The sequence below is a fragment of the Salmo salar genome, chromosome 02, assembly GCF_965601325.2.
Source record: "Salmo salar chromosome 02, fSalSal1, whole genome shotgun sequence".
Classification (NCBI taxonomy): Eukaryota; Metazoa; Chordata; class Actinopteri; order Salmoniformes; family Salmonidae; genus Salmo; species Salmo salar.
Genome location: NC_138292.1, coordinates 53,434,894 through 53,554,245, shown reverse-complemented (window position 1 = coordinate 53,554,245; position 119,352 = coordinate 53,434,894). Strand labels below are relative to the sequence as shown.

General features: G+C 41.6%; 3 protein-coding genes, 2 long non-coding RNA genes and 2 other non-coding genes across 10 annotated transcripts; 3 read left to right on the top strand and 4 right to left on the bottom strand.

The window, feature by feature from the left end:
• The first annotated feature begins 14,595 nt into the window (after positions 1–14,595).
• LOC106585998 (uncharacterized) lies at positions 14,596–18,892 on the top strand. Of its 2 annotated transcripts, none has more exons than XR_014381350.1 (6): positions 14,596–14,941; positions 15,318–15,452; positions 15,570–15,649; positions 15,887–15,996; positions 16,108–17,840; positions 18,097–18,892. It is a non-coding gene; the product is annotated as an uncharacterized LOC106585998 (transcript). The 2 variants fall into 2 exon arrangements; XR_014381351.1 differs by having other exon boundaries at positions 14,596–15,017.
• A 7,837-nt stretch (positions 18,893–26,729) lies between these two features.
• Positions 26,730–39,603, bottom strand: LOC106586010 (calcineurin subunit B type 1). Its single transcript, XM_014172791.3, has 6 exons — positions 39,371–39,603; positions 33,087–33,126; positions 28,361–28,537; positions 27,913–27,972; positions 27,442–27,626; positions 26,730–27,159 (listed from the first exon to the last, which is right to left on the bottom strand). Exons 1-6 carry the CDS (start codon positions 39,371–39,373, stop codon positions 27,112–27,114), a joined length of 513 nt encoding a protein of 170 aa, XP_014028266.1. The 5' UTR covers positions 39,374–39,603; the 3' UTR covers positions 26,730–27,111.
• Positions 39,604–40,184: 581 nt separating this feature from the next.
• Positions 40,185–44,208, bottom strand: LOC106586019 (CB1 cannabinoid receptor-interacting protein 1). Its single transcript, XM_014172803.3, has 3 exons — positions 43,762–44,208; positions 43,065–43,209; positions 40,185–41,144 (listed from the first exon to the last, which is right to left on the bottom strand). Exons 1-3 carry the CDS (start codon positions 43,941–43,943, stop codon positions 40,980–40,982), a joined length of 492 nt encoding a protein of 163 aa, XP_014028278.1. The 5' UTR covers positions 43,944–44,208; the 3' UTR covers positions 40,185–40,979.
• A 2,716-nt stretch (positions 44,209–46,924) lies between these two features.
• LOC106586031 (uncharacterized) lies at positions 46,925–48,661 on the bottom strand. The gene is made up of 2 exons (XR_006761422.2): positions 47,534–48,661; positions 46,925–47,322 (listed from the first exon to the last, which is right to left on the bottom strand). It is a non-coding gene; the product is annotated as an uncharacterized LOC106586031 (transcript).
• Positions 48,662–48,708: 47 nt separating this feature from the next.
• Positions 48,709–67,933, top strand: LOC106586040 (aprataxin and PNK-like factor). 3 transcript variants are annotated; one of them, XR_014381345.1, is made up of 5 exons: positions 48,709–49,120; positions 57,494–57,563; positions 63,892–64,061; positions 67,135–67,326; positions 67,798–67,933. It is a non-coding gene; the product is annotated as an aprataxin and PNK-like factor (long non-coding RNA). The 3 variants fall into 3 exon arrangements; XR_014381342.1 differs by having other exon boundaries at positions 48,721–48,865; positions 49,011–49,120; positions 57,494–64,061; XR_014381341.1 differs by having other exon boundaries at positions 48,717–49,120; positions 57,494–64,061.
• Positions 67,934–70,033: 2,100 nt separating this feature from the next.
• LOC145861721 (uncharacterized) lies at positions 70,034–81,013 on the top strand. Its single transcript, XR_014381339.1, has 4 exons — positions 70,034–70,242; positions 76,219–76,491; positions 77,241–77,373; positions 77,810–81,013. It is a non-coding gene; the product is annotated as an uncharacterized LOC145861721 (long non-coding RNA).
• A 127-nt stretch (positions 81,014–81,140) lies between these two features.
• LOC106586024 (prokineticin receptor 1) lies at positions 81,141–89,400 on the bottom strand. Its single transcript, XM_014172817.3, has 3 exons — positions 89,046–89,400; positions 87,734–88,217; positions 81,141–84,293 (listed from the first exon to the last, which is right to left on the bottom strand). The coding sequence occupies exons 2-3, from the start codon at positions 88,186–88,188 to the stop codon at positions 83,603–83,605; spliced, it is 1,146 nt and encodes a 381-aa protein (XP_014028292.1). The 5' UTR covers positions 88,189–88,217; positions 89,046–89,400; the 3' UTR covers positions 81,141–83,602.
• Positions 89,401–119,352: the final 29,952 nt, after the last annotated feature.

The following is a 119,352-nucleotide window of genomic DNA, read 5'->3' as shown; positions in this document are numbered from 1 at the left end:
ATGTGTGATTATAGATAAGTAGCAGATTTCCTCCAGCTGAGGATTCATCATGCCACTTCGTAACCACTTCATTAAATATGCTTAAAGTGCTGTGTAAACAACAAATATAAAATACATAAAGTTTGTGTGGGGCCACTTTAGGGATTATGGTGTGTGGCAATTTCAACTGTTGACTTATTACTCTGTAATAAATGAAGAACTAAGCTAAAATCAATCAACAAAGTAGTGATATACAGTGCCTTCAGAAAGCATTCATACCCCTTGACATTTTCTACATTTTGTTGAGTTACAGCCTGCATTTGAAATTGATTAAATTTAGATGCTGTGTCACTGGCCTACACACAATACCCCATCATAATGTCAAAGTGGAATTATGTTTTTAGAAGTTTTTACAAATTAATTAAAAATGAGTCAGTAAGTAGCACGGCTGACCCATTCTGTTTCACTGACACAACTGACACCCAGTCACTACAAAAATACAGGCGTCCTTCCTAACTCAGTTGCCGGAGATGAAGGAAACCACTCAGGGATTTCACCACTTTAAAACACTTTAAAACAGTTACAGAGTTTAATGGCTGTGATAGGAGAAAATTGAGTATGGATCAACATTGTAGTTACTCCACAATACTAACCTAATTGACAGAGTGAAAAGAAGGAAGCCTGTAGAGTATACAAATATTCTGTTTGTAATAAGGCACTAAAGTAAAGAAATTAACTTAATGTCCTAAATACAAAGCTTTATGTTTGGGGCACATCCAACACAACACATCACTGAGTACCACTCTTCATATTTTCAGGCATGGTGGTGGCTGCATCATGTTATGGGTATGCTTGTCATCGGCAAGGACTAGGGAGTTTCTTTTTAATAAAACGAAACGGAATAGAGCTGAGCACAAGCAAAATCCTAGAGGAAAACCTGGTTCAGTCTGCAATCCAACAGACACTGGGAGACAAATTCTCCTTTCAGGAGGACAATTACCTAAAACACAAGGCCAAATATACAGTGGAGTTGCTTACCAAGACGACATTGAATGTTCCCGAGTGACCTAGTTACAGTTTTGACTTAAACCGGCTTGAAAATCTATGGCATGACTTGAAAATGACCTTCCAGCAATGATCAACAACCAACATCACATTTTAAAAAGAATAATGTGCAAATATTGAACAATCCAGGTGTGCAAAGCTCTTAGAGACTACGCAAAGCTGTAATCACTGTCAAAGGTAAATCTAACATGTATTGAATACTTATGTAAATGAGATATTTCTGTATTTCATTTTCACTACATTTGCAAAAATTTCTAAAAACATGTTTTCACTTTGTTATTATTAAAATCTATTTAATCAATTCTGAATTCAGGCTGTAACACAACAAAATGTGGAATAAGTCGAGGGGTATAAATACTTTTTGAAAGCACTGTATCTAGTCCATCTAATCTATCACAATTAAGGTTCATTTTAATTTAGAGCTATTAACAAAGTAATTTGTCACAAAACGTAAAACAATGAAACCCAGATTTAAACAGAATAAATCAAACGCACACAAATAATGCTAACGGGAATCAAGATGAGGACTGGCGATATCTCAAAGCCAATATGTAAATAGCCTTTGTATTTGATGCAACTAGGATAAGCAGTCACCCTGAAACAATGGATGGAATCAACAGGCCACGACCCCTGGGGCCCTAGGGGCCCGACATGCAGTGACGGATGACTTGGTCTCCTGAGGAGGGTCACTGCTCTGGGTCTCTATGTGTCAGGGTGCTGCAGGGGCCAAGGCATGGCCACCACCTCACCTCAGCCTGGACCTACCAGAGGAAAGAGGAAGAGGAGGAAGAGGAAGATTTCCACTGACCATGTAAATACTTTATCTGGGGAATATTTCATTTAGTTCACTTCAGATAAATTAAATTGTATGAAATTAATTTATGTTAATTTCAATTTCAATTCACTAAAATTCAATTAGATTCCATTGAAATGCATATCACAAGTTCAGAGCAACTGCAAACCAATGAAAGCTACATGACTAGTTTTGACTTCTGAATTCTCCGTATAGTCACATGCAGCGATTTCACAAGTCTTGACTAGTAAGGTCAATATCTCATTACTAATGTTGTAAAGTTCAGAAGTGAACATTCCGTTAAAGGTACAGAAGATTTTGACATAAAAATTCCTTGCAGACTGACATGCAACTATGGCATGCTGGTACAAGCAGCAGAAACTTCCAAAACATTGAGAGATTGTTAGGTTAAAGTTGTTATCGGGTTCCGAGTGATAGAGTGAGTTAGACTGACAATGTTATCTCTGTGAGGACAGATAGAGTGGCTTATATCTGTGCTGGTTGGCTACCCAAGGCAACTAATACCTTTATGCCCTCAAGAAAATAATTTGGTCACTGTTTCAAACATGCACAAAAACAATCAATCACTCTTGTCTGTGTTACATGTACTGGGCCCGTTTTTGGAATTAAATGTAAGGAAGGCTAAACGAAAAATGCAAAAATTATGTTGAATGTGGTGCTACTGCGAAAAAGGTCCCGTACAGTCAGATCACTGTTATATATTTATTAAAAAAAGAAAATGTATCAAATAAAGCAATTTTCCTTAATGATGCACTCTCAAATGTTTGTATAATTTCGGACAGTAGGTTTGAAAGTGGTGCTCACGAGCCAAAACGAACCCTGTTTGTTTGTGTACTACAATATTCATTTCGTGCGACGCGTTAAAGCTACATTATGTAACTTTTTGGGCCACCTGACCAAATTCACATAAAAAATCTGAGTTCTAGATCTGTCATTTTTATTAAAAGCAATTCTAAGAAGCGGTAGATCTAACCCTAACCCTAACCCTAACCCCCCAACCTGAATAAACAAGGATGCAGTGATGGATAAAGTACTGTATTGTCATACTTGAGTAAAAGTAAAGATACCTTAATAGAAAATGACTCAAGTAAAAGTGAAAGTCCCCCAGTAAAATAATACTTGAGTAAAAGTCTAAAAGTATTTGTTTTTAAATATACTTAAGTATCAAAAGTAAATATAATTGCTAAGATATACTTAAGTATCAAAAGAAAAGTACAAATTATATTAAGCAAACCAGATTGTGCCATATTATTGTTTTTTATTTATTTACGGAAAGCTAGGGGCACACTCCAACATTCAGACATCATTTACAAACGAAGCATGTGTGTTTAGTGAGTTCACCAGATCAGAGGCAGTAGGGATGACCAGGGATGTTGCCATGATAAGCATGTGAATTGGAACCTTTTCCTGTCCTGCTAAGCATTAAAAATGTAACGAGTACTTTTGGGTGTCAGGGAAAATGTATGGAGTAAAAAGTAAATATAAAAAAAAAACTAATAGTAAAGTAAAGTACAGATACCCCAAAAAACTACTTAAGTAGTACTTTCAAATATTTTTACTTAAGTACTTTACACCACTGCAAGGATGACAAGTTGAGATTAATGAAAGGCTGTTGGTGACAGGGCCAATTCTTACGAATTACTGAGGTATAATAGCGGACGATATTGCCACTCCTATTCACCATATTTTCAATTTGAGCCTACTGGAAAGTGAGTGCCACCAGGCTTGGAAGGAAGCAAAAGTAATTCCGCTACCTAAGATTAGTAAAGCCCCCTTTACTGGCTCAAATAGCTGACCAATCAGCCTATTACCAACCCTTAGTAAACTTTTGGAAAGAATTCTGTTTGACCAGATACAATGCGATTTTACAGTAAACAAATTGACAACAAACTTTAAGCATGCTTACAGGGAAGGACATTCAACAAGCACAACACTTACACAAATGACTGATGATTGGCTGAGAGAAATTGTTGATAAAAAGATTGCTTTACACCCCCTGCTATATTGTGGATAAAGAGTTACCTGTCTAACAGAACACAGAGGGTGTTCTTTAATGGAAGCCTCTCCAAAATGATCCAAGTAGAATCAGGAATTCCCCAAGGCAGTTGTATAGGCCCATTATTTTTTTTAAATCTTTACTAATGACATGCCACTGGCTTTGAGTAAAGCCAGTGTGTCTATGTATGCAGATGACGCAACACTATACGTCAGCTACTACAGAGACTGAAATGACAGCAACACTTAACAAAGAGTTGCAGTTAGTTTCAGAGTGGGTGGCAAGGAATAAGTTAATCCTCAATATTTATTAAACTAAAAGCATTGTATTTGGGACAAATCATTCACTAAACCCTAAACCTCAACTAAATCTTGTAATAAATCATGTGGAGATTGAGCAAGTTGAGGTGACTAAACTGCTTGGAGTAACCCTGGATTGTAAACTGTCATGGTGAAAACATATTGATACAACAGTAGCTAAGATGGGGAGAAGTTTGTCCATAATAAAGCGCTGCTCTACCTTCTTAACAGCACTATCAACAAGGCCCTAGTTTTGTCGCACCTAAACTACTGTTCAGTCGTGTGGTCAGGTGCCACGAAAATTGCAATTGGCTCAGAACAGGGCAGCACGGCTGGCCCTTGAATGTACACAGAGAGCTGATATTAATAATATGCATGTCAATCTCTCCTGGCTCATCACTACTTGTATTTCTGCGAGGTATTGATATGTTGAATGCACCGAGCTGTCTGTTTGAACTACTGGCGCACAGCTCGGACACCCATGCATACCCCACAAGACATGCCACAAGAGGTCTCTTCACAGTCCCGAAGTCCAGAACAGACTATGGGAGGCGTACAGTACTACATAGAGCCATGACTACATGGAACTCCATTCCACATCAAGTAACTGATACAAGCAGTAAAATTAAATAAATAAAAAACGGATAAAAATACACCTTATGGAACAGGGGGGACTGTGAAGCAACAAACATAGGCACAGACATATGCATACACACACGATAACATACGCACTATACACACACGTACACATGGATTTTGTACACATGGATTTTGTACCGTTGATATGTGGCAGTAGTGGAGTAGGAGCCTGAGGGGACACGGTGTGTTGTGAAATCTGTGAATGTATTGTAATATTTGTATATAAAATTGTATAAACTGCCTTAATTTTGCTGGACCCCAGGAAGAGTAGCTGAGGCAGCAGCTAATGGGGATCCATAATAAATACAAATACAAATACAACTATGGTGCTATTCTGACCCTTTTTTGTACTTATTTTGATCAGAGCCCTATGTAGTGCACTACATTTGACTAGGGCCCATAGGGCAAGGGTGAAAATAGTGCATTAGATAATCATGTGCCTTTTCGGACACACCTCAGTGACTCTAGAATAGTGTCCATGGAATAGCTTCAATGTAACGTCATGTCTTCCAATGACTTGGATTAACCATACTCACGCTACACTTACTTTAGCAAACTTTTTTCAGTTGGTTTTCTAATCCTCTGGTAATGCTGTGGTATGGAGGCGTGTCGATACAGGCAGTCAAAACATCATGCAGTGTGCCTCCCAAATGGCACCCTTTTCAAAATATATAGTGCACTACTTGTGACCAGAGCCTATAGGGCTCTGGCCAAATGTAGTGCACTATATAGGGAATAGGGTGCCATTTGGCACACAGGCCACAGTGTGTACATTGTAAACCTATAGTCCTCTCTAACAGATAATAAGTCTCTGAGAGTTGATGGGGTGTATGATGGGATTTTGTCACCCTTTCGCAAGAGCGCAATCGGTAATGCACACGTAACCACTGGCCCAGGAGGTATGGAGATATTTTACTAGTCTCAACGTTGGAAAAAAGTGTCACGGGACGGATAATGAATAGGTTTGCACTGTTTTCCTTTTTGGCGGCTTTTCCGGTTACGCTAAAGGCTAGTGCATTCCAGAATTCTCTCCATAAGGCACTTTCCCTCCACAAGTCCCCCAACGGCCTCTTGTCTGACAGGTCCGTCGTACTCAACAGGCTTTGGGGTGGAGGGAGGGAGAGAGGTGTGTGTATGTGCACGTGTGTATGCGTGTTCATATGTGCACATGTCAGTGTGTGTGTGCGTACTGTTCATGCATGTGTGTGTGTGTGTGTGGTGAACTTTTGATTTGAAGCAACGCTCTTAGGCCCTTCTCCCCGCATTGTGCGTTCGCTCAATAGGAAAGAATGCGAGAGACACAGACAGAGATATATATGCCTTCAAAATGATGGGAGTAGTGAGTGCCCACCCCTCTCTGGCTATAGGCGAAGAGCCCAGAGAGAGGTAAGGGGTTTATATAAACAAAGCAGCTCCTAATTTGGACTCACATAACCAACATTAGTCTGAACATACCCAAATTCCAGCAAGGCATCAATCTAAAGAGCAAGGTTTTCCCCTTCCACTCCTCCAGGTCTTGGTCTGGGTGCGTGACCCAGCCCATCAATAGTCTGCTTTAGAGTAACACATGAGCTCATTCCCACTCTTGAAAAGTGTCCAATATCTTTGTCTCTCTGAAAGTCTAGGACGTTTCCCGGCCGCCCGCAGAATCCAAGTGCGTTCAAATAAAAATGGGATAATTTATTACTCTTAATTACATTCTTGATTTAAGATGGGATTAAATGTTGTACCGCCTTGCGCTAGTGGAGAGGGAAGGTATTGGATAACGGACAGAGGATCAAGGAATCCAGGGAGGCATGGATCATGGTTACCCCCGGGAGAGGAAGGCGGGAGGTCGGGTTACCCCAACGGGAGACATTGACCCAGTAGGCAGGAAGTCGCTGCATTTAAAGGAACAATTACAATGATTTACCCACCAAAGGCAAACATATCAAAGATGGCTGCCATTCCTGTAGGGCATACAGAGGGCAGCGGTACAGAGTGTGGTTTGAAATGAAGAAGTTCTAAAGCTTATAGACAAGTTGGTTGTTTAGCAACAAAACCGACACCTGTGCAACTACGGGGCAAAACGGACAGGGTTGGATTAGATTGTCAGCCAACCCGTCTTTATGAAGAATTTGTATATTACACATGTAATATATAATAGTTTCAGAAACCATTCACAAGCTACCATTATACTTTTTAAGAGTGTTATGGCACACGATGTTGATGTTATGCTTGTCTAGTGTGTGTTACTGTAACCTAAGTTTTAGTGTTTATGCCTATGGAAAAAGGCATTACAGGTTTAAAGAGCTCACATGAAATGTGCAGTTCAAAATGGCCGCCATTCATTGGCACTTCTAAATCACCATCCCTTCCAGTTAATGATTCCTCCTTTGTTTGCACTCCCAGTCTGTCTAGACTCCATTCATTTTTCCTGTTTACCAATACACCTAATGACACCAAATTACAAATAATCAATAGCTAAGAGGAAAACTGGCATGCGGGGAAACTCAAATTAATCTTACTAATGACACTGAGTGCCTTGGCCCAACGCTTGTCCATTTACCTTTAGAGATGGCTCAATTAGGGAAGGTAGTTAGCTCAAAAGCAAGTTGCTTTGTCAATAGAAACCAAATATCCCAGAAGAGTATTCATCTTTTGTCGCCTGCAGTGTAATGTGAGTTAAGAGATGTTTGATATCATATATGCGGAGAATATACTACTCTTGTTTGACGGTACTAATTTAAAGTAGGTGGGACTGGGAGTAGTAGGCCGACATACCGCCAGTGAGTTCAAATAGCCACTCAACATGGGTGAATGAGTGGAGGCAAATAGAAGGGGGCAGTGGTGGGGGGTGACTGTAACACAAGCGCAATATAGAGTGTATATAATAAAGCACTGCATACATAAATAATCACCAGAATCAAGGTAATTAAGCTAAAAGCTCATAGTGCACACACACACATATGGTCTCGCAAGTACCACTGATCAAAGGCACATCACCCCCTCCCCCCATACTCCTCTGGACACCACAACAAAGAGCCATATCGGGGCTCAACGAACAAATGACCTTGGGGCTGATCACGTGCCGCCGAGCGGAGTAGAGAGAGAAATTAAGCCATTAGCCCGGTGGCAGCCAGCCTTGCTGTAAATCAAGCCTTTTTCCAATAAGACTGCCTCGCTTTGTCATCCATCACGGGAGTGGGCGCAGGCGAAGCATGGCGACACAGGAGCTGGGCTGGCCCCGGGATGGAAGAGACATAAACAGTCATAATGACCCCTGTCGAAGTGGGTCACTGCCTGCCGCCGCCGCACCCTCTGCAGGAAATAGAAGCACCGTGGTGGGTTCTGCAATCTCTGATTGCGATATAGAGGTGATATATTGGAAGGAGGAAAGCTTGTGGAGCCTTTGACTGTATCAAACAGGGGGAAAGGCATGTAGTACGTATGGTTTTAGCAAAAGTTTTATGCATATCAAGGTAGATCTTTGCAGCTTTGATGCACTATCCATGTTAAGTTGATCGTATTGCTTGTAATTTATTGGATATGTCATCACATGTAACCTCGTGCCCAGGCTAATTGCTATTCCAGATAGAGATCCGGCTGGTGGATGAGTCGGCACAACATGTACAGTACTATTAGAAACCTAAACCTGTTGCAATAGCATTATGCTGCAAAATGTTTGTAGGCTATAGCAGGACAACACCCCTGTTCTAAAAGTCATTCTTTCTGTAAAGAAAGTTCATTTCCATTAACTTTTTACATCTCTCTGATGGTAGCGCACTTTACATTCATCTCTCAGGGGCGCAAGCAAGTGGAGAAATAGTGTCCATAAAAGTTTCACAGATGGATGAAACAGTCTTATGAAGACCAATATGACATGTGTGGGAAATGTAATATCTCAAAGCTGTGCAGTCAAAATAAAAGCAACTATTGCCAAAGACGGGATAATCTCAGCTTTTCATTGCGGCGCAGTGATTGCAGGCTGGTTCCCGATAGTCCAGTAAAGCTTCTCCATAAATTGAAACAGCCCTTGTCCTGGAACAGCCAAGCAGGCTTCACCTTGCCTCCGAAGGAAGTGTCCCGGGAACCAGATATGAAATTAGTTTGGGAAACAAGTCATGCTGTTGCACAGACACAGTGCTCAGTGGAACCTCTCAGAGTAGATCTGGGTCTGTGTTCATAAAGCAACTCAGAGTAGGAGTGCTGTTCAACACTCAGGTCTCCCCTGTAATTTCATACATGATGATCTAAAAGGCAAAACTGGTGCTAGATTAGCACTCCTTTTCTGAAATGCTTTATGGATACAGGTACTGTAGGTGTTAGAACATCACATCACAGGTGGTCTGGACGTTGAATAATAATGGTGCTTCATGAACATGTTTTAGTGCAGACCCTTGCTATTACAGTGTTTGTTATTTGTAATGAAGCCCTAACAAGCTAATTTGATTGAAATGGGTTCTGTTGCTATACTGTAATGTATCCTAGGGTTTACATGTTAGGAAATGAAACAAAGCCTAAAATAACCAGGTTCTCAATTATCCATCACATGTAGGACCTATGTGCTCTGTTAAGAGTCAAGTTTGGACATTTCCTGCTTGCAGTGGAGGAGTACTGTTTTAGCCAAACTCAAACACAATAAGGAAATTCCTGTGCATGCAATATCCTTTGCTTTAAGCATAGTTTAAGGATGGTTGAAGATCTCACTGGCACCTCTTGACATGACTGACAAATGCTGCCCTTTTCCCTCAGGACACACAACTTTATTGAGTTGTGCTCTGTGTCTCCCATTCATATTTCTCACAATACTAGGAACTGAAATCCATATGACATGCATTACATTGCATTACATTGCATGACATTACAATAGAACACACCAGTCAGTGGCAATAAATGCTGTATTAAACTCAACCTAAACACACGCATATTTTTACAATGAAGCGAATAAGTGGGCACATTTAGGGGTAACTTTTTGGAGCACTTTCAGTTGGATCTGACTGAGCCACTTATTACATAATTTATGGTCCGGTAATGAAACTGTAGTCAAGAGTCAATTGCACACATTAAAGTGTGTGTTGAAGTGGAAATCTAAAGGGGGCTCTGGAAACATTATATTTCAAGTGCAGCGTGCGTAAACGGTACTCCAACGCTCGGGGAGACTTAACAAATGTGTTTATTGATGAAGCTCCGTTTCAAGCGTGGCCAAGGGTTTAGCTGCACATCTCCCACTATTAAAAGTGATTCCTATAGTCAAAGGAAGATATTCAATGCGGTTGTGACATCGTGTCTGCTCGGTTGATTTTTTTTTAGCTTCATCTGGCTTCTTTTCTGAGTCAAGTGCCAACACCCATGTTTCATTAAGTTAACTGTTTTTCGATGAAAAAGTGCTTCATGCTTTCTCAGGTGACATTCTTTCCAGAAATATCCTTGTCTATCAGTAGTTAAGCAATTACTCCACTGTTTTGAATGAGGAAATCTTTATTTCTGATCACTTTGAAAATATTTTTTATTTCTTTCTGGATGACATAATTTCGGGACAAATGTTTCCATGGAAGTAGACATTTTCCAGTTTGGGGGAATTCTGCGATTCTCAAAGGCAGCAAACCGCAAAAGCTGCCTTTGCTAAACTGTATTTTTCTTTCTACAATGCACCCCATTTCTCATAGCTGTTACATTGCCTAATTTCTCTCATTTTATTCTTCAAATAAATGTGGCCGAAACCCATTGACAGTTTCTTTGTGCCTCGGTTAAAAATACCAGGAAAAACTAAAGTAAACCTGTTGCAGCTCCCCGGAATAAATCTTGTCCACAGAGACTGTTACGTTGATAGACTTTATGAGACAATCGTTACATCCCCACGAGCTTTGGGGGCCCCCAACCAAAAATAAAAATATATTTTTGGGGGGGTTGGAGTTCCCATAGAGGTCAGGCCCCCCAGATAGCATGTGAACACGTCATAAGCAATGAAAGACATTTTTAATTACAGGAAATTAGCTTTAAAACGGCACATTTTTCTCTTAGCCTGATGGCAAAATGTGTAGAATTGCAGGAAATTAGCTCAGATTCTTGAAAGTCGGAACAATCCTTGTCCGGTAGGGAAACTTTACAAATGAGATTTTATTGCATTATTTGAGCTTAAATTTCACGTTTAGGAGAATTTTGTAAGGGAAAAGATTTGTTTGGGAATTTTATAAATGCTATTATTATTCACTTCCATGTCGTCTCTATGCCTGGAAACTCTCCCAAAAGGTGTATGTTAACTGACAAATTATCTTAAATAGTTTCTTGCAATAGCCCTCTGTGACTTTAAAGAATATTTCTCTAAAAACTGTGATTCCTAAAAGACGTGTCCGGATATTTGTGAACTCCGTCAGATTTGTCTAAAATCCTAAATTACACTGAACAAAAATATAAACGCAACATGTAAAGTGTGTTTCATGTTTCATGAGCTGAAATAAAAGATCCCAGAAGTGTTCCATTTGCACAAAAAGCTTATTTCTCTCAAATTATGTGCACAAATTTGTTTACATCCCTGTTAGTGAGCATTTCTCCTTTGCCAAGATAATACAGGTGTGGCATATCAAGAAGCTGAATAAACAGCATGTTTATTACACAGGTGCACCTTGTGCTGGGGACAATAAGGCCACTGTAAAAGTTGCCGTTTTGTCACACAACACAATGCCAAAGATGTCTGAAGTTTTGAGGGAGCATGCAATTGGCATGCTGACTGCAGGAATGTCCACCTGAGCTGTTGCCAGAGAATGTAATGTTCATTTCTCTACCGAAGCCTCCTCCAACGCCGTTTTAGAGAATTTGGCAGTACGTTCAACCAGCCTCACAACCGCAGTCCATGTGTAACCACGCTAGCTCATGACCTCCACATCCGGCTTATTCACTTGCGGGATCGTCTGAGACCAGCATGTAACTGAGGAATATTTCTGTCTGTAATAAAGCCCTTTTGTGGGGAAAAACTCATTCTGATTGACTGGGCCTGGCTCCTCAGTGGGTCGGCCTGGCTCCCAAGTGGGTGAGCCTATGACCTCCAAGGCCCACTCATGGCTGCGCCCCTGCCCAGTCATGTGAAATCCATAGATTAGGGCCTACTGAATGTATTTCAGTTGACTGATTTCCTTTATAAACTGTAACTCAGTAAAATCATTGAAATTGTTGCATGTTGCATTCATATTTGTGTTCAGTATATAATAAGGAATGAGCAGGGTCAGCTATACCATAAGGACCCCTTATTCATGTCCTCATTACATGTTGTATAAGAAGACCACTCATGGTCTGTAAAGTTCTCTACTTTAGATTTTTTTTAAACAAACAATATGGTGGTTTGGGCTTTGCTCAGAGTGGGGCCTTGTCCTCTATGTAGGGTCCTTCAAAGAACCCATATGGTACTACCTAGAACCCTCTATGAAGGGTTCTACCAAGAACCCTTTTAACTTTGGAGGGTACTTCCTAGAACCCTTTATGAACAGTTCCACCAGCCTTATTATCCTTTAAAATGTGATTATTTATGACAATACATTACATATATTATAAGGCCTTTCCTTGAGGGGCCTAGTGATACCCTAACACAGTGGTGTTAGGAATCTCCTGGTTTACAGGCCACACCAGGCCTGCAAGTCACATTATGCTGGCTTGCAAAGTGATGTGTAATTCCATTTGGAATCCAGCCAGAGTTAAGATATCCAACAAGTGGAATTGTTAATCACTCGCAACCTGCATTCAGAATGACTGCCAGGGTAGGAAATATTAAATACAGAGACTACCTCAATTATCTGAACTGGAACAACCATCTCAGTAATGTGTGCAATAAATCCAACAGATTGGATTAGTTTAGAAAACTCTATGTTATTTATCTTTATGTAGCAAAAAATGTATCAACCTATCAATGCACATGCAAAAACACAGATACTACAGTAAAACAAAAAATTTGGAAAATCTCCCTGCAATAGAGCATGCTGGGAAATATTATATATTGTTCTATGTTGAACCCTTCTTGCCTTCCAAAGAATCATCAAAGAACCCTTCCTTGCAAAAACAGTTCTTAGGCTGTTAAAGATTCTAGATAGAACCCTTTGCCTTACAAAGAACCCTTGTCTTCCAAAAAGGGTTATTCTGATCAAAATGGTTCTTGGTAGAACCCTATCCCTCTGCAAAGAACCCTTTTGGAACCTTTTTTCCCTAAGAGTGTAGGACTAAGTAAACAATGATTGAGGAGAGATTACAGAACATCATCTGAGACAGCTCTAAAGAGAACTGCTAACCTGAAAACTATTTTATTAGAGCCTGGGCCATTGACACGGCTCACATTTTAAATGTTTTTTGGGGAAACATGTATTTAGCCTAGCCACTCTAATGGAAAAAACAGGTAGGTACCTTTTTCTCTCTGACAGCACAGCGATGGATTATTTTTCAGTGCATAGAAACACAAAGTTTTCTTTAGCACAGCAGGGTATTCTATTCCAAGGCACCCTCCATGAAATATCGTGCATATCTGTCTTTGGACAGGAGCCAGTTGCTGTGGTATGGCATTTCAAAGTGAAGGGATGTTGATGAATGCTAGGGTTTTCGTCACAGTCCGGAATCACCAAGGGATACATAACTAACTCCACCCTCATTGGAAGCTCAACAGTGTGTAAGCACACAAAATTAGCCTGGAGGAGCCAGCAAATATTTGGCATATTCTATGTGTCCAGAATATCACCCATTGTTGCCTGCAAGGAATGACATTTATCTGTATGCTTACATCTTGCCCTTCGAATTTAAGGCCCAGTGGTTTTTGATGAACCCCCACACCGCCAGTGGCAAAGCACTCAGGCACCAGAGGAGCAGGCGGTGCTGGGGTTCTCTCTGAAATTCCACCAAACTACCACAGCTGTTACTGTGATCTGCAATATGCTCCATTCACACCAATGACATTCCCCTAATGAACTCACCAATTAGGTGCTTCGACATTAGGTGCCATATAACCACCTATGGCTAGATAAACAAATGAAGTAAGGACAATGTGTTGAGGTGTGGGGCTCTGTACAGTCATGGTATTCCCTCCAAGGCAAATGACATTTTGGTTTTGAATTTTCCAACAAAAGAGGCCACCAAGGCATCTCCTGGCTGCGGGTTTGACGCTTCATACCTAAATTGGAAGTGACGGGCCTATGGCCCCTGCTCTTTCATCTCACTATCATTTGGGTGGAGTGTTCACATTTGGTGTGACAGAGGGTGTTACTGTGACTTTTCACCGTGCTGCAGCAGCAGCAGCAGACATTGCCTCCAGTCTTTTCAGAGAAAGAGCCTGATGAGGTGCCAGGACAAAAATGGGAATACAATTCATACAATACAATTTCTCATAAGTTATTATTTTTTCAAGAACAAAAAGGAATGTCCATTCTGAAAGTCATTGCTTGTAAAAAAAAAAATAGACATAATCCATTTACATTACATTCAAGTTACATTATAAAATCTATCATAATAACAGTAGGCCTAGTTAGTTAAGGCAGCAGGTGGGATGATAGGCTTGATGATAACCTGGCACTGGTTTCAGAGAAAGCTGTGCCATATTAAGATCTAGACCACATAATAAACATGGACTGTGCTATTGAATATATAGATACATAATAATAATAATAAATAAATAACAATTTCATGTATCCTTTATTTAACCAAATTGTACAAAATAATTCCTAACAAAGCTAACATTCCAATTCGGAACAGGAGCTGTTTTAGTTGTATGTTGTCCTTGTATCTCTATGCATGCTTGCATGTGATGCGCAGCAACAACGCAAATTGGATGCCCTCGAAAAAAAAAACTTTCTGAAACGGAAGTGGAACTGAATCATGGGAACAACATGGCGGAATGTTTGAATCTCTGATGTTGTTCCAAAACAAGTTGTCTATATCTCGCTATTACACGATGTATCTAAAGACATTCTGGTACCTACATATCTTTATATAAAGTTTCATTATAAATGTCAGTTACTATCCCTGCGAACAATATGACAGAATGGCGAAAATATTGTGATACGTCCGCGTCGGGAATGACAGCTGGTTCAGACGAGAGCCAGCAAGGTGGAGGGAAACCGAAAACAAACCGACTGAGGAGAAGCCTCAAACAAACGCAGGCAACTCCATCTCTCATTGATTCTCCAAAAACCTGTCGAGGTCGGTAGCTTGCAAGCCATGAATGATGTGTTGAATTGATCAGTCACCGATTCAGCTAACTAGCTCTTCCTGTAACGTAAGCAATGAAAACCGCTTATTAGCTGTGCACCGTACCTAGCTAACTAATGTGCAGTGTTGATCTACAAACGTTGCTAGCTAGTTATAACGTTAGTTATTTTCTAGTTAGATGGTCCCTAAAGCCAACTAGCTAGTAGTGGACTAAACTCCGCTCCATGTTGAAGGAAGTTTAGTCCGCTGACTAGCTAGGAGTTAATGGCATGTAGTTAGCTACTTTTTTGTTTTGTTTAGTTAGTTAGCTAACTGTTACCACGTGAGCCAATTACAATTACATAATCATTCACATATCTACCATCAGATTTCAAGAAGCCAACTCGTGTGACAAGATCAAGATACAACAATGTATTCAACAAAGGAGAGTCGCCAATTAATGAATCAGAACTTCAACAGGATATCGTTTGGGATGCAACTTCCCCTTCACCCCTTAGGACAGGCAATTATATTTACATGTCAATATAACTATACGTGTTGCCAGGCTAAGCAGTGATAATCAATTTTTAAAGTTTGCCTCACCTTATCTGTCTTAACTTCTTTTCATGTTCTTTCTTAGTTAGCAAAAGAGGCAAGAAGAACTCTGCAAATGTTGGAATTGTGGACATTTCCGAAATCGTCAACAGAATAGCTCCCAAGGTTGGTAACACTCTGGCTAGCTAGCCACAAGTGTGCCGTCAAATAAATGTATTAAAATGTTCAAACTAGAACAATGTTCATTACTAGACCCAGTGATGTGGTTTTCTCATACTTCATCATATATCCACTCTTTTTCTTTGGGCTCTTTCTTAGTATAGTGCTGTTCAATACTCACAGATACTATGTTATTCTGAAATATTTACTGTAGTAATATTATTATAATTGATCTTATTTAAGCATGGGAGACCTGTAGTTCCAGAGTCATCCTTGCTCCAGTGGATTGGAGACAGTGCTATACCCTGCACCCCAGAGATGCAGCAGCCCAGGGCCAATAAGAAATCCCCAAGGTAATCCCCAAGACAATATAACATACTCCCCCTCTCTCCTGCATTGTACGGTTATTAGAACAGAGCTTGTCACTTGCAAATAGCTAAAAAAATATATTTATTTCCGTACAGGACAAATGGAGTGGAGGACCTTTTAAAGTTGGCGAAACAGTTTGATTTCAACATGTTTCGGCAAGACGAAGAACGAGTCAATGATATGCACAAGCAGAGTTTGGAGCTTCGGAGGACAGACTCGGAGGACATATTGGATTTAGATGGCAACGAGAACCAGCCTCCGCCCTTACTGAGTAGTGTCACACCTGAAAGCACACAGTCTGCCCTTAAAACAAACAGCATGAGAAACTCCAAAGACCAGATACTACCTGACCATGAGATGGAAGATGATTTGGATTTTTTATTTGATGGACCAACTCAACACATAAGTCTGAACTTAAGTCAGAATTCATTGCCACAGTCCTTGGAGGTGAAGACTGCTCCCACTGTGTCCTCCAAAGTAATTCCTGGAAAATATCCTGATTCCATACATGGCCACACTTCGACTGTCTCTTCATCGCATCCTATCAAAAGAAGCTCAGCAAATAATAACTTTGACGACGACTGGGAAAAGGACATTTTGCTAGATGACTCGCTGGTATTTGAGATGACCCAAAACCCAGACCTCTTTGCCGCTCCTAATCATTGTTCGACCCAAAGAGGGTCGAATGAAACAAAACATGAAAACAACAACCCCTCAGCCATTTCCAAAAATGCTCTTCAAGGAAGTAGAGACATAAAACCAGCTGTGTCTAAAGGACAGAATGAAACTGTGAAAAACAGAAAAACATTCACGCTTGAAGCAAATCCTAATGTACAAGCAAAAAGTATCCTCTCAGAGGCATTACCAAAAGTAGGGAATGTCCCCGACACTGTCAAACCAGCACCACATAGGAACGTACAGCAAAACCAACCAAGTCTCTTTCCAATCAAAGCTCAGTCAATGGAGTCCAGTTACCAACTTAGCCAGCGAACGCAGCACCGGTCTAATGGAATAAAGACTTGGCCGCAGGTGCCTCTTTTTCAAAGTACATCGATCTCAACCAGCTCAAGCACATCAACCTTCACCAACTCTTATTCAATGTGGCCCCTTCAGGTTGAGAATAGCTCTTACCACAAGCCCACAGAGAACAACAATATGAAGGGAACGGGTATCATCAAGGATCTAGCTAGCCACAGCATCTTCCCAGAAGACGACTTGGACTCTCTCTTTGCTTCTGACTCCATCTGGGATGACAAAGACGACGACCTATTGTGCCAAGCATGTGATAGCCTGGAAAGCCAGGTACAGAGCATGGAGGACCCTGTTATCACACGCTCCCAATCCCTGCCCAGTAATCAGACAGAAAGACAGAAGTTTGTCCCTGTCTCTGCACCTTTGAATAGCACCAGATACGATGTAAATCAAACGACTGAGACCACACAATCCAAATATCCCAACATTTCAGTTTATTCACAATCGGCCCCCTGGAACGGTAGCACTTTCACCCACTCTCTCAATAACAACAAAGTACCTGTTACTGTGGTCTCTGGTTCTAAAAGACCGAGTTACAGTGCCTCAGCTGGAAATGCTAGCGCTAACTCCACGTATAGGCCACAGAACCCTGCAGCGGGAGAAGGGCCATATGAAAGTACTCGGGTCAAAAGCACTTGTGTAGCTGGGAGCACAGCTAATCAACAAGGCACTGGGAGTGGAGCGCGGCCGTCATCATTCCCGTCACCTGTAAATGTGACTGAAACCCGCGCTCAGTTCACCTTTAAGAGACCGTCTGGCTGCGCGTCCAACCCCGTGATCCCTGTGACCAACAAAGGTAAGCTACCTTGAGTTGTCTTGAGACGGCAAAGAAATATGTTATGCAGCTGTGAAAAAGGATGGAATCTCAACTTGAAACGTATTGTCGTCAATGCATGTTTTATGAGGTCCATGCATTATTTTATGTGGACGTTCGATTAAAGCATCTTCTATTGCTGTGATAAAATAGTAAGTCATTCATTAGACTTGTACTTCACTGAGAGTCAATGATGGTGTAACCCTTCTCTGACTCATCTGCCTATCATTTTTTTCAGCTTTCGCTTCAACCCAAGCAGCTGGGAAATGTTCTGTGGTGGAGATTGAACTGAAGAAACAGCAGGCCATGGAGAGGAGACGGCAACGGATGCAGACGGCCCACAACCTAAGGGCTCCAACCTGAGGCTGGTACAGTGCACATATACAAGAAGATTCAGAATCATAGTTGGACAGTGTTGGCTTACTCGAAACGTTGACTTGTGCTAGACTGACCATACAGAGCTCTTGAAAGTAGACTTACTATAGAGTTGTTGTAGCCTCGTACTACCATCCTGATCTCGTAGCCAAACAGAACGTAAGCTCGCTAGTCCAGGATGGTTGTACGAGGCTAGAGCTGCTGTGCCTGTCTGTGTTCAACTCATAATTTACGTCACTCAATCCATTCCTGAATAAGATTTTAATAGTTTTAATATAAATGTTCTTATTTACATTAATCTATTAACTGTTAACAAAGGAACTTTTTTTTTGTTGAAACAATAACCTATTTTCAGGGAGTATGCTACCAGTTGTGTTTGCAGAATTGGCTAAGCCTGTCCTGTCACTTTTTCATTATATTGTTCATTATATCAGTTTTGTAAATTAGCATAGCATTACAACATGAGCGGTTTTCTGATATAGAGCACAAGGCGACTCGTGTTTTGTCAGAAAAACGATCATATGTTTGTATATTATGTTTATCTTGTATTTTAAAAAATGTTTTACATTGTTTATATGTTTGTCATTTGCACAATAATGAAACTGCCTGAAAAGATGGCACATAGATATTAAAGTTGCGAAAGGATTCCCACCCACCCCTTTCCAGACAATACTATCTTCTGTACAGCAGTGACATCTAGTGCCCTTTTGTTTCTGTGTCATGTAGGGTCACTCTTTCTTTAGCATACCATCATTTATTTTTGTGGAATACAACAGAGCTACTGTCACAAAGCACAAAATAACCAGTCTGATGCAACAGTCAACACAGTACGATGAGCTCCTTTAGGACCGGCACACATAGTAATAAGTAGTGCTTTCAAGAGATGGTCTACGTCCCAAACGGCACCCTATTCCCTGTGTAGTGCACTACTTTTGACCAGGGCCCATAGGGAACTAAATAGGGAGTAGGGTGCCCTTTAGGATGCACTGATTGTTTAAGCCTTGTTTATACCTGGTGCTAGCATCTATCCTTTCTCTTGATCCTATCCACATTCTGATTGTGCCCACATAGCCGTTGCGTCTACACATGGCAGTAAAATGTGTGTCTTGTCTGTCCACATTGTGACCAGATATCCTGGTTCCTTCCTGTATGCACATTTTTTGACAGATATTCTTTCAAAATAATGTTAATTTATTAATAAATAAACATTATTTTGAAAGAAGACAAATGATGCCATAAGCCAATGGCGCTACCTGCTAATTAATTTAGAGACCTGTATAATGATGATTTCAATAGTTTGATTATCCAGATCTGTATACACTTGATTGATATCCAGATACAATGGGTCCCCGACTACCTCCGGAGTTGGTCAGGAAGATCTGATCAAAATTAGATCACAATGCATCTTTTAATTGCCTACACCTGTCTAAAAATGTGGGGACAATCAGTATGTGGACAAGATAAGAACAAATGATGCATGTTAGAACCAGGTATAAACAGGGCTTTAGAAAGGTTTTAAAGTGGCTTTGCCTTCGACTACACCACACATGCAGTCTGGTAGAGCGTGTGAGTAGAGACCTGAACCCTTTCAGGGTCCTGTAACTTGGGATCTTATGAATCCTTCAGCCATAGTCGAATATCAGTTTGCACCGTGGGAGCCTCAGGATCTGGCCCTGACTGAACAGTCCGCTCGTTTGGATTTGGCCCCACTTCAATCACACCATGTATCACTTTATTACATAGATCCTTTACACTTGGTTATTCGAGGAGCTGTGTTGGTCTGTCTGCAAGCTCTGCTCACCGTCTTGATGGGACAAACCATTGACATTAGAGACAATAAAGGAATCTTACTGTAATGTCTATGGTTAACCCTTCAATCCAGCGCAGACACACACACACACACACCACTCAATACATTAACGGAATCTTACTGTTAAAATAATGCTCCATGGATTTTGTATAATTTCACACAGTAATTTTGAAAAGGGTCCCCAAAATGTATTATTTTTTGTTGCAATTCGTATATGTTATAAATTTGTAAGTACTTAAGATCTGGGACTGCATCTTTAAGTTTATGAAGATTGGCAAACCATTCAACCCAGCACACACACCACTCAGTGCGTTTCAGTTTCATCCGAGGAGTGCTCCGAAGCACCGTGTTCAGCAGCCCAGCCTATGCAGTCAACCCATCCGGACGGACTCGTCAGGTCCCTTCATTAGTAGGCTGGCAGCTGTCTGATGGAGAGATAGGCTTGCTACCCACTCTGGCTGGGGCACATGTAAGGAGAGTCGCGTTATCATCAGACAGGTGTGTAACTGTACCGGTAGTCTGGGTGCACAGCATTGTTGCTGCAAATCAGTGGCACCAAGATGCCAATCTCCTACCTACCGGACTTAATCACAACGCTATTGTCTCACAACGCTGTTTAATTTGAAACAATTATCTGTTTGTAAAGGAATTTGACTAGACCCTCCCTTGCCAAATGTAAATAACTAATTCACAGTTCTCTATTACAATGTTTGTTGTTGTGTTGATATCACCCCCTACACGACACACCTAACTGGAACAGTTTGTGGTTTTATGGCCCACCTGACACCTAGAGCAAGATGGCCCGAAAGTGTTTACTGACGATAATGTTTCAGGTGAAATTACGTTATCTGAGAATTGCAATGAACTCCCAATGACCCCTTCTTTGCCCCAATTCACAGTGTTCCATTAATTAGTCTCATCCCAATCAGTGAGGACACTGATACTTCTAGGCTTCCTTCATCCCAAATAGCACCCTATTCCCTATAAAGTGCACTGTTTTTGACCAAGGCCCATAGGGCTCTGGTCAAAAGTAGTGCAATATATGGGGAATAGGGTACCATTTGGGGCAGACGTACACACGTTGTACCGGGTGGTTGGGCACGAGGAAGGAGAGGGAATATTCACTTTAGGGTCCTCTGTCTTGATATCCTGTAATCTCTGTCAAATCACATCCTCTTAACATAACTCTTTGTTGCTTTGCCTGAAACAACTGATCAGTCAGTTCACCCATCTCAGGGAAACCTGAAAGCTTGCATGTCATTTGAGCAATATCAAATCTCATTGACATGGGATGCTGATAGTGTTATTATCTCACTGGATTAATATTAGGATGGATGCCGAGACCAAGTTTATTCTTGATAGATGGTAGTTCATTTATTTGGTCTCTTTAAAGCTGCATAGTGAAAGAACTACAGACTTTTGGTACAACATTTGCTGACTAAACTCAACTCCATGGTGCTGGGTTTCTGATTAACTCCACCAATGGAGTTGAGCAGAGACCAGGCTTTGTGGAATTCATCTCAGAATATATTGATTCGGCCAAGGTCAATAGTTTAAAAAAAATGTAAATTACGAAATGCTTACCTTGTACCTATGTTTGAAATCCATACTTTTTTATTAAACGGTAATCAAATACAAGCGCAGACTTTGCTCGTTTCTGTTTCTCGAGGATGGCAACTTTACACCATCTGTAGAACGTGTGATTTTATGAGTATTTGGAGACAGACCTGCGTTATCGGAGGTTCAACTGTCACATGCATATTCACACTGTTGCCATCCTCGAGAAATAGAAACTAGAAAACGGTCGGTGGTTGTATTTGATTAACGTTTATTTAAAAATAAAGGATTTCAGCAAACAAAAAGGCACGCAACTACAAAGGACAAACATAAGTACAAGGGAGGCGTTTCATAATTTAAGTATTGACCTTTGTGCAAATCGATATAGTCTGAGCTGTATTCCACAAAGCCTGGTCTCTGCTCAACTCCGGTGGTGGAGTCCATCAGAAACTTAGTCGGATAATCAAAAATAAGTATTTTGGATATTAACGACCATGGTTCCCATGCGAGGTGAAGAATCTTGAACGCTCAATCAGTAATTCTTATTACCCAACTTGTTGATTTTATTGTACAGCAAACAAATATACAGGTCATTTGATGAAAATGGCTTTTGAACACCCATAGGGCACAGGCAACTTACGAGCGAACCTCATTAAAAAAGCTGGAAAACCGACATAATCACTAAATAAACTATTGGGTCGCATGACATTTAGTGGAACTAAGTAGCCCAGAGTAAATCAGACCCACATGAAGCTCAGCTGGGAGATCAGTCAGAGAGTGGTTTTCATTAACAGGGAACCTATCACCAAGGGAGTTGGGTTTTTGGAAAGCTATACATTCTCTTTTTAGGGGGGAATTCCATCACACGATTCAAGAATGACAGACATTGATGAAAAAACTACTTTTCTCAAAGGCTAATATTTTTTCCCCAAATTCAATGTCAAAGCTTGAGAGATGTGTCCATTACGATCAACAATTTGTACTTCACCACATTTCAATTGTAATTGACGCCGATCCTGTCAAGCAACTCTCACCAATCTCTTTCTATATTCACACTCCAAAGCCAACCTACAGTAACTCTCTCTACTGCTCGGCAGTTTGCTTCAGGTTGAGCTATGGGTTCTGGTCTAGAAGTTCTGGTTTAGTCGTTCACACCTCAGAGAAATTGATTATGACATCTGTACAAATGAGGCTGGTTTCCCCCCCCCATGCTCGTGTAACTGTAGGATCTGGAGTTCATTCCAACTTGTGCTGTCCCTTTTCACATTGTGGCATTTTCAGTAACCTGAGCTACTAAGCCTCCCAGAGGTTTTCCTTACAGTATAAAGGTCCTCAAGATCAACCAGAGGTTCAAATCGAGTACGGTTTCCTTTCGTAAGAATAAAGGTGCAACCGTTGGCGCTTCTTCCACAGGATATTTATCCAAGGCCATCCGGACTGCTGGGAATTACTAAGAACAACTGTGGTCTTTGTCTAATGTTCAATGAAAGCTTTTAGATGCAACATGTTTAAATGTTCAACAAACTGTGTTAGGTACAATAAATGTAGTTTATGCATTATTCATACTAAGGTCAATTTTCATTGTATCCTCCATCTGAAGAACCACGCAATGGAATCGACTTCACACTTGTCCCAAAAAACAAAACAACTCTAGACCTGTTGAAATCAAAGGAAATTCGCCCCCTCAAATAACGTCTGAAATTACCCATTGGTCGTAATTGTATTTGTGTAGGGTTCAGCCATTTGGCGAGATTATTTGGAGGGGCCAAAATGGCATTTTTGAAGTTGGCTCTTGGTGTCTTTCATGTTGGGTTGTGTAAAAATAAATCTGGAGACTCGCTGAAAGTCCAAATCACAAACAGATGAGCAGGTTCCATGAGAATGGCAGTCTTTCGGAGGTCCATGTGTGGCTCGGCTGAGGAATACAAATGGGAATTTTAATTGGCAGTGACGGGCACAACTGGCCACATTCTGCATGAGCTCAATTAGGACCGTTCAGGAAACCGACACGTTATCTGAGGGAAGGGGAATCTAGTTCACTGGTGAAGTATGATGCATGTGTGAGCGCACACATACATGGGTACTTTTGGGGGTGTAAAATAAAGGGTATCTGATTACAATTGATGGTTTTCCAGTGGCCTTGAGCTTGAAATCAAACCCAGCTTCCGATACATTTTCTGCCTCTTCTTTCCCCGTTTTTTTTAATACTAAAAAAGTAGGGTGCAGTGCTTGCATGCAACAGAAGGCAATGTGAATTGAAGATGCAGCACTCAAGATGACACTGCTTTAATCTTTCATTAGTAAGTCTAATTAATTCTGATCTTATTCAGAAAGTGTGTCAAGATATTAAGTCCGAGGCAAGCTCGTGATTAGCCGTTCAGTAACTAATAATCAAATCAAATTTTATTTGTCACATGCACCAAATACAACAGGTGTAGACTTACAGTGAAATGCTTACTTACTAGCCATTAACCACATTGTTGGTTTAGAAAAATACCTAAAAAGTAAGAAATAAAAGAAATAATTAAAGAGCAGCAGTAAAATAACAATAGCGAGGTTATATACAGGGGGTACCGGTTAGTCGAGGTAATATGTACATCTAGGTAGTTATTAAAGTGACTGCATGATAACAGAGTAACAGCTGTGTAAGGGGGGGGGCAATGCAAATAGTCTCGGTAGCCATTTGATTAGATGTTCAGGAGTCTTATGGCTTGGTGTTAGAAGCTGCGCGGTAGCAGAGACAACAGTCTGACTAGGGTGGCTGGAGTCTCAATCTTTAGGGCCTTCCTCTGACACCGCCTGGTATAGAGGTTCTGGATGGCAGGAAGCTTGGCCCTGGTGATGTACTGGGCCGTACACACTACCCTCTGCACTACTCTGAAGACACGTCTTTTCGCCTCCTAAAAACAAGGCCTGAGAGAAGGAACCATTTTGAGGAGACAAGGAGAGGACACAAGGAAAATATTTGAGAATCGCCCACACTCAATAGCAACATTTTTAGTTCTCTTATGCTGCCATCTAGCGGTCAGTTTAGAGTATAACAATAACATACCCATGACCATCTGTGCATTCTGCTCCTGCTTGGTTGAGTGCATTTTTCAGTACAATAGAATTACGGTTGTCCTATTAATGAAAACAGTGTCATTCATGTGGGGATACTAATCATCAATATAAAACACATTTCCCCCACTTTCATAGGACAAATATCCCTTTGCTGCTGGTCTTTAACAAATCGGCTGGCATTCTATCAAAGCGCATTCACAACTGCCTTAATTCTAATTTAAGCACCACCTTGCAACAGTCATAATGCATAGATACATAATGCACACAGCACATGTATTGTCACACAATTAACAGCCTCTTAACAACTTTCAAATAGTTTATTTCTCTTTTTCATGTATGAAGTTTAAATATTTCCCACAGCAGATGCAGCATGCAGAGATGGATAAGAAGAAAAGTAAAACCTAAGACTGAAACTGTTTTTTTTTGCCTCCATCCTATACCACCCCATAATAAAACACACACACACACCCTATACAGATCCCTTTCCTCCAATAGTGGACACATTTAGCACAAACCTAAAAAAAACACTAATACTACCATGTTTATAACAAATATCTGTAAAAAAAAAAATATATACAAAAACAATAAAACATCTCGAATGGTTTCCCCCTGAAACAGAGCTGGTAGTCTACTCTGGGGCATAAGTGAAGCTTTGCTGGAATAGAAGTGACAGAGATATCCAAAAGATTATAGTTGTTTAGAATAACAGTTACATGTAGTGGAGTTACTTTTAGTCATTTCCATATTTATTCAACATTTACCAATCATTTTTTTGGCAACATCCATATATGTATACATGTCATTTTCACTTGTTATAATATATTAACATTAAGATTCATATGTAAACATAGAGATTTTCAAAAAATGGATCTACATGCACAAAGAAAAAGAGAACCCTCCATGTCATGCAGCACGCCATTGAAGAAAACAGCGGTGCGAGGCGGGCGCATGCGGCACAGGATCACGCACTCGAACACCCGCCCTTGGTGCATTCAGTTGAGCAAAAAAGCAGAGCCACAAACTTAAAATACGTTTAAATTCCATGAAAATGTATAGATACAAATAAAACCTGTTCTGTCTTGTCCCCTCTCTCTGTGTAAAGAACGTTGGTAGCTTTGTAATAAAATGCCCTTGTTGATTGCATCTTCTCAACAAAACTCAAGAGGAGAAAAAAAGGATGTTCAGGAGGTAGGGAGGAAGAGGGACAGCCCACCTGTGACCTTGCACTATTACGTCAAATCACGGCAAGAGTCCATACAATGTTTGAGAAACCGAATTAAAAAGATGTTCATGAAATAGATGCAAATGACATTGTCAAGAAGGCAAAATGTGTACGTTGAAATTAACGCCTCTCATAAGCCTAACCAACTTAATAACATCCCTCAATGCCCCAACTATAGCCTACTTACTGTAAGTTACCTCAGCTCTGCCTGCAGTTAAGTTGTTAAATGCAACCCCCAAAAAAGCAAGATTTACCATATCACAAGCATTTAAACCAAAAGCACTCATCTCTACTTCTATTTGATAGTCTGTAACCAATCCATATCTGTAACTTAACATGGCTGACAAAGCAATAAATACAAAACACATTAACGAGAATATTCTAATGGGCTGCGATGTCATACCGTCCAGAATGAAGACGTGCTTTTTGTTGGAATAAGAGATTAAGGTGAAAAGTATTCGCATAACCAACCAGTGACTCAAAAAAGACTTGTCCTTGAAGTAAACCGTAAGCTTGTACGTGCAGAAATGTAAATATTATTTTCTCTACTCCACTGCATCTTCAAAGCAAGATGATAGATGTCCCTGACAATATAAACATGTATAGTGCACAATCCCCCTTATTAAAAAAGCTGTCTTACATGATCTTAAAAACTTAGCTGTTCAAAATATTGAGTGAAAGTAGCAGGGAAAGCATTTGCCCTGAAAATGTAATTGGATTGTTTGAATCGTGCAGTATGCACACTGAAATAAGCAATTCTACCGAATGTTGATAGAAGATGTATACCATTATATGTTCTGATTGGCACTTCATGCTCTATTTTTGTGTTGTGTTGAAATCAAGTACATCAAGTTACATCACAGCTAACTACACCCCCCCCCCCCCAAAAAGCCAAGACCAAAATAAATATGAAAAAATCCCAACTGCCTCAAAATGAAAAAGTAACACACTAACCTTCCTCCACCAAACTGAAATACTCGCTCATTGATAAAAAGCTGTCCTTCAGGCTTTTAAAGTGCTACACCGGGTTATTGAGAGAATTCATGTTCAATAACACTTAAAAATGGTTGGCTTCAGAAGGCTCGGGTTGGAAAAAAGGTGGCTTCACAGAGAAAAATACTTCCATTGAAAAATACACAGAGAGCGTTGCTGGATGACTCCTTGAGCAGATCCTCAGAAATGGAGAAGAAAGCGAAAAGGGATTTTGATGGGGCCCGTGAGGTCAGTCACACGTCCACAACCATCTTTTTGTGTATGTCTAATCCTCCCACCACCTAATGGAAGACAGAGGGGCAAGAAACTGTCACGGACGCAACAGACACCTTTGAATTTGAACAGAAGTGATGCACCGCGATCATGGGAATATGATTGCAGCATTTCAGATAAGTTTAGTTTTTTTTGCAGAAATCCTTGTTGGAGGATTTCCTTCCTGATTATTTCCCTACTGGTTTCGGAAATCCTTCAAATGGGATTTCTCAAACTTGTGAACATTTTATGGATAGTTTCAGGAACTGTGCAACCCTATCACAGAGTAAAACGTTGTTTTTTCGACTCACCGCACAAAACTCCTCAAAGGATATTCTCCCATCGCCGTCTTTGTCTGCGTTGATGATGGTTTTGTCAACAATCTGCTGAAGCTGGGTGTCCTTTAAGTTGTTTCCCACCATCATCTTGAGGACCTGGAAGAGTTCTCCATTGGATATGTAGCCATCCTTGTCCATGTCATAGATCCTGAAGGCGACTATAGGACAAGGGGAAGACGGAAGATTGGGTCAGACCGCTATTTGAAGAGGTTTTCATTGCAGCGTCATTGGAATGATCTGCCAATATGCATATTTTGAGAGATTTAAAAAAAGAAGAAATTCTGAACATCCAAGAAGGTGGATCGTTTTTCATACAGAAAATCTAAATCACAAACATTTGCTCTATGAGCTCAGCATTGGTGTACCAACAAAGGTGGGTAATCGTTTTAAAATGGAGGAAACTTTACAGTGAAAGCAGTTGAGATTTGTTGGCATTATACTTACAGCGCAATTTCATCTCTTTATCACCTTTGACACTGAACTGGGAGACACCCTCAATGAATTCTGTAAAAGAATGTGAAGCCATTTTGAGTCAACCAACAATTAAAAAGGACAGTAACAAGGACATGAATACACATCGGATCGCTATTTCATTCACTCAGTTGTATAAAAGCCAGAGGGTGCTTGAGGAAAATGCCCAACGGCCCAAAACTGTTAAGGCATTTTCTGATTTAAGTTGGTCAGCATAACATCATATTGCAGGCTAACACTTCCTAGAAAAAATAACATTATACATTTAAGCATTTGGTTGATGATTTCACTTCAAGGTGAAACAGCACCGGTCAATATCCACAAGGATAGCCTACACAAAGACACCAGACTAAAAACAGACAACAAAGGCTCTTTTGAAGTTATAATTTAAAAAAGGTGAACAACCCCATATCAGTCTTACCTTTGAAGTCGACTTCCCCATTGCCATCTGTGTCAAATATATCGATAACTCGCTGTACAAGGGGATTCTGTTGGAGTTCCGGTAAGGACATAAACTCTTCCACGCTCAAGGAGCCAGAGTTATCTAGGTCGAGTTTCTTAAATCTCTTTCCTAGCCTCTTAATCTCATCAGCATCAACTGAAATAGAAAAGGAGAGAGCGAGAAGGGTGGCGTTAAAACTGACCTATTCACATACAGGGGGACAAAACTTCCACAGCAGGCTCCATTTTCTAGGGTAGCTACCACCACCACCGTGTTTCGGAAGCACACTTTCAGCACATGGGGAAAAGAAAAACGGGCCGACCTGGGTCACTTACATCTGGTGTTATGGTCCTTTGCTGCCTTTAGAATCGATTCACGCGTCCCCGATTGATTCTTACCCGATTTCTTGCGAGCGCTGGCCATAGCATAGCCGTCCCAAGTTACCGCCCACCTAGTGCAGTTTGATACTGGGGGCCAACATTGAGCTACAGTAGCAGCATACCTCTCGGTTCCCCACTCTAAGCTCTTTCACCGTGTCATGTGACGCCTCCTTTACACACTAATCACTGGACTGATATCCATTAATCGTAACGTGGACACAACAGCATGAGGTGGACTTAAGTGAGACTAAGTGTGAGCCGTAATGGGGGCGGGATTTCACAAAATGAACCTTTCCCCTGCTGCTGATCTGTGCACAATGCTTGATCCAGTTCTCTATGTTTAGCAACCAAAGACGATCAAATATGTATAATTCTACATATATGATAAAGAATATTCCAGTAGTTTATTAATATGATCAACCTCGCACTAGTATTAAGTCACCTACAGAGTCTCACTGTAAATAACAAGCTCTTTTTATCAGTCGTAGTGGCACAATTCATATCTACAAAGTACTTTGCATCAGCTTTATTTGACAGTTACAGGCAATCCGGAGTTTCTCTCTGACCCGATATGGCTTGGGTTTGCTGAGGCGTTCCTCTGGGCACCTCGACGTGGCAGTTGTGTTTTAGTCAGCAGTGTTGTACCATGATGACAGGCTTAAACAAGTAGGAACCAACTGCTGCCATAACCGAGACCCACCACTAGATGTACCACAAAACAAGTGAGTGGGCTGTCACAAGAACTCCAATATTACTATGGCGGCTATACATTATGGGGTGCTGACAATACAGCACTACTGTGAAAATTGATGCCCTTTTACATCTATTTGTGAGCAACTCTCTGCAAAATGTGTCCCACCAAATTGGACAACATAAAACACGCAGCGCCTTTCTACAGGCATGTGGGGGAGGGTTCTTGAAATCTAACATCCAATCAAAATGTAGCCGCTTAATTAAGAGGCCCATTCTAGGCATTTTGACCGATAGAACATTTTGGATGGCTACGCGAGACTACCTGGCAACAGGTGCTTATGCATTGGTAATTTCATATCTCTACATTAAGAACCTTATTCATTATATGGAAAATTAATTGAAGACAAATCAATATAAGCCGGAAAGTGATGCCGTATGCACTTTGTTCCAGCCCCCAAAATCCCTTCAGTAGTAGTCCAACATGGAGACAAGGAAGGATGCCATTGAAAATAATTTGGATATAGCCAGCCCAATGATGATAAATCAGTTTAACTCAAATTTACTTAAAACTTAATAATTTCAGCGTTAATGATGGACTAACTCTTATATAAGTTGCTAGACGAACTGAGAAAATATATTTTTTAAATACCTCAATAGCTCCTCCCCTGACACAACCTCTATTGGGGGACACAAAAATGTAGCTGCAGATGCACAGGCCCCAACAACACTGCATTAATTCAATTACACAACAGTATATGCCAGACAGTGCTGGGTACCATTCTGTCCGTGTATACAGTCCAGCGTAGATCAAATAGATGGAGGAAAAAAGTATTTATAGCCACAAGGCAGAGAGAAAACACCCCTTACTCCACACACAGCTAAATGGCTGGTGCTGCCCTCCCCTCGGGAAACCCCTAGCAACAAGGAAACCCAGCTAGCTAACATACAAAAGGGGGGGGAGGGTATTTTGAGAGCTGCAGTCAGACAGCCAGCTGGAGAGGCTTTCAACACAAACTGAGCTGCAGAAAGGAGACAAACGCGTTACATTCACATAGGTTTCATCTCTCTCACAACCAATGACCACGCATAACGCAACAGGAAGTAGGCTAATGCTGAAGCTTGAGAGTTTTGAGACCGTCTTCGTGTCTTCATGAATCAAGCCCCGGGTATGATATTATAGGAACAGTGTTACCACCACAATTGGGTTATCAACAATTTGTTATGTTAGTGTTACTAGCATTCAGGCAGGTGTCAAGATTTAGCCCCATAAGAGTCTAAATAGTTATTTTATAGTAATTCTAGACACTGGTTTGCTCTAGAGACCTGTAAACAAATCATGCCCTACCCCCCAGAGAGATATAACGGCTATGCAAGCTGGCCAATGAGCTAACCAATATCACACCTATAAACAAAACACGCATCTGACAAGAGGCAGATTATGAGGAAGCGGCGGTGACTACATTGCCATCTCACTTAATTCACTGCTGCAGAAACACAACCCCCCCACCCCTACATGTGGGCGAGTCACACCGCTGATCTTACTGAAAAAGCGGCACCCACTGGGGCGCATCAAAGCACTGCAGCTCTCCCAAACAGCCAAATAAACTCTCTCAGCTCTGTCTCTATACAATATATGGGAAGTTAATTTGTCTTGATGTGCTGGTTTGTAGCTCAATTTAGATTGTTTATTATCTTGTTGTTTTTTTTATAGATAATGTGTTTGTGAAGTTTTTTGATTGGAATGTGCCTGTGAGAATGTGTGTGTACAAAACAAGTAAATATAACCTGTCTATAGATGCAGATATTCATAGTTTGATGAACAGATCATGAATTGCTCCAAAGAACACGGTAACCGATACATGGCCGTCTGTGTACAAGCATGCATATTTGTGTGTGTGTTCGCATGCATGCCACGTTCTGCTGCATCACCATGCTTGACTGGTGCTTCTTATGACACGCCCAAAGCTCTCAGCAGATGGTAAAGATTGTCACTTAGAGATATGCACATTATGCTAAGACGGGGGGGGTACAGCTACAGAAAAACGCAAGGTGTTAAGCAGGGAGTCACCATGTTCTCTTGAAGCGAAAAACAGTCTTTGCAGGGCCAGTAGAGTTTTGTCTGTTTAGCCACAGCTTCAGCCTTGCACAGGGAGTCACCTAACCCTCCGAGTAGAAGTTGCCCCTCTGCTAGGATCAGCTTCCCCTTCCCCATATCCAACCTTTACCATTCGGGGTAAAAGACAGAACTGACCAGCATTCTAGGGGTCTACTAACAAACGCCCTGACTAGTGGACCAAGACAGGGATCTGGGTGAGCTACCAGTGTTCAGACCCTGCCAGCTCGGAGCGCACAGCTGATTTAAGGTTGTGCGCCTTCTTGACACGGTGAACAGCTGCCCCGCGCCCTGCTCCCAGGAGTGAGGGGGTGGGTAGAGACTCCCCAAAATATCCCACTGTGGGGAAGTCCATCGGCTGGCTGAGGTTTGAGACCTGTTGTCTCTTGTTTTTAATTGTCCTGTAGGTGCGCAACCCAGGCGTGACTCAGTAAACACAGGTGTGTTTTGATGGTGGTGGTTGTGTCAGCTGGTCCATAAGCATCAAAGTGGCAAGTCTTTATGAAGTGGGACCCCTAAATGAACACCAGAAAGTAGAACCGTCTACTTGCACCCTTGACAAAGTCCTACGTTAGTCTGGTCTCTCTCAAAATGATTGAAAACCTAGCATGTGGCATTTGCTTTTCTAGTCAAACACATTCGGTACAAGACTGGGCGGGGAGAAACAGAGAGAGGGAGATTGTTCTGGGTTTCAAGGCAAGTAAAGTAACAAGTGCCGTCGTAAATCACGGTCCGACGGCCACCCCTGTGACACCTAGCGTAACAGCTCGTTAGGGAGGTGCAGAGGTGGGCCCCCCTGCGCTGTTTTCCCATCCCCCCCCCAGAACACACTCGACACCGGCCAACATTGACGTCTGAGCTCCGGCTCTGCCCGCCACGATCCTCCACAGGAGGGAGTTCCCGAAAAAGTAGAGCCTGAAAGTTGAGTCCTGAAACTCTAATTAGCCCCATTTTCTCTTGAGGGGTGGGTGGATTGATGAGGGTGGAGGGATGGCGCAGCAGGGTGACAAACCAATTAAAAATGGAATATTACTCAGACTAAAAATAAATAAGGCTCTCCCACCAGCCCTGAAACTGACCTTTATGAGGGGGGAGGCATTTTTAGCTGTGGCAGCAAAGTGCTCACGCCTCACAGCAGCGTCTGAGACTGGGTCACACTGTGAAGGGCTGAAGAATGCAGTATAGCTTGTGGTGATGTATATATTGGTCTGCTCAATTCCCCCGACCGGACCAGTTGTTTACCTCTTAAGTGTCCCAGACTTTTGTGAACTGCAACACCTATGGTAGATTCTGGCCTTTGAGTTGACTGGGCGGTCACTCTTTAAACCAGAAACAATGCAATCCCATAGCCTAAACTTTTTACATCAAAATTGTTCTCGGTCAATGTATTTACATGCATAAATTAAGATTAAATTCCAGTCATATCTGAATATTACATACAGGACAGCCCACAGCTGATATTGTTTGAATCACAGCAGCAGTATTGGAAAAGTTGCCGGTGACAATCTCAAATACTTACAGTGTGTACACATCTCCAAGGGATAACTTGCTTCGTTTCCCTAGAAAGAAAGAGGAAAAGAATTGTGAGGATGACGATCCAACCTAATGTCTACTCAGAAATGAAACCATAGCATATAACATTCACCGTTCAAATCTGTATTTTCTTCTTCAAAATAGAGGAATTGTGTTGCTATGATAAGATGGCATTTGCACCAAGGGTCTGAAATATTGCCATTTACCATTGATTACATTGTAACAAGTTGAGTGGTGACAATCTTATGTAAAAGACCCGATTGTGTGCACCACATAAAACAAAACGCCATACCGATTCTTACGTCCGGGGTATACTACCATCAACACTGACGCATGAAAGTGATGACGTGCTAACATGTTGATGTGAGCTTGGTACGTTAATAGGGAAACAAAATTAACACTACAAAGTGGTACAATATCCTGCTACCTGCCCCTAAAACGGCAGGTAGATTTGAAACCCGTTCTCGGTCCATCCCACTCTAGGCATTTTGTTTATCCCTAAGAAGTGGCATTCTCCATTATGCATGAGAACAACAGAATGAACTGGATTCTGCCAGAGCTGGAAATTAGGGCAATCCACTGCCTTACCGCATCTCGGTGGGACATAAAGGAATTGAAAAAGGCTGATAGAGGAAGGCTGTGGCTTCCTTATTAGATAAAAGACATGGGCCATGACTGAACTTCTAGCCAAAAGGGGCATGGACTATCCTAAATGCCTCTAAATAACTATCCATTTAAATCCAAGTTAAAACATTTTAGCGTTTCATCTGAATATCATAGAGCACTTCTGTGGCTCAGTTGGTAAGAGGCATTAGCAACGCCAGGGTCATGGGTTCAGTTCCTGCTTGGGTCACATATACAGTGCATTCGTAAAGTTTTCAGATCCTTTGACTTCATCCACATTTTGTTACGTTACAGCCTTATTCTAAAATGGATTAAATACATTTTTATCCTCATGCACACACACACACACACACACACACACACACACACACACACACACACACACACACACAACCCCATAATGACAAAGCGAAACCAGGTTTAGACAGATTTGCAAATGTATTAAAAATAAAAAACAGAAATATCTTATTTATACTCAGTTGCATCCGCTTTCCATTGATCATCCTTTAGATGTTTCTAGAACTTGATTGGACTCCACCTGTGGTAAATTCAAATGATTGGACATTTGGAAAGGCACGCACACCTGTCTATATAAGGTCCCACAGCTGACAGTGAATGTCTGAGCAGAAACCAAGCCATGAGGTCGAAGGAATTGTCCGTAGAACTACGAGACAGGATTATGTTGAGGCACAGATCTGGGGAAGGGTACCAAAAACATTATGCAGCATTGAAGCTCCCCAAGAACATGGTGGCCTCCATCATTCTTAAATTGAAGATGGTTGAAACTACCAAGACTCTTCCTAGAGCTGGCCGCCCAGCCAATCTGAGCAATCGGGGGAGAAGGGACTTGGTCATGGAGGTGACCAAGAACCCGATGGTCACTCAGAGAGCTCCACAGTTCCTCTGTGGAGATGGGAGAACCTTCCTGCAGCACTCCACCAATCAGGCCTTTATTGTAGTGGCCAGACAGAAGCCACTCCTCAGTAAAAAAGGCACATGACAGCCTACTTGGAGTTTGCCAAAAGCACCTAAAGGACTCTCAGACCATGAGAAACAAGATTCTCTGGTCTGATGAAACCAAGATTGAACTCTTTGGCCTGAATGCCAAGTGTCACGTCTGGAGGAAACCTGGCACCATCCCTACGGTGAAGCATGGTGGTGGCAGCATCATGCTGTAGGGATGTTTTTCAGCGGCAGGGACTAGAAGACTAGTCAGGATCGAGGGGAAGATGAAAGGAGCAATGTACAGAGAGATCCTTGATGAAAACTTACTCCAGAGTGCTCAGGACCTCAGACTGGGGCGAAGGTTCACTTTCCAACAGGACAACAACCCTAAGCACACAGCAAAGACAACACAGGAGTGGCTTCGGGACAAGTCTTTGAATGTCCTTGAGTGGCCCAGCCAGATCCCGGACTTGAACCAGATCGAACATCTCTGGAGAGACCTGAAAATAGCTGTGCAGCGACGCTCCCCATCCAACATGACAGAGCTTGAGAGGATCTACAGAGAAGAATAGGAAACTCCCCAAATACAGGTGTGCCAAGCTTGTAGCGTCATACCCAAGAAGACGAGGCTGTAATCGTTGCCAAAGGTGCTTCAACAAAGTACTGAGTAAAGGTTTTGAATACTTATGTAAATGTCATATCAGTTTTTTTTATTTTTAATACATTTGCAGAAATATCTACAAACCTGTTTTTGCTTTGTCATTATGGGGTATTGTGTGTAGATTGATGAGGAAAAAACGAACAATATAATCAATTTTAGAATAAGGCTATAATGCAGCAAAATGTGGAAAAAGCCTAGGAGTCTGAATACATTCAGAATGCACTGTATACTAAAAATCTATGCACTGTATGAACAGTAAGTTGCTTTGGATAGAAATGTCTGCCAAACGTTATAATGGCTAGCAAGGCTACCTTGTGTAAATCCACACATCATCCAGAATGTGCTGATGAGGACTCTGTATCGGGATTGCAAGCTGAAATTCCTTTTCTCTGTGATGAATACAAAACAGCGAAAGTAGGAGACCTGTTTCGACTCGCTGCTGACCACAAAGCCGGTCATAACCCAAGACTGATCATTGACAACCAGAAAGACATGGCCATGTCTTTCCATCTAGCTAAGCTTTGGATACAATACCCCCCAAAATGTGTTGTGCATATAGGCTCCATATCCCCATCATTTGAAGTCATAAAATAGTCAAGGAAATGTCAATAAAAGTATCATTCAATTTGTTTCATGAACAGTATTTTAGGATTAAGCTCCAACGTCCAGGCAATGTGACTTTTGTCACTATGACTGGTGTATGTTACTTTTGGTTTGGCGAATATCAACATTTTATTTCACACTTTCTTAATATGATATAGGCTAACCTCAACTCCAAGAATCCCATAGATGTCCATGCTCAAAGTGTTTTAAAAATCACTGGCACAGTAGTGTTGATGCTGCAACAGTCCTGTGCCTCTGACTTCAGGTCACACAGAGCATTAAATTCAAGTGGATTGAGGGGTTTAGGATTACACCATTTACTTGGTGTAAGGTCATGTCTGTGTGGTAACCAAACTGTGGGAGTTCTAGAAGTAAACCTAGTTTTGCAATTATAACAGTGCAAAATGGTGGGAGGGCAGATGGGTTGGATTTAGGCCTAACTCCGCTGCGTAATTTGTACCACAATTGCCAGTCCAAACATATAAAATGAACAATGATCTTGTTACTTTCTTTTCAACATCCTTTCCTTCAGGCAACTAATTTGTCACTAACGATTCATTCTAAAAAATAAATAAATGTCTAGGCCTATTCAACATTGTTACCAGTTAGTACTCAAATTACTACAACTGGGTTTGGAAAGTGAGGAGTATTTTCTTCCAAATCCATCCCCTTTGTTTATCTAAAACATCTGTACTAAGGGTTAAGAAGAGGCAAGCCAGTCTCCCGACACGCATTGTATTGAAAAACTGTCACAGTATATGCCAAGGCTGATAGTAAGCTACACATTTTGCTTTTGAGCACCATGACAGCATTATCTGTCAAGCTCTGAGAACTTAATACATTTTATGAAAATGTGATATATTGCAGCGATGGCCTAATACACTTGACTTCAACAGTTCTCACCGAGGGCCTGCTTACAATTGGAATGTGGTTTCAAAGAGACAGCTTGAGTGTACAATCCATCTCCCGATAGAATCCATTAAAACCAAATCAGCGTCATCCCAAGTCCTGGCTGCCTACAGCGACAGCCTATAGGAGTATATAGTACACTGAACAAAAATATAAACGCAACATGCAACAATTCAAAGATTTTACTGAGTTACAGTTCATATAACGAAATCAGTCAATTGAAATAAATGCATTAGTTCCTAATTTATGGATTTCACATAACTGGGAATACAGATATGCATCTGTTGGTCACAGATACCTTTAAAAAAAAAAAAAAAGTAGGGGCGTGGATTAGATAACCAGTTGGTATCTGGTGTGACCACCATTTGCCTCATGGAACACGACACATCTACTTCGCATAGAGTTGATCAAGCTGTTGATTGTGGCCTGTGGAATGTTGTCCCACTCTTCAATGGCTGTGCAAAGTTTCTGGATATTGGCAAGAACTGGAACATGCTGTCATATGTCAATCCAGAGCATCCCAAACATGCTGAATGGGTGACATGTCTGGTGAGTATGCAGGCCATGGAAAAACGGGGACATTTTCAGCTTCCAGGAATTGTGCACAGATCCTTGCGACATGGGGCCGTGCCTTATCATGCCGAAACATGAGGTGATGGCGGCAGATGAACGGCACGACAATGGGCCTCAGGATCACGTCACGGTATCTCTGTGCATTCAAATTGCCATCGATAAAATGTAATTGTGTTTGTAGTCCATAGCTTATGCCTGCCCATACAGGCATGACAGTTTGTGCAGAAATTCTTTGGTCGTGCAAACCCACAGTTTCATCAGCTGTCTGGGTAGCTGGTCTCAGATGATCCCTCAGGTGAAGAATCCGGATGTGGAGGTCCTGGGCTGGCGAGGTTGTGAGGTCGGTTGGAAGTACTGTCAAATTCTCTAAAATTACGTTGGAGGTGGCTTATGGTAGAGAAATTAACATAAAATTATCTGGAAACAGTTCTGGTGGAAATCCCTGCAGTCAGCATGCCAAATGCACACTCCCTCAAAATTTGAGACATCTGTGGCATTGTGTTCTGTGACAAAACTGAACAATTTAGAGTGGCCTTTTATAGTCCCCAGCACAAGGTGCACCTGTGTAAAGATCATGCTGTTTAATCAGCTTCATGACATGCTACACCTGTCAGGTGGATGGATTATCTTGGCAAAGAAGAAATGCTCACTAACAGGGATATAAACACATTTGTGCACAAAATATGAGAGAAATAAGATTTTAGTGGGTATGGTAAATTTCAGGGATCTTTTATTTCAGCTCATGAAACATGTGACCAACACTTTACATGTTGCGTTCATTTTTGTATGAAGCAATTATTCAGATCCTATAGCGTATTTAAGGTTGATACATTTGTGTTCTTTTTCCTGAAACCACTATGCACACTTGGTTTGAGCTAAATGTGGGCGCTTCAGAAATGCATACCGGTCCGGTATGCATGCTTAATAATCAAGTGGCCTACTAACCCCCCAAACATGGGCTATGCATGTACAATTAATGTAGGCCTATGACCGTTGGAAATTGGGAGGAACAGGAAATGGGTCAGTGAACTACAAGATATCAATCTTTTTTAAATGGAACTCTGATGCAAATTGATATGACTGAGGTAGTATGAAACTGTATCTGGCCTTCTGCAATGTATGTCATTTTAAAGCCATTTATTCAGATCCCTGTACTAGGACTGGTAAAAAGAAAATACAAATAATGTTACGAGAGGTAATATAGAAAATGTAAGAAAAGGTGGATCTTTGGGAAGCAATTGTTTCTTCCTGAAAATGTAGTTTAACATGCATAATGTGACTGACTGACTAACTAGAACAGTCCTGTTCTTTTTAATACATTTCCACGAGTAGTTAGCTAGCTGTATTGATTGAGGACCACGTCAACGTACCGTGCAGCTCTCTTAAGTGACAAAACAGGAAAAGTGCCCATTTGCTGTGACTATGTAGTATGTTTCAACTAGTACTGGTCCAGCCTTGTTGGACCTGCGTTATAAAGCCGAATATTGCCGATACAAGTTGACAAGCGCATCTAATGTATGCACAAACTAAGGCGTGACAGCCTATCGATATTGTTAGTGTTGCCTGCTCGCGGTTTCGGAAACGATACGTTTCACTTTTCCCCCACAAGCTCGCGCCATTATTCATGTGCCTATAGCTTAGCTAACTGGCTAGGTTGTAGGTTTAGCTACTTGTCACACATTTGAGAAATCTAAATATGACTTTTCGGGAACACACCAGAATGCGATAAATCAGTTAAACATAACGTTGGCCATATTGTCATATCTGTAAACATGAAATTGTGCGTGCAAAAAAGGTACCGCGATAAACGCTTTCAAGCTCATTTGGTCGGAAGAATAGGAACGTAGTGCAACGAGATGTTGGATAGCCTTGAGTGCTATGCATGCATGCATATGGTGTAAGAATTTGTACACGTTTGGTTCAACACTAGAATAGCTAGCTATCGTTTTCCTTACCATTCTGTCGGTTGGGTTTCTTCACCTGGTGCGCAAGGGAAACACTTTGAAAGGACGACGTTGCACAATCAATTACGACTGTTTCAGGGAAATATTTCTGGCTGTAATAAATATAGACCAGCTTGACTTGCTCTCGCCTTTTCTCTTTACGGATGACGGATTCACTGCAGCAGCTACAGTGGATCCGCAGAGGAGGTTGTGTTGGTGTAGAGAGCGAGCGAGGTTGAAAGGCGAATAGGGGGAGGTGCGGCTATACAGTACATCCGGGTACCCTGTCTATTTCTTTTAATGTATGTATGCCAACCATGTATTGTGACATTTACATAAAATTGTAGCCTATCCATCAATACAGTGTTTAAGTGATGCGTTTAATGCTTTTCGGCGTAGGCCTATTTCCTCATCCAGTTTCTAAACGTAGACCTATGCAGTAATGTTTAAATATGTGGGGAAATCGACCAGTGAATATGAACGCCACACCTACAGGCGTGCCCATAAACATGCATGATTGTAAGATTGATTATGGCAGCTTTCTCTTTCACAGGCATGAATAGCCATACTGTACTAGATTTAAAAGATGAAGCCTAATTTGTCTAACTGATTGGAATAGGATGTGCAAGTGGGCATGTGAATAAGAGGGCTTGCACTGCTAATGAGGACAAGGAAGCAATGTAGTCTGTACACAGGCTTCTGTAATGAGAAATTAATCATAAACGCTTTCAGTGAAATTAGTGTCTTCAATAGGACAATTTAAACAACAGCAACAACAAACTCCTTATTCCAATTATTGGACAATTATGTTAATCAAGTACGCTAGTAACTGGTATGGGTTTATTTACTTCCACTTTTCAATTACATATATAACAGAATTGAACATTTTAGGCAATCTGATATCATTTTGCATCTGAAGAACAAAACCTTTAGGCATAGGATTATTCAGCCATGCATTTACAGACAAAACTGAGACAAAACAATGATGGTGATCCACAACATTACAAGAATAGAAGCCGTTAATAGATTATAGAATATGAATATCTCCATAAATAATATAGAAGTTTTAACAACAAACAAACTGTCTCACCCCTTTATAGGCGAATCACAATTATGCTGTTCAGAAGTAGACAGCTGTTCAAAGGCTTAAACAACACTAGAACTAACACATAGGATAACACAAATATGTACATTTATTCATATAACTCACATCACACACACCTCACACGTAATAAATCGGGTTATATACATTTCACCCGCAACTGTCTTCAATCCTGGTCCAGGAGTGCCACAGCTTCAGCTCGTGTGACCAGAGCTGAGAGTCAACCCAGCGAATGTTGTATAGCTGTGGTTCCCAATGATATTGCTGATAACAACCTGACTACGTGTCTTGATAAAAACCAATCAAGAACAACCCCCGAGATCAGACTGGTAGATAACTGCCCCCCCCCCCCTCTCTCTAAAACAGACAATTATGGTGCTCAGTGACTTGAAACACATGCCTTCGGTAAGGCTTTTCCCTCTTAAGTTGATGGTAAAAGAGTCATTGTGTGCAACGCATCTCCTCTGCTTGTTTTTCTTCCGTTACTGGGTATTGGAAGAATGAGTTGATTGGTGTTCCTCAATTGAACGCCTCTTTGTTGATCCACATCAGGCTGCGCGTCTCATTGGGCTTGCATTCGTACTCGATATTGGTGAATTTGTTCCCAAACTGGCATTGGTCTCGCTTGTAGTAGTTATAGTACTTTACTTGCCATATTGTCTCGAATTGGCCCGCCTTTCCAAACTGACACAAAAACACAGAGAAAAGAAAGACATTCCTTGAAGGGACTCAATCATATGATGCTGTAGATTACTTTAAATCAATCAAACTGTATTTACTGTCTATAGCACATTTCTTACAACAAATGCATTTTAAAATGTCTGAAAATAGTTTTGATAAGAGAATTGATGAGTTATTAGTGCTGATAATATCAATATTTTGAGTTAGGTCTAAATATGAGACAATGTACATTTACAGTGAGGGGAAAAAAGTATTTGATCCCCTGCTGATTTTGTACGTTTGCCCACTGACAAAGACATGATCAGTCTACAATTTTAATGGTTGTTTTTTTTTAACAGTGAGAGACAGAATAACAACAAAAGAATCCAGAAAAACGCATATCAAAAATGTTATAAAATGATTTGCATTTTAATGAGGGAAATAAGTATTTGACCCCCTCTCAATCAGAAAGATTTCTGGCTCCCAGGTGTCTTTTATACAGGTAACGAGCTGAGATTAGGAGCACACTCTTAAAGGGAGTGCTCCTAACCGCAGCTTGTTACCTGTAAAAAAGACACCTGTCCACAGAAGCAATCAATCAATCAGATTCCAAACTCTCCACCATGGACAAGACCAAAGAGCTCTCCAAGGATGTCAGGGACAAGATTGTAGACCTACACAAGGCTGGAATGGGCTACAAGACCATCGCCAAGCAGCTTGGTGAGAAGGTGACAACAGTTGGTGCGATTATTCGCAAATGGAAGAAACACAAAAGAACTGTCAATCTCCCTCGGCCTGGGGCTCCATGCAAGATCTCACCTCGTGGAGTTGCAATGATCATGAGAACGGTGAGGAATCAGCCCAGAACTCCACGGGAGGATCTTGTCAATGATCTCAAGGCAGCTGGGACCATAGTCACTAAGTAAACAATTGGTAACACACTATGCAGTGAAGGACTGAAATCCTGCAGCGCCCGCAAGGTCCCCCTGCTCAAGAAAGCACATATACATGCCCGTCTGAAGTTTGCCAATGAACATCTGAATGATTCAGAGGACAACTGGGTGAAAGTGTTGTGGTCAGATGAGACCAAAATGGAGCTCTTTGGCATCAACTCAACTCGCCATGTTTGGAGGAGGAGGAATGCTGCCTATGACCCCAAGAACACCATCCCCACCGTCAAACATGGAGGTGGAAACATTATGCTTTGGGGTGTTTTTCTGCTAAGGGGACAGGACAACTTCACCGCATCAAAGGGACGATGGATGGGGCCATGTACCGTCAAATCTTGGGTGAGAACCTCCTTCCCTCAGCCAGGGCATTGAAAATGGGTCGTGGATGGGTATTCCAGCATGACAATGACCCAAAACACACGGCCAAGGCAACAAAGGAGTGGCTCAAGAAGAAGCACATTAAGGTCCTGGAGTGGCCTAGCCAGTCTCCAGACCTTAATCCCAGATCTGTGGAGGGAGCTGAAGGTTCGAGTTGCCAAACGTCAGCATCGGAACCTTAATGACTTGGAGAAGATCTGCAAAGAGGAGTGGGACAAAATCCCTCCTGAGATGTGTGCAAACCTGGTGGCCAACTACAAGAAACGTCTGACCTCTGTGATTGCCAACAAGGGTTTTGCCACCAAGTACTAAGTCATTTTTTGCAGAGGGGTCAAATATTTATTTCCCTCATTAAAATGCAAATCATTTTATAACATTTTTGATATGCGTTTTTTTTTTTTTTTGTTGTTATTCTGTCTCTCACTGTTCCAATAAACCTACCATTAAAATTATAGACTGATCATTTCTTTGTCAGTGGGCAAATGTACAAAATCAGCAGGGGATCAAATACTTTTTTCCCTCACTGTATATTGCCAGAAGACACCACTTCATTATCAATAACTCAGTTAGTTACTGCTTAGTTATACAATTAGGATGAAGTATTCTACTGGATTACCTCTATGCTGACTTGGACAGGTTGCCTGTCCCCACTCTTAGTGTGAGGCACTCCCTCTGTGTCATAATGTCCATGGTACACCACTGACTCCTCATCTTTGGACTGCTGCTCTAGGGGGATGGTGATACCTCCGATGTTCATGGTGCTGGGAATCATGAAACAAACCCTTTAGTTAGTGGACATCATTCCAAACCCCACCCAATGGGCATGTAGCCTACCATCGGCAGTGAATTGTTGAAACGTGAATCAACACGCAAAAAGGACGCTTTCTGTCATCACCCTCCTTGGTTTGATTAAAAATGCATTCGCACGCTGCGTCAAGGCATCATTTATTAACGCAGGATATCGGGTAGGGGAAAGGGGAAAGGTAGGCTACTGTAGCCTATCCATTGTAGGCTGTAGCCTATGCATTGTAAAATAGCCTGTAAGATATAGGGGGTATACAGACATACATTTGCAGTCAACCCATTTGGAGATACAGTAACATGCAGATACATAGGCCTATACGTCAGAAAAACAACATTTGATCAAACACTCAGGCAGAATATAGCGCCTGCATCAGGCTGCATCCACAGACGCACTGTAATGGGCTATAGTAAGACTGACTGGTGAATTTAATTTGAGTGTATTGTAAACGAATTCAATATTACTAATGCAAATGTCCAGTGCTTTTCTTGATATAGTCTTTTGTACTTACGCGGCATCAGCATTGGCCGGCTTCATAACCACCTCAACCTTATACTTCGACCCTGTAAGCAATTTTATTGTCCTGCTCTGGCCGAATCTGGTCCCATCCACCTTGAAAAACACCGGTCCATCATTCGGTTGAATTTTTAGAGCAATAGAAATATTTATAATCGGTGGAACATCGTCGACCATGATTGAAATATAGCCTATTATGGTCTCGTGGGCAACCTATAATTATTAAAGAGAAAGCGGAATGATGCAGCAATGGTGCATTTCCAACTGCACCAGAGAGAGGATGTTGTGACGTGTACAGCTGGCAAAAAGGGTAAAATCACTAACAATGATGGCTGCATTCCTCCGACACAGTTCCTCACTGAGGATAATCACCATACAGATTAAAATGATCCACATCCTTCTGCCATAGATAGTTCTACAAATAAAGATCTGATCTGAATGCACGTAATTATACACTGAGTGTACAAACCATTAGAAACACCTTACTAATATTGAGTTGCATCCTCTTTTGCCCTCAGAACAGCCTCAATTCGTCGGGGTATGGACTACAAAGCGTCGAAAGCGTTCCACAGGGATGCTGGCCCATGGTGACACCAATGCGTCCCACAGTTGTCAAATTGGCTGGATGTCATTTGGGTGGTGGGCCATTCTTGATACACACGGAAAACTGTTGAGCGTGAAAAACCCAGCAGCGTTGCGGTTCTTGACACACTCAAACCGGTGCACATTGCACCTACCTCCATACCCCGTTCAAAGAAAGAAAGTATTCACACCGCTTGAATTATTCTAAAATGTGTTGTTACCGCCTGAATTTAAAATAGATTACATTGAGATGTTGTGTCACTGGCCTACACACAATACCCCATAATGTCAAAGTGGAATTATGTTTTTACAAATTTTTACAAATTCATTACAAATGAAAAGCGGAAATGTCTTGAGCCAATAAGTATTCAACCCCTTTGTTATGGCAAGCCTAAATAAGTTCAGGAGTAAAAATGTCACATAAGTCACATAATAAGTTGCAATAATACAGTGGCCACCCATCATTCAGGGCAGGTGGACTCCAATCAAGTTGTAGAGACATCTCAAGTATGATCAATGGAGGAAACAGGATGCACCCGAGCTCAATTTCGAGTTTCATAGCAAAAGTTCTGAATATTAATGTAAATAAGTTATATTTCTTATTTTTTATACATTTTCAAACATTTCCCGAAAATTGTTTTCACTTTGTCATTATTGGGGTATTGTGTGTAGATTGATGAGGAAAACAATGAATTGAATATATTTGAGAATAAGGCTGTAATGTAACAATGTGGAAAAAGTCAAGGGGTCTGAATACTTTCAGAATGCACTGTAAATGAAAGAGTGAAAAGAAGGAAGCCTGTACAGAATATACATATTACAAAACATGCAATGTGTTTGCAATAAGGCACTAAAGTAAAACAGCGAAACATGTGGCAAAGAAATTAACTTTATGTCCTGAATACAAAGGGTTATGTTTGGGGCAAATCCAATACAACACATCACTGAGTACTACCGTTCATATTTCCAAGCATGGTGGTGGCTGCATCATGTTATGGGTATACTTGTCATCGACAAGGACTAAGGAGTTTTTTAGGATGAAAATAAATTGAATAGAGCTAGCACAGGCAAAATCATAGAAGAAACCCTGGTTTAGTCTGCTTTCCAACAGACACTCGTAGACAAATATACCCTGGAGTTACAAAGATGACATTGAATGTTCCTGAGTGGCCTAGTTACAATTTTGACTTAAATCTCCTTGAAAATCTATGGCAAGACTTGAACTTGCCTGTCTAGCAATGATGAACAACCAACTTAACAGACCTTGAACAATACCATTTTTTTGTTGCAAATATTGTACAATCCAGGTGTGCATAGCTCTTATGACTTACCCAGAAAGACTCACAGCTGTAATCGCTGCCAAAGGTGATTATAACATGTATTGGGGTGTGAATACTTATGTAAATGGATTATTTTTGTATTTTGAAAAAATACAAAAATAAAATAAACACTAATACATTTCTAAAAACATGTTTTCACTTTGTCATTATGAGGTATTGTGTATAGATGGGTAAGAAAAAAATGAATCCATTTTGAATTCAGGCTGTAACACAACATAATGTGGAACAAGTCAAGGGGTATGAATACTTTCTGACAGCACTGTAAATCTTTGTCATGCCCATTCAACCTCTAAATGGCACACAAACACAATCCATGTCTCAATTGTCTCAAGGCGTAATAATAATGATTCAACTCGTCTCCTAACCTTCATCCACACTGATTGAAGTGTATTTAACAGGTGACATCAATAAGAGATCATAGCTATCACCTGGATTCACATGGTCAGTCTATCTCATGGAAAGAGCTCTGTACACTCAGTGTATTTTGTTTTCAGGGTTTTCTATGGTGTTCCTAGTTGCTATATGCTTGCATGGAGATACTGGCAGGATGTAGGCCCACACACTGTATTAAACTATAAAACAACAATTAACAATGCAGGATGAACTTCCCTAATGTGCGATGTCCGAATATTGTTAGCTATCCCTGTCTGAAGTGCTGACATTGGATCTTGTTAGAGACCTTAGAAAGTCTGTCAATTGGTTCGAGTTGACCCTGTCCAGGCTGCTGAAATAGTGGAACTTTGTTAAAGAACCTTAGAAAGTGTAGCCTGAAGTTCCTTTGCTGTTTAATTTGTGGATGTGGCTTTTGATACAGTGGCAGAGTTTAAATATGGCAATTGACTTTGTCTTTATAATTACGGTACTAACTACAATAATTTAATTAGATTATTAAAGATGTTATGCACCACACCAGATTTGTTTGTGCATCAAAATCATGATGTCTCTCAATGAATGCATGGTGATCCGTGGTGATATAGTCTACAGTGAGTGAGTAATACATGAATTTGCATGGATGTACATAAAGTGAACACATGAACAGTCATGTCAAAATGAATTGAAATAGCAAATATTGGGTTCCAGCCCCATATATCTGATACAGTGCATTATGAGTATTTTGTATACAATATAACTCAAATTAGAAGTCAACCAAAGGCGTTTAAATAGCTCATAAATACTGACAAATAGCAAAAGTACTGCACTTTAATGCTATACTGTAAACAAAAACGTAAACGCAAATGATCTTAATGACCCCACTTTATTCAGTGTAGTGAAGGCACAATTGTATCACTGATTTAGGAATCCATTAAAGGGTATACATATTTTACTGGAGTATAGCCTAACATATATTAATGTATAACAAAAAAGATATACAAGTTTGTGATTTAACCATAATCATATATACAAATGGTATAAAAAGTAAGTATAAAAATAAAATCTAAAGAGTTCACTCATATCTCTTTATAGCATTGCATCTATCTCTCCAGCTCTGCTTCCAGAATCTCGCCCCAAGTCTCCACATCCAATGAGCACATGTTCCTGTCCAGTAGTTCATCGGCAGAACGAATGTTGCTGTATCGTCCCCTTAACCATTCTCTCTTCAGAAAACCTCTCCTGTAGTTCCGCACCAGCGTGACCTAATAAGAAATAATTAAAGAATGACAAAGGCATTTGTTATTGAGATAAATGATACTCATCCAAAAGAGCATTATTGTAATAATGTTTCGTAAGGGGGGATGTGATGTCTATGATACGTCTATATTTGCAATCTGGCAATGATGTTATAGACAGGCATTCCAGTAGTCTAGCATAATTGAGGTGAAGCTGTTTAAAAACCAACAGACCCACCTTCCACGACAGTCCATACTGTCTGTCCCCATCAACCTTCTGTTGACAGAAAGCTTGCACAGTCAGGCAGTGATTCCTCCAGAGGTGGTCGCTGTCTTCAATGATCTGGTGCCACAGTTTGCAGGTCAACAATGCACTACATAAGCTGTCAATGTCCAGTTCGCTGAAAATCTTCAAGCTCATTTCCGTGGGCATTATTTCAGCAAAGTTGTGTGGGCATGTCTCTTTGGCGGAGGTCAAGATGGGACTTCTTTCACAGACAAAATAGGCAATGGAGTTCCTTTTGGAGACATACTGCATAGTTCAGTGTCCCACACCTTGATTTAACAGTGGCCCTGTTCTGTGAAAAAGTATGATAATGAACAAGTGGTGTAGCAGAGAGGGCAAGCTGCAGCAAAAACAATGCTTATAAAGGCTTAATACCTATACCTAGCTACCTGTCCAATTAATGCAGGTCTAGTGTCAATGGCTCGGGGGTTGTTTCTGTACAGGGCCATAAATAGGTCCGTGCCAATGCAATGGACTTTGGCTGGGGCTTGCTAGCTTTGGGACAGTCTATGGACTCCCGATGTTGTGTCCCAAAGCTATAGTTTGATAGCCATGGTTTTGTGGGCCATTTAGCTAGAAAACGTTGACCAGAGTCTCTATATACTGTATAACGTTATGACTCTGGGTGTACGGTAGCCAGCTGGCCATGTCCGATTCGATAGTAATTTACTCGACGTGTGAAGCGTGGTATTTCGTTGTGTCGAATTCGACAACAAAAAATATTACGACAAGCTTGATCAGAGTCAGACTAGATATGAACGTTATATTAATCATTGTATTATTAGATAGCTACCTATTCAGATGAAAAGGTGTGAAATAATTCATCGTTTACGACTTCCTAGACAGCTCACGGTTTAAATGTCTCTCTTTCAGTTCAAAATGTCGTTTACCGAACGTTAACTACGACGATGACTGATATCGGACAGCGCATGCGTATATGCTAAACATGGACAGTAATGTTAGCTTGCATAGTTACATTTAAAGAACTACTCGCTACTGGAATCAAAATATTAATGGCTAATTTGTTGGTGTTTTTGATCAATTAAATAGCGCAATCCTCTGTTTTTATCGAACGTCGCTTCCGCACAAAACGACGTGCGCATGCACTACAACAGCCCGGAAGTTAGCTACTGAAGAAATCATTGATCAAGGTTTACCCGTTTCTCAGCCTGAGCACCGTAAATTAGTTCGAGTGCAAGTAAAAAGCATTTGTGGAAATAATTTAGCACTAAGAAGTGTAGATTTCTATGGTTGGTCATAATAACTATCTAAGGGCCAAATGCAGTAAGTTAGAAAGCTTCCTTTACCTCCGAGGGAGAGTCCAAGAATAAGGCAGGCAGCTGTCAGTTTAATGAAGTTTTGCTAACAACAATTTGGAAGAAAACATTTATTCTCAACTAATGACAAGCAATTGGTAATTCATTCAAAGGTATCCACCACCCACAGATGGAGGGGTTCGACCTCGTGCCTGTAGGCGGTGGCAGTCCCATACACCTGCCCGTGGGGGAGACACTGCCGTGAAGGGGTCCATTCCTCGGCGTGAGTAACTTTAGTTGGAAAGTTTTGACTGGTAGAGTTAGCTACGTCTGTAGTCCTCAACCCTGGCCCTGGAGAGCTACAGGATAGGATTTTGTTCCAGACAACCATCGACACTCCTGATTAACCTTATTTGCTAGTATGCATCTTGGTTAGTTGAATCAAGTGTTCTAGTGTTCGACTGGAATAAAAGCCTGCATCCCCTGGCCTGTACCTCTCCAGGACTACGGTTGGTGACAATTGCTCTAGCTCATTGTTATATTGGTTGAATCTGCAATTTATATCCCTGAAATGAATTATGACCTTTCCATTTTATGTAGTACCTCGTACTCAAGTACACTAACTCGGTACCTGTACTCCTTGTAGATAGCCTCGTTATTTTGTGTTACTATATATTTTTAATCTAGTTGTTAATTGAATTACTTTTTAACTGCGTTGTTGGGAAAGGGCTCGTGAGTAAGCATTTCACGGTAAAGTCTACATTTACATTACATTTACATTTAAGTAATTTAGCAGACGCTCTTATCCAGAGCGACTTACAAATTGGTGCATTCACCTTATGATATCCAGTGGAACAACCACAATAGTGCATCTAAATCTTTTAAGGGGGGGGGTTAGAAGGATTACTTTATCCTATCCTAGGTATTCCTTAAAGAGGTGGGGTTTCAGGTGTCTCCGGAAGGTGGTGATTGACTCCGCTGTCCTGGCGTCGTGAGGGAGCTTGTTCCACCATTGGGGTGCCTGAGCAGCGAACAGTTTTGACTGGGCTGAGCGGGAACTGTGCTTCCTCAGAGGTAGGGGGGCCAGCAGGCCAGAGGTGGATGAACGCAGTGCCCTTGTTTGGGTGTAGGGCCTGATCAGAGCCTGAAGGTATGGAGGTGCCGTTCCCTTCACAGCTCCGTAGGCAATCACCATGGTCTTGTAGCGGATGCGAGCTTCAACTGGAAGCCAGTGGAGAGAGCGGAGGAGCGGGGTGACGTGAGAGAACTTGGGAAGGTTGAACACCAGACGGGCTGCGGCGTTCTGGATGAGTTGTAGGGGTTTAATGGCACAGGCAGGGAGCCCAGCCAACAGCGAGTTGCAGTAATCCAGACGGGAGATGACAAGTGCCTGGATTAGGACCTGCGCCGCTTCCTGTGTGAGGCAGGGTCGTACTCTGCGAATGTTGTAGAGCATGAACCTACAGGATCGGGTCACCGCCTTGATGTTAGTGGAGAACGACAGGGTGTTGTCCAGGATCACGCCAAGGTTCTTAGCACTCTGGGAGGAGGACACAAGGGAGTTGTCAACCGTGATGGCGAGATCATGGAACAGGCAGTCCTTCCCCGGGAGGAAGAGCAGCTCCGTCTTGCCGAGGTTCAGCTTGAGCTGGTGATCCGTCATCCACACTGATATGTCTGACAGACATGCAGAGATGCGATTCGCCGGCTGGTTATCAGAAGGGGGAAAGGAGAAGATTAATTGTGTGTCGTCTGCATAGCAATGATAGGAGAGACCATGTGAGGATATGACAGAGCCAAGTGACTTGGTGTATAGCAAGAATAGGAGAGGGCCTAGAACAGAGCCCTGGGGGACACCAGTGGTGAGAGCGCATGGTGCGGAGACAGATTCTCGCCACGCCACCTGGTAGGAGCGACCTGTCAGGTAGGACGCAATCCAAGCGTGGGCCGCGCCGGAGATGCCCAACTCGGAGAGGGTGGAGAGGAGGATCTGATGGTTCACAGTATCAAAGGCAGCAGATAGGTCTAGAAGAATGAGAGCAGAGGAGAGAGAGTTAGCTTTAGCAGTGCGGAGAGCCTCCGTGACACAGAGAAGAGCAGTCTCAGTTGAATGCCCAGTCTTGAAACCTAACTGATTAGGATCAAGAAGGTCATTCTGAGAGAGATAGCAGGAGAGCTGGCCAAGGACGGCACGTTCAAGAGTTTTGGAGAGAAAAGAAAGAAGGGATACTGGTCTGTAGTTGTTGACATCGGAGGGATCGAGTGTAGGTTTTTTCAGAAGGGGTGCAACTCTCGCTCTCTTGAAGACGGAAGGGACGTAGCCAGCGGTCAAGGATGAGTTGATGAGCGAGGTGAGGAAGGGGAGAAGGTCTCCGGAAATGGTCTGGAGAAGAGAGGAGGGGATAGGGTCAAGTGGGCAGGTTGTTGGGCGGCCGGCCGTCACAAGACGCGAGATTTCATCTGGAGAGAGAGGGGAGAAAGAGGTCAAAGCACAGGGTAGGGCAGTGTGAGCAGGACCAGCGGTGTCGTTTGACTTAGCAAACGAGGATCGGATATCGTCAACCTTTTCAAAATGGTTGACGAAGTCATCCGCAGAGAGGGGGGGGGGGGGGGATTCAGGAGGGAGGAGAAGGTAGCAAAGAGCTTCCTAGGGTTAGAGGCAGATGCTTGGAATTTAGAGTGGTAGAAAGTGGCTTTAGCAGCAGAGACAGAAGAGGAGAATGTAGAGAGGAGGGAGTGAAAGGATGCCAGGTCCGCAGGGAGGCGAGTTTTCCTCCATTTCCGCTCGGCTGCCCGGAGCCCTGTTCTGTGAGCTCGTAGTGAGTCGTCGAGCCACGGAGCAGGAGGGGAGGACCGAGCCGGCCTGGAGGATAGGGGACAGAGAGAATCAAAGGATGCAGAAAGGGAGGAGAGGAGGGTTGAGGAGGCAGAATCAGGAGATAGGTTGGAGAAGGTTTGAGCAGAGGGAAGAGATGATAGGATGGAAGAGGAGAGAGTAGCGGGAGAGAGAGAGCGAAGGTTGGGACGGCGCAATACCATCCGAGTAGGGGCAGAGTGAGAAGTGTTGGATGAGAGCAAGAGGGAAAAGCATACAAGGTAGTGGTCGGAGATTTGGAGGGGAGTTGCAATGAGATTAGTGGAAGAACAGCATCTAGTAAAGATGAGGTCAAGCGTATTGCCTGCCTTGTGAGTAGGGGGGGAAGGTGAGAGGGTGAGGTCAAAAGAGGAGAGGAGTGGAAAGAAGGAGGCAGAGAGGAATGAGTCAAAGGTAGACGTGGGGAGGTTAAAGTCACCCAGAACTGTGAGAGGTGAGCCATCCTCAGGAAAGGAACTTATCAAGGCGTCAAGCTCATTGATGAACTCTCCAAGGGAACCTGGAGGGCGATAAATGATAAGGATGTTAAGCTTGAAAGGGCTGGTAACTGTGACAGCATGGAATTCAAATGAGGAGATAGACAGATGGGTCAGGGGAGAAAGAGAGAATGTCCACTTGGGAGAGATGAGGATTCCAGTGCCACCACCCCGCTGGCTCGATGCTCTAGGGGTATGCGAGAACACGTGGGCAGACGAAGAGAGAGCAGTAGGAGTAGCAGTGTTATCTGTGGTAATCCATGTTTCCGTCAGCGCCATGAAGTCTAGGGACTGGAGGGTAGCATAGGCTGAGATGAACTCAGCCTTGTTGGCTGCAGACCGGCAGTTCGAGATGCTGCCGGAGACCTGGAACTCCACGTGGGTCGTGCGCGCTGGGACCACCAGGTTAGAGTGGCAGCGGCCACGCGGTGTGAAGCGTTTGTATGGCCTGTGCAGAGAGGAGAGAACAGGGATAGACAGACACATAGTTGACAAGCTACAGAAGTGTTGTTTCTTGTATTATTGTCTCTTGTGTCTTTAGAGAACTGTTTCACTTTGATATCCTTTTTCTTCTGTCCTGATTTTCTCTTTCTTTTCTTCTGTTAACTAGATATTCTTTGTTGTTCTTCGTTAGCTAGCTAGCTTCTTCCAAAAGAGTCCCTAGCAACTGCTTAGCAACTGGTAAACAATTCAGCTAGCTAAGATAACTACAATTTTATGAAAAATAGTTATTTTTCAAAAGCCTATCTTTGTTTGTTGCTTGTTTTTTCTCCTATTCAGTCTTGCAGTTTTCTTTTGCTTTTTTCCGATGTACTTCACTCTAAAAACCATGTAAATTTCAGTATTTGTAGGAGCTCATTTTTCAGCTGCTGCTGCTCAAATTGGAGTTCCGGAACACTTGTATATACACTTCTACATTTGTATTCGGTGCATGTGACAAATGAAATTAGATTTATTTGATTTAGGTAGAATTGCATACAATGAAGTGCTCACCAAATTGTGGTATCACCCAATATGACACTAAATGGGATATTACACGCATTGGCACACCACATCACTCAATGGCACAAAACGAAGGTTACTTACAGTTGAAGTCGGAAGTTTTACATACACTTAGGTTGGAGTCATTAAAACTGGTTTTTCAACCACTCCACACATTTCTTGTTAACTAACTATAGTTTTGGCAAGTCGGTTAGGACATCGACTTTGTGCATGACACAAGTAACTTTTCCAACAATTCTTTACAGACAGATTATTTCACTTATAAATCACTGTATCACAATTCCAGTCAGTCAGAAGTTTACATACACTAAGTTGACTGTGCCTTTAAACAGCTTGGACAATTCCAGAAAATGATGTCATGGCTTTAGAAGCTTCTGATTGACTCAAATGATGTCAATTAGCCTATTGGAGGTGTACCTGTGGATGTATTTCAAGGCCTACCTTCAAACTCAGTGCCTCTATGCTTGACATCATGGGAAAATGAAAAGAAATCAGCCAAGACCTCAGAAATTTTCCACAAGTCTGGTTCATCATTGGGAGCAATTTCCAAACACCTAAAGGTACCATGTTCATCTGTACAAACAATAGTACGCAAGTATAACCACCATGGGACCACACAGCTGTCATACCGCTCAGAAAGGAGACACGTTCTGTCTCCTAGAGATGAACGTACTTTGGTGCAAAAAGTGCAAATCAATCCCAGAACAACAGCAAAGGACCTTGTGAAGATGCTGGAGGAAACGGGTACAAAAGTATCTATATCCACAGTAAAACGAGTCCAATGTCAACATAACCTGAAAGGCCGCTCAGCAAGGAAGAAGCCACTGCTCCAAAACTGGCATAAAAAAAGCCAGACTACGGTTTGCAACTGCACATGGGGACTTTTTGGAGAAATGTCCTCTGGTCTGATGAAACAAAAATAGAGCTGTTTGGCCATAATGTCCATTGTTATGTTTGGAGGAAAAAGGGGGATGCTTGCAAGCCGAAGAACACCATCTCAACCGTGAAGCATGGGGGTGGCAACATCATGTTGTGGGGGTTCTTTGCTGCAGGAGGGACTGGTGCACTTCACAAAATAACTGACATCATGAGGAAGGAAAATTATGTGGATATATTGAAGCAACATCTCAAGACATCAGTCAGGAAGTTACAGCTTGGTTGCAAATAGGTCTTCCAAATGGACAATGACCCCAAGCATACTTCCAAAGTTGTGGCAAAATGGCTTAAGGACAACAGTCAAGGTATTGGAGTGGCCATCACAAAGCCCTGACCTCAATCGTATACAAAATTTGTGGGCAGAACTGAAAAAGCATGTCCGAGCAAGGAGGCCTACAAACCTGACTCAGTTACATCAGCTCTGTCAGGAGGAATGGGCCAAAATTCACCCAACTTATTATGGGAAGCTTGTGGAAGTCTACTTGAAACATTTCACCCAAGTTAAACAATTTAAAGGCAATGCTACCAAATACTAATTGAATGAATGTACATTTCTGACCCACTGGGAATGTGATGAAAGAAATAAAAGCTGAAATAAATAATTCTCTCTACTATTATTCTGACATTTCACATTATTAAAATAAAGTGGTGATCCTAACTGACCTAAAACAGGGATTTTTTACTAGGATTAAATGTCAGGAATTGTTAAACGGAGTTTAAATGTATTTAGCTAAGGTGTATGTAAACTTCTGACTTCAACTGTATGTAACCACGGTTATGTGAGCTATATGGATCACAACTTTTTTTTAATTATTTTTTTTTTTTTTAACATTTGAGTCATTTAGCAGACGCTCTTATCCAGAGCGACTTACAGTAGTGAATACATACATTTCATAATTTATTTTTTTGTACTGGCCATAACTAAGGTGTACTGGCCATAACTAAGGTGAGGATCTACCGATTTACTCCCGTGTACACCGGTGTCACGGCTGGGGTCCGCCCCTAAATATAGACCCCCATGGCCTCAACACACATTCTCTACATCATTTTTTAGGTACCTCTAGCACCGTAGGGGATTGGAGTGATCCATATAGCTCCCATAACCGTGGTTACATATGTAACCGTGGTTATGTTTCACTATATTGGATCACTCCAATATATATTGGTATACCCGTACCAGATTTAGTTGGTACTAGAGGGACCTGGCCTACCAGCGGCGAAGTCCCAGCACGAGACCGAAACGCAGGGGCCGTCAATGTGGAAGGGGGGGTCCTGGCACAGTCTGCGGAAGGGGAGGCGTTGCCCAGGACTGCTGAACCAACCGCAGAGGGAGGTGCCACATTTACCCGATAGTACTTTGCAAAGGTGCAAGAGGAAGCCCAGCTGGCCGTAGCACAGATATCAGTGAGGGGGCGGGCACTCCTCTCAGTAGAGCTCAGGACGCTGCCACACCTCTTGTTGAATGTGCCACCGCAGATCCCAGCGCTGGCCTGCCAGCCAGGCGGTATGCTGTCGTGTCCACGATCCAGTGAGAGAGCCTCTGCTTTGATAACCCAGCCCCCAGGACTCTCTCACCATAGCAGACAAAGAGCTGGTCTGTTATTCTCACTGACCGTGTCCACTCCACATAGGCAGCCAGTGCCCGCACAGGGCACAGCATGCCAGAGGGAGGCCCAGACTCCCCCGCCACTGCTGGGAGGTCGTAAGCAGACAGGATAATAGGGATGTTCACATGCCTGTCTGACAGAACCTTCAGGAGGAATGAAGGGTTGGGGCGGAGAGATGTACTCCTCCCACCAGGGTCCATCTGATAGCACTCCGAACTTACTGAATGAGCATGGAGCTCACCCACCCTCTTCATGGAAGTAATCCCTACCAAGAAAGCCACCTTCATAGAGAGGTGTTTCAGGGAGGCAGACTCCAACGGTTCGAAAGGCGGCTTTGCCAAAGCTGCCAAGACCAGATCCCAGCTCACCATTGAGCGGGTCCTAGCTGGACGCAGGCGACGAACCCCCTTCATAAACCTGGAGACCAAGGGATGGCGCCCCACTGGCCTGTCCATCCACCCACCCCACTGGCCTGTCCATCCACCCCACATGGCAGGCAGACATAGCGGCCAAGTACTCTCTGTGTAGAGGCTGCCAAGCCCTCATCCAAGCGAGACTGCAGGTATTGGAGGACATACTGCACCCCACATGACTCGGGCACAATCTCCATACCGGTGCACCAAAAGCAGAACAACCGCCAGCGCAACTGGTTGTAGCCGGTGCTCTTGCGCTCTGCATGGTGTACATTACGCTCTCCTGTAGTCCTAACATGGACCAGTGGTGCCGTTTAGCAGCCAATTCCACAGACTGAGGCGTTGCGGTCTCGGATGCCATAGAGTTCCCCCGGGCCTGAGACAGCATAGACAAATATCCTAACTAGAAACTTGTTTTAAAAAAAAAAGAATATACTGAACTGTACCTTGTTATCTTCTCTTATGGAAAGAACTGGATATCGGTGGATGTTTAAAATCCCTAGCCCTACAACATTACGTTCATGCATAATATACCTTACAGTACAAACAATTGTCTTTGTCCAGGCTGTACACAGTTGACGTGTATTTCTGAATTTCCTAGTGCTCTGTTTGTTACATGGTTTTTCTTCCTGTTCTGATTTCCCATTTGATAAAAAAAAAAAAAATGTATTCAAGTCAGTTAAGAACAAATTCTTATTTACAATAACGGCCTACACAGGCCAAACCTGGACGACGCTGAGCCAATTGTGCACCGCACTATGGCACTCCCAATCACGGCCGATTGTGATACAGCCTGGATTAGAACCAGGGTGTCTGTAGTGACGCCTCTAGCACTGAGATGCAGTGCCTTAGACCGACTGGCTCTTAGTGTTTTACTGAAGTGCATTTCAATTTGCAGTGGCAGATGTTCAGACTGCAATCAGGTCAGTCATACATCATAATATGTATGGAATTTGTTCATGAAAATGCTTTTGAAGCATAGTCTTTTGAATCCGAGTCACATATTATCAACATGTACTTGTAACACTATTTCAGCAGCCCAAAACATATTATGCTCTGGATTCAGGACCCTTTAGTATGGAATTGCCCGTCTTCAAATTTGTTATTGATTTGTACTGTCCGGACCACCTACCTGCTGAATGCCCATTCTCTCTCAGTTCTGGGGCTGTATGTATCAAGCGTCTGAGTACGAGTGCTGATCTAGGACCAGGACCTCCCTGTCCATATAATCTTATTCATTATTATCTAAAAGGCAAAACGGGTCCTTCTCAGCACTCCTACTCTGATACACTTTAGACATTTTGCATACGGGCCCTGATCTGAGAGTTTATTCTCTGTGTGTTTCAGGTCAGCGACAAGAGTCTCCAGACACCACGGCCTTCTTGAGAACCTGAATGGGCAGCTGCACATCAAACCTGTAGGCTTAAGTATAATTTTTTTCTTTTTTTTCTTTTCGGAGTAGACTATTCTCTCTCATCTAGGGCTCAAGTGCGTGCTGACCTGACAGCTAAGTGCCAAGGTGTGTTATTGTGCCAAAACGACAATCCTTTGAAATCAGACATCAATAGTATGTTCAAGAAGGTCCCTCTGTAATCACCGTGTTTTCTTTTTATGTGTTGGAAGGGTTCTTGAACCATTTAAGAACCTGTAGATTTGTACCCCAGGGAGACTGTCTTGTGTGATCTTACCACACATTACCTTTATTATAAATACTTTTATTTAATAGTTTACCGAGTAAGGGAGAAGGGCACAACACTTATAAATTCAATCGTTATTTTTTTTAGTTGTGAAGCGGATTCATTTTCAGTAACGGTTTGGTCCAAAACCCCTCAGGCTGCCTGTAAGAGGACAGATATTCTCTCCATTTTTTCAAAGGTCACAGCCTAAGGATGTAGTAATGCCTTTGGACCGCAACATTGCTGCAGATGAATTAGGTTAAGAAAAAACATGAACAATTGAATTCAAGTAGTTGAAACCTTCTCTTTCATTTGATCATCTTACTGAGAGTTAGGGAATTACCACTCAAGGGCAGCACTTATACAATATTAAAGGGATAGTGACATTTTGGCAATCAAGCTTTCTTTTCTACTTCAGATGAACTTACCCTGAGTCAGGTTCTGGAGCAATTGCTAACTAGAGTTAGCATGCTAGCCCTTTAAAATGAAGAGTGGTGCGAGAAAGACACTTTCTTTAAAATACCACTAATTGTTTACAGCCAGCTGTTGTGCGGAAATAACAAGTATATCCAACTGCACCTCTTGGCCACCAACACCAGAGTCATAACTGAAGAATGCCATTCTTATTCTGTAGTTTACCAATAAAATGGTCTGACGGTGAAGTGGGCATACTCGGGATTCATATCCTGAAAGAAAAAAAAATCATTAATTATTTTTTTAGCAAAAATAGATCAGATCTTGCTACCGTGGAAAGGAAAATACCTGTCTATTTGTGTAAAAATCACCCTGATTTAACAGTTCGTCCTTTATTTGAAGGGGGAGATCAAGCTGATCCTAACTGTTTATAGGCATATTTCTATTTTGCCCTGTTTATTTTGCTGCTTTTTTTAATTGACTTGGCCAAAGCTTATGATACGGTAGAGACAATTCCATTCTTCTGTGCCGGCTAAGGAGTGTTGGTGTCTGTCTCTGAGGGGTCTTTGGTCTGGTTTGCTAACTACCTCTCTCAAAGAGTGCAGTGTATAAAGTCAGAACATCTGCTGTCTCAGCCATTGCCTATCACTAAGGGTGTACACCAAGTACTATTTAATGAAGCTGCCAGTTGAGGACTTGAGACATCTGTTTCTCAAACTAGACACTCCAATGTACTTGTCCTCGTGCTCAGTTGTGCACCGGGGCCTCCCACTCCTCTTTCTATTCTAGTTAGAGACAGTTTGCGCTTTTTCTGTGAAGTGAGTAGTACACAGCGTTGTACGATATCTTCAGTTTCTTGGCAATTTCTCGCATGGAATAACCTTCATTTCTCAGAACAAGAATAGACTGATGAGTTTCAGAAGAAAGTTTGTGGTTTCTGGCCATTTTGAGCCTGTAATCGAACCCACAAATACTGATGCTCCAGATACCCAACTAGTCTAAAGAAGGCCAGTTTTATTGCTTCTTTAATCAGAACAACAGTTTTCAGCTGTGCTAACATAATTGCAAAAAGATTTTCTAATGATCAATTAGTCTTAAAATGATCAACTTGGATTAGCTAACACAACGTGCCATTGGAACACAGGAGTGATGGTTGCTGGTAATGGGCCTCTGTACGCCTATGTAGATATTCCATTACATTTGTTTTTGCTGTTTCCAGCTACAATAGTCATTTTACAACATTAACAATGTCTACACTGTTTCTGATCAATTTGATGTTATTTTAATGGCCAAAAAATGTGCTTTTCTTTCAAAAAATAGGACATTTCTAAGTGACCCCAAACTTTTGAACGGTAGTGCATATATTGATAGCTTGCCCCTCTCCGGATTTTGTGTTAAACACTCTACAACAAAGCTTTCTTAGTGTCCAAAAAGCTTTCTCTGCCCTTAGCATTGTTCTGAACACCTCCAAAACAAAGGTAATGTGGTTTGGTAAGAAGAATGCCCGTCTCCCCACAGGTGTGATTACTACCTCTGAGGGTTTAGAGCTTGAGGTAGTCACCTCATACAAGTACTTGGGAGTATGGCTAGACACTGTACACTGTTCTTCTCTCAGCACATATCAAAGCTGCAGGCTAAAGTTAAATCTAGACTTGGTTTCCTCTAACGTAATCGCTCCTCTTTCACCCCAGCTGCCAAACTAACCCTTATTCAGATGACCATCCTACCCATGCTATATTACGGAGATTTAATTTATAGATCGGCAGGTAAGGGTGCTCTCGAGCGGCTAGATGTTCTTTACCATTCAGCCATCAGATTTGCCACCAATACTCATTATAGGACACATCGCTACACTCTATACTCTTCTGTAAACTGGTCATCTCTGTATACCCGTCACAAGACCCACTGGTTGATGCTTATTTATAAAACCCTCTTAGACCTCACTCCCCCTTACCTGAGATATCTACCGCAACCCTCATCCTCCACATACAACACCCGTTCTGCCAGTCACAAGTATTTCGCTGCACTACAAGCATTTCACTACAAACAAGCATTTCGCTACACTCGCAACAACATATGCTAACCATGTGTATGTGACCAATAAAATTTGATTTGATTTGTTTAAGGTCCCCAAAACGCACACATCCCTGGGTCGCTTGTCTTTTCTGTTCGCTGCAGCTAGCGACTGGAACGAACTGCAATAAATAAATCTCTTCATTCAAAGACTCAATCACGGACACTCTTACTGACAGTTGTGGCTGCTTTGCGTGATGTATTGTTGTCTCTACCTTCTTGCCCTTTGTGCTGTTGTCTGTGCCCAATAATGTGTGTACCCTGCTTTGTGCTGCTGCCATGTTGTGTTGCTGCCATGTTGTTGTTGTGTTGCTACCATGCTGTATTGTCATGTGTTGCTGCCATGCTGTGTTGTCTTAGGTCTCTCTCTGTGTTGTGTTGTCTCTCTTGTCGTGATATGGGTTTTGTCCTATATTTTTATTTTAAATCCCAGCCCCCGTCCCCGCAGAAGGCCTTTAGCCTTTTGGTAGGTCGTCATTGGAAATAAGATTTTGTTCTTAACTGACTTGCCGAGTTAAATAAAGGTTAAATTAATTATTTAGTCATATCTCATATCTATTTGCTTATGGCCATTCCTACACCTAACGACTTGTTTTTTTAAATGTTTATTATATGAGCAAAAAATATAGCATTTTATTTGGAACGGCAAGCTAGACAAAATTAAACGGGCCAATCTCAAAAATATTGCTATTTTTAAAACACGCCATAGAAAGTTGGTTGCAATTTCAGTTTAATCCAACAGAAAAGACAGAACAAATATTACAGCAGATATTATGGTTAAACTCAAATGTACTAATTGATAAAAAAATATATATTTTTGATAAACAATATTTACAAATATATCTCACAGTTAGGACTGGTGGAGTTGTGTCACACATGCAGCTAACAAAAATATATGGAAATGTCTGCTTTACTCAAAATTGCAACCAACTAATTGCAGCATTACCGCAAAAAGGGCAGAGGCCAGTGGAAAGGGGAGAAAGTAAGGAACTTGTCTGTTGGCCCTGCATTAAAGACCAAAATTGTCTAAAGAAAATTTAAGATAAATAAAAAACTATACAAGTTTCATTTAATGACCAAAAGATTGACAGCTGTGCCATACAAGTTTGGACACCTACTCATTCCAGTGTTTTTATTTTTTACTATTTTCTACATTGTAGAATAATAGTGAAGACATCAACACTATGAAATAAATACATATGGAATCATGTAGTAACCAAAAAAGTGTTAAACAAATTGAAATGTATCTTAGATTCTTCAAAGTAACCACCCGTTGCCTTGACAGCTTTGCACACGCTTGGCATTCTCTCAACCAGCTCCATGAGGTTGTCACCTGGAATGCATTTCATTTAACAGTTGTGCCGTGTTAATTAAAAGTTAATTTGTGGAATTTCTTTCCTCAAAGCTTTTGAGCCAGTCAGTTGTGTTGTGGCAAGGTAGGGGGTATACAGGAGAGAGCTGTATTTGGTAAAAGACCAAGTCCATATTATGGCAAGAAACTGATGATGAAACTGGCTCTCATGAGGACTGCCACAGGAAAGGAAGATCCAGAGTTACCTCTTCTGCAGAGGATAAGTTCATTACAGTTACCAGCCTCAGAAATTGCAGCCCAAATAAATGCTTCACAGAGTTCAAGTAACACACATCTCAATATCAACTGTTCAGAGGAGTCTGCTTGAATGGTCAAAATTTTGCAAGGAAACCTCTGTTAAAGGACACCAATAATAAGAAGAGACTTGCTTGAACCAAGAAACCCCAGCAATGGACATTAGACCGGTGGAAATATGTCCTTTGGTCTGATGAGTCCAAATGTGAGATTCTTGGTTCCAACTGCCGTGTCTTTCTGATGCAGAGTAGATGAACGGAGGATCTCCGCATGTGTGGTTCCCACCGTGGAGCATGGAGGAGGAGGTGTGATGGTGTGGGGGTGCTTTGCTGGTGACACTGTCTGTGATTTATTTAGAATTCAAGGCACACTTAACCAGCACGGCTATCACAGCCTTCTGCAGCGATACGCCGTCCCATCTGGTTTGCACTTAGTCCCACTGTCATTTGTTTTTCAACAGGACATTGACCCAACACACCTCCAGGCTGTGTAACGGCTGTTTGACCAAGAAGGAGAGTGATGGAGTGCTGCATCAGATGACCTGGCCTCCACAATCACCCGATCTCAACCCAATTGAGATGGTTTGGGATGAGTTGGACCGCAGAGTGAAGGAAAACAGCCAACAAGTGCTCAGAATATGTGGGAACTTCTTCAATGCCGTGGGAAAGCATTCAAGGTGAAGCTGGTTGAGAGAATGCCAAGAGTGTGCAAAGCTGTCGTCAAGGCAAAGGGTGACAACTTAGAAGAATCATCTAATTTGTTTAACACTTTTTTGGTTACTACATGATTCCAAATGTGTTATTTCATAGTTTTGATGTCTTCACTATTATTCTACAACGTAGAAAATAGTACAAATAAAGAAGAATCCTTTAATGAGTTGGTGTGTTCCCACATATGCTGGGCACGGTTGGAACCAAACATCTCAAATTTGGACTCGTCAGACCAAAGGACAGATTTCCACCGGTCTAATGTCCATTGCTGGTGTTTCTTGACACAAGCAAGTCTCTTCTTCTTATTGGTGTCCTTTTAGTTGTGGTTTCTTTGCAGCAATTTGACCAGGAACGCCTGATTTCACACAGTCACCTCTGAACAGTTGATATTGAGATTTCTGTTACTAGAACTCTGTGAAGCATTTATTTGGGCTGCAATGTCTGAGGCTTTGTAACTCTAATGAACTTATCCTCTGCAGCAGAGGTAACTCTGGGTCTTCCTTTCCTGTGGCGGTCCTCATGAGAGCCAGTTTCATCATAGCGCTTGATGGTTTGTGCGACTGCACTTGAAGAAACTTTTAAAGTTCTTGAAATGTTCCGGATTGACTGACCTTCATGTCTTAAAGTAATGATGGACTGTCGTTTCTTTTTGCTTATTTGAGCTGTTCTTGCCGTAATATGGACTTGGTCCACCCCTACCTTGTTATAACTCAGCTGATTGATTGGCTCAAACACATTAAGAAGGAAATAAACTGATTGATTGGCTCAAACGCATTAAGGAAAGACATTCCACAAATTAACTTTTAACAAGGCACACCTGTTAATTGAAATGCATTCCAGGTGACTACCTCATGAAGCTGGTTGAGAGAATGCCAAGAGTGTGCAAAGCTGTCAAGGCAAAGGGTGGCTACTTTGAAGAATCTCAAATATAAAATATATTTTCATTTGTTGAACACTTTTTTGGTTACTACATGATTTCATAGTTTTGATGTCTTCACAATTATTCTACAATGTAGAAAACAGTAAAAATAAAAACCCTTGAATGAGTAGGTGTGTCCAAACGTTTGACTGGTACTGTATATTTTATATATATTTACAATTTTTTTGTGGGGGATTGGTAATGATGCAGACAATTACATTGATGGAAGCCACAATCTATCTGCAATATTAAAGCCGATCTACCCGCCCAAAAAGTATCCAACTGCACCTCATGGCCACCAACTTCAAAGTCATAACTGAGAGAATGCCATTCTTATTATTTTCCAGTCCCAGATGCATGTGAACCCCTGCTTTTGTCAATCCTCACTGGATGACCACCCACAACCCCTGGACAGGAACCAGTGGTATAAACTTGGACAGGGAGACGTCATCTCCCTTCTTCTTGGGAAATGCATCTACAAGGTGGTGACCATGGGTGGAGAAGATGGAACACCCAGGTAACTCAACTCCTCATGTCAGCCCTGTAGTTTCCCCTCAAGGTCTAACTATCAAATTGGCTTAAACATGGAAGATGTATAGTTTATATTTTCTTGACACCCAGCAAGTGCTGTGAAAGCAGTGTCATGACAGCATTTCATTACTCTGCCAAGATGTTGGCTCCTTTTCTTATCATGAGAGAAAAGCAGGTAACATTGTACTCTGCCTTAAACTGTACTAGTTTTGTTTGGTGCATGAAACCAATAAATAATGAAATCCAAAAATGACGTTTGGTTTGCACACGCACACAGAAGTGGCTTTTTAAATGTTTTCATATTTCTATACATACTTGCTCTTTTTGTACTACAAGAAGCACACTTTCTACAGGGCTAACAACCTCTAATGAATGCCTCTGTCTAATTATTGTTTGCAGTTTTGCACTTTACCTTTGTATGCTATAGTTAGCCAGTTGTCCGGGTAACCATGAGCGTTAAAGCGCATTAAATGATCCTCAGTCTCCTTTTCAAGTTTCTGGTTATCCTGAGAAATGGCTGACTACAGCATACAACAAAGTTATACAGATGTAGGATCTTAATTTGATTACCCTTTTGCAGGAAAATTTGAACTTGTATTGAGGTTTAAAATGGCTTCAGATGTTTGTAATTCCCACTTTGAAATGTCAGACTTGATTTTCCCTCATAAAAATGTATCAATCCCTACAAAAATGTTGATTAATTATAATTCACATTTCCTGTTGTTGCAGGATTATTTTCCTGCAGTAGCAAACTGTCTCAAATTAAGATCCTGCATCTGTAATGCTAAAAATAATTATTAGAGAGTTCTCAGAAAAACAGTTTTCTCTGTGAATTAGTACTCACCTTATATGATGGGAGTCGTGGTATCAAATCTATAGTCAACAAATATTGGCATGTAATATCATCTGATTCCTTTTTAAATTCTGCTTTTGAACATCACCCTCTTTTTACCTATAAAGGTCTCATAATGTAGCTAACATCTTTTGAAATCAAGTCATGTATTACTTCAAACTTATGAACTCCTGCTTATGCCTCAGGTTTAAACCCTCTGGAATAAAAATGCAAGGAGTTAGCCTTTCCCATAGGGAAAACGTGTCGCTATGGTGGCATGACATCGTCTCCGGTAGCAAAACATTTTGTGGAGAATAATTAGTTGCTGAACATTGTTATAGAAAATGTCGTATTTGCAGAGGGAGTCGACTCCTTAAAATTAGATTTGGGTATGTCATTTAGGCAAAAATTGAAAAAAGGGGGCTATCCCTTTAATGAAGAGTTTGATATCTTGCCGTTTCTATAATGTTTAATTTGTATACATGCAAACATCATTTTCTATTCACCGGTCAATATGCACATTGTGATTTATGAAACAGACGTACCCGCAAAACACCAGTCTTAACGTCAACAGTGAAGAGGCAACTCCGGGATGCTGGCCTTCTAGACAGAGTTGTAAAGAAAAAAACATATCTTAGACTGGCCAATAAAAATAAAGGATTAAGATGGGCAAAAGAACACAGACACTGGACAGAGGAACTCGGCCTAGAAGGCCAGCATCCCGGAGTCACCTCTTCACTGTTGACATTGAGACTGGTGTTTTGTGGGTACTTTTTAATGAAGCTGCCAGTTGAGGACTTGTGAGATGTCTGTTTCTCAATCTAGACACTCTAATGTACTTGTCCTCTTGCTCAGTTGTGCACCTGGGCCTCCCACTCCTCTTTCTATTCTTGTTAGAGACAGTTTGCGCTGTTCTGTGAAGGGAGTAGTACACAGCATTGAATGATATCTTCAGTTTCTTGGAAATTTCTCTCATGGAATAGCCTTCATTTCTCTGAACAAGAATAGACTGCCGAGTTTGAGTAGAAATCTCTTTGTTTCTGGCCATTTTGAAGCCTGTAATCGAACTCTCAAATGCTCTAGATACTCAACTAATCTAAAGAAGGCCAGTTTTATTGCATCTTTAATCAGTACAACAGTTTTCAGCTGTGCTAACATAATTGCAGAAGGGTTTTCTAATGATCAATTAGTCTTTTTAAAATGATTAACTTGGATTAGCTAACACAACGTGCCATTGGAACACAGGAGTGATGGTTGCTGATAATGGGCCTCTGTATGCCTATGTAGATATTCCATTAAAAAACTGCCGTTTCCAGCTACAATAGTCATTTACAACATTAACAATGTCTACACTGTATTTCTGATCATTTTGTTGTTATTTTAATGGACAATTTTTTTTGTTGCTTTTCTTTAAAAAAACAAGGAAATATAATGTGTGTGGTGTGTGTGTGTGTGTGTGTGTGTGTAGATGTATGTATAAATATATAATATTATGGGTATGTGAGACAAGGAAGATGTACCTGTCCATAGTTGTTTATTAGGAACGGAAATTGTATTACTTATCGAATGTTGTGAAACAAACAACAATTGTGTCTGTCATTGTCTGTTGTCATTACAATCGCCACCTAACCTTATGGTATTCCCCTTTCCCTCTTCAAAAGGACCACAATGGAAATAAGCTGTTAAGCTTTATTTTGTTATCCTTGATGAGTTTCTTAAATTGTATGTGGAGGCGTCACCAGCTGGAGCGCCCAATTATTACAAATTGTCAAATTAAATTCAATCAATCAATCCTGACCAGCCTTAGACAGATTTGGAAAGATAAGGATTGTTCTCTGGCACTGTCATCAGACGATCGCTTAACTAATTGATTTGCAAATTACAACATTAATTTGCATTCATCTAAATGTTGTGCCTTTCATCTCCCAAAAACAGGCTAGACTGAGTGGACTGAATTGGAACAAATACCAGCGTCTTTTATCTCTTTTTATGTTAAACCAATATCTAAGCAACATTAACTTATGTTGTATTTTTGAAATAGTCTTTAGTCTCTGAATTTTTACCCTTCAGGTTTTTTTTCATGTTATGTTTTTGTTTGAAGCTTATATCAAAAGGATCCAAACCAGACACTCGAGTCAATTTAGCTACGGTCTACTGCCTACACTAAAGAAGCAACGTGCATGACTCATGTAGCTCGTGTTTGCAACAAGTTGTCTCTCCCTTGCAGAAACAGCCAAGCTCTTCAAGATGAAGACGAGGCTGTTATTAAGTCTCTTACTGCCTCTCCTGAACCAAGCGACGAACCCGCTTACCCCACTCGACAGGGCAAGGGGTGGACACCAAGCTCCCATGTACAAGAATCTAGACTGGAAGGTAGTGTGGACCAGAAGGAGCCAGATGAACAGTTACCTCAAACCAGGTCAGGAAATCTGTAGTGTTAGCAAAAGTTTTATCTTGAGATGTAACCTACTGTTGGCAATTTTCCTGGGATCCCAATGCTGACACCAATTACGCTTCATATTCCACTGCTGACACCAGTTACGCTTCATATTCCACTGCTGACACCAGTTACGCTTCATATTCCACTGCTGACACCAGTTACGCTTCATATTCCACTGCTGACACCAGTTACGCTTCATATTCCACTGCTGACACCAGTTACGCTTCATATTCCACTGCTGACACCAGTTACGCTTCATATTCCACTGCTGACACCAGTTACGCTTGTGATCCCTTACCTAGCACCATTAACCATTGGAATCGCACTTGTAACAGCAATTTCCCATGGAATCACATTCGTGACTCCAATTAATATGTATATTTATATATGTCTTCTGTGAATGCGGTGGTACCAATAAACCTGGTTTGCGTTGTGGTTGTGTACTCCCAGACAGAAGCTGGGGGAGCTGAAGCAGAAAATGACAAGAACGAGCTGAAACTCGAACCAAAGAAAAGAGTGTTACCTGCTTGGATGACGGTACCCATTGCAGCTCCCAAGAACCCCCCACCACCACCACCACCACCACCACCAAGGTATCACTCCTATTTAGGGCTGTGACATAATGGAATTTTGGGTAACAATTCATTGTCATGCATATGACAGCAATTAACGTTATAATTGTTATCATTACAAATTTAAGAAAAGATTCCTCATCAAATGAAGGATGCTAGGTTGGAGTGGATTTTCACATTTTACTATTGACACAAGCTTAGTGCATGAGAGAGATGGAATAACCTAGTTGTCAACTGCTGTTGCTATTTCTGAAAAGGTCTAACTAGTCAGAGACATCCACCATTTTTATAGAAGATTGATATGTTTATTCTCCCTCTTGATTCGCGCACTGGGTGAACTGCGCCGGAAGCAGTAAGCTGTGCGCCACTGTTTTCAAGGAGCGGTATTGAACTGTAGTTCTATGTCATATGTGAGAACAAAGCTGGAAAAGCATGAGAAATAGCGGGTCTGTGCTCAAATCATTTCAAAACAATATGTTGACTTGCAAAAAAAGAAAATCAAATGCATTAAGTGATGAATATTGTTGATATTTAACTTGCCAGCTTTATAAGTCTCCATGTTAGGAATCCTACTTAAGTGAGTAATAATATAAGGGGCTCTTAACAGGATGCACTGCATTGGTTTTAAACTCTAACTTATATTCAATGAAACTTGAGGTCAATTGCTTGTTACTATACATATAGCCACCATTTAACTACATGGAGTTAGGAGGTGTGTTGGAGAGGACATTTACCTATAGCCTATTCTATTGGCAATCACTACTCACTAGTTGATAAATGGGAAACTTTGGAATGTCTAATCTTGAGTCGGGAAGGGATCTTGAGAGCTAGGCCTACATTACCTCAACTGTCGCTGTCATGTGTAATTTTGTACGTCGACAAGTGAAATACTTGGAAACAACCTACCACTCTTGAAGATGTCAATATCCTCTTCGGGAAAACAGATTTCAGTTGCGGCGTGCTGCCAAACCTTACTGTTTTGGCATGCTTATTGATAGCCGATGCCTCTGAGCAAGCCTTTTGACAGGGACAATCAATATATATTTTCGGTTACATCAATCAGTGGTCAACAGCACATACCCTTTTTCAGATACCTCATTTCCTATCTTGAACTTGATCTAGGATCAGTTTTCCCTTTTCAATCATAATGAAAAGGATTACATGGACAGGGGGGACCTTTATCCTAGATCAGCACTCCTGAGACGCTTTGCGAACATGGGCCCAGGTCTGGGAGTTAAGTGACTAATTAAACTGCAGGGAGAAACTGAAACCAGCGCACACTACAGCCTCTGGGCCCAGTTTTTGAAAAGTGATGTATCTAGATTTTGCCTGTAGATTTTACATGCAGAAAAATAGAATGGGAGTCCCCATTTCAAGTCAGTGATTCGTCCGTTCTATTAATTCTCCTTCTATGCATTTAATCCTATCCAACAGGCTAAGTCCAGATAGACAACTTTTGAAAAACTAAACTGGGCCCTGAGGATCAGAGCTTCCCATCTCTGCTGTTGTCATTGTGATTTGCACCTGGCGTCCCTTTATCAAGGATGGGCAACTCCAGTCCTCGGCAGCCTGAATGGCGCCACGCATTTTCACCAGCCCTAGCTAAAACACCTCAATAAGCTCCATTTATTCTAAACTGGAGACCATGATTATTGGAATCAGCTAGGAGAATCACCAATCAGCCCCCCAAGGACTGGAGTTGCCCATCCCTGCTTTACATGACCAGAGAGGTAGAGGCGAAGCGAGAGGATTTACTCAGCCAAAAATCTGTCTGCGTCAGATGAAACCCATTTTTGTTTTGGAGGTCTATGAGAGATGTCAAATTACATGAGGTTTATTTGATCAAATAGAAGTTTCGTAATGTTTAGGCTGTTACAAATGTACTGCTATAAGTGGATGCACTTGGCATTCCGGCAACTTTGAGAAAAACAACTCAGTTGTGCCTGTTGATTACACGGGTATCTGCCCTCTCATTGGCTAGAATGTTCCCACTTGATCTTGCTGCCTCTCGCCTGCCTTTCATCTGTAAGAAGATATATTTCCATTGTTATAGCAGTCACTCAACTATCTTGTCAATATAATAGATAATCTTTGACAATCTTTGATCCGTTAACCCAGAATCCTCCTCGTTTTAGGAGCTGGAAATTGAGGCAGAGGAACCGCAACCCCATCCATAAGCACCAACCAGGGCACGCCCAAACCGTCCAGGGACGCAGCGCCCTTGTCAAGGGAGGAGGAATCTGAACACAGCGAGCCGGAGCCAACGCCCAGGAAGAGGATGAGGAGGAAGAGTGATGAGGACGATGTGGTCCAGTCTAAAACAGTTGAGTGTATACTAACTATTGTGTGTGTGTGCGCGCGCGAGTACGTATGAACGTACGTTTGGATAAACCTACTCATTCAAGGGATTTTGGAGCCTGGTAGTGTGTTGGGTCATTGTCCTGTTGAAAAAAACAAATGATAGTCCCACTAAGCACAAACCAGATGGGATGGCGTATCGCTGCAGAATGCAGTGGTAGCGATGCTGGTTAAGTGTGTCTTGAATTCTAAATAATTCACTGACAGTGTCACCAGCAAAGCACCATCACACCTCCTCCTCCATGCTTCACGGTGGGAACCACACATGCGGAGATCATCCGTTCACCTACTCTGCGTCTCTCAAAAACACGGCAGTTGGAACCAAAAATCTCACATTTGGACTCAGACCAAAGGACAGATTTTCACCAGTGTTATGTCCATTTCTTGTGTTTCTTGGCTCAAGCAAGTCTCTTCTTCTTATTGGTGTCCTTTAGTAGTGGTTTCTTTGCAGCAATTTGACCATGAAGGCCTGACTCACGCAGTCTCCTCTGAACAGTTGATGTTGTGATGTGTCTGTTACTTGAACTGTTCTTGCCATAATATGGACTTGGCCTTATACCAAATAGGGCTATCTTCTATATACCACTACTACCTTGTCACAACACAACTGATTGGCTCAAACACATTAAGAAGGAAATAAATTCCACAAATTAACTTTTAACAAGGCACACCTGTTAATTGAAATGGATTCCAGGTGACTACCTCATGAAGCTGGTTGAGAGAATGCCAAGAGTGTGCAAAGCTGTTATCAAGGCAAAGGGTGGCTACTTTGACGAATCTAGAATATTAAATATATTTTGAGTTTGTTCAACACTTTTTTGATTACTACATGATTCCGTATGTGTTATTTCATAGTTTTGATATCTTCACTATTATTCTACAATGTATAAAATTGTAAAATTAAAGAAAAACCCTAGAATGAGTAAGTGTGTCCAAACTTTTGACTGGTACTGTATATATTGGGGCGGCAGGTAGCCTAGTGGTTAAAGCGTTGGACTTGTAACCGAACTTTTGAAATTCCTCAAGAAGACATCACTGAATCATCTGAGTGCATTTACAGATGCTGGCGCATGATAAAACTAAATGAGATGCTATGAGAGTATTTCCTGTACCTTGTCAGATCTTCTACTCCATGACCCCCTCCCCAGTTGCCCCATCATAAAGACTTATTGTTCTGTGATGACCTGATAACACAACAAAGCACATGTTGGCAGCTATTCTGCTAAAACAACTATTCATAGGTGTTCTGGTAGTTGGGTTAGATAAGGATCTTTAAAAGGCTTATCGGACTGGGTAGTCATTAACTGAGCATTTTCCTCCGTAATGTACTCGTGCCATGTAGCCCTAAAATGTCAAGGTTACTCAAGAATGGAATGGTAGCTATTTTAGCATGAAGTACCAGAGGGGCTGGTAGCTTTTTTTCATGTGTCATCAACACAGAGGCATTATAACCTTGCAATTTATCATCCATTAATTTTTATGTGACAGTGGCGGTCGGTGCCGTTTTAAGATGAGGGAGGACAAAAAATGTTTTATGAGCATGGCCTTATTTCTATCAGAGCATATTGGATGACTGTCATTCATATTCCATTCACCCAGCTCAATGTAACATTGAAAGGTTTAGGCTACAACGTGATATTAGAGTTTCCCCTATACCCATCATGAGGTTGCAACAACTTACTTAGCTTATGAATGAAAGTTTACAATGTACAGTACCAGTCAAATGTTTGGAAACACCTACTAATTCAAGGGTTTTTCTTTATTTTGACTATTTTTTACATTGTAAAATAATAGTGAAGACCTCAAAACTATGAAATAACACACATGGGATCATGTAGTAACCAAAAGAGTGTTCAACAAATCAAAATGTATTTTATGTTTTAGATTCTTAAAAGTAGCCACCCTTTGCCTTCACAGCTTTGCACACTCTTGGCATTCTCTCAAACAGCTTCATGAGAAATGCTTTTCCAACAGTCTTGAAGGAGTTCCCACATATGCTGGGCACTTGTTGGCTGCTTTTCCTTCTCTGCGGTCCAACTCATCCCAACCATCTCAATTGGGTTGAGGTCTGGTGATTGGGGAGGCCAAGTCATCTGATGCAGCACTCAATCACTCTCCTTTTTGGTCAAATAGCCCTTACATAGCCTGGAGGTGTGTTTTGGGTCATTTTCCTGTTGAAAAATACCAGCAAATACCCCCACACCATCACAGCTCCTCCTCCTTGCTTCATGGTGGGAATCACACATGCGGAGGTCATCTGTTCACCTACTCTGCTTCTCACAAAGACACAGAGGTTGGAACCAAAATCTCAAATTGTGACTTATCAGACCAAAGGACAGATTTCCATCGGTCTAATGTCCATTGCTCATGTTTCTTGGCCCGAGCAAGTCTCTTCTTATTGGTATCCTTTAGTAGTGATTTCTTTGCAGCAATTTGACCATGAAGGCCCGATTCAAGCAGACTCCTCTGAACAGTTGATGTTGAGATGTCTGTTACTTGAACTCTGAAGCATGTATTTGGGCTGCAATTTCTGAGGCTGGTAACTCTAATGAACTTATCCTCTGCAGCAGCGGTAACTCTGGATCTTCCTTTCCTGTGGTGGTCCTCATGAGAGCCAGTTTCATCATAGCGCTTGATGGTTTTTGCGACTGCACTTGAAGAAACTCTCAAAGTTCTTGGAATTTTCCGGATTGACTGACATTCATGTCAATGGACTGTCATTTCTCTTTGCTTATTTGAGTTTGCCATAATATGGACTTGGTATTTTACCAAATAGGGCTATCTTCTGTATACCACCCCTACTTGTCACAACACAATTGATTGGCTCAAACGCATTAAGAAGGAAAGACATACCACAAATTATTTAACAAGGCACACCTGTTAATTGAAATGCATTCCAGGTGACTACCTCATGAAGCTGGTTGAGAGAATGCCAAGAGTGTGCAAAGCTAAACACACACACACACATTAGTATAAACTCAACTGTTTTAGACTGGACCACATTGTGTACACTTAGCAAGCAGTTTAGCAGTTACACTGGTGGGCCGCAGTGGCAATAAATGAATAAAACCAAAAGTATACTTGTAAGAGTTCTTGTGTTGGATAGCGCCTCTCTTTGACTCAACTACTCATCACATTTTATGCACTGCAGAGCTTGCTAGCTGTAGCTTAGGCTTTCAGTACTAGATACATTTTCTGATCCGTTGATTGGGTGGACAACATGTCAGTTCATGTCGAAAGAGCTCTGATAGGTTGGAGGACATCATCCGGAAGTTGTCATAATTACTGTGTAAGTCTATGGAAGGGGGTGAGAACCACAAGCCTCCTAGGTTTTGTATTGGAGTCAATGTACCCAGAGGAGGACGGAAACTAGCTGTCTTCCAGCTACGCTATGGAGCTACCCTACAGAGTGCTGTTGAGGCTTCTGTAGACCTTCATTGCAAAACAGTGTTTTAATACGTTATTTGGTGAAGTGAATATACAGTTGAAGTTGTAAGTTTACATACACTTAGGTTGGAGTCATTAAAACTCATTTTTCAACCACTCCACAAATTTCTTGTTAACAAACTATAGTTTTGGCAAGTCGGTTAGGACATCTACTTTGTGCATGACACAAGTCATTTTTCCAACAATTGTTTACAGACAGATTATTTCACTTATAATTCACTGTATCACAATTCCAGTGGGCCAGAAGTTTACACACACTAAGTTGACTGTGCCTTTAAACAGCTTGGACAATTCCAGAAAATGATGTCATGGCGTTAGAAGCTTCTGATAGGCTAATTGACATAATTTGAGTCAATTGGAGGTGTACCTGTGGATGTATTTCAAGGCCTACCTTCACTCAGTGCCTCTTTGCTTGACATCATAGGAAAATCAAAAGAAATCAGCCAAGACCTCAGAAAATAAATTGTAGACCTCCACAAGTCTGGTTCATCCTTGGGAGCAATTTCCAAACGCCTGAAGGTACCACGTTCATCTGTACAAACACCATGGGACCACGCAGCCGTCACACCGCTCAGGAAGGAGACACGTTCAGTCTTCTAGAGATGAATGTACTTTGAGGCGAATAGTGCAAATCAATCTCAGAACAACAGCAAAGGACCTTGTGAAGATGCTGGAGGAAACGTGTACAAAGTATCTATATCCACAGTAAAACAAGTCCTATATCGACATAACCTGAAAGGCTGCTCGGCAAGGAAGAAACCACTGCTCCAAAACCGGCATAAAAAAGCCAGACTATGGTTTGCAACTGCACATGGGGATAAAGATCGTACTTTTTGGAGAAATGTCCTCTGGTCTGATGAAACAAGAATAGAACTGTTTGGCCATAATGACCATCGTTATGTTTGGAGGAAAAAGGGGGAGGCTTGCAAGCCGAAGAAGCACGGGGTGGCAGCATCATGTTGTGGGAGTGCTTTGCTGCAGGAGGGACTGGTGCACTTCACAAAATAGATGGCATCATGAGGGAGGAAAAATATGTGGATATATTGAAGCAATATCTCAAGACATCAGTCAGGAAGTTAAAGCTTGGTCACAAATGGGTCTTCCAAATGGACAATGACCCCAAGCATACTTCCAAAGTTGTGGCAAAATTGCTTAAGGACAACAAAGTCAAGGTATTGGAGTGGCCATCACAAAGCCCTGACCTCAATCCTATAGAACATTTGTGGGCAGAACTGAAAAAGCGTGTGTGAGCGAGGAGGCCTACAAACCTGACTCGGTTACACCAGCTCAGTCAGGAGGAATGGGCCAAAATTCACCCAACTTATTGTGGGAAGCTTGTGGAAGGCTACTGTTAATGGAATTTTTATATCTTAATGATAATAATTAGCAATCAATAAGCCTTGACTAATCCCCAGGGTTTGTAAGACACTGGCTTTAGAATAATTAGGAAAGGACTCAGCTTTCTGCAAAAGGTTTGTACAAGGTTAATTCAGAGAACGTTCTGAGGTCCAAATAACAAAACATCATTATATACCAGGCTCCTCATTTACGCACACTCCTCCACACAAACCATAGTTAACCTACGCACATACATACACACAAATGTTAGATGTATGTTTCACTCCCCGGATTTCTCACAACCGTTAATCACTATCCAGCGCTGCCCGTTCCTTTCCCCCGAGATTAGAGAAACCTTGGAGATACCTCCCGGTTTTCTCCAAAGTCTCCCAAGTTTCTAGGTCGGGTAAAACAGAGGTCTACTGTTCTCTTCTATCCAGCTACTAAAACACCCCTGCTTAAAACACACACACACACACACACACACACACACACACACACACACACACACACACACACACACACACATTTTGTCCCGGCCTTCTACTAGACCTTATGGGACTAACCTTTCAGTACATTAATTATTCATTATCCATGCTACATAACTACTAATTAATAATGGGTTATTGATTCATTTACCTTTTTATTAGATAATTCTCTTATCAGTTACCCAAAATGTTTGACCCAAGTTAAACTATTTTAAAGGCATTGCTACCAAATACAAATTGAGTGTATGTAAACTTCTGACCCACTGGGAATGTGATGAAAGAAATAAAAACTGAAATAAATAATTCTCTCTACTATTATTCTGACATTTCACATTCTTAAAATAAAGTGGTGATACTAACTGACCTAAGACAGGGAATTTTTTACTAGGAATAAATGTCAGGAATTGTGGAAAACTGAGTTTAAATGCATTTGGCTGTAAACTTCCGACTTCAACTGTATTTAGTGTATATATATAATTTTTTTTATTTTTAATTATAAATGGAAATAGTTAAACATTTTAAAAAGTTTTCAGAAATTTACTGAGGAGAATGGTCCTCCCCTTCCTCCTCTGAGGAGCCTCCACTGTTGTGTAGTGTTGTCTGTAATGTGCAGTATTGTGTGTTGTTGGGTAATGTACAGTTACAGTATATGGTATATCACTCCTCAGGCATTTAAAGCCAGACAGGAGGTGAAGCCTAGTGAAGTAGAGAGCGAGGAGTCGGACCACTCTGACATGGAGGAGGAGAATGATGAAGAGGAGAAGCTTCCGCAATGAAAGGCAGCAGCACTTCTACGAGCAGAGCGGAGGTCAGCGAGTCCGAGGACAGAGGGAGACAGCCTCAGAAAGGTCAGAAGGTCGACAAGGGGCCTCGGGTCAAGTGAAGTTTCAGTCCAAAGCTTGGCTCAGGACGACCTGCCCCTTTGGAAAGGACTGTTACAGGTAAATCCCTACATAACATTGTCTGAACAACAACTGTTAGAAATGCACTTCTGAGAACATGAATTTAGGCCGGCAAAATGTTCCAACAAATAATTTTATTCAAAAACTTTCCATATTATATGGATATTTTTATTTTATGTTGCTCCGGGTACTAAAGATGAGAAGTGCACTTTAGCTATTATGCATGTTAATAAACAAACGTATTCTATTAAAATTGGTTCCATGGCAGCTTTTCCTGATATCAAAGAACTGAACATGTACAATATGTTTTTCCCCCCAGATAGTTTATCTCATTTAAGGTTTTGTTTGTTTTCAAACCGCTGATATTTAACGAACAGCTACGTGAAGCCTGGGATAAGCGACGGTATTCTCCAAGACGAGATGTGTGTTCCAAATGGCACCATATTCCTATTATAGTGCACTCCTTTTGACCAGGGCCGACTATGGCTCTGGTCAAAAGTAGTGCATTGCATGTGTATATATAGGGAGTAGTGTGCCATTTGGGACGTACACAAGGATTAGCCTAGATAGCGACTCAGGGTCCAAAACTAAATGGCAGAGAGCAGGTTCAAATTTTGATTCTCTTTGAGGAAAATGAAATGAGCAAAGAGAATGTGCTAGCTCAAAAGCTAAATGCTCTTCAAAGAATACTAATCAATACGGGATTGACCATAACTTTCAGTGAGTTTCAATGTTTTAATAGTGAGCTTTCGATGATTTTCTTCTCAAAATTGTTATTTCTATCAAAGGAAAAAACCCAGTCCACTTCCAAGAATGCAGTCACCCCGGCGACAGCGACTACGAGGACGATTCCGCGAAAGACGAAAAGGCAGAGGAGGACGCGGACCAACCTGAGTGTCCGTATGGCACAGACTGCTACAGGTAGGATGCACACCACAATGTAGTCAGCATTACAGGATATAAGAGACTGGTAATCGTGTCTCAAGACCATTATTGTTAGTAATGGCAAACATCAGGAAAAAAGTAGCCTAATAGCTCCTACAATTTCAACAGGAAAAGAGAATATAACCTGTTATTATAGCCAGTTCTCCCTTGTAAGAGGTATTATGACCTCAATGGAACTTTCTGGATACAGGAAGGTTAAATAAAATAATTAAGGCAGTAATCAGGACTCAAATGACAGGAGAGTGTCTGAGTGGACTCAATTTGTTGGCCTCCATTTTAACCTTGAGCAGTTGACATCAGCGACCAAAGTGCTTGAGCAACAGGAGAGGCTGACATTTTAGCCTCATTGGCATTTGACAATACTAGTAGTCCTTGGTAGTAAATCAAACAATTTTCCATGTTTTCTTTCCAGGAAAAACCCTCTTCACTGGAAGGAATACAAACACACACACCAAGTGGTATGTTAATTTATACCTGAGAGAGAAAGACATGCTAACCTCTCACCGCCCCTCAAATGTTTCTTAGGTTCCATTTTTGGTTCCTCTTCAATGCAGAATATAATCAGCCGTTCATCCATTGAATCCAACTGGTATGCAGAGCAAAGATATAAGAGAAACCTTTGATCTCAAGCAATGCTATAAAGACATTTATTGTGCAGATGCCCAACAATCTTATCTGGGCTATTGAATTCAGTTTGTTTTTATCTTTCCAGATTTAGTCAGACAGCGATATGTATGCATATCCATCCACTGTAGCACTAGTGAATACACTGTACAAACCTATAATCCACATTCCCCCTCCAGAGTTTAAAGAAGCAGAAACGATTAAACCAATTGCCCTCCGTTTCTCTGATGTGACGTCAGCAGGATCTATAAACTCATTCGGAAACATTGACTTTCTGTAAGGGAGGTGTGTAACTCAATTTGTATTGCCTCTCAGCTTACAGACTCATAGTGATATTGAACATAGCTGCCATTACTAGAAACCTGGAGTAGGATGAAGTTGCCCCTAGACACTGATCTTGTGTCAGTTTAGCATTTTCCCCACTAATGGTTAAGGTAAGGATTGGGGAAGGGGATGCTAATCGTAGATCACGTGTGGGCAAGCTTTTTGTCTCGAGGGCCACATCAGGATTTAGAAATTCATTGGAGGGCCGCACAGATGTTGTTTTTTTAAACAATTTGTTTGTCAAAATCCGTTTCATTATAATTTATATTTATAATGCCCCCCCACCACCACCATCAAACCTCCTGTGGGCCATAGTTTTCCCACCCCTGTTCTAGATCATTACTAAGGGAAACTTCATCCCGGAGCGTAGGTCACAGGTTGGGTAAGCTACTTTCTAAATGTAATCCATTAGTTACTAGTTACCTGACGAGTTACTTTTGGATTACTTTCCCCTTAAAAGGCATTAGAAGAAGACTTGTGGTCGGACTCGCTCAGGTGGAACAAACTTAAACTCGCCCCTTTTTTTCAATGCTGAATTGAATGATACCTATTTGAATCCTGTTATGAGTGAATGTAATAAAATGCTGGGCTGTTTTTGTGGAACGTAGCATGTAGTATTGATAAAGACACAACCAATGTCTTGTGCTAGCGTCAATGGAATGAAACAGCACGTTAATAATACTATAAATGGCCATTAATAATTCTATACAATCCCTTCTGCAACGAAAAAGCCGGTATCATACAACAACGATGATGATGAGTTTGGGGACGATGACAGCTTCATCAATGATGAGAGCAAGGACATAAGTGAAGACTCTGACTATGAGCCACCTGACTCAGACGACAGTGGCAAGGAGGACCTCAAAAGACTCAAAGAAGCCAAGGCCTTCACAAATCTGAAATGAACTATTGGCCTGAACTTGACTAATCTCCCCTTGCCTGTTTTAAACTAAGCATGCTATTTAAGCAGGGTTGAAGTGCATTTGGGTATACCTTTTTTCCTCTTCAAACACACTTGGAATTCAGCAGGTCTAGAATCTCAAATAATATTAGTCTCCCTGTGCTGGGAAAATAGTCGCAATTTACCCCATCAGTTGCGAAGAATCAATAATGGGATTCTTGACTGATTTTAAATTGTTTGTGTATGATGATGTCATATTGCTGACTTTACCTTTTTTAAAGTAGTTTAATTTATGTGTAATACTTTCTTGGATAGTAATTCATCACTAGCATTTTTGAGGTGTAGGTATTCTTGATTATTGGTTTGTTTGATTAGTATGGACAAGCAGCTAAAAAAATTATCGGTGCCTTCAGAAAGTTTTCACACCCCTTGATTTTTTTCAATTTTTTTTGTTATAAAGTGCAATTAAATTGTCATTTTTTTGGTCAACTATCTACACAAAATGTTTTGTAATTTCAAAGAAAAATGCCAGGTGTCCTATTTATTAAGGAAAGTAATCATTAAATGTTAAACACCTTTGGGTGTGAATTGTTTTGGGTAAGAGCTTTGCACACCAGTATTGTGCAATATTTGCCCATGATTCTTTAAAAAATTATTCAAGCTCTGTCAAGTTGGTTGTTGATCATTGTTTGTTGGAAAGCAGACTGAACCAGGTTTTCCTCTAGGATTTTGCCTGTGCTTAGCTCTGTTCTCTTTAATTTTTATCCTGAAAAGCTCCCTAGTCCTTGTAGACGATAAGCATATCCAAAATGTGATGCAGCCACCACCATGCTTGAAAATACAAGGAGTGGTACTCTGTGATGTGTTGAATTTGCCCCAAACATAACAATTTGTATTCAGGACAAAAGTTTTTTTTCTTTACCACATTATTCACAGTATTACTTTAATGTCTTTTTGCAAACAGGATGCATGTTTTGTATTCCATACAGGCTTCCTCGTCATTTAGGTTAGTATTATCAAGTAACTACACTGTCTTAATGGCCTCATGGTGAAATCCCTGAGTGGTTTCCTTCCTCTCCAGCAACTGACTTAGGAAAGACGCATGTGTCTCCCTAGTGACTGGGGTATATTGATACATCATCCAAAACCTAATGAATAACTTCACCATGCTCAATATTCAACATCTGCTTTTTTTTATTTTTACTCATTTACCAATCAGTGACCTTCTTTGCGAGGAATTGAGAAACCTCCCTGGTCTTTGTGGTTGAATCTGTGCTTGAATTTCACAACTGAGGTACGTTACAGATGATTACATATGTGAGACGGGCTAGTCATTCAAAAATCACGTTAACCGCTATTATTGCAGACAGTGAGTCCATACAGTTTATGTGATTTGCTAAGCAAATATTTCCTCCTGAACTTATTTACGCTTGCTATCACAAAGCGGTTGAATACTTATTGACTCAAGCCATTCCAGCCATTTTTGTTTTCATTTGTAAAACATTCTTAAAAACCCACTTTGACATTATGGGGTATTGTGTGTAGATCAGTGACACAAAATGTAGTTCTTTAATCCATTTTTAAATTCAGGCTGTAACACAACAAAATGTGGAGGAAGTCCAAGGGATGTGAATACTTTCTGAAGGCATTATAAATAATGTATCATACCAGTAGTTATGTGTTTAATTTACAGTAGTTTGTCATGATTTGTATGCTCAATGCCAGTATCATGTTTTTCTACATTAAATATGCTTTTATAGAACAATATTCATTGTCTGTCTCAATGTAGAAAGATTTGTAAAAATACACAAGATGGGAATGCAGTTGTACATGAGTTTGAACATCTTTGTTGTATGCTGACCGATGATCCCTCACTTGGTCACTGTAAAGCGTTCTTAACCTGACACATTCACTTCCTTATTCATGGTTCCAATTACATGATCACCTCTGGGCTCATGAGAACCCAGAATGTAATCGTGTTTAATTATACATGGGGTTTCTTTTGAGAGCAAATTTATTTATTTTCTCGTCCAGTTTGACCACTCATTTTGTGATCCAATTCACATGCATTCATAAACAAAACAGCCTGACGGCCTCGTGTTTTTCATCCGGGTAGCGGTTTTAATAACATCTCCCTCACAATTCACCCTCTTTTGTGGACAGTGTAACAAAAACAGGTCAACACAGCTCCATACATTGTAAAAAATATATTCTTAAATGTTCAGAAGGTGAAAATACTGAAATTATCCTTCATGGCATGTTCTCTTTTCACATTTTCTGGAACCTGCTGGAAAAACATACACAATGTGGAGGCAGGCTGTTGGATTTCTATGACTAATTTGAGCCTAGAAGTGGTAAGGGTTCTGACTTGAATTACTGCGAATGCCAAGCGCATGTCTCAAACAAGTACAAGCTAACTGGAGAAGACCCTCCTGTTGGTCTCGTAGCATAACAAGCAAGGCAACAACAAAAAATAATTATGCTATTACAAATGTAAGAGCCCCCATGTATGGCGCTATCATATGAAAACGTTAACAGCAATTTTGTAAAAGAGAAAGAAAAACTTGTAGGTAACAAAAGTGACATGCTTTCCGTAATTGATTTACTCCTAAAATATCGTTTTGATTAAACCTAATGGTTTATAGTTATCGTCATCCTTGAGATCCCAAAAGGTAGCAGCGAGAACTCAAAAGTTGCCTAAGGAATTTCAACGCCAATATGAACCTGGTGGTTTGAAGACTTCAAATCACCTTTTTATTTCGCCCTCTACTTGAACAGATTATCATTAGGGAATTTCTTTCTGCCATTTATTTGACATTACAGATTAAAACTGAGGTGAACTTAATTGATAGCGAGAGAAGCAGCGACGACATCACCAAATATCCTCCCATGCTTTTGAAGCTGATCTGGGACCAGCACCAACTTGGAGTGGTTATTTCCCCCCCAATCTCACTCCTATCACATGCTAGGCTTTACAGTGTGACCCCTCCGATAGCCATTGTCATATCAAATTGTATTTGTCACATACGCCGAATACAACGAGTGTAGACTTTACAGTGAAATGTTTACTTGGTATTATGCCAATTTGGTAGCTGGCTTGGTAGACTGATACTTTAATTATGGGATTGTGTTATTTATTAATGGTGCTCCACTACACTGTATTCTCCACTTGGTCTTATGATTACCTGCACTAAGAGCACTGTCGTGTAGGTGCTGGTGGGGAATGGCATGTTAGAAAATGTCAAAGTAAAGTAATGTGTCTGGATTTGTGAATGGAATGTTACTCTCAAAACACATGATTGAATATGTATGGTAAATAAAGTGTCAAACAAGAAACCATCTCTTAATTAATTTATCCATCTTGATTAATTTATCCATCCTGATCTATCCTAACTCTTAATTGTCTAGCTAGCCCCATAGCACAATAGATTTCTTTGATTCGATAAATCTGCTAGTTTCGGTTGGATTATATTTATATTAAAAGAAGAATAGAGAGCACTCTTCTTATTATTTAAAAACGATGTTGTATATTTCATATACAAATGTGTATTATAAAACACTACAAACTGATCAATTATTTATTGTAAGACATAGAGACTTGAAATAACCTGTTTGTTTAGTAACCTCCAGGATTACATCAAATCAATCCTCTATGAATAAATACAGGCAAAATCCTTTCAAAGTCTAATGCCCTCCTCGTGAGTAATTCCACATTGTGAAGAAGTTCTAATTCCATTAAACTTTCAAGTTTTTTCAAAATGGCCTCCATGGTATAGTAGCAGTGACAATGTGAGGCATTGTGCCAGTATGAACTAAGTTATGAACTTGGCAGGACATTGTCACTCTGTGTTAGGGCTGCACAATTAATACAATTCACATCAAAATTCTTCCCACATACAAAGCCCTGCCCCCTGTCACTCGGAACAGTGCAGTTCTTCCTCCTCGCTGTTAGATTCACTCTAAGGTTGCATGCTGTTCTGTTAGGTCAAATGCACGCAAAGCATTGTTCCAAACAAGAACAATGCTGCTTTCCACTTTGCTTCTTAATATAAATAATTTTATTTGATTTATATAATTCACCAAGTGTTTTGATCTACTGTATATCGCAAGTCAAATTGCAATCGCAATATTTGGTCAGAAAAATCCCTGTTAAGATTTTTTGCCTTGATCATGCAGCCCTACTCTGTGTCAGCAGTCTGGACCTCTTGTCCATCGCCAAACCGTTCCCTTGACTCAATCTTATATCTCACCCTTTTGGATCTTAAAAAGCGGGAGAAGTGTGCAACATCCCAGAATCCACTTGGTCTACTGCTGGTTCTACCTTTCGATAGAGATGATCATCTCAGGATCAGGCCTTTATCTCAGGCGTGTGCGCTCAACATCCTCTGTCACACGTAAAGACGAGGTGTGCTCATCCACCGTCTTTCCCGCTGCACATTTGACAGACTTCCAGCGCAGCCTGGTCACTGTCTGCATGCACTTGGCGTTGTTGCGGACGCTCACGAAGCACAGCGTGTTGATGACCCCGTTGCTCATGGCGACGCACTCGATAATGTAGAAGGCCACCAGGGAGTTCCTGTCCCTGGAGATCAGGGTGGGGTGGAAGTCCCGTACCAGTGTGAAGCCGTAGTACGGTGCCCAGCAGAGCACGTAGGCAGCCAGCACCAGAATCAGCACCACCACCATCCTCCGCCGTCTGTGCAGCCGCTTCCGGATCTGCTCTGTCTGGAAGCCAGGCACGCTCTTGAACCACAGCTCCCGCAAGATCCTGGCGTAGCACACGGCCATGATGGCCACGGGCCCGGCGAACTCCAGGGCGAAGATGAAGAGGAAGTAGGAGCGGTAGTAGAGCTGGTGGTCCACAGGCCAGATCTGGGCGCAGAAGGTCTTGTGGCTCTGACTGGAGATGCGTGGGTATGTGGTCTCGGAAGCAAAGTAGGCAGAGGGGATGGAGATGACTAGGGGTACGATCCACACGCCCAGGATCAGGCTGTAGGCCGTCTGGTACTTCATGCGAGGCTTCATAGGGTGGACAATGGCCATGTACCTGGGAACACAAGGAAAAGACAGACAATGCAAAGAAACCAGTTGGAGGGTTTGAGTTATGAGTGTCAAGGTGTTTTATGTCAAGCTTTATATGCCAGGGAGTTGGAAAGACCAAGGGATCTCTCTGAGGTTATTGAATGTTCTTGGAAGTTCTTGGACGATCTTGGAAAATCTGTCACAATGTGGAAGAACTTAATTGTTGGGACTGTTAACTAGGGTAAATTATTCATATCCAGAACCTGAAGTTATACTATGGAGCTTACCGTCTCTTGGCTTCCTAGCAAACTCTGCACATGGCAATAATGGGGAATTTGGAAATGCTTTAGCATCTTGGGATGACGGGAGATTAGCCATCTTGATAAATAGCTATTTTTACATAGTTGGGCATGTCAGCAATGATTTATGGGAGCACGTAGCCTTGTCCAAGTAACTTCCTCCCATATGATCCTAAAAGGGCAGTGTGATAGGACTAACTAAAAGCAGGTGATGGATTTTCGGTGGGCAACCCATTGGTGTTGCTCAATTGCTCTTACTTCACTGGGAATGTTATGTTACCACAGAACATGGCTATCTGTCATTGTTATAAAACAAATACTTTGCTATATCATATCTTAGTTACCCTGGATAAAGATGTATATTCCTATTCGTGCATTAAATGTGCTTTCTGTGATGACAGTAAGGTGATTTTCTTATCTAGGTTAAGTTTGTGGAACCTTCTTTTGGTCATGATTAATCTGACTTCATTATTTTGGAGGGAACTTAACAGCATGATGGCACTTGCAAAACTTCATTTCGACTGGCTTTTGGTCTAGTTTGGAGTGAAATGAAAATAAGTAAATTGATGTGATGAAAGCAGATTAACTGTCACACTCATGTTCAAAGGTTTTCAGCCTATGTTTGCTTGCATGTATCGTGAGCAGTAACAGGACCCAGAACAGCTTCTTCCCCCAAGCCAGAAGACTGCTAAATAGTTAAATAGTTAACCAAATAGCTAGCAGGCCTATCTGCATTGACCTTTTTTTGCACTAACCTTTTTGACTCATCACATACGCTGATGCTACCATTTTATTATCTGTCACTTTATTCCTAGTTATATGTACATGTACATAAGGAAAGGATTCAGACCCCTTACCTTTTTCCACATGTTATTCTAAAATTTATTAAATCAATTGTTTCCCTCATCAATCTACATACAATACCCCATAATGACAAAGCGAGAACAAGTTTTTAGAAATGTTTGCTAATTTATTAAAGCTAAAAAACAGAAATAACCTATTTACATAAGTATTCAGACCCTTTGCTATGAGACTTGAAATTGAGCTCAGGTGCATCCTGTTTCCATTGATCATCCTTGAGATGTTTCTAGAACTTGATTGGAGTCCACCTGTGGTAAATTCAAATTTGGAAAGGCACACGCATGTCATGATTTGGAAAGGCACACACATGTCTATATACAGTAAGGTCCCACAGTTGACAGTGCATGTCAGAGCAAAAACCAAGCCATGATGTCTGAGACAGGATTGTGTCGAGGCACAGATCTAGGGAAGGGTACCAAAAAATGTCTGCAGCATTGAAGGTCCTCAAGAACACAGTGGCCTCCATCTTCTTCAATGGAAGAAGTTTGGAACCACCAAGACTCTTTCTAGAGCTGGCTGCCTGGTCAAGCTGAGCAATCAGGGAGAAGGGCCTTGGTCAGGGAAGTGACCAAGAGCCCGATGGTCACTCTGACAGAGCTCCAGAGTTCCTCTGTGGAGTTAGGAGAACCTTCCAGAAGGACAACCATCTCTGCAGCAATCCACCAATCAAGCCTAAAGACTCAGACAATGAGAAACACAATTCTCTGGTCTGATGAAACCAAGATTTAACTCCTTGGCCTAAATGCCAAGTGTCACATCTGGAGGAAACCTCGCACCATCCCTATGGTGAAGCATGGTGGTGGCAGCATCATGCTGTGGGGATGTTTTTTAGCAGCAGGGACTGGGAGACTAGTCATGATCGAGGGGAAGAGGAACGGAGCAAAGTACAGAGAGATCCTTGATGGAAACCTGCTCCAGAGTACTCAGGAACTCAGACTGGTGTGAAGGTTCAACTTCCAACAGGACAACGACCCTAAGCACACAGCCAAGACAATGCAGGAGTGGCTTCGGGACAAGTCTTTGAATGTCCTTGAGTGGCCCAGCCAGAGCCTGGACTTGAACCCGATCGAACATCTCTGGAGAGACCTGAAAATAGCTATGCAGCGACGCTCCCCATCCAACATGACAGAGCTTGAGAGGATCTGCAGAAAATAATGGGAGAAACTCCCCAAATACAGGTGTGCCAAGCTTGTAGCGTCATACCCAAAAGGACTCGAGGCTGTAATCACTGCCAAAGGTGCTTCAACAAGGTACTGAGTAAAGGGTCTGAATACTCATGTAAATGTGATATTTCATAAATGTTTTATACGTTTGCAAAAATGTCACAAAAACCTGTTTGCGCTTTTTCATTATGGGGTATTGTGTGTAGATTGATGAGGGAAAACATTTTTTAATCCATTTTAGAATAAGGCTGTAACATAACAAAATGTGGAAAAAGTCAAGGGGTCTAAATACTTCCCAAATGCACTTTATCTACATCAATTACCTCGTACCCCTGCACATCGACTCGGTACTGGTACCCATATAGCCAAGCTATCGTTACTCTTGTATATTATTGCTTTTATTATTACATGTTTTACTTTTCTATTATTCCTCTGTTTTCCATCTCTCTGCATTGCTTGGAAGTGCCCATAAGTAAGGGAAAGGGGGATACCTAGTCAGTAGTACAACTGAATGCCTTCGACAAAGCATGTGACATACAAGGTTTGATTTGATGTTGCATGCATGTATTTTTACGTAAACAGTTTACAACCACCTAAAAAATAGGACTCTCATTGCCATGCACACATCACGCATACACACATAGAGAGGCTCATGAGGGAGCACAAACATGGCAAATATCATCCTGTCACACCCACGGTTGAAGATGAGCACCGCTGCACACATCAGTGTTGACCTGAGGATATGAGAGCACTGAACATGTGTGTGGGTTGACTTTGTAACTATTCAGGGTTACAACATAGGATATGTTGTTATTATTAATAATAATAATAATTGATTGCATTTACATATTTCCATATGCTCAAAGTGCATATATACTGTCTTATTACATGTTGCTAGGAAAGTAGGTAAAATATGTGCGTCACCTGAGATGTTTATAGCTGTACATTATAGGTTTTATGAGAAATATAAAAAGCTCACAACGAGGAGATATGGACTTGAAATTGACAGCAACAAAAAATCAGATGAAGATTTAGTTGACAGAATGGTATTGGTGGGATTAATTTTCTGTTGTGTGAATATGGATAAACTGTTTGCTATGTTCTGTGTCGGAGAGGGATGAACCTGCAACCGCCTCACCCACCTGTCCACTGCGATTGCCAGCAGCGCGTTGGTGGACACATACAGGGACACCGTGCGTAAATAGTTGATTGAGGCGCACAGGACAAGCCCATGGTCCCATGACAGCTGCTTCACCACATAGTAATCCAACAGAAACGGACAGCACACTACAGCCACCAGAATATCCGACACGGCCAAGTTAGCAATGAGGAGATTGGTGAGGTTACGGAGTTTTTTGTAGCGCGCCAGAGAGGCAATGAACAGACAGTTGCCAATGCCACAGACTAATATGATACAGACCAGGACCATGGCTATGACAATGGTGGCCACAAAAAACGCACAGCCCTGCGTTGTATCGGGTATCTCCTCCCGTGGAACTCCATAGTCCAGTTCGTAGCTGGCACTGAAAGAGTCAGGACAATTCTCCGGCAGGTCTTGCGTCATGGAGAAGCTGCTGTTATTGTGACATTCACCCATGTTGGATTAACATATTCAACCAAGGTTAACTGCAAGGCAAATCACAACGATGTTATTTTGGTTTAATAAAAACAAATGTGAAATTCAATTGGTTTGCATTCTAGCCTGCCTACATAAGGGGAAAATGTCAGTAAAATTACGATTCAATCATAAACACCAACTAAACCTTTAGGGTAATTTATGTTTCCCCAGGAGATATGCCCTATATGCTAAAATTATAACTACATCCATAATTTACACATAATGACATTTTCTAACTTTGCAGTAAAAAAGTAGGAAGAAAATGATGCCTTGGTTTGGATTTTAATACCGCTTCCATTCACTGCCCCCCTTTGAATGTGTGTAGAAAGTTTAGCCTAGAGATCTTACAATGACATAGTGGCACAACATTTTAGGTGGCACAGTATTTTAACATCAGTGATATAATAAATCCGTTGCAAGGGAGAACATGATGATGTGCAACATAACATTTCTCAGATGTTGAGGAAAGCAAATTTGGATGGACTGACATTTTAAAGACCACACAATCGTTTGTTCCTTAATTTGCTTGAGTTTTAAACCACGAGGTAGGCCGATGCTGTGCTCCTTGTGTCAGACGGAATCAAAATGTTTTAGAGTGATCCCAATTCCAAGGTATCTAAATTAGGTTACCAGTTGCTTTTCCATATTTATTTCACCATAATCGATCTGAATACGGAAAAAAGTATTTGCAGACTAAATTACTTAAAATACGTTTTGTTATTTACATAAAGTAGCCTATTTGATCCGTTCAAATTATATGTTCAAACTTTGAGCGTCAACAAAACTGTGAAAGTGCTAAAATAGTTGAGACAGGAGAAATATTCTATCAGACTTACCAAAACTCCAGCTAGAAGTGACTTTTCTTTTCATATTAAAGCACCGCGTATTCTATGGAAAAATACAATTGAGGCAGCGCAGATGCGCTCTTTCCATTCCTACAAGGAGAATGGTCTCAAACTGGAATCGGCGGTTGGGTATCATCTCCGTTGTTGTCGATTGTAACCCTCCTTGCCCCCTCTAGTGGCAATGACATGCTATTCAGTCAGTGCGCGCACCAGTGTCAACTCCACTCTCCAACCACCGTGCACTGAGTGTACAAAACATTAGCAACACCGTCCAATTATTGGGTTGCACCCCTAGACGTTTTCACTTCACAATAACAGCACTTACAGTTGACCGGGGCAGGTCTAGCAGAGCAGAAATTTGACCAACAGACTTGTTGGAAAGGTGCCATCCTATGACGGTGCCACGTTGAAAGTCATCGAGTTCTTCAGTATGGTTTATTCTACTGCCAATGTTCGTTTATAAAGATTGCATGGCTGTATGCCCGATTTTATACGCCTTTCAATAAACGGGTGTGGCAGAAATAGCCGGATCCACTCATTTCAATGGATGTCCACATACTTGTGAACATATAGGGTGTCCTTGTCCTCTCCTAGGTTGATTTAGGGGGCATCTTATAGAAAAAAAATTAATAAATAATTTAAATCAGTCATAACCATAGTAAGTCACACAATTAGACATCAAAATCACTCAATCATCCTAACATAATACAACATGCAATGGTCTTATTTAGCAAATAAGTGTTCAATTTCAACTTAACCATGATCATATATGTAATTTGTGTCTTTTCAGGTCTTAAGGTAAGTAAAACTGTATGAGCTAATACACTTTGTCATTACCACCACATTCTGTCCTTACCATTACAGTCCTTTATGTGCTGGTAATGAGGTGCGGTGGGAATGACATTTTTATAGTATTTGGTCATAAATAGCAGGGATTCTAGCATACTAACTCCAGTTGAACAGCTAGCATACAATGTATCCCAAATACACATAATTAAAACATACTTTCTAAAATCTAACATAATTTGATGAAATTATAGCCAATTTGCTAATGACATACAATAAAAATATTATCTCAAGTAATATTTACCTTTATTTTTCAATAATTTCCTGGCATCAAAATTGGAATTCCCCTCCATGACATCCATGTGCTCCACTGTCACTATTCCTATCCAGGGTAGCCAAGTACACAAACTTTTGAAAAAAGGTTATTATCATGTAATTTGCTTGTCTTGGTGATAATAACACAATACTTAGAAAGGACTGTGTTTTGTATTTAAAAAAGTATCAAATGGCTTATGCACATCTAATATGTATATAGTTTCCATTTACTATACTTTTTCTTTTAAACTGGTGCATGAAATATTTTGTATTTATCAAGACTTTTGCATGTGTAATACATAGAAGAATGTCAAAAGTATGTGTGTGAGACAGGACAAAAACAGTGCAAAACAGTTGAAATCCAGACATGAAATGCTTTAGAAAATGACATTTTAGAAACATTTTGAAAGCTTAAAAATAAAGGTTACGGTTATTTTAGTCTGTACTAAATGGATGTACAGTCATTAAAAAAAAAAACGAAATTAACATTTTATCTTAAAAATCTAACCCTGAGACACAGGTATTTGCTAAATCACCCATTATATAATTGTATTAAATGGCATTTACTCATCTCGAAAGCGCGTTCAAATAACTACAAAATACTAGTTTTTTGGTGTGTATTATGACCTTGGAAATAGTATATGGCAATGGAGCAGGCTACGGTTTAACAGGAACTGTCTTCAACCATATGTTTAATCAACCTTCTTGATGTGTTCACACAAGTGATACTTCTATCTGTAAGTGAAAACAGCAAGATGAATGATTTCCCTGGTATTTGAATTACGCTTCCGGCAGTAGAACAGTCTATACAAACAACCATGGTTAGTGTCATCTGGACAAATGGACGGAATGTTCTGCATGGAAATAAATCACATCCTTCATGTGCAATGAACAAAAATATAAACATAACATGCAACAATTTCAAAGATTTTACAGAGTTACAGTTCACGCAAGGAAATCTGTCAATTGAAATAAATTCATTAGGCCCTAATCAATGCATGTCACATGACTGTGAATACAGATATGCATCTGTTAGTCACAGATACCTTAAAAAAAAGGTATGGGTGTGGATCCAGTTGTATCTGGTGTGACCACAATTTGCCTCATGCACACTGTCGTACACGTCGATCCAGATCATCTGAAACATGCTCTATGGGTGACATTTCTGTTGAGTATCCAGGCCATGGAAGAATTGGGACATTTTTAGCTACCAGGAATTGTGCACAGATCCTCGCGACATGGGGTTGTGTGTTATCATGCTGAAACAAGAGGTGATGGCGACGGATGAATGTAACGACAATGGGCCTCAGGATCTCGTCACGGTATCTCTGTGCATTGAAATTGCCATCAATAAATGCAATTGTGTTTATTGTCCGAAGCTTATGCATGCCCATACCATAACTCCACCGCCACCAAGGGGTCTGTGGTTGTGAGTCCGGTTGGACATACTGCCAAATTCTCTTAAACGATGTTGGAGGCAGCTTATGGTAGAGAAATTAATATTCAATTTTCTGGCAACAGCTCTGGTGGACATTCCTGCAGTCAGCATGCCAATTGCATGCTCCCTCAAAACTTGAGACATCTGTGGCATTGTGTTGTGTGACAAAACTGCACATTTAAGAGTGGCCTTTTATTGTCCCCAGCACAAGGTGCGCCTGGGTAAAGATCATGCTGTTTAATCAGCTTTTTGAAATGCCACACCTGTCAGGTGGATGGATTATCTTGGCAAAGGAGAAATGCTCACTAAAAGGGATGTAAACATTTCTGGGATCTTTTATTTCGGGTCAGGAAACATGGGACCAACACCTTACATGTGTTTATATTTATAAATGACATCCGGCCTAATTTAAGTGCACATAGCCTTAACACAAATAGATGGATCCAAGGCACAAGGGATGTGTTCTGTCTGAAGTGGAGTCTCATTCAGAGAGGTTCAAGGCCATGGTACAATGGGGGAAGGAGGGGTGTGTGTAGGGAGGATGGGTGGTGCTGGTGGTGAAAGGAAGACTATTGCTCTCTTTCTCTTTCCCTTCTCTCTCCTTCTCTCCCTTCTCTTTTTTTCTCTCTGCTAGGTCAGAGAAGGATAAAGGAGGGTGGTGAAAAGTACATTTACTGTTCTTTTCTCTCTCCCTCTTTATTTTTTTCTCTCCCTCCCTCCTGCTTCTCTCTCGCTTCTCTTTCTCTCTCACCTTCTCTCTCCCTCTGTCTCTCTCTCGCTCTCTCTCTCAATTTAGAAGTGTTTAGAAGTGTTGAAGTGTGGCTCAGTTGGTAGAGCATGGTGTTTGCAACGCCAGGGTTGTGGGTTCAATTCCCAAGGGGGCCAGTACAAAAAAAATAACAAAAATAAATAAATGCGTGAAATGAAATGTATGCATTATCTACGGTAAGTAGCTCTGGATAAGAGCGTCTGCTAAACGACGTAAATGTAGAAACATATTTTATTCTTATTTACAATAAAAGTGACTCCAAAATAACACAATACATTATTTACCATGAATTTATATTGGGCACAAAATAATCTGAAACACAACCAAAACAAACAGAAAATGCATCCAATAAGTTTGTAGAGTCACAAGCTTGATGTAATCATTGTGTGCTAAGAATATGGGACCAAATACTAAACGTTTGCCTGCTTTAACCACATACAGTATAAATTAATTTGTCCCAATACTTTTGCTCCCCTTAAATGGGGGGACTACGTACAACAAGTGCTCTAATTTCTAAATGGTTCACCCGAAATGGATGAAAATACCCTAAAATTAAAGCTGACAATCTGCACTTATAGTCATTGTGTCATTTCAAATCCAAAGTATTGGAATACAGAGCTAAAACAACAAAACATGTGTCACTGTCCCAATACTTTTGGAGCTCACTGTATATACCTCTCAAACTCAATTCGGGGCCTTGAAGCCAGTTCCACTGCATTTTTTTCATTGTTACCTTCAAATCGGGGACTGATTTTAGACCTGGAACACCAGGTGGGTGCAGCAATCAGGTAGAACCGAAAACCAGCAAGCTCCAGACTCCGTAGGGTAAGAGTTGAATACCTCTGCCCCACACACACACACACACACACACACACACACACACACACACACACACACACACACACACACACACACACACACACACACACACACACACACACACACACACACACACACACACACACACACACAGCTCAGGCTCTGTGGTGGTGAGAAGTAACAACAGACATACTCCTCATATTGCAGATGGCCTGTGGGTACCTTGATACAAAAATAAATTTCTGCATAAACAACAATCATCCACCGCATTCACTTTTATTGTGAACAGCTGTGTAAACCCACCAAAACATAATGACTCCCGCCGAAGTTGGTCCCTCTCCTTGTTCGGGCGGCGTTCGGCGGTCGACGTCACTGGCCTTCTAGCCGTCGCCGATCCACCTTTCATTTTCCATTGGTTTTGTCTTGTCTTCCTCACACCTGGTTCCAATTCCATCAATTACATGTTGTGTATTGTCCCCCCCATGTCCTTGTCTGGAATTGTTTCTTGTAGTGCTTGTACACATTATGCTGGTGGATACCGGGTTTTGTTTGACCCATTCATTGATTGTTCTGTTTATGGTGGTTTTTATGTTTATTAAACGACACCGTTGTAAATCAGTTTTCTCTGCCGCCAGTACGCACCACGTTACAACTTCAGAGAGGAGGCAAGAGTGTAGTAGTACATTAAAGGCCCACTGATATTTACAGCCGTTTTCGATAATTTAAATCGGTGTTTTATTTTCATCCTGGTCCTGTGGACATAAAGGGATGCACATTTCTGCTTTTGCCCTAGCGCTACACAGCTGATTCAAGTGATCATCTTTTCATCAAGCTTTGATGATTTGAATCAGCTTTAATATTTAATTGTTTGCATAATTTCTAATCCCCCTTATATCCATGTCCCCATTTGACCTAGACTTCAAACTTTGTATACGTACCTTTCCTCATGCTGAACAAATTTGCCTCAAGGACACGTAAGGTCCGTCAGGATAGATTTTATTCCATCTTGGACATTTTGGAAACCCTTTGAAAAATTTCTCATGAACTATAATTCCAAATAACTTGTAGGCACATCTCTTAACTTTAAAAAGTTAAGGGATTGGTTAAGAGATGGCTGAGTTATTGATAAATAAGGAAATCACATTTTACTTGTCCATTTAAATCCTTTGTAAATCTACTCCACAATGGCCTATCAATTTGAAACATTTTAGGGTAATCAAAAACATTACCATGATGAAAATTGTAAAGTTTGGCATTGACATCTTAAGAGATAAGGAAACTATACAATAACCTTTTTTTGACTAACGTTAAAGCTTAAAATAATCATATAAAATCTTCTCATGAACTAAAAGCCAGATTCACTCTAAAGTTGGTATTTGGACTCATCACAATAGTCCCTAAAGAGTTTGAGAAAATAACGTTGACACATTCAAAGATTGCTACACTACCAGTAGATGCATATTAGTACATACGCTAAAATACTAAAACATGCAAAAAAGACATGCAAAAAAAAAATGAACCACAGGACCAATGGTACATGGCTTAACTTTTAGAATAGCTAAGGGATTGGTCAATGTTGCTGAGTTATTGACAAATTTAAAATCTGATTTTAGGTCTATCAACTTGAAACTTGGCATCACTATTATGGATGTCCCTAGAAGGAACCAGACTGGATTTGGTAATGATATCTCAAAAAACAAGGAAACTATTAACTAATTCTTTGCATGTGTAACTCTGATGCTCAAAATCATCTGCAATCATCTTCTCATGAACCATATGCAGGATTCACTCAAGATTTTGTATTTAGACTTATTGCATACGTCTTTAATGGTTTTGAGAAAATAGTTGCTGCATTCAAATATGGCCGCACTTTACCTATAGATGCACATATGCTAATGATAAAAATACTTTACAAATGACCTTCTCATGAACCATGAGTCAGATTGACTCCAGATTTGGTATATAGACTTAATGAATTAGTCTCTAATGAATATGAGAATGATTAGTTGCTGCAATCATAGTCAGCCACACTACACCACATTTTTTGAACCATTATTTAACTAGGCAAGTCAGTTAAGAACACATTTTTATTTACAATGACAGCTGAGGAACAGTGGGTTAAACCACTGCATTGTTCAGGGCCAGAAATGCTTTGATCAGGGGCAGAATGACAGATTTTTACCTTGTCAGCTCAGGAATTTGATCTAGCAACCTTTCAGTTACTGGCCCAATGCTCTAACCACTAGGCTACCTGCCGCCCCTAATGCCAATACCAATACCAATTACCCCAACGAAGATGTTCTATATCACACTAGGGCTATAAGAACTTAACCAATGGACATGGGGCCATGACATTTGGTATGTAAACCTTATGTATATGTCCTTTAGAAGCTTTGTGAATATAAAGACCAGTTGGTGGCACTACAGCTTTCATTGGCACCAGTGGCACCACAGGATACTAGAGCAATAACTTTTGATCAAGTGGACTTTGTCTCATGCAAATGAATGTGAGATTTAAATTATGCAGGTGACCAATGTGAAATATCGTATTTAGTATATCTGTATAATCACATATTATTGCCCTACTATGTGGTCTGAATGTGGTGAAAAGTGGATATTTTATTCAGGGAAATTAGAAACCGGAAATCCTACCGCTTGCGCAGTCAGCGTATTACAGCTGTGAAAGTATTTTGGAACGCTAATGTGGAGTGTACCAACTGAGATTAAATCATTTACACAAACAGATTTTGAGAAAATAAAGTAAATAGATCAATACACTAACACTGAAAATATTTCACAAAACTTAACATAAACCATTAGTCAAATTTACCCCAGAATTGGTACATAAACTCAATACATGAAGTAATGATATTAACCCTTTAAACTTGTGGGAATTGCCCTATGGTATAAAGATAACTTTATCCCATTTACTCAACAATATGAAAGCAGATCTAATTAAATGGAACAATCTTCCCATAAATCTTACAGGTACAATAAACCTCTTCAGAATGGCATGGTTCCTAAAATACCAATTACCCCACCGAAGATGTTCTATAAAACGGTATACTTGGCCATAACAGACTTTATGGGCAAATAAAACTCATAGAATAAAAAGGACATTTTTAAATCTTCCTAAGTCTGAGGGTGGTTTTAACCTTCCAGAATTGGAATTGTATGAACTCGCCACCCAAGGATTTTACTTGTGACAGTTAAATGCAATAAAGAGTAACAAAGGGTACATATTGAATTTGCGCATGCTCATCCCCAGAATCTTTTCAGGTGTCTATTTTCAGAGGATATATCTAAAATGTCACGCCCTGATCTGTTTCACCTGTCTTTGTGATTGTCTCCACCCATCTCCAGGTGTCACCCGTTTTCCCCATTATTCCCAGGGTATTTATTCCTGTGTTCTCTGTTTGTCTGTTGTAAGTTTGTCTTGTCAAGTCAACCAGCGTGTTTTTCTGTGCTCCTGCTTTTTCTAGAGCATTGGACTAGTAACCAAAAGGTTGCAAGTTCAAATCCCCAAGCTGACAAGGTACAAATCTGTTGTTCTGCCCCTGAGCAAGGCAGTTAACCCACTCTTCCTAGGCTGTCACTGAAAATAAGAATTTGTTTTTAACTGACTTTCCTAGTTAAATAAAGGAAAAATAAAATATATATGGACCCCAAAAATATATGGGGGATTAGAAATGATGCAGACAATTACATTGACTGAAACAAAAATCTATCCACAACATTAAAAATGAGCCTTCCCTGTAGCTCAGTTGGTAGAGCATGGTGTTTGCAACGCCAGGGTTGTGGGTTCGATTCCCACGGGGGGCCAGCAAAAAAAATTTATGAAATTGTATGAAATGTATGCATTCACTACTGTAAGTCGCTCTGGATAAGAGCGTCTGCTAAATGACTAAAATGTAAAAAAAAAAATATAATAAAAATTAAAAAAAATTGCAGAGAGCCTATCCAACTGACAATCTCTTACAAAAAAATATAAACTATTGGAACCAAGACTTAAAAATAACTGATATTTGCACAAGATGGAGGGAATGTTGGAACATAACTAAAAAATGACAGTTACTGAAAATGTACGCTTATCCTGTATAAATTAATGTATTATACGAAAGACAAAATTCACAAATTCTACATCACAACGGCAGAGTCGTCTTAAGTGTAAAACAATTACTCAGTGACTCAATAATCCATGCAACGTAAATGTACTTTTAATCCGTCTGTCTGCATTTTTCAAGACATGGCATATGAGGGTGCAGTGAGATACCAGATGGGTTGGAAGATACTTTTCTCGTCAATCATCTTGAAAAATCGTATACTTAAAATATGGAAATCAACCAATCCATCGTTAACACAATGGAAAGGTTTATTATCTAAATGTTGAAAGTGCGTGGGCAACAGAGATAAACAAATTGGTGCAGTTTGAGGCAATGTGGCGGAGAGTGATGCGAGCGCTGGAGATGGTGGTGTGAGCAGGTGTGTCTGGGCAGGTGTGACGTCGTTGATGTTTGTGTGTGTCTGTATGCTGTTGTTTGTATGTGTATGTTTTGTATGGTCAAAATAAAAAATCATGCATCTTAATTTGCTATATCATTGTTGTACAGTTTTCAATAGGTCACCAGACGATGCAGACAGGTCCCAGAACAGCCTGTTTTAATGGCGGACCATCCTGGCCTTTACCCTGACTGCCGTCTATTCATTGCAGAATGCAATGATTATCTACTGTATAGGGCAGACTTACACAGTAAGTCATACTTACTCTTAGGCCTCTGAGATGCCGTGGCACATGGTAAAATCTCCAGTATAATCACTCAGTATAATCTCAAAGTCTATTTTGATGATACTGAAGAATTTTTTCCAATGACTTGAATTACACATTTGGAATATAATTGTTGTTGAAAGGTTTTCATTCTTCATAAATTCTCATCAGTTATTTACATAACACAATAAACCAATTGTAAACACGATTATAATGAAAGTCAGAATCATGGCATGTAAGTGTCTTTTCAAGTTATTGTTTTACAACCTCAAAGGAGGTGGAGAGAGAGAGAGAGAGACACAGCTGCTTGTGAGCTCTCACATTTTTCAACATGTTTTTTACAAAAAGATAGATTTGGAGTTGGGTTTTTCAGCAGGAACATCTACTGGATGCTACGCTTCACAGCATAACCTTCAATCCAGATCAAAACTCCAAACCTACAACCTAATTTTGGGCAAAATAACCTGGAAGGATTAATACACCATCCAACCTGGAACTGAGACAGACCAGATATCAAATCAAAATCAAATTTATTTATATAGCCCTTCGTACATCAGCTGATATCTCAAAGTGCTGTACAGAAACCCAGCCTAAAACCCCAAACAGCAAGCAAAGCATGTGAAAGAAGCACGGTGGCTAGGAAAAACTCCCTTGGAAAAACTCCCTAGAAAGGCCAAAAACCTAGGAAGAAACCTAGAGAGGAACCAGGCTATGAGGGGTGGCCAGTCCTCTTCTGGCTGTGCAGGGTGGATATTATAACAGAACATGGTCAAGATGTTAAAATGTTCATAAATGACCAGCATGGTCAAATAATAATAATCATAGTAGTTGTCGAGGGTGCAACAAGCATGTCCGGTGAACAGGTCAGGGTTCCATAGCCGCAGGCAGAACAGTTGAAACTGGAGCAGCAGCACGGCCAGGTGGACTGGGGACAGCAAGGAGTCATCATACCAGGTAGTCCTGAGAGATGGTCCTAGGGCTCAGGTCCTCCGAGAGAAAGACAGAAAGAGAGAAAGAGAGAATTAGAGAGAGCATATTTAAATTCACACAGGATACCGGATAAGACAAGAGAAATACTCCAGATGTAACAGACTGACCCTAGCCCCCCGACACATAAACTACTGCAGCATAAATACTGGAGGCTGAGACAGGAGGGATCAGAAGACACTGTGGCCCCATCCGATGATACCCCCGGACAGGGCCAAACAGGCAGGATATAACCCCACCCACTTTGCCAAAGCACAGCCCCCACACCACTAGAGGGATGTCTCCAACCACCAACTTACCGTCCTAAGACAAGGCCGAGTATAGCCCACAACGATCTCCGCCATGGCACAACCCAAGGGGGGGCGCCAACCCAGACAGGAAGACCACGTCAGTGACTCAACCCACTCAAGTGACGCACCCCTCCCATGGACGGCATGGAAGAACACCAGTAAGCCAGTGACTCAGCCCCTGTAAAAGGGTTAGAGGCAGAGAATCCCAGTGGAAAGAGGGGAACCGGCAAGGCAGAGACAGCAAGGGCGGTTCGTTGCTCCAGCCTTTCCGTTCACCTTCACACTCCTGGGCCAGACTATACTTAATCATAGGACCTACTGAAGAGATAAGTCTTCAGTAAAGACTTAAAGGTTGAGACTGAGTCTGCGTCTCTCACATTGGTAGGCAGACCATTCCATAAAAATGGAGCTCTATAGGAGAAAGCCCTACCTCCAGCCGTTTGCTTAGAAATTCTAGGGACAATTAGGAGGCCTGCGTCTTGTGACCGTAGCGTACGTGTAGGTATGTACGGCAGGACCAAATCGGAAAGATAGGTAGGAGCAAGCCCATGTAATGCTTTGTAGGTTAGCAGTAAAACCTTGAAATCAGCCCTTGCCTTAACAGGAAGCCAGTGTAGGGAGGCTAGCACTGGAGTAATATGATCAAATTTTTTGGTTCTAGTCAGGATTCTAGCAACCGTATTTAGCACTAACTGAAGTTTGTTTAGTGCTTTATCCGGGTAGCCGGAAAGTAGAGCATTGCAGTAGTCCAGCCTAGAAGTAACAAAAGCATGGATGCATTTTTCTGCGTAATTTTTGGACAGAAAGTTTCTGATTTTTGCAATGTTACGTAGATGGAAAAAAGCTGTCCTTGAAACAGTCTTGATATGTTCTTCAAAAGAGAGATCAGGGTCCAGAGTAACGCCGAGGTCCTTCACAGTTTTATTTGAGATGACTGTACAACCATCCAGATTAATTGTCAGATTCAACAGAAGATCTCTTTGTTTCTTGGGACCTAGAACAAGCATCTCTGTTTTGTCCGAGTTTAAAAGTAGAAAGTTTGCAGCCATCCACTTCTTTATGTCTGAAACACAGGCTTCTAGCGAGGGCAATTTTGGGGCTTCACCATGTTTCATTGAAATGTACAGCTGTGTGTCGTCCGCATAGCAGTGAAATTTAACATTCTGTTTTCGAATGACATCCCCAAGAGGTAAAATATATAGTGAAAACAATAATGGTCCTAAAACGGAACCTTGAGGAACACCGAAATTTACAATTGATTTGTCAGAGGACAAACCATTCACAGAGACAAACTGATATCTTTCCGACAGATAAGATCTAAACCAAGATCTAAAACCTGACTCTGAAGGGGAGGGTCCGGGTGGGCCTTCTTACGGCGGCGGCTCAGGTGCGGGACGTGGCCTCCGCTCCACCCTCGGCGTCGCCCACTTAGGTAGCACCCCTGGCCGGGCCGGAGGACTGGTGGGCGACCTTGGTTGTGCCCGGCTGGCGGGCGGCGATGGCTGTGCCCGGCTGGCGGGCGGCGATGGCTGCGCCCGGCTGGCGACGATGGCTGCGCTCGGCTGGCGGGCGACGATGGCTGCGCCCGGCTGGTGGGCGACCCTGGCTGCGCCCGGCTGGCGGGCGGCGATGGCTGCGCCCGGCTGGCGGGCGGCTCTGGCGGCTCCGGACAGGCGGGCGGCTCTGGCGGCTCCGGACAGGCGGGCGGCTCTGGTGGCTCCGGACAGGCGGGCGGCTATAGCGGCTCCGGACAGGCGGGCAGCTCTGACGGCTCCGGACTGGCGGGCGGCTCTGACGGCTCTGGACTGGCGGGCGGCTCTGGCAGCTCCGGACTGGCGGGCGGCTCTGGCGGCTCCGGACTGGCAGGCGGCTCTGACGGCTCCGGACTGGCGGGCGGCTCTGGCGGCTCCGGACTGGCGGCTCTGGCGGCTCCGGAATGGCGGCTCTGGCGGCTCCGGACTGGCGGGCGGCTCTGGCGGCTCCGGACTGGCGAGACCCACTGGAGGCCTGCTTCGTTGAGCAGGCACAGGACTGACCAGGATAAGGAGACCCACTGGAGGCCTGGTCCGTGGAGGCGGCACAGGAGAGACCAGAATGGGGAGACCCACTGGTGGCCTGGTCCTAGGAGGAGGCACAGGACGGACCAGGATGGGGGGACCCACTGGAGGCCTGGTCCTAGGAGGAGGCACAGGATAAACCGGACTGTGGGGGAGCACTGGAGTTCTAGTATGGACGCTCTTTACCCACACCAGGCTGAATGCCCACTTTGGCCCGGCACGGGCGGAGCGCAGGCATTGGGCAAACTGGGCCCTCCCAGCGCTCTGGAGACACCGTGCGCAGCGCCGGCGCAGGATAACCTGGACCGAGGAGGCGCACTGGAGACCAGACGCGCTGAGCGGGCACCATCCGCCCTGGCTCGATGCCTGCACTCGCATGGCACTTGCGGGGGGGTGGCCTATAGCGCACCGGGCTGTGCACGCGCCTTGGAGACACCGTGCGCTTTACTGCATAACACGGTGCCTGACCAGTACTGCGCTGCCTGCCGTAAGCACGGGGAGTTGGCCCAGAATTCCTTCCTGGTTCCGCCACACTCCCCGTGTGCCCCCCCCCCAAATTTGGGGGCTGCCTCTCGTGCCTGTTGCGCTCCCTCACTTCGTACTAGCGCCTCTCAGCTCTCGCCGCCTCTATCTCCCACTGCGGGCGGCGATAATCCCCAGTTTGAGCCCATGGTCCTTTCCCGTCCAGGATTTCCTCCCAAGTCCACGAATCCTGAACGCTCCTCTCCTGGCGCTTCTCCTTCCTCCGCTGCTTGGTCCGTTGTTGGTGGGTAATTCTGTAACGGCTGTCGGGAGAGAGAGAGAGAGAGTAGACCAAGGCGCAGCGGAGTTAGTGTTCATCATGATTTTAATTAACGTAAGAACACTATACAAAACTGAACAAAAACACGACAGCAAAACAGTCCTGTTCGGAAATAATCTAACAGAAACAATTACCCACAAAACCCCAACGGAAAAACAGGCACTTATGTGTGACTCCCAATCAGCAACAACCAACAACAGCTGTGCCTGATTGGAAGCCACACGGCCAAAATCAATGAAACAGACAACATAGAAAATGAACATAGAATGCCCACCCAATGTAACACCCTGGCCTAACCAAAATAAAGAACAAAAACCCCTCTCTATGGCCAGGGCGTTACACCGTGGGACAGACTATGTTTATTCCCAAACTCAGGATTGTTCCCACACTCAGGACTCTCTATTGGTTACACTGACTTTTTGCCTCCCATCCTATTCTAACCACCTCTCGCCGGCTTTGTATTCATGTTACCTGATGAAATTGCTGTATAATATTATCTTGTTGCCATCTAATGCACATTCAAATGTCATAAATCAACACTGCAGAGCTCTCCCTGTCCTGTGCCGTGCCTTGATTGTATTACTCTTGATGATATCTGGAGATGTGCACGTACACCCTGGCCCATCTACTGTTGCTAGCCCCAATTCTGCTCTGATATCTGTTTCACTGATTTCTGCTCTCGTAAAAGCCTGGGTTTTTGCACATTAACACTAGAAGCTTATTACCTAAAATGGATCAATTGAAAGTGTGAGTTCACAGCTCCAATCCAGATGTGTTGGTCATTACTGAGACATGGTTAAGAAAGATTGTTTTGAATACTGATGTTAACCTTTCTGGTTATAACCTTTTTCGGCAAGACAGATCTTCCAAAGGTGGTGGAGTGGCAATCATTACCAAGGGAACACCTTCAGTGCTTGGTTGTCTCCACCAAGTCTGTCCCCAAACAATTTGATTTGCTGGTTTTAAGCATTAAACTTTCAAATAGCTCTTTGTTGACTGTTGCTGGGTGTTATCGTCCTCCATCAGCACCGGCCTGTACCCTACCTGCCCTCAACTCTGTCCTGGCCCCTTATACTAAGTCTGAATTTGTCCTGCTAGGTGACCTAAACTGGGACATGCTTAAACCACCTGACCAAGTTCTAAAGCAATGGGACTCCCTAAATCTTTCTCAGATTATTGCCAATCCCACAAGGTATGACTCCAGAAAAGGCTACTTTCCTCGATGTTACAGTATCCTCACAAATAATCCTGATAGGTTTCAGTCTGGTGTTTTCTGTAATGACCTTAGTGATCACTGTTTTACAGCCTGTGTTCGTAATGGCTGCTCAGTGAAACGACCTGTCCTGATTTGTCATAGACGCTTGCTAAAGAACTTCAATGAGCAAGCCTTCCTTCATGACCTGGCCTCTGTAAATTGGTATAGAATCAGCCTGATCCCCTCTGTCAAAGACACTTGGACCTTCTTTTTTTATATTTTCAGTGATATTGTTAACAAACACGCCCCCATAAAGAAAATGAGAATTAAAAACAGGTTCAGCCCCTGGTTCGACCGTGATCTTGTTAATTCACCTCAAGAATTGCATTTGGCGAAAGGCACACGCTCAGGCTGACTGGCTCTCGTTCACGCAAATGAGAAATAAGTGCACTCAGGCTATCCAGAAGGCCAAAGTTAGTTACTTTAAGGAGCAGTTCTCTCTCTATGGGTCTAACACCAAGAAGTTCTGGAAAACGGTTAAAGACCTCACAGCTGCCCATGTCCTTTAAAGTTGATGATTTGGTTGTTACTGAAAAGAAGCACATTGCTGAGCTTTTTAATCACCATTTCATTAAGTCAGGATTCCTATTTGACTCAGCCATGCCTCCTTGACCGTCCAACATTTCCTCATCACCCACCCCTTCTAATGCGACTAGCCCCGATGCTCCTCCCTCTTTTCCCCCTGCCCCGCTACAAAGTTTCTCCCTGCAGGCGGTCACTGAGTCCGAGGTGCTAAAGGAGCTCCTTAAACTTGACCCCAAAAAAACATCTGGGCCAGATGGTTTAGACCCTTTCTTCTTTAAGGTTGCTGCCCCTATAATCGCCAAGCCTATCTCTGACCTTTTTAACCTGTCTCTCCTCTCTGGGGAGGTTCCCATTGCTTGGAAGGCAGCCACGGTTCATCCTTTATTTAAAGGGGGAGATCAAGCTAATCCTAACTGTTATAGGCCTATTTCTATTTTGCCCTGTTTATCAAAAGTGTTGGAAAATCTTGTCAATAATCATCTGACTGGCTTTCTTAATGTCTATAGTATTTTCTCTGGTATACAATCTGGATTCCGCTGAGGTTATGGATGTGTCACTGCAACATTAAAGGTCCTCAATCATGTCACCATTGCCCATGATTCTAACCAATGTTGTGCTGCTATTTTTATTGACTTGGCCAAAGCTTTTGACATGGTAGACCATTCCATTCTTGTGGGCCAGCTAAGGAGTATTGGTGTCTCTGAGGGGTCTTTGGGCTGGTTTGCTAACTACCTCTCTCAAAGAGTGCAGTGTATAAAGTCAGAACATCTGCTGTCTCAGCCACTGCCTGTCACCAAGGGTGTACCTCAAGGCTCGATCCTAGGCCCCACGCTCTTCTCAATTTACATCAACAACATAGCTCAGGCAGTAGGAAGCTTTCTCATCCATTTATATGCAGATGATACAGTCTTATACTCAGCTGGCCTTTCCCCAGATTTTGTGTTAAACACTCTACAACAAAGCTTTCTTAGTGTCCAAAAAGCTTTCTCTGCCCTTAACCTTGTTCTGAACACCTCCAAAACAAAGGTAATGTGGTTTGGTAAGAAGAATGCCCCTCTCCCCACAGGTGTGATTACTAACTCTGATGGTTTAGAGCTTGAGGTAGTTACCTCATGCAAGTACTTGGGAGTATGGCTAGATGGTACACTGTCCTTCTCTCAGCATATATCAAAGCTGCAGGCTAAAGTTAAATCTAGACTTGGTTTCCTCTGTCATAATCGCTCCTCTTTCACCCCAGTTGCCAAACTAACCCTGATTCAGATGACCATCCTAACCATGCTAGATTACGGAGACATAATTTATAGATCGAAAGGTAAGGGTGTTCTCGAGCGGCTAGATGTTCTTTACCATTCGGCCATCAGATTTGCCACCAATGCTCCTTATAGGACACATCACTGCACTCTATACTCTTCTGTAAACTGGTCATCTCTGTATACCCATCGCAAGACCCATTGGTTGATGCTTATTTATGAAACCCTCTTAGGCCTCACTCCCCCTTACCTGAGATATCTACTGCAGCCCTCATCCTCCACATACAACACTCATTCTGCCAGTCACATTCTGTTAAAGGTCCCCAAAGCACACACATCCCTGGGTCACTCGTCTTTTCAGTTCATCTAGCGACTGGAACGAGCTGCACAAACACTCAAACTGGACAGTTTTATCTCAATCTCTTCATTCAAAGACTCAATCATGGACACTCTTACTGACAGCTGTGGCTGCTTTGCGTGATGTATTGTTGTCTCTACCTTCTTGCCCTTTGTGCTGTTGTCTGTGCCCAATAATGTTTGAACCCTGTTTTGTCCTCCTACCATGTTGTGCTGCTGCCATGTTGTGTTGCTACCATGTTGTTTTCATGTTGTGTTGCTACCATGCTGTGTTACCATGTGTTGCTGCCATGCTATGTTGTTGTCTTAGGTCTCTCTTTATGTACTGTTGTGTTGTATCTCTTGTCGTGATATGTGTTTTGTCCTATATTTTTTATATAATTTATTTTTAGTTTTAATCACAGCCCCCGTCCCTGCAGGAGGCCTTTTGCCTTTTGGTAGGCCGTCATTGTAAATAAGAATTTGTTCTTAACTGAAAAAAGATCATGGTGAAAGTAATAGGGTGTTAGCTAAACATAATCGGATAGGAGGTATAGTGCAGCAACAGAGAAGTCATTGATGGTATAAAGTACAAAAAAGTTGTGTTTTTCTTTACAATTGTCATCACCAGCTACTCGAACACTGACTTTACTATACACAACTGTAATCTCATCCCCTGACAGGAAAAGTGGAAGTTACACTATTACACACGTATTGCACACACAATTACACATTCGCTTCTCACCTAGAACTTGTTTGGCGTAATCTGTTGTGATATGTAATGGTTGGGGTGAAAATCTACCAGAGAATAGATCTCTAGGATGAATGGTGACCACTGCCCCTACACACACTACTAATGTGTCTTCAAATAGTCATACAGTCAAACACAGATAGATGTAGGCCCTACCTATTGACAATTCCTACTAATTGGTTATAGGGCATGGTTTAACCACTACACTCTGAAAAAAAGTAATAGGACATGGGGGATGTGCTGCCAGGACTTGGTGTGGGTGAGGAGTTGGGTTGCAGAGTTTGGAACTATTTGGAGTTTCAATTATGCTATTTAGGCCTACATAGCATTTGCAAATTCATCAACAGCTATTATTTCAATTCAAGCCTGGATTCAACAAAAAATAGACAACACATACAGGCCTATGGTTTCAAGCTCTGGTAGATTTGAAATGTAATGATATTTAATGAATCATTAGTTAATAATTTAGTTAATAATTGATATGTTGGAGTCACGTCTCCATCTCAACCAAACATCAAAGTTAAAGAATATGACGAAATAAAATCAAACTTTTTTTCGAGTGCATTTATTTTGGTTTGATTTAGTCCTATTCTTTAACTTTGATTTTTGATTGAGATGGCGAGGTGAATCCAACACATAAATTGTTAATTTGTAAACAAACTGGAATTAAAGCCAGACTAAGTCAGTGACACAGATGGAACTATCCATGCAGAAAATGTTGATATTTAGTTGTGTTGACAACCAAAAACAATTCAATATCACTTTTCAAATACATTAAATAGACTATTAAGTTGTCAAGTTTACAAATTATTTTTCATTTCACCTTTATTTAACTAGGCAAGTCAGTTAAGAACAAATTGTTATTTACAATGACGGCCTAGGAACAGTGGGTTAACTGCCTTGTTCAGGGGCAGAACGACAGATTTTTACTTTGTCATTGTCACGGTTGTCATAAGATGAAGCGAACCAAAGTGCAGCGTGATTATCGTTCCACATATTTTATTGAACTGTGAAACTATGCAATACATACAAATAAACTGAATGAAAAAATAAATAAAAATGTGACGAAGAGTTACAACATACACTTACTCACAAACAATCTCCCACAAACCCAGGTGGGAAAAACACTTACTTAAGTATGATCTCCAATTAGAGACAACGATGACCAGCTGCCTCTAATTGGAGATCATCCCAAACAAAACCCAACATAGAAATACAAAACTGGAACATAACATAGAAAATCGAAACTAGAAAAAAAACCTGTCACGCCCTGACCTACTCTACCATAGAAAAGAACAGCTTTCTATGGTCAGGACGTGACAGTCATGTTGGATTCATGTCTCCAAATCAACCAAAAAATTTTAAGAATGACCAAAGAATGTCTTATATTTCAATCTTATGTTATGCAAAATGTAATATTGGTATGCAAACTCAAAACATCAGGTGTGGGGGTGGGGTGGGGGAGCAATGCAAATAATCTGGGTAGACATTTGATTAGATGTGAGTGAGTCTCATGGCTTGGGGGTAGAAGCTGTTTAGAAGCCTTTTGGACCTAGACTTGGCGCTCCAGTACCGCTTGCCATGCGGTAGCAGAGAGAACAGTCTATGACTCGGGTGGCTGGAGTCTTTGACAATTTGTAGGGCCTTCCTCTAAAACCAACTGGTATAGAGGTCCTGGACGGTAGGAAGCTTGGCCCTGGTGATGTACTGGGCCATACGCACTACTCTGCCTTGCCATACTGCCTGCCATACCAGGCAGTGATGCAACCCGTCAGGATGCTCTCGATGGTGCAGCTGTAGAACCTTTTGAGGATCTGAGGACCCATGCCAAATCTTTTCAGTCTCCTGAGGGGGAATAGGTTTTGTCGTGCCCTCTTCACGACTATCTTGGTGTGTTGGACCATGTTAGTTTGTTGGTGATGTGGACGCCAAGGAACTTGAAGCTGTCAAACTGCTTCACTACAGCCTCAGTCGATGAGAATGGGGGCATGCTCGGTCCTCCTTTTCCTGTACTCCACAATCATCTCTGTTGTCTTGATCACGTTGAGGGAGAGGTTGTTGTCCTTGCACCACATGGTCAGGTCTCTGACCTCCTCCCTATAGGGTGTCTCGTTGTTGGTCAGGCCTACCACTGTTGTGTCATCGGCGAACTTAATGATGGTGTTGAAGTCGTGCCTGGCCGTGCAGTCATGAGTGAACAGGGAGTACATCCCTGATGGGCTCCCGTGTTGAGGATCAGCATGGCGGATGTGTTGTTACCTACCCTTACCACCTGGGGGCGGCCCGTCAGGATGTCCAGGATCCAGTTGCAGAGGGAGGTGTTGTGTCCCAGTTTCTTAGCTTAGTGATGAGCTTTGAGGGCACTATGGTGTTGAACGCTGAGCTGTAGTCAATGAATAGCATTCTCACATAAGTGTTTATTTTATCCAGGTGGGAAAGGGCAGTGTGGAGTGCAATAGAGATTGCATCATCTGTGGATCTGTTGGGATGGTATGCAAATTGGAGTGGGTCTTGGGTTTCTGGCATAATGGTGTTGATGTGAGCCATGAACAGCCTTTCAAAGCACTTCATGGCTACAGACGTGAGTGCTACAGGTCGGTTGTCCTTTAGGCAGGTTACCTTAGAGTTCTTGGGCACAGGAACTATGGTGGTCTGCTTGAAACATGTTGATATTACAGACTCAGACAGGGAAAGGTTGAAAATGTCAGTGAAGACACTTGCCAGTTGGTCAGCGCATGCTCGGAGTACACGTCCTGGTAATCCGTCTGGCCCTGCGGCCTTGTGAATGTTGACATGTTTAAAGGGCTTATTCACATCAGCTGGGGAGAGCGTGATCACACAGTTGTCTGGAACAGCTGATGCTCTCATGCATGTTTCAGTGTTACTTGCCTCGAAGTGAGCATAGAAGTCAGTTAGCTCGTCTGGTAGGCTCGTGTCACTCTTGGCTGTGCTTCCCTTTGTAGTCTGTAATAGTTTGCAAGCCTTGCCACATCCGACGCACGTCGGAGCCGGTGTAGTGAGCATGTATACCGTGTGTGAGATGTATACTTTTGTTTCAAAGTAGATTTGTTTAAGACTATCAAGAAACACTCCGTGTGACCCTGATTTAGCCCACTGCAGTAAAGGATTTTAAACGAGTGGATCAGAAGGAACTAAATCCTAAATGTTGATATTTGGTCAACCAAACACAATTCAATATTACTTTTGTAATACAGTAAATAGCCTAAGGCTATCTTACAAACTAATGTAACATTCAACCTTAAAATGAGTAACACATCCATGGCCAAATTTTGAGGTTACTCTAACTACTGAACAAAAATAGAAACGCAACATGTAACAATTTAAATATTTTACTAAGGTATAGTTTATATATGGTAATCAGTCAATTGAAATATATTCATTAGGCCCTAATCTCTGGATTTCACATGACTGGACAGGGGCTAAGTCAATCAGAATGGGTTTTTCCCCAGAAAAGGGCTTTATTACAGACAGAAATCCTCCACAGTTTCATCAGCTCTCCGGGTGACTGTTCTCAGACGATCCTGCAGGTGAGGAAGCCGGATGTGGAGGTCCTGGGCTGACGTGGTTACACGTGGTCTGTGGTTTTTAGTCCGGTTGGACGTACTGACAAATTCTCTAAAATGACATTGGTAGAGCTTATGGTAGAGAAATTAACATTCAATTCTCTGGCAATAGCTCTGGTGGACATTCCTGCTGTCAGCAAGCCTCAAAACTTGAGGCATCTGTGGCATTGTGTTGTGTGACAAAACTGCACATTTTAGAGTGGCCTTTTATTGTCCCCAGCACAAGGCGCACCTGTGTAATGATCCTGCTGTTTAATCAGCTTCTTGATTTGCCACACCTGTCAGGTGGATGGATTATCTTGGCAAAAGAGAAATGCTCACTAACAGGGATGTAAAAAAAATTTGGGAACAAAATTTGAGAGAAATATTATTTTTGTGCAAATGGAAAAATGTCTGGAATCTTTTATTTCAGCTCATAAAACATGGGACCAACATTTATATGTAGCGTTTATATTTTCGTTCAGTATATAAATGGCTCCTTAAGTAATCAAAAAAGGATGCATGTTCAAGATAGCATGCATAGGTCATCGCAGGTCACTGGAGATCTTCACAATAGCTGTAATGATCTGTACAGAATCTCAAACAGCATTGATCACTTGCACCGTGTACTTTTAATGTAATCTCAACTACAATCCAGATAATTTGGTTCTGCTATTAGATGAGGCACAATGATAACCCATTAATCAGTTATATAAATACACAAAATATATTACATTGTATTCCCATTTGAACTGGATGTGTTTTAAATGGTTGAAAGCACAGTGGTAGACATTTGGGTGACAGCTAAACCAAAAATCAGACATTGTTTTTCCATTGGAATTTGGTTGTGCTTTTAGATGGTTGAAAGCATAGTGATAACACATTGGAAATTCAACTCACTTTTGGCTGTCTTTTTGAGTGGGTGAATATAGGTTGTAATCAAATTGATCAACGTCTCAACCAAATATTAACCAATTATCCACATTGAAGTGACGTGGTGTGCCAAGTGGGTTACTTCTTAAATGGTTGCTGCCACTGCCGGGTACAGGATGGATGGGATGGAGGATCAATTTCCTGGCAATTCCACGTGTGTATATATCCTGATTTGCAATGCAGTCCAATTCAAAGTGAATTTCTCTGGACCTATCAGACGAAGTATTTGTTTCGGATGTAGCATGGCCAATTTCTCTTGCTTTTGCTCAGGCAAAGACTGTGCTCTAGCATGCTGGGACAGAACGAAACCATGCCCTCCAGGTGAATGGCTGACTGACCCCACCTGAGTGTCATAAATCTCCAAGGAGACAGAGGGCACCAACACCTACAAAGTAGTGCAGATCAACACAAATATCTGTGGGCAACAGAGCTGTCTTGGCCTCCTGAGTGGCGCAGCGGTCTAAGGCACTAGAGGTGTTACTACAGACCTGGGTTCATTTCCCAGGCTGTGCCACAACTCTGGGTCTTCCTTTCCTGTTTTTGCGGCTCCACTTGAAGAAACTTTTAAACTTCTTGAAATGTCCCAGATTGACTGACCTTCATGTCTTAAAGTAATGATGGACTGTCATTTCTCTTTGCTTATTTGAGCTGTTCTTGCCATAATATGTACTTGGTCTTTTACCAAATATGTCTATCTTCTGTATACCACTACTACCTTGTCACAACACAACTGATTGGCTCAAACACATTAAGAAGGAAAGAAATTCCACAAATTTACTTTTAACAAGGCACACCTGTTAAATGACTACATCATGTATCTGGTTGAGAGAATGCCAAGAGCGTGCAAAGCTGGCATCAAGGCAAAGGGTGGCTACTTTGAAGAATCTCAAATATAAAATGTATTTTAACACTTTTTTGCTTACTACATGATTCCATGTGTTATTTCATAGTTTTGATGTCTTCACTATTATCCTACAATGTAGAAAATTGTAAAAATAAAGAAAATCCCTGGAATGAGTAGGTGTGTCCAAACTTTTGACTGGTACTGTACATGATATACATGGAGTACACAGCACAATGAAATGTTTACTTGCAGGTTCAACTCTCGACAATGCAACAAACATTTTTTTTAAGTAAGTCGCTAAGTGAATAAAAATAATAATAAAAATAAAAGCTCGATCAAATAATTTCACCAATTTAGTAATGGCCAGTTTTCTTCTCCAAATAGTTAACCAGCCTAGATGGACATAACAGACATGAGCCAATTATGTTTACCTATGGAATGGAATATATATATTTTTTTTATTTTTTTATTTCACCTTTATTTAACCAGGTAGGCTAGTTGAGAACAAGTTCTCATTTACAACTGCGACCTAGCCAAGATATAGCAAAGCAGTGTGACACAGACAACAACACAGAGTTACACATGGAATAAACAATAAACAAGCCAATAACACAATAAACAAGTCAATGACACATTCGAAAAAAAAGAAAGTCTATATACAGTGTGTGCAAAAGGCATGAGGTGGTAGGCAATAAATAGGCCATAGTAGCGAAGAATTACAATTTAGCAGATTAATACTGGCGTGATAAATGAGCAGATGATGGTGTGCAAGTAGAGATACTGGTGTGCAAAAGAGCAGAAAAGTAAACAAAAAGAGTGTAGGGATGAGGTAGGTAGATTGGGTGGGCTATTTACAGATGGACTATGTACAGCTGCAGCGATCGGTTAGCTGCTCAGATAGCTGATGTTTAAAGTTGGTGAGGGAAATAAAAGTCTCCAGCTTCAGCGATTTTTGCAATTCGTTCGAGTCACTGGCAGCAGAGAACTGGAAGGAAAGGCGGCCAAATTAGGTGTTGGCTTTGGGGATGATCAGTGAGATATACCTGCTGGAACGTGTGCTACAAGTGGGTGTTGTTATCGTGACCAGTGAACTGAGATAAGGTGGAGCTTTACCTAGCATAGAGTTTTGGATGACCTGGAGCCAGTGGGTCTGGTGACGAATATGTAGCGAGGGCCAGCTGACTAGAGCATACAGGTCACAGTGGTGGGTGGTATAAGGTGCTTTGGTAACAAAACGGATGGCACTGTGATAGACTGCATCCAGTTTGCTGAGTAGAGTATTGGAAGCTATTTTGTAGATGACATCGCGGAAGTCGAGGATCGGCAGGATAGTCAGTTTTACTAGGGTAGGTTTGGCAGCGTGAGTGAAGGAGGCTTTGTTGCAAAATAGAAAGCTGATTCTAGATTTGATTTTGGATTGGAGATGTTTAATATGAGTCTGGAAGGAGAGTTTACAGTCTAGCCAGACACCTAGGTATGTATAGTTGTCCACATATTCTAGGTCAGAACCGTCCAGGGTGGTTATGCTAGTCGGGCGGGGGGGGTGCGGGCAGTGAACTGTTGAAAAGCATGCATTTAGTTTTACTAGCGTTTAAGAGCAGTTGGAGGCCACGGAAGGAGTGTTGTATGGCATTGAAGCTCGTTTGGAGGTTAGTTAGCACAGTGTCCAAGGAAGGGCCAGAAGTATACAGAATGGTGTTGTCTGCGTAGAGGTGGATCAGGGAATCACCCACAGCAAGAGCGACATCATTGATATATACAGAGAAACGAGTCGGCCCGAGAATTGAACTCTGTGGTACCCCCACAGAGACTGCCAGAAGTCCGGACAACATGCCCTCCGATTTGACACACTAAACTCTGTCTGCGAAGTAGTTGGTGAACCAGGCGAGGCAATCATTAGAGAAACCAAGGCTAATTGAGTCTGCCGATAAGAATACGGTGATTGACAGAGTCGAAAGCCTTGGCCAGGTCGATGAAGACGGCTGCACAGTATTGTCTTTTATTGATGGCGGTTATGATATCGTTTAGTACCTTGAGCGTGGCTGAGGTACACCCGTGACCGGCTCGGAAACCGGATTGCACAGCGGAGAAGGTACGGTGGGATTCGAAATGATCAGTGATCTGTTTATTAACTTGGCTTTAGAAGACTTTAGAGAGGCAGGGCAGGATAGATATAGGTCTATAGCAGTTTGGGTCTAGAGTGTCACCCCCTTTGAAGAGGGGGATGACCGCGGCAGCTTTCCAATCTTTAGGGATCTCGGGCAATATGAAAGAGAGGTTGAACAGGTTGGTAATAGGGGCCGCAACAATGGCGGTGTAAAGTTTTAGAAAGAGAGGGTCCAGATTGTCTAGCCCAGCTGATTTGTACGGGTCCAGGTTTTGCAGCTCTTTCAGAACATCTGCTATCTGGATTTGGGTGAAGGAGAAGCTGGGGAGGCTCGGGCGAGTAGCTGCGGGGGGGGGGGGGGGCTGTTGGCCGGGGTTGGAGTAGCCAGGAGGAAGGCATGGCCAGCCGTAGAGAAATGCTTATTAAAATTTTGGATTATCATGGATTTATCTGTGGTGACCGTGTTACCTAGCCTCAGTGCAGTGGGCAGCTGGGAGGAGGTGCTCTTGTTCTCCATGGACTTTACAGTGTCCCAAAACCTTTTGGAGTTAGAGCTACAGGATGCAAATTTCTGTTTGAAAAAGCTAGCCTTTGCTTTCCTGACTGACTGCGTGTATTGGTTCCTGTCTTCCCTGAACAGTTGCATATCGCGGGGACTATTCGATGCTATTGCAGTCCGCCACAGGATGTTTTTGTGCTGGTCAAGGGCAGTCAGGTCTGGAGTGAACCAAGGGCTATATCTGTTCTTAGTTCTGCATTTTTTGAAAGGGAAATATTTATCTTAGATGGTGAGGAAATTACTTTTAAAGAATGACCAGGCATCCTCGACTGACGGGATGAGGTCAATATCTTTCCAGGATACCCGGGCCAGGTCGATTAAAGGCCTGCTTGCAGAAGTGTTTTAGGGAGCGTTTGTCAGTGATGAGAGGTGGTCGTTTGACCGCGGAACCATAGCGGATACAGGCAATGAGGCAGTTATCGCTGAGATCCTGATTGAAAACAGCAGAGGTGTATTTGGAGGGCAAGTTGGTCAAGACAATGTCTATGAGGGTGCCCATGTTTATGGATTTAGGGCTGTACCTGGTGGGTTCCTTGATGATTTGTGTGAGATTCAGGGCATCTAGCTTAGATTGTAGGACTGTCGGGGTGTTAAGCATATCCCAGTTTAGGTCACCTAACAGAATGAACTCTGAAGCTAGATGGGGAGCGATCAATTCACATTTGGTGTCCAGGGCACAGCTGGGAGCGGAGGGGGGGTCGGTAACAGGCGGCAACAGTGAGAGACTTATTTCTGGAGAGATATTTTTTAAATTAGAAGTTAGAACTGTTTGGGTATAGACCTGGAAAGTTTGACAGAACCTTGCAGGCTATCTCTGCAGTAGATTGCAACTTCTCCCCCTTTGGCAGTTCTATCTTGACGGAAAATGTTATATCATAAAATATAAACCTCTATGATTAATTTCATTTTGCCAGTTCTACCACCTCAACATTGCCCATTTTAAACAGGGTTAAATATCTAGTTGTAGTAAAGTTCAGGTTCAGTCCACAGGGGGACACTGTGTCACTGTGAGAAGATATGTGCTTCAATCAGAAAAACATTCCCTCATCTTTTCAGTCTCAGCTAGCTAGCCAACCAGTAGCTACCGAAGTGGCTAGCCAGCCGAGCAAGCTACAGATACAAAACTCAAAAGATACACTTGCTGGAAATAAACACTTTTTAAAATGTTTTAAATGTAAAAAATATATATATAATTTATTAATAGCCCTTTCTTGCAGTGAAATGACCTAGTGGCCCCATGGTTGGAATGCTATTAATATTTTTCATAATTTCATAATGAATACACTCACTGGAAATAAGCACTTTTTAAAACGTTTTAAATGTTTAAAAACATTTTTTTTTATTAATAGCCCTTTCTTGCAGTGAAATGACCTAGAGGCCCCATGGTTGGAATGTTATTAATATTTTTCATAATTTCATAATGAATAAAAAAACTGCAGAAAATCCAGTGTTATATTGGGAGACTACCAAGAAACACTGTGTGACCCTGATTTAGCCAACTGCAGTAAAAGGTTCAATTGCTATGACTGACACCCAATAGCTTAAGGATACTGAGCGCTAACGCTAGCTTAGTAGCATTCTCCAACCCTTATGGTGAGGGACACTAGCTAGTTAGCTACCACTATCCATGCACTAACCTGCGGCTCTCCTTGCTGCTGCATTTTGACTTTCTGGCTGTTCTGCCCTATCCAACTCATTCACGGCTGCCTGCTCGTGCTCAACCTGTTTAACATAATAGCTTTTTTTGGCTGACTGAGTGACAGGTGTTTTTCTGAGTGATGAATTTTACATGTAACTGGTGCTGTAGGGGTGGCAGAGGGGTCAAGGGATGTAGGCGGTCCACTGCTTTGTGAAATCTTGACCAATCACAGCAGGCACTGCTTCACTCCAGGGGCTTCATGCACTGCCTGATCCTGCCTATTGCAGTATATTGCAATGTTTATTTTTGTCATTAAGTTTGACAGTCAAACATAGCTCTTTTAAATACTGCATAGCGCAAGTGATGTCTGGTTTATGGAAACTATATATTTTTATTGGACCATCAAAAGGTTCAGGCCTGGACCAAAAACAGGCCTAATGACGCCACTGTATGAAGATACTGTAGGCATAAAGTTGTTTGGTGTAAATAAAAACATGTCAGTTTGTCACTTTCACAAAGTTGGAGTAATAACATGTTCAACAAGATGGTAATTGTACATTACGTACAATTGGTGGGACTTGCTTTGTCTCTTTAAAAGTATTTGTATGATAGTTGAAGCAGTTATTTAGTCAAATAATTGCTCTGATTACTTTAATATACCACACTATCAACCTTGTTACTTTGGATTGTGGGGCAGTTAGATCACATATTTCGCTACTATAATACCACAGTGTATATGCAAACTGTAATAGAGTACAGAAGACAAGGAGGCATTACTGAAGTTTTAAATCAATTTAAAAAAACGTTATTTTATCACAACATATTTGAAAGTCAGGAGGAAGTTCATGAAGTCCTCTCTGGGCTGGAGGTGGATGAGTGGGAAGAGAGACACACTGTCTGGAAAGGGGGAACCCCTTCCTTTGGAGCGCCTCTGCCACCAGGGGTGGGGGCATCAATCAACAGAGCATAGCATACATCTCAGTTTCATTATTTGAAATGCAATTGTTGTTTACTTTTTGTCTAAATAGTTGGGAAAGTGGTCAAAATGGCAGTTGTTTATAAAAGTTGATACAAAACAGCTGTATCGTTAAATCTGTACAAGATATGTATGTTCCAATTTCAGATTTGAATAGCAGCGAAGTAGACCAAGATGTCATACACTAAGTTTTTGTCTAACTTGTTGGGAAAGTGGTCAATGCAGCTGATTTGTGTAAAAAGTTACATTGTCTACAATGAATGTTGGAAGTCATGATGTCACAATGGGGAGCTTTAGAATGTAGAAAAAAGTCTCATTAAAGTAAATGAAGATGGACAAATAGAAAGACAAAACGATTAATAGTTTAAAAAGTATAAAAGATATCAAAAAGTTAAATGTAAGCACACTATTCCAGACCGTTCTACACGTTTTAAAGTGTTTTTTTTTTTTTTACTTCGCAAGTCCCACCTAATAATAAGAAGTATGGCGAAGATTGAAAGTCTGACTTTTGCTTCCCAAGTCCCACCTAATAAGAAGTATGAGGAAGATTAAAAGTCAGACTTTTACTTCAGAAGTCCCATCTAATAAAAAGTCAGAAGTATTACTAAAATTGAAAGTTGGGATGTTTACTTCGCAAGTCCCACCTAACTACTAAATAAGACATTGCTTCAAATCTAGGTTGTGCCTTCAGATTTCTAGAAAATTAAGAACTAACAAAGATTTGTTCAGTTTTCTCATTGACTTCTAAAACCCCAAACCCTGGTCTGCTTGGTCTACTTTGCAAGCGCTCCCGGAAGTCTCGCAATGCTGCACCTCTGGGTTTAGAAACTCTGGGACTACAAGCTGGTGCGCTCTATAGACGGGTTAGTTGTTTAGAAACTAACCCATCTATGCTAGCTATCTGGCCATCCAGATAGCTACAACACACAGCCTTCTGTCCCATTGAAGCGCACGCATCATTTCCGTGACGTTCTCAGCTAACCCATCTATTGAAAAACATTTACTTTCATTGTAAGTAAGGTGGAAACAGTGGTTATGTGATACAATGACCTTAGTGGAAAACTATCCAATACATCTGCTGTACACTTAAGACCTTTCAAATATGTAAAATAAAAAAATCCCTTTAAATATTGTGTTAATGAAACCTCTGATTGTCAATTCACACCAAGTCAGATTGAGTACTTTTTAAAAGGAAGGAGGGAAGCCAGCTTGCTGGGAGCCCAATTCTCTCTCCATGAACTCAAAAGGGCATTGGACAACATGAATAAAGGCAAATCATCTGGTTGGGACAGAATTCTTCCTGAGATGTATTAAAAAAGGATTTAAATACAGCACAAATTTTGCTTCATAAAAAAAAGGTAAGGACACCACCCAGTTCTCTCACTATCATCCCATATCGTTGATATACACAGATATGAAACTATAAAAAAAAAATCTGTCATGCCGTCTCGAAATGTACTTACCCAAATTTGTACATGCAGACCAAAGTGTGTTTGTTAAAAAACGATTATCCTTAGATAACCGCCGTCATCTATTACATATCTTCCATTATTCATCAAAAACCAAAAAGTCATTGGGCAGTTCTATCTCTCGACGCAGAAAAAGCTTTTGATAGACTAGAATGGTCATATCAGTGGTCGGTTTTGGAACATATGGGACTTAGCTCCAATTTCATTCATATGATTAAAATACTATATGCCAATCCATCAGCCATAGTAATAACAGGGAATATGTCACGTCCTGACCAGTAAAGAGGTTATTTGTTATTGTAGTTTGGTCAGGACGTGGCAGGGGGTGTTTGTTTAATGTGTTTCGGGGTTTGTTGGGCAATGTCTATTTCTATGTCTGTGTCTAGTTTATCTATTTCTATGCTTAGTTTATTGGTTTGACCTTCAATTGGAGGCAGCTGTTTCTCGTTGCCTCTAATTGAAGGTCCTATTTAGTAGGGGTGTTTTTTCATGGGTTTTTGTGGGTAGTTGTTCCGTATGTGTAACTGTGTGCCTCACAGGACTGTTTCTCATCGTTGTTTTTTGTTTAAGTGTTTGTTTTGGTTTTCTTCATTAATAAAAGAAGATGAGCATTCACATTCCCGCTGTGCCTTGGTCCCATCTTTACAACGAACGTGACAGAATACCTGCTCTGTTCCATTCAGAATAACTAGAAGTAACAGGCAAGGTGATCTTATCTCACCTCTGCTATTTTTATTGTCTATGGAGCCCCTGGACCAGGCAAATCAACAATTGAAACATATTATACCAATATATCTCAATTCCACGGATCACATAATCTCATTATACGCCGACCATATCCTCTATGGGCTAGGCGGGACGAATTCGTCCCACCTACGTAACAGCCACTTGAAGCCTGTGGCGCGATTTTCAAAACCTTAAAAATCCTATTACTTCAATTTCTCAAACATATGACTATTTTACAGCTATTTAAAGACAAGACTCTCGTTAATCTAACCACACTGTCCGATTTCAAAAAGGCTTTACAACGAAAGCAAAACATTAGATTATGTCAGCAGAGTAC

What these genes read in the sequence shown, in the direction of transcription:
- LOC106586010 (XM_014172791.3), bottom strand. An exon ending in TGGGGAAGTCGACTTCAAAG is followed by an intron (nt 27,973 to 28,360) that starts GTAAGACTGATA and finishes ATTCTTTTACAG; the next exon opens with AATTCATTGAGGGTGTCTCC. An exon ending in TAAAGAGATGAAATTGCGCT is followed by an intron (nt 27,627 to 27,912) that starts GTAAGTATAATG and finishes CTTGTCCTATAG; the next exon opens with TCGCCTTCAGGATCTATGAC.
- LOC106586024 (XM_014172817.3), bottom strand. Translation starts at nt 88,188, where the DNA reads ATGGGTGAATGTCACAATAACAGCAGCTTCTCCATGACGCAAGACCTG. An exon ending in CTGGCAATCGCAGTGGACAG is followed by an intron (nt 84,294 to 87,733) that starts GTGGGTGAGGCG and finishes TTGTGTTCCCAG; the next exon opens with GTACATGGCCATTGTCCACC.
- LOC106586019 (XM_014172803.3), bottom strand. Translation starts at nt 43,943, where the DNA reads ATGGTCGACGATGTTCCACCGATTATAAATATTTCTATTGCTCTAAAA. An exon ending in CCGGCCAATGCTGATGCCGC is followed by an intron (nt 43,210 to 43,761) that starts GTAAGTACAAAA and finishes CATGATTCCCAG; the next exon opens with CACCATGAACATCGGAGGTA. An exon ending in CTGTCCAAGTCAGCATAGAG is followed by an intron (nt 41,145 to 43,064) that starts GTAATCCAGTAG and finishes TTTTTGTGTCAG; the next exon opens with TTTGGAAAGGCGGGCCAATT.